The 144,179-nt window shown below is 38.3% G+C and overlaps 2 protein-coding genes across 8 annotated transcripts in view; one reads left to right on the top strand and one right to left on the bottom strand.

Annotated features, from left to right (window-relative positions):
* Positions 1 to 41,997: 41,997 nt before the first annotated feature.
* On the top strand, positions 41,998 to 126,085 carry CrebB (Cyclic-AMP response element binding protein B). Of its 7 annotated transcripts, none has more exons than XM_083120758.1 (9): positions 42,006 to 42,089; positions 50,602 to 50,708; positions 72,740 to 72,855; positions 80,462 to 80,611; positions 86,529 to 86,658; positions 86,920 to 87,009; positions 104,892 to 105,044; positions 117,017 to 117,185; positions 122,499 to 126,085. In XM_083120758.1, exons 2-9 carry the CDS (start codon positions 50,627 to 50,629, stop codon positions 122,644 to 122,646), a joined length of 1,038 nt encoding a protein of 345 aa, XP_082976884.1. In that variant the 5' UTR covers positions 42,006 to 42,089; positions 50,602 to 50,626; the 3' UTR covers positions 122,647 to 126,085. The 7 variants fall into 7 exon arrangements, with proteins under 7 accessions (XP_082976890.1, XP_082976887.1, XP_082976884.1 ...); XM_083120759.1 differs by lacking the exon at positions 42,006 to 42,089 and adding an exon at positions 42,279 to 42,297; XM_083120764.1 differs by lacking the exon at positions 50,602 to 50,708 and having other exon boundaries at positions 41,998 to 42,089; positions 72,740 to 72,802.
* An 8,296-nt stretch (positions 126,086 to 134,381) lies between these two features.
* Positions 134,382 to 144,179, bottom strand: part of LOC145986585 (putative chitinase 10) — a 159,233-nt gene continuing 149,435 nt past the window's right edge. Inside the window, exons 43-44 of the mRNA XM_083120757.1 lie at positions 135,646 to 135,771; positions 134,382 to 134,995 (exon numbers count right to left, since the gene is read on the bottom strand). Of these exons, the coding sequence (XP_082976883.1) occupies positions 134,837 to 134,995; positions 135,646 to 135,771 (285 nt within the window). The 3' untranslated portion in view covers positions 134,382 to 134,836. The remainder of the gene's footprint in view (positions 134,996 to 135,645; positions 135,772 to 144,179) is intronic.

Here is a 144,179-nt window from a genome sequence, read left to right as displayed (position 1 = left end):
AACATTGGTCGAATTTCCTTTCTTGCTCTTTTGAGAGAATATATACTTCTACAATAGCAATCGCGTTCTTAAACCAGGAAAAAAATGACTTGGTTTTCAAAGGCAGACAAGCTTGGTAGTCTAGCTTGCTCGCGATCAAAGTGACTCACTCACGCTATTCAAGGCCGCTTCTTATCGCAAAACACTGTGGTTCGATGCACAGTGTCTGCACCCAGCACGTTACAAGTGACCAGAGTCGAATTTTAAAGTGAGTCTGAAGAATGGTAGATTTCATCAGAGGCGGCTAGGTAGGCACCAGCTCAACATGCAATAGTTTAAGTGATAATTCCTGACAAACAAAAAACCGTATTGAATAATTATTGGGATAGCAATACGTGTATCCGTTCCTTTTTAACAATGTAAGCTCGAAGACAATCTGTATTCCATTTATTTATATTGGCAACTTGGTCAAACGGAGGTTATTTTATCGCTTTCGATGATCGAATTGTCTGATCGATTATTTTTTGTTTACCCAGGAACATGCCCCATAGGAGATTTCCGAGACCGGGTTACGCTACTCACTCGTAGCTCCCCAATTTCTTCACGATGGTGGGTATCTACCGGTCCCATACACAGGCCGAGAACCTAGACAGTGAGCATAGGCGGACTCGAATCCATGCCGTCCTGCAGTCCGAGTCCAAAGCACAGCTCCTTTGACCGCACGGTCACGGAGGAGGACTTTTCTTATCTTACCTTTGGCTAATCGCGACGATGAGGATGAATTATGAATAGAAAAATAAAGAAGGTCACGCACAAAGTAGAGGACGATCTTCAACCTCTTGGGATGACGAGTTCAAGCCCTTAATATGAGGATTTCAACCTTAGACGATCTCAATTTCAAAATTATAAACAAAATGCCTACTTACACTAAACTTCTCATCAAGGCCAAAATAGTTTGTAACTGTGAAACTACCCCTGAATACAAATTGACATTTTTTTTCCATGTGAGTAAGAATTCAATGTGTGGCATACTGAGATAGATGATACCTTTTGAGAAACAATTAACTGTACCCTGTCCCAGCATCTCTGGAGCAAAGCCGCGCATAGCGGAAGAGAAGTGGATAGAGGGGAGAGGGGATCGAGTGGACAGAGCGAATCAGTGCACGCTGCTGGGAAGGCTGGTAACTGCAGTGGTTTTCCTCCCTCCACGCAATCCCATTCCTCTCACGTGTTCATCGCTGCTCAGATACTTTTTTCGTTCACCTGCTCCAGAGATAAGTGGGACAGAGTGTAGTTCTCATACATGTAGCAAATAAAGAAACTTATCCCAGAATGAAAATTCCACGTAGTTTTAAAACGTTTGTTTAAGCAATGAATGACTGGAAACGGATCACACATAATTCCCTTGCCAAAATCTAGTGGTCGAAAATTAATTTCAAGACATTCCATATCTATTCACCATATTCCAAGTTATAAGGAACTATTTCGTAGATGTTCATGAAACCGTTATAAAATTACAAATAAAATATATTCACAAGCTTAGATATACTAATACGAAGAAAGAAATTCAGAGTTAAATTTCAAATGCATGTGTATAAAGTAATTCTAGAAGTACAGAGCTATATCTGAGTATTTAACTTCTTTTTTGCAGATAACGTTTACAATATTGAGGCGACATAATAATGAGGAACTGTAGCTCCAAGAAAACAAAGGGCGTAGTGTATTGGTTAGAGTTCTTGAAAGCATTGCGGTCCCACGTTCGAACTTCCATACTAGATGTTCCTTAAAAAAGAATCCCTTCCATTAAACAAGAGCATGGTAACATTATTTGTAAGAGCAGTATATAGTGGCTGCATTGTTCTGCATATGAAATTTATAAAAAAAATAATAAACAAATAAATGAATTGACACACGTTCAACGGGATATTTTTATATATAAGATAGTGAATTATGATACTCTAACGATAATTGTGTACTGCTTCAAAGACATTGACAAATATTAATGAAATAACTATTTATATGTGTGGCAATTCAGGATATGCTCATTTTACCCCTTTTCCCACTTGAGTTCAATGCAAGGATACCACCGCAAATATCGAATGAAAAGTTCTCACCATGTGCAATTGTCCATTAAATGTTTTCGCCGAGTCTTACTACTTTCGTTTTCTTTGTTACAAACAATACTTGTTTGCACGTTACATGCAGGAGAGTTGCATCTACATTTCACATTGGTCAGCTCCTTCTACCTGGCTTAAGGAGCGAAATCTTGTAGGGTAGTGGCTACCGTTTAGGATTGTCAATCTGATGGTCGTAGGTTCAAACCCTTCCGGTGGCAGAAAATTTTCGTAAGATTTAGACATATCCCATTGTGTTCATTGTCCACGCCGTGTGAAACGGAATGATTCAGTTTTGAATTAACGATGGGGGGAGGGGAAATATTGAATTACAAAATCTCAATTTCAACGAACCGAGAAGTAGAGAAAAATTGAATAATTCTTATAAATATTAAAAATTACGTTCATTTGTTTAGTGGTGTAATCGCAGGTAAAATCAAAGATCTTACATGGAAGATTTTAATTTGCTCTGAACTCAGCCAAAAGGCATTTCGCACCGATCTAATATATTCTCCAATACATTTCAAAATGTTATTGAATGTTTCATGTCGATAATTTGACCAGTGCATCCATTCTTGACGCTCAGACGATATTTTCTGCAACTACCTCTTCTCTCCAGTTCCTTCTCCTTCTTCTCTCCCCTCTTTCTGTTCTGCTTTTATCTCATATCACCTTCCCTACTTTTCTCGCATCTTATCTCCATCCCACTCTTCTCCACTCCTCTTATCTCCTTTCCTGTCTTACATTTCCGACTCCACTGCACTCTCTTTTTTCGTTCTTCTCTTTTTCTCTCCTTTACTCTACTCTCCACTTCCCTCTTCTCGTCTCCTCCTCTCCTCTCGTTTTCCTCCTCTTTTCTCTTCTTTGTTCTTTTTTCCTCATCTCTCCTCAAATCTTTTTCCATTCTCCTCACTACATCTCCTCTCCTCGTCTATCCTATCTTTCTTCTCTCCTCTACTTTTCCTCTTCTCCTTTCGCTTTCTCTTTCTCCTCTCCTTTGTAACCTTTCGTTTCCTCTCACCTCTTTTCCTTACTGTAGACTCATCAGCGATGAAATACTAGAAAACCTATTTTTTTCTTTCAGAAAGAATTTTGTCATTTGCGATATAATAGTGATATTTTTAATAATGTTATACAATAATAATTGTTTATATTTCTTTCGCGTATTTTATAAATATCTATTGTGCACGTGGCAACCCTGAAATTGAGCCTAACTCTGCACGCAACCCACCAACGGCTTGTGTAAATTGGGTTGCCTAGTTTAAAATGTCGTTGTCCTAAAACTTTTGAGAAACACTGTACATTGACACCGTGGAATGTGATGCATGGGTGCTGTTTTCAATGTGATGCATGGGTGCTTGTCTTTACTTTGTGTTGGCAGATCGGTTACCATAACGTTGTTTCGTGTTACTTTCTGATGGTAATAAATGTTTTATACATGCTGTGTATTCATCTGTCGAACTATCCTCTTGTGTCCTTGGCTATGGATATCACCTATATGATATCTAGGTCATGCTTGATAGGGTTATGGTTCCCGTGTGCGGCTGTTTTGATGCTCCATGCTCTGGTCCGTCTATTGTTATGCCCATCCCTATCGGGGAACAACGGCAACGGTGTCTATGAATTCGGCATCTCTCTACAATTACACTGCATTTGGTACCGACAATCCTACAGTTCTGTGCTGTGTGTGTTCCAATTATATGAGCGTGTTCTTCCTATGCCAGATTTACGTGGTTTCGGGGTCAGATCCCCATTTCAATTTGAACGCATCTTGACATTTGAGGGGGGGGGGGGTTGCCCCCTAAAACTGTTTTTTAGCCAAATACAAAAAAACACGTATTTCTTCCTTTGGGCCCCCTCTATACAGCTGCCAAGTTTCATGGAAATCTGTGAGGGACACAGGGGTCAGATCCCCACTTCAATTTGTTCTCATCTTGAATTTGAGGGGAGGTTTTGCCCCCTAAAACTGTTTTTTAGACGAAACCAAAAAACACGTATTTCTTCCATTGGGCCCCTCTGTACACCTGCCAAGTTTCATGGAAATAGGAGGGGGACACAGGGGTCAGATCCCCACTTCAATTTGTCTTCATCTTGACATTAAAGGGGAGGTTTTGCCCCCTAAAACCGTTTTTTAGACGAAACAAAAAAACACGTATTTCTTCCTTTGGGCCCCTCTATACACCTGCCAAGTTTCATGGAAATCGGGGGGGACACTTAGATAACCTCCCTTGTTAGTACTCCGGCAGTTTGTTTCTTTATTCAGCATATTTGAAGAAGATACAATTCAACCTACAAGTGTATCAGTCACTAGGGGTGTGCGGGATCCCGAAAAGTCGGGACCGGGATCGGGAAAAAAAAATTCCCGTCCCGATCCCGTCTTCGGGAAATGATTTCTCCGACTTGTCGGGAAATACCGAATGGCCATTTTAAAAAGTCGTTAATTTTCGACGTTGTGATGAGGTTATCTAAGTGTCCCCCTCCGATTTTCATGAAACTTGGCAGGTGTATAGAGGGGCCCAAAGGAAGAAATGCATGTTTTTTTGATGAATTTTACACTCGCAGACATCCATGCCCAGGCTGGATTCGAGCCCGGGATCCCCTGGCGTCGTAACGCGATGTACTAGCTACTCCACCACGGGGGCCGGCAACAGTTGGTTGGTATATGATGTAATACTTACTTGCAAAAAGAAAGATACATAATCTTGCTAAGGAAAAAAATTAATTACCACTATACATTATTGAATTTAGATATTTGTAGGATTTCTGGGGAGGGGAGCTTCATTCAGCCGCAAAAACCCTCCCCTGGATACGTGCCTACCGGTGGAGGCACATAGTGATTCGGCGGATCCTACTTTGAACTGTAGGTTCAGTTCCAATTAGCCTATATGTGGATAAAAAGTGGACTTGACACAAAAACTCGAACTCCTTTTTTAACCGAATTATCAGCGCTCTCGCCTTAGGTGCGAAAGGTCTCGGGTTTGATCTCAGTGGGCCATGTTACTTTGGCGTGGACCTAGCATCGTGAAGACAGTGGGGAGCTACTTGAAAGCAATAGAGTAGACTCCGATCTCGAGAGCCAGAAAGAAAAGCGGCGATGGGACATGATGGAGTACGGCCACAAAATTTAGTTTCAAAATTCTGAAGTACTTTTTCAAACGGCGAAGACAAGATACAAAATTGATTTATTCTGTATTCATAATATTTCAAATAAATAAATAAAAGAAGGGGCGCGGTGGCCCATTGGGTAGGGCGTCTGTCACTCGGGAGACAAGGGTTCGATTCCCGGGGTGGGTGATTTCAGGTGGGGTTTTCCAGCAATGAAGCCGCTCTGAGTTTCGCGCATCCTATAATAAATTGGTTGAGATTATTTCCGTAACAGCTCTGGCCGTTCTGCGCTTGCACCTTGGGAGCGAGTCATAACTCCCGACGCCTCCAATCAAGAAGTGAACCGCTGACGTCATCTCTACTCTGCGCCTATAGCCAACTCTATTGCTCACGCTGTACACTGCTCGTAGGCTCGCTGGCCAGCTGGAGATGTTCCGAATGTACTCGGGCTCTACCCGGGGATAATTCTATGGGGGGGGGGTGACGGAGCGTGGTCGCATCACTCCCATAAATAGCGGAGACTGTAAATGTGTGGAGCCCTAAGACCATATCCTCCATTCCATATGCTTTCACGGCATGTTGCAATGTGCAAAGGAGTAGCTCCACATTTTACCCTTCGTCTATAGCCTATTGTTTATGGAATTTAAGACTCTGTCAATCCCCTCCTCCAATTTTTTGAATGATTAACATTACCACTTTAAACCCGGCCCAGTGTGAAGCACTGTAGCGAACAAAAATCAGCTTCATTAATAATTTTTTACGCTTCAGTCGTTTTGCAATTTTCTCCCAAAATTCTTTTCTTTTATTATAGACCCATTTTTCTGCAAGCTCGATGTCTCTAGGGGCGCATACTCTCCCTTTTCTGCTTTTGTAAAAATTATATTTAAATAAGTTATGAATGTGTTATAATACAATGAAAGAGAAGAAAAACAGCGGCGGCGCCAGGATTAATCATCTAGGGGTGCTGAGGGGGTGCGGAAAGAAATTTAGGGGGTGCGATGCTGAAAATAAGGAAGAAACGAAACAAGCATTCAACCTTTCAAAACTGGGGGAGCAAGGTGCCAAAACTGGTAGGTGGGGGTGTGAAACGCCCTCCCTTGCCCGGGAAAACAAATGCTACCACTACCTAGATAGAGGCGGCAAAATCTCCCTCGGACAAGCGAAATAGCGTTACGGTCCAGGTTAAGTTCGTGTGTAGGAACCGGTGACCAACAGTGCATAGTAATTAGCCGTATCGAATAAAAAAAACATATATACTCTCAAATTACCACCTCTTTACCTGTAGCCGGGAAGCGGCTAGCTGCATACCTGAAAATCACGGGTAGTGACATGCGTACGAAATGATATAGCCCAAAAATTAACATGAAAATAAAAAGTATATTCTATTCATAACAAAACAAGAATCAATTCACTACATCTCCCCCTCTTTCACGCTCTCACATTCATTCACACATTCAGTTCTCACGGGGTCATCGACACAAAGAATGATACATGGCATGTACAGGTTTTACGACGATAAGCCCTAATGATTGCATTCATATTTAAATTTACCTTAATTTTTGTCTAACCAGGTCATTTGTGATTTTGCTCCAGTGCTACTCAAATCCTAGCCAGCCCTTACTTAAGTTCACCCTTTTTTAAAAAGAAACTAGGTCGGCGCGGTGACCATACATTATGTGTCCGGCATAAACAAAGGCGTCTCAACTGCAATTACATTCACGTGGGCGGACGTTTTCCTTTTTACAAGACCTCACGTGGTTCCAAACATAACAAATAACCTCCGTTGAGTGACGCAAACATATACTCTCTAGCAGGCGGGACTTACACACTTCGCCGCGACGAGCAATTCATATTACCAGGCAAATACTTTAACAAATAATCACATATGCGACCTGACGTAGCTAGCAGCGACACAGCACTGACACATAAAAATGAACAAACCTCAAGTAGATTAAACAACTAAGTGGGCGGCGCTTCACTCTAATAGTAAGCACTTTAAACAAATACAAAGGAACACAAACAACAATGAATTTAAGGCCATTAAAAAAAAAATATCACAAGGAATAAGAAAAATTGACCTGAGACGAATAAATTACAAATGACAAGCGCGACGGGAGTTTTGATATGAAGTTTCGAGTTGTGTGGGCGTTTTCAAAATGTTGACGAATTTCAAGGGCGTTCTCTAAATCAATCGGGCCGTCACGTGCTGACAATCATACAGATGAATACATTACCATCTCTCAGCTTCCGAGGTGCATCCTGGCGTCTTTATGGGCGATTGAAAACACATAGTATTCACACGAAAGGTTTCCTTGGTCGCGACGATAAAGATGCGTAGGGCGTTCATACGTCTGGTTTCTCGGCTTCTCTTCCTCTCGGGGTCGGTGAACATCTCCGTGGGCTGGTAGGCGTTGTCGGCGTGTCGGGGCGTCGACAGGGCGGCGTTCAACATCGCTCTCTCTGTGGCGGCTGGTAGGCGTCGTCGGCGTGTCGGGGCGTCGACAGGGCGGCGTTCAACATCTCTCTCTCTGTGGCGGCTGGTAGGCGTCGTCGGCGTAGCTCGTCGTTTCTTGGCATGTTGTAGGCATGGCTCGTCGTTTCTTCTGACATCGGGCGAATCGAGGGTAACGCCCTCATCTCTCTTCTTCCTCTAGCCCGCCATAGTTTCCGGTGTTCCTCGTTTCACAAAAACTATAAACGGCGTAAGGTAATCACGGAAACACGGTCTCGCTTCAACTTCCCCCAGCGGTTGATCACACACTGGTGTTCGCAAAACACAACAAAGTCCACTGTATACGAAGAGGTAGCACGAAGGCGCTTTCGCTACAAGAATCGCGGCAAAACTGTATACGGAGAGGTAGCACGGAGGTGCTCTCGCTACAAGAATCGCGGTAAGACTGTGTATCGAAAAACCATGTCCTTCGTTTTATTTGGATTTTGAAAAAGGACGCTAGGCGCACGTTGAAGTGACGCTTCCGGAGAGGTCATTCCACTTCGCTCTATTGTCGAAGTTCGGTATGTGCGGATTAAGCTTCGGCCTGGCCGTCGCCCATAGCTCAATTGCAACCGGTGTCCACAAACTGATCAATTACAACCGATTTGATCTGGCGTCCGTAATTGTTGCTTGATCGCGACGAAACTCCACACATCCGTCCTTGCACACATGCTGCTGCGCTGGTATAAGTTTCACATGAATCTGACCGCTGGAAACCGAGATATTTAAATGTTTGTCATTACGGTCGAATTTCCTAAGCTTTAGACGCATAACGTGACCCTTCAAGTAATCACCCTTAAGACACGCGAACGTCTCGTCCCTCCCGTCGGCTTGGCAAAAATCAAATATGTATTCTTACAAATTAAAACACTCAACACTTTGAATCAACACATCTTTTTACCGCTACAGACATGAATAATAATAATAATAATAATAATAATGACGGTAAATCTGACTGTCACAGGGGCAAGGATAGTTTACTTTCTCTTGGTAGATAAGGTTCAACATAGTGAGTAGCATAGTGCGGGGGCAAAAATAGCAAAAAGCAAGGGGGTGGGTACTGCTACCCTAATCGCCGCCACTGATTAACATAAATTACTGACTAAAATTAAATTATATGTCTGAAATTTATAACTTTAGATTGACATTCATTTTCCAGGAAGGCTGTTTCGCCCTTGTACTCGCCCTGCTCCAGTGTTTGGAAGTAACAGTTACTTTTTGAGAAAATGTAACTGTAACGTTACTTTTAAAAGTGAGTAACTGTAACTGCAACTAAGTTACTTTTTTACGATAGAAGTAACGTTTTAACAGTTACTTCTACAGTTAATTTACTTAAGTTGCTATATAAGTGTCATAAATTATTGGCGATTTAGGAAGTGAGCTAGAATTTAGTTTCTGCTGTGATATAAAAGCCCATCTTTGATACATTAATTCTTAAGGAAAACATTCACCCCTCATCCGTGGACAACGGACTGAGGCATCAATGACTCGTGTGTCTTCTGTTCGAAAGGTTGCATTGACTACTGAAAGTTCGCTTGCAAGCGACTCGTGTCTCTTGTCGCCTGTAACTTTGGTGTGGAATTTTCCTCACAGTAAACTTTTCGAACGGAACCGATACAACAAGTTACACGTCTCGCTTGTCGCTTGCATGTTGTTCTGCTTAGGCCGTTTTCTGGATACCGTGTATCGCCGCGAGGATTGTTATCCGCGCATGCGCGCCGAATGCTTGCTTATAAACTGAAGTGTCCCTGTTGTTCTTTGCTTCAGTGTGATACTTCCGTGTCGCTTGTCACATTCAACAAGCCACAGGAGAGAAGCGACAAGCAACATGTCTCGCTTGGAAACGAACTCTCAGTAAACGTAACTTTCCGAACCGAAGCACCTCGTGTCTCTTGTCGCTTGCGTGTCGCTCAAATTGGGTCGTTTTCTTAATATCGAGCGTCCCGGGTTCGATACCCGGTGGAGGCACAAGTGGTTCGGATCCCACTTTAAACTGTAGGTCCAGTCCCGATTAGCCTTACTGTGCATAAAGTGGACTTAAAACAACAATTCAATCAATCAATCAATCTTAATATCGAGCCTAGAATCGCCTCGATCTGTTGATACGCCCGTGCGGTGAATACTTTTATCATAGACGGAACGGAAGGCGATCCTGTCGCTTGTCACTTCAGTGTAAACCCCCTTATGGCTTGTCGCCTGTCGCGTTTTCCTTCTATCTGAAAGCTCCTTACGTGTACGATGGATAAAGAGTGGAAGGGAGCCAGAAAAGCAAGGCAGATTCTATACACTAACTAGCTATTGATAATCAACAAACTTTATTTGAAATACTCATGTTCTTATGATTAAGGAATCATATTTATTTTCACTATACAGTGAGCAAAGTGATTACAGGTTTAACCAATTTTCGAGAATAATATTTGTGATGTCTCCCAGTTATAACTTTTGTTGGCATAATATCCTGCATTACTTTCACGAGACGAGACGAGACGGGACGAGACGAGACGAGACGAGACAGAACCCTTCGAGACGAGACAGCACTTCCACGAGACGAGACGAGACAGACCAAAGTCTCGTCTCGTCTCGTCTCGTGGGCAACACTAGTCGTTTCCAATGAGTGACCCAATCAACAGAAACTTTTCACACCATAGCGGCACGACCAGGCCCGTAGCCAGAAATTCTTAGTGGGGGGGGGCAAAGTCAATCCCAGAGGGGGCAAATGTTTAATATGTTGTGTCGTATTGGCAGATATAGCGGGGTGCAATTGCCCCCTCCCCCAAAAGCTATAAGTAACAGGAAAGGGACGATATCTTGAAACTCCAAAGAACAAAAAAAGTTCGAGCAACATCAAATAACAGAATTTCGATAATGACCTTTCCGGGCTGCCAAAGAATACAAAGATAAAGTCTAGTCGGGACTGTATCTACTTGATATTTACAGGTCGATAACGTTAATAGACGATTAATATGTACCAACAGCTTTGAGTCTCTCTGCAGAGCTGATTAAGGGAGCTTTTTACAAATAGTGCTTCATAATGTTTCCCTCTAGTTTCCAGTATGAAAGATTTTTACGCACAAAGGAATCTAATGAGAATCCAACTACAAATTTTGTCGCTTTTTAACCAAAATAATAAATGTGAAACATTATCACATTTTCATCACGTTTGATAGTAATTTGACCAACAAAGCTGTCCTACATCTTTCACCAGCCGACCTCTGTGGTGAGATGGTTACACAACACACTACAAAGCCAAGGGTCCCAGTTTCGAGCCTGGGCATGAGTGTTCTTTAAGCAGAGGCGCAACCACTGGCGTACGCTATAGCCCCCTCATAAATATTGAGAAATCGACATTTTTAAGTAAAAGCACCATAAACTCTGGAAAAACCAGAGTGGTAAATTAAAGCCCTATAAAATTATCCCCAGGTGACATTTTTGAGAGTGGAAAGTTGTAAATATACGTGTATGCCGCCCACTAGAAAGCAGTCAGGGATGCCAAATTTTGAAAAACATTGGTTTCTTATAAGTTTAAAAAATCTCAAATTCTCCCTTCCATCTATTATGATATTAATACGTACCATACTCGCTATTTTAAAAATATTATTTATTGATTTTAATACGAAAATATATAACAATGACAAATGTAATAATAACACAACAAATTCTTAGGTGCGCTATGTTCCCACGGACCCTTATAAGTTTGCGTCACTGAAAGCATCCACCTATACAATTCCGGCCCCTCCAGAAAGAAAATCCTGCGTACGCCGGTGGGCGCAACCACGAATTTTTGCCTGGAGGGGGGCCAGTACCAGGACATACATGCAAATAATAACAATTGTAATATAGTGGTGGTAGTGGTAGTAATAATAGTAGCATCAAAGACGTTATTAAAAATCGTGCAAGAAGGGGTTAGAAGTCGGTGCTAAAGCATTTGTGATGGAACAAATGATTTGAAAATATTTTTCCAACACGTTCAATTTCACATTAGCTAATACTGGAAAACAAGCACACAACTGTATTTTTGAAAGACACAAAATGCATGATGAACATAAATCTATTTGTACATATGACATGTATTACTTTCATGTACAACATATATTTTATTTATGCAACATGGTACGACGTAAAATAAGAAAATACATAAGTATGCAACATGTTAACGCTAAATTGTGTATGCATTCAAAGTTTCTTTAGTATATATATATTATTTATGAGAATACATAAATACATTACATAATCAATTCATCCGCCTCATAACAAATCAACAGTAAAAATAATACAAATTTTGTCTCCTTTTCCTCAAAAGAATTATTCGTGCATTTGAAACAAAACTTTTTAGCAGCAACAGTCTGAAGTAATTACATATTTGGTCTTACTGCTCTCTCGGGTAATTTAGAATGCATTACAGAAAACAATCATATTGGGATCGATGCGAACAAGAACATTTTTAGATCCAAAATTTTCAAACTGAAAACATATTGACTTATTAGGGTGCAAATAATTTCACAGGGCTCCATGGCATTTTCTTTAACACAACTTTTATTTCATTTAGACCGTTTTGGCCCCATAGCTATGGCTCTGAACTTGGACTATAACAATAGCAGATATTGCGAGCGAAACGAGCAAGAAAATTTTATGAAAATTTGAAACCAATGGGGGCAATTGACCCTCTGTGTCCCCCCCTGCAAGTTCCCTTCCCCGTCTGGAAGAAAAAAACTCATTCCATCTTGAATATCCATTTGTCCTACTATTCTTAGATTCCGCTAGTCTTGTTTTTTTACTTAAATGTTTGCCCCCTAAAATGGACTTCTGTTCAAGGTTGGGGGACAATGCCCCCTGTCCCCCTGTGGTTGCGGCACTGTTTGCGAGTGCCTATTCATCAATTTCACGTCATCACTCATTGTCGCGATTAGCTAGAAGTGGCAGAAAAGCAAAGCTAAGTAACAAAAGTTAAATATCCATTCCCTCTCTCTACTTCATGAATCGCTATTACTAAAATGGTAGACTTGGGAAACAAAACGTTAAGTAGTTCAAACTTCATAGCAACACATCCAAGAAAAACATCCAAACACATTAGGCACCTTTAATATAAGACTTCTCAAAATGTCATAACTGTTCAAGATACTGAAAATTACAAAATAATTTCCCCAATCCTAGTACGACATTATTAGAAATCTCACACCTCATTAAATCACAAAATCAATAAGTGTCTTTGTAAACTTGCTACAGTAATACAGGATATAACTGTAAAGATTAGTGAGAATCAGGGATGTCGTTAGAGGGGGGCACGGGGGGGGGCACTGGCCCCCGCAAACGCCCACGTGGCCCCGGCAAATGTTTCTGTATTTTACTGGAAATTTTAATTTGATGGCAAATATTGCAAAAGTGTTCTTCAGTAAATTTTGCTTACAGTTTGAAACACTGGTCCCAAATTTACCGTGGCATGAACGCCAAAGCAAAACTTGTACTCATTTTTCTACTTCTTACCTGTCGAAAACAGATGCAACGCAGGAGCTGCCGCTAATGATTTTATAGCCCGTCCCGTTAAGGGAATTCGGAGGTCTTTTGAAAATGTACTTTTCATCCCTGCCAGGTCAAAATTCGTCCGATTGACTGGTAAGCGGTAACAAATGTCCCTCGGGATCGACGTTACTCCTTCCGGAGCTCTTTGGAAACAATTTTCATTCCTGTCTCAGATTACGGAGACAGTCATAGTGCGGTGCGTGATAGATGTATGTTGCAAGATAAAACTTCAGGAGGAGGGGGATTGCCGCTAACACATGGCTATAATGAAGAATAAGCCAACCCTCATTTATGAAAGATAACGAGGTATGTACTAAATTATTAACAATGATCTACACGCTTTAGATACATTAGCTTTTCAAATTCTAAAGCTGTTTCTGTTATCATTTGCATAATTACTCAAGGAAAATGGCGGAGTGGTTAGCACATCGCGCTACGACGGCAGGAGTCCTGCGTTCGAATCCTGGCTTGAGCATGGATGTTTGTGAGTGTTCATTCATCAATTTCATCATATCATCACTCATCCTCATCTTCGCAAATTAGCCAAAAGTGGCACAAAAATCGAAGTAAAATAAAGCAAGTCAATCAATCATTACTCACAGAAGCGGAAATCTTCTTCCCATGGGGTAGTGTACTCAACTTGTGCAATTTCGAGTTTGTGCGTTTTCTAATTCCATTTCTAGGTTGGTTATTTTTCGTTGCTTTTCGTTAATCGCGGCGGTTACGATGAATGATGAACTGAAGAAATGGTGATGGGACAAGCATAGTACACTCATGCCTAACCAGAGTTAGAGCCTGGGGCATCTGGTTTCATAACGTATTACGCTTACATGTCAGAAGCGGAATTTTGTAAAAACTCTAGAAGTGGGCTGAAGGAAAGTAGCATCTTTGGGTGCATAAAAAAACCACGTTCGGCTCACGCATAAAAATTTAATTAGCCAATAACTGTGCGAAATCTGTTATATCCAGTGCCATCAAATATTTAGTTCTGCAGTCACAAACAATATTATTTTTTAAGAAATTATACCATAAACGTATGTAAAATTTATTGTCGAGCGTTATCATTCTTGAAGTTCACAACCAGTTGGAAAACAGACAGGGACCTCCCCGAAAGTAGTGGGTAACACGATCACCTCGAAATTAAAGGTGCTAGGTTCGATTCTGGTATAAACTATATATATGACATGTCAAGCTGAGGATTTATTGGAGTTATATTACCATATTACAGATCCATCACCCTAGCATACAAGTTCCAGGGTGAAAGAAAGAGGAAGGGAAGTCTGTAGTTCCGATGTTTCAGTTATCTTGGCGCAAGTATACACCGCTCAAGGCTTATGTCGGCGTTTATGTTACATTATGAAAACTGAAATAACAGACAAGAGTTTGGTTTGAGTTGGTGTTTTAAGTCCACTTTATGCACAGTAAGGCTAATCGGGACTGGACCTACAGTTTAAAGTGGGATCCGAACCACTTGTGCCTCCACCGGGTATCGAACCCGGGACCCCTTGATTACAAGGCAATGACGCTACCACTGCGCCATGGGAGAGGCCAACAGACAAGACAATATCCACTTCTATAAAATTCTACTCTGAATAACAACATGGTTATTAATATTGCGTAATGATTATTTTTTGTTACATGCACACACACACACGTGTGCGCTTGCGGTATCCCAGTAAACACCAATATTATTTATAATAGGGAGTGATGTTTGCGGAGGGCGCTCAAGTATCAACCTTTCTTCCACGTAGTATACCGTGGACTACATTGCTGCAGATTAATGAGGCTCCGGCATGTGGACCCACAGCCAGTGTAATCCTATGACGGGTTCTGTTTTGTCTTGTCAATGTTCCTTCGTGATTGTCCTTTCATCTTATCATCATTCGTCCTCAACGCCGCGATTAAAGCCAGTTTTGAGAACTAGATATTATCGTAGGAATAAAAGGGGAGGATAACAATGAAGCAAAGCAGTAAATGTATCCACAATACATCCTGCGTACGATGGTGAGTGGCATGCGTGTGTATATGAGAGTTGATTTTAATTTAACAAAGTCATATTATTTATTATTTGCGAAGATGGGGATGAGTGATGAAATTGATGAATGGATATTCACAAACAACCATGCCCGAGCGGGATTCGAACCCGGGACCCCTGGCGTCGCAGCGCGATGTGCTAACCACTCAGCCACAGGGTCCGGCATATATATATATATATATATATATATATATATATATATATATATATATATATATCCATACATATATACCCACATACATACATAATGTTGGTTGTTGTTAAATTTCTTAATGGTTTGATCGATGAATTTCTGACATTTGGGCCCCCCCCAAACTGATGAACCTAGCTACGTCCCTGGTGAGAATACCAGGTAGGATTGCGTTCTGTATATTTCACAGGGTGGGGGGCAAAGCAGGCTCTCGGGGAGGGCAGTTGCCCCCCTCCCCCTGACCCCCTCTAGTTACGGACCAGGCACGACAGGCTGCACAAGCCTATGTTCGATTTGTGAAATCCTCAAGGGACACCTATAGCTTGTAGCTTCGGTGTGAAAACTGGTGAGTCAATCTCATTGTCCCCTTGAAACGGCAGCTCGTGTTGACCACAGAAGAAAAATATATTGCCAACCGGTAGGAATGTCCTTTAGTTTTATTCTATTTCCTTTTTCTGCGCTTGTTAATTAAACAGGCAACATCTTACGGTTGGGCATACACAAGAGATGTGCTATGCAGAAATTTTAACGGAAAATGCAGGCTCGTGCCATTGCTCTACAGCGACAGCAAAAGATCAAGCGAAGCCAAGGGTGACTCGGTAGCTCACTTGGTAGAACAAAGAATGGCACGGTATATGCCAGAGACCCTGGTTTTGGAGTCATGGTCGAGCTAAAACTTCCACATATGCAACATCTTTTTGCTTTCTCTTCTCGACATTCATAAAATTTTCGGCCTTCATGGCTGCCCCTTTGTGGCAGTTTGTGTTTGAGTGTTTTTCCAAAACAGTTGACTGAAAAGTCCTTTTTTAACCCACAAAAATCTCGGACTGCATACACGAAACTTGATCCGGTCACTAATAAATCGTCACTCAAAACTTAGATTTTCAGTCGATCTGTGCAGCTTATTTTTTATTTTTATCTTTATTTATTATTATTATTATTATTATTATTATTATGCTCCAATGCCCATTACTGTTGAAATATTTGCTTTAGAGACCTTCGATCTCTTCGGCTCATGACCCGAAACTAGCACTACACTGTCGGCAATGTCTTCAGCTTTGGACCCGAACTTGTACTAGTGGTAGACTTCAGCACTTTCCAGAAAAATGTATCACTAGTCCTATTCCCCCTCCCCCCCGAATCTCTACATCTTATAAAACTGTCAATGGACACTGACTGATTCACTAATCGACTGTCACACTTCCTCCTGAAGTCTTATTGAATTATTCTGTTGTACAGACCAACTGTGAAATTGAATCCGCGTATTTATATTCATATTATATTCTGGAATGTTCCGCTCATAAAATGTTTTGTTAATACTGCCAGTAGTTCGACTCCACCTCCTATTCAAGAACGTTCTCTCTCGAGTACTCTCGAGCTTTTCTTAATGCAACGAATCGCCCGACTCATGGCACTACCTTCAACAGTTATTTGTTGTGCAACTTCCAAATGCTGACAAATCTTTAAATAATGCTCAAGTTCGTTGCGACAACACCCAAAGAGCAAGAAAAGTTTACATACAATATTATCAATAACAGGGTTATCCCTCAGGGTTCTAGAACATTCTTTGTCTTTCCTCGATAATTATATCTCTCCTTAAATTATAATCACAATATTTTATTTCACACACACAAGCCAAAAACCTCATTTTATCAAGTGTAAATCGAAAAATTTCGGAGGGGGCTCGAAGAAACTACCCTTCACGTTACAACTCGCATTAAAAAATCTACCGAGCACGACTTGGTGATACCTTGAAAGCAGCTGAAATTTTTGCTCCAGTGTGAGGAAGAACAGGTAGGCGGAAAATAAACAGTTTATCAACAATGCAAAAAAGAAACAGAAAATAAAACATAACTCACATTAAGCTGTAGCATCGTTTCTCAACCTATGGGGCGCAACCGACTGCTGGGTCCCAAGGGTGCGTTTGGTGGGTCGCAAAGTTGGGTACGAAAATATATTTAAGCCCCTATCACACGGAACTGGATATCTAGTAGGAATGCCCTAGTTGGCGCTGAACTAACTTTCTAGGTAGCAATCATGGCCGCCTGGCTGACTGCTTGACTGGTTTGGAGGAATAGGACATGTTCTAATTGCTACTAATTCTTCGACTAGATTCTGTGGAACAGCCAATCAGAGAAAAGTTTCGCCATGTGAAGATAATCTGTGAGTTTGCAAAGTAGCGTTTTTTTGTTTCCGAGTGCATACAGCACGAAAGGCATGTCGAGTACCGTCTATGGTGACTGAGTGCACGGTGTTTACAAATTGAAAAAGCTAAAATATTCTTCCATACGTGTATAGTAAACGTTGTAAAGTGTGTATTTTATCAGCGCCATTCTTCTCTACCTAAAACTATTTAATACGACGCGATATTCCTCTCGGTTGAATAGTTAGCGTATTTTAAAAGTGTGAAGTAATACGTTGTTTACATCTCGCGCTGCCGCCATTATGGGAACGAAACACTATCGACAAGTACAGTGTAACAAGTACCGTGTGAGGCGAAAACTAGCAAATGGATAGCCAGTCCAGCGTCAACTAGAGCATCCTACTGGATATCCAGTTCCGTGTGATTCAGGCTTTACTGTGACTTAAAAACCTAAGGCCGTGTCTGAAAGGTGCAAGACCGTACTTGAAGCGAGCATCCTCCGAGTATGATCTTAGAGTGCGGTCTTCAAGTCGTGGACTGGTCTTTCGAATTGCAATTCGACTGCAGCGCCAAATACGATCAGTAGATAAAACTGAGTACTCGTTGCTTTACTTGCGTTTTAAACACTTATTTTTCACCATAGCAATCACATAGCATTTTCAAATGTTCGTACACATACATTTCCACACATTAGAAGAACTATAACCAATAACTTGCTGGCCCATAACGCATATCTATCTACCTGCGTCGCTGGCTTTCTACCTCCGTGATTTTAAACAAATGAACAACGAGTGCGGAAACCACGTGACCTAGTCACCAACCATCTGCACTGCGAGATGTGCACTTGTGTACTTCTGTTCTTGGCGCTTTCGAACTGTACTAGGTGTCGTCACTTCCGCCAAGACCATACTTCAAGTCTGTATTTTGTACCTTTCGGACAGAGCCTGAGAGTAAAACTAAGAGAGATCAACTGTGTGATACCAGCTGTGATTCTGGCTTTAAAACTGAATTTTTGGATTCAGACAAAGTTTTGGATATCTTGAAGAGGTGAGTATCCTGTACTTTCCGATGAGGCATTAAAGTTGCTCACACACCATATTTGTGTGAAAAGGAATTTTTGTATCTGATTCAAGTGAAAAGCGAGTACAGAATTAGACTTGACACGCACTCAGATTTACGACTTAAGTTAACCACCATTGAACACAACATACCCCAGCTTATGCGGAAAAGGCAGCCCCAACCGTCACGTTACTTCGGTGAGTGAAAATAATAAAAAATGTTTTCAATTATTAGAATGTGTGTTTAGTTAGATGTTACACTAGAGTAAATTAGTATTTTAAATTGCATATTTACTTTGCTAGAATGTAACACTCCTACAAGTAATTCTTCGGGCGCCCATGCTTATGGGTCCCATGAAGTGTAATATCCTTCAAGGTGGGTCCCGGACTGAAATAGGTTGAGAACCACCGAGCTATAGGCAATTATTGAAAACAACAAAACAGACCACTTGAAGAAACAAAAGAATAAAAAGTTCAGAACAACAATGCTGACGAAAAAAATGTCCACTGATCTTTATAGGCGGTGTTAAAGGCGGAACTACAGCGGAGCATGCACACTCGTCTGGTCCCCCTTGAACATCCGGTTACGCTTACGGTGATAAGGACGGTAATATGAAAGGGCAAAGTGGAGATTCTTTTACAAGGAAATAGGGTGTCAGCTGTGTAGCATATGGTTGTACAGCTCGATCGGGAACAAATTTATTGAGTCAAGTATCACTTCGTAGGTTTCCGAAGGACGTAGATAGACGAAACCTGTTGATACAAGCAGAACGAAGAAAGTATTGGTACCCGGAAAGGATTTGTACGACTAGCATTTTGTTACCAACATGTTGATCGTTTATCTGCGTATTGTGTTGTGGTGAAAAGCACGGCTTTTAATGAGGTTTCAAACTGAAGCGACACGCAACAGCAGTGGTTCGTACCGAAGTGACAAGCGACACAGGCCCATTTAGTCTATAAATAAGCATTTACCGCTTATGGCAAAATCAAGTCTCAGGCAGCACAATACACGCCATTGGAAATCTGAGCGACATGTGCAGCTTGCCGTGTCGCTTCGGTTCGGTTCGAAAAATTTCATTGATCACTGAGGATTCACTTTTAAGTGGCACGGAGATTACATACCAAAGTGACAAGCAACAGCCGAGCCCCTTTACTCTAAAGGAAACAATTCACCAGGGATCAGAACGCTACATTTTAAAAGTAGAGTAGTAATGGCAGCATTATATTCCTACGCGTCAGCAAAAATTTGATGCGCCTGGTGTTATGTTACATCCGGTCGTAGCGGTCCACGAGTGGTTTTATTGTTGAGTCAGCAGAACGTGTGTGATCACCTTGAAGACATCGGAAGTGGTGGGGGGAGGGGGTCAATGGATTTGTCACGTTGTTTGTTGATGTATGCTAACCTAACACGTGTGTGTGTGTGTGTGTTTTTGGAGGAAATGCGCGCGCAACCATTGCGTATGATTCAAAGACATGAAGAAATGATTTAAAGATGGCGCCGAAGGTGTTGTACCCCGAAAGTTTAGCGGCTAAGGTTATTGCTCTTTAAAACAAGAGGCGTCGAGGGTTCGATTCCTGGTAGAGTCAATATTGATTGATTGATAGATTGAGTTAGTTTTTTAAGTCCACTTTATGCACGGCAAAACTAATCAGGAGTGGACCTACAGTTGAAAAGTGGTGATTCGGACCACTATGTGCCTCCACCGGGTATCGAACCTGGGACCCCTTGATTACAAGGTGACGATGTCAATATTGAATGGTCTCGATTAGCCTGTGTGTAAATAAAGGCAACAAAATGGTTGAGTTCGAAAATCGAGTTGGGTTAGTGGTTAATGTTGTCACCTGGCAATGAAGAGGTCGCGGGTTCGATTTTTTAGGTAGTTAAATTAGGCCAATTGTTTAGTCCCGCCATTATAGGTCCCCGATTAGTCCATCTGTGCATAAATAGTGTTTGAATAAAAGCAATATGGCGGCCTTGGGTTAGTGGTTAATGTTGTCGCCTGGTAATGAAGAGGTCGCGTGTTCGATTCTCTAGGTAGTTAAATGAGGCCAATTGTTTTGTCCCGCCATTATAGGTCCCGATTAGTCCATCTGTGCATAAATAGTATTTGAATAAAATCAATATGGCGGCCGCGTTTTGTGTTTAGCGGCTGCGGCGGCGGCGACCGGGGCGCGGCGCGGGGCGGAGCGGCGCGGGGCGGGACGGCGCGGCGCGGCGCGGGGCGGGGCGGGGCGGGGCGGGGCGGGGCGGCGCGGGGCGGCGCGGGGGTTGTTTTTTTATTCCGCGAGATGTTTTAATCAAGTGGTTGAGGGTTCGATTCCCAATGTTGGTGAAAATTGGATATTCAATTGTATTTGTTTAAAAGTTCCGATTAGCTTTTTGTGCACAAAGAGAAAATGAACTAATTGGAAATAGGATGTTTATGCTGTAATGAAAAGGTCCCGGGTTCGATTCACAATGTTAAATTGGCTGATAATGATGTTTTTTTTTTAAAAAAAAAAAGAAGTGTGTTGAGTCCCCATTAGTATTTAGGCAGGAACAGATATTAAAAATCAAAACAAAATGCCTTTTGATTACAACGCAAAGACTTTACCGCTAATGTATAAAGATAAATTAGAATCTGTTGTTTTGCCGTGTGGGGCCCCAGTACCGATTAGCTTAAATGCATAAAGAGTAGGTAAAATAAGCAAGATGGCCGTCACTATTGTTTTGTGATCAAAGAGGAGTCACAGGTTCGATTCAATCAAAGGAGGCAAGATTCTATGTTTCAATTCCATGTAAAAGTCTAAAGTTATATTTCGATTAACCTCAATGCATAAAGAGGAATTAAACAAAAACAAGCAAAATGGCGACAGATGTGATAAAAGAAAAATTGAATTAGTTTTTTATAGTGACAAGAAAAAATAGCGAATCATTGTTAGAAATAGAATGAAAATAAAGATACTTGCCTTTGCGTGTCCAGCGCTGTGCAGAAAAGCTCTCATGCTTTATCTCCGACAAGTCCACAATACACATTTTTTTTTTTATTGTATAGTTAATTATTAATGTTGTTATTAACACAGATTCTTACCAGTGTGAAGAAAAGCTCTCATGCTTTATCTCCGACAAATTCACAATACACACTTTTTCATTATATAGTTAATTATTAATGTTGTTATTAACACCGAGTTTTACCAGTGTGAAGAAAAGCTCTCATGCTTTATCTTCGACAAGTCCACAATACACAATTTTTCATTATATAGTTAATTATTAATGTTGGTATTAACGATTGTTACCAGTAAAAATATAAACCATGAGGATATTTAAAAGGGTGATAAGTGAAAAAAGCCAAGACATATATTTTATCCCTGTTTATTACCAATATTTACAAAATTCCAAAGAGCCGCACACACACACACACACACATACATATGTAAAATGTTTATATTGTGTCACCAGTTTATCAGCATGTTATTTAACAAGTTTTTATTCTTCAAGTTTGTTCACTCACCCACATAAGGAATTGTGTCACTATCATATCCATTTTCTGCTGCAACCACTGAATTAAAATGTTTCACTATTTTTTCCACAAGCATGTTCTCGCAAAAAACAAACACTTCTTTGGAAAGTCTTTTTCCATCGATGTTTTGTATAGACAAAGGCTCAGGTTTTGTACATCCATGTAGATGGGAAAGCACAAACTTCTCCTTATTGCATGCATGGACAGGGGAAATATCTGTGCAACCGAAACATTGTTCGCGAAGGTCGAGAATGCAAGATTCCACACAGTTTCCAAAATATGATTTCAGATACGGCGACACTGTTTCACACATAACTTTCGCATGCTCGATGCACACAAATATCTTCATAAAGTTCCGCCACGAACTTTCTGCGATGAACACTATCTCCAGGGAACCGTAAGCTGGTTTCTTCCTTATAATGATCTGACGGCGATTGTACAGTGTGGTTATCAGCAATTCATGTTGCTCACTTAGTGGGTAGGAAACACGAGGCTGCTCACCTGGAATAGCGATGTAATTGTCGATTACTGGAAACAATTCCTGAAGAGCGTGCCACTCCTCCAACTGTAGTTCAACACCGGCCGCCCCGCTTCTGTGTAGCCTGACCACAGGTTGGAAATCCAGATGAGAGGAAAGTCCGATTGAGATAACTTTTGTTTTCGAAGCATTCAAATAGTAGACGTGATCAAATAATATCGACTGGCGTATAAGACTAGTTACTTGTTTTTGTTCTTCAGGTAAATGCTGATCGCTCTCTTTCTGAAGAACCCCTTTGAAATTAGTGTACGGTTGAAATCTTTTTTTCAGCGGCATCGAAATAGAGGATTCCATGACTAAGAACTGCGAGATACTGCATGTCGCAGCGTGCAGGTATACATTTTGAAGAAATGCGTGGGTGTGTTTTTGAGACGCATGCGCGCGTAGCAAACCAAGCATGTGCTGGACAAAAAAGGTGGAGGGGGGCGGGGCATTGCAAAGATCAATGGTGAGAGAAAAATCAGCAGAATATCATAAACGTCATATTGAGGAAATGTTGGATAACAAATATTAATTAATTTAATTAAAGCATCAACCGCATTGTCGATCTGAAATTAGGTTTATAGACAGGGGGCAAAATGGAAAATATCGACGATGTTCTAGTATTGGATTGTTTCTGTATTTCCATCGGTATAATCCTCCACCACATTTGAAGCATACTGTTTTATCCTCTTTTTGAATGTAAAATAATCCTGCTTCGGACAGAGCTTCTACAAACGGGAATTCTTTTGATTGCCAGTTTCTGAAAGAGGACAATCTAGCGTTGAAAGATCCCATCTCTGGATATTGCGTCATTGTTCTGTAAAGACACAAAACAAGATAAATATTATAAGTAAGCTGTTGTAAACTGTAACGCTACAAAATTATTAATATACTATTAGGACTATATGTAACTTGTATAAAATTTCAAACAGTATTTACTGTCAATATTTTCTAGTATACGTACCGAGTATTATAAATTTAAGTTACGAGTCAGCAAATAAGTTGTTATAATATTGTCGTTTTTTATCGGTACTGGGAATAAAATTTGAAATTTATGCATGGGTTTACCAGAGGCTCTATGGAATAAATACAGAAAACAGTAATGCCCACAGTACACAGACCCGTAACTTTGTATCTGATGAGTGTTGTACGTATAGAATTTAGAGTTATTTTCCAAAAATCGCAAATGGTTATGCACATGTGGAGGTTTTCCGTAACTATCAAAAAATTCCCCCCGGGAGTTACTGTCTATGTAAATTGCTACCCAGTGCTTCCCGGGGCTATCTTTGGGATCTGTATTTACAATCAACGCTGCTGGTAGTTCCACATGTACAGGTAATTCATTAGCTGCGAAAACCCCAACATGATGATTGTCAAAGGCTCTATTTGATATTAACCCGTGAAGCAAATTTAAAGTCGACAGCATTACTGGACACTAAATAGTAATATTGTGCAACTCACCTTTTTATACTTCAAAGTAGACGGTACACGTCACAGTAGATTCCAGAACCAATTTGATCTGGGCCACCAAGCTGTTTATCGTTGTTGAAACAATGGAGAGCTATCTAACACAACGCTGATGCTCGGAATATGTAGGCGGGGTTTACAAACGCGCATGCGTACAATGCTATCTGGCATTTGTTGTGCTGTTGTAAAATGTATTTTGTACTATAAGAAAATTGTCTGTATGTGTGTGTGTGTGTATATATATATATATATACAGACACACACGCATATTTATTTATTGATGAAGTGTATATATATATATATATAATACAATACAATATAATATATATATATATATATATATATATATATATATATATGTAATTTGAAGATACAACATATCAGTAAAATCTAACAACTAGAAAAATATTCATAACATTCGACTTTTATATTATATGTAATTTAAAACATTCTTCACAGTTTGAGAAATGGAGTGCTTGTGGAAACACCCGTTCTCTGCAATATTGGCTGGTCCATCAGGATGTGGAAAGACATATTTTGTGAAGCATTTTCTCCAGTGTTTACCCCAAATGGTAAATGTAAAATTCAACAATATTTTGGTGTGCTACGGGGAATGGCAATCTGCATACAATGATTTCCCTGGTTTTGTACAATTTCGGGAAGGAATGCCTAATATTGACCAATTTGTGCCAAATTCTGGACCTCATCTTATTATTATCGATGATCAGATGAGGGAATGCGATCAAAGAGTCACAGATTTATTTACAAAAGGGTGTCATCATCGTGATATTAGTCTTTTCTTTATCACTCAAAATCTATTCCATCAGGGAAAAGGGAATAGGGATATATCTTTAAATAGTCATTATATTGTATGCTTCAAAAATCCAAGAGACAGAGCCCAAATTAATTATTTATCTAGACAAGTATACCCGGAGAATCCAAATTTTATAAAAGATGCATATTACAATGCCACCGCTGAACCCCATGGATATTTGCTGTTTGATCTGAAGCAGAACACTCCGGAAGAAGTACGTTTTCGGTCGCGGATATTTCCCGACGATGATATCAATTATGTATATATTCCTACAAAAAAAGCAAGCATAATCACTAGTCGTTTATTCTGTCATCATGGCTCCAAGAGTGAAACACGCTAAAGTGCTCCAAGTTTTGTCGGATGCTAAACCTGCTCTTCGCACAGCGATATTACAAGCTGCTGATTCTTCCTTAGTTAATTCAATCTGTGAGTGTTGTTACAATGTTCTAAAAGGGAATGTTCCTCTTTCAACACCTCAGAAAACAAGATTGAGCCGGTACAAGAAGGTGATACGTAATCTCTCTGCCAAAGGACACTCTACAAAGCAGAAGAAACAGATACTAGTGCAACACGGAGGATTTTTACCTGCGTTATTAGCCCCTTTAATAGGAGGTGTGTTATCAAGTTTATTTAAGTGAAAAAAAAATCTGAACATGGAGCATGCCAAAAAAATGGTTATAATACCTCAAGAATTTATGGATAACATGAGACATCCTGTTATGTCTGCACCGTCTACATCCTTATCGCAATTGGATCAGGATATGCAAGTAATTTTGAATCTCAAAGGTCTTTCGGATGATGAAAAATGGAATCGTTACAGTATTGTGCTCCAAAAATTTCTGTCTATTACTCGAAAACAAAGAGAACCTGTGTCGCTACCGATTACAGAATCTACTGAGAAGTTGACTGATATGAAAGAAGAAATTCTAGCTGCTACACCTAGCATGTATCGTAGAAAAGCCGAACTGTTGTATGAACGTCTTTTACATAATAGTAATATTGATTGGGATAAATATGGGGCAGTTTTTATTAACAATAATAAAATTGAAGGCTCAAATATTGTCGATCTAGTATCGGATATAATTCGACCACGAAAAACAAGCAATCCTGTTGGGTGGCAACTATTCAATAGAGCTCTGGCGTTATCTAATATTCCTCAAGAATATATAGGTAACCCCCGGAGACAGGAGTTTATTCAACAGATTGTTTTTGGCAACCCCGGACGCCATGTTCCGCTGTCCGGAGCTAACCAAGAAGAGGCACAAGAATTAACAGAAGCAGAAGAAGAAGAAGAAGAAAAGGAACCAATGTCTTTTGTATCATCATTTCCAGGGCACAAACGTAAACGTACTGTTCCAGCTTGGTCAAGATACAAACCATGAGCGAAAAAATATTAGAGAATATCTGGTACAATCCATCTCATCCAGCATCCTATTCTACAGCTTCAACACTATGGAAAGCTGTAAAAAAATCCATACCATTGTCAACAATCAAACATTGGTTGACAAAGCAAACTGCATACACTTTGCATAGACCTGTAAAGCGTCGATTTCCGAGAAACTTTTATTTTGTGCATAATATCGATGACCAATGGCAGGCTGACTTGAATGACATGCAGAGTTTGCGGAATCACAACAAAGGGTACAGATATATACTCACAGTTATCGATATTTTTAGCAGGCATGCTTGGGCTGTCCCTGTAAAAAATAAAACTGGTGTATGTATAAAAAAGGCTTTCCAGCAAATTTTCAAACAAAGCAAAAGAAAACCTTTGAAATTACAAACTGACAAAGGCCGTGAGTTTACCAACAGTATTGTGCAGGAATATCTCAAAAAACAAAATGTAATTTATTTTACAACAAAGAATCCTGATATTAAAGCTAGTATTGTTGAAAGATTCAACAGAACTTTAAAGGAACGCATGTGGAAGTATTTTACTAAGCAAAGAACCAGCTGTTATGTTAATGTACTCCCAAAGCTTTTGAAAGCTTATAATCATAAAATTCACTCGAGTATTAAAATGGCACCAGCAGATGTTACTCCTGAGAAGGTTTTGAAAGTATGGCACAATATGTATGACAAAAAACTCAAATCTGATTCATCTCCACTATTGTCATTGAAGATGCCATTCAAAATAGGAGATACAGTGAGAATAACAAAAACCAAAAAACGCTTTGACAAAGGTTACATGGAAAATTGGACAAGAGAAATATTTGTGGTGGAACGTATTTTGAAAAGAAATCCTCAAGTGTATGAATTAAAAGATCTACAAGGACAGAAAATCGATGGAACATTTTATACGGAAGAGTTGCAATTGGTCCGCTTACCGGATATGCATGAAATTGATAAAATCCTTGCGACCAAAGGTAAAGGAGCCAGTAAAAAGTTGTTAGTTCATTGGAAAGGTTACTCCAGATTATTTGACAGTTGGATTAGCGCATCGTTTTTGGAGTCAAAAAAAAGAGAGAGAGAGGCATAAATTTTTGTAGGTATTTTCATCAGTGGTACAAATAACCTTCATAACACATCATGAGAAAAGCAAACGCTTTCTACCTTACTTTGCCTAGTAACAGTTCCATGAAATATTTCCCAAGTAATACTCTAACTAATTACACCACAAAGCTTCAGAACCGTGTGGAGTTGGACACCAACAAATGGGAGATGGCATTGGTAGAAGTGCATTATCCTTATTCAATACTAAACATTACAAGATTTAACAACTATATTCAATATAAATCTATGGATGATGTCAAATGGAACGAACTTCGAATATCCGAAGGCTATTACGCATCTATAAACAGCATTGTTGCAGAAATCAATAAATATTCTGAAACATTAAATTTTAGTCTCCGAAATCATCCTGCGTACAAACATGTGACTGTTGATATATCTACCAAGCAGAGAAACATAAATGTACGATTGTCACCTCAACTGGCACGGATATTAGGTTTTAAACCGACCGATGATCTATCAGAAGTAAAAATTGGACGCTCGCCTCCAAATGTTGTGAGAGAAATTCCTTCCCAGATGTATATTTACACAGATATTGCGGAATCACATATGGTGGGAGATGCTGTCGCCCCTCTATTACGTATTATAAACATTAATCCTATGGAACATACTTTTGGAAGTGATGGTGTGCAAATTTTCGATTCACCACATTACATCCCAGTGCAGAAACATAATTTCGAACAAATAGAAATTGACTTAAGGGATAGCACTGGTGCACACATCCCATTCTCCTTCGGACTAGTGTGTTTGAAACTTCATTATTATATATATTACGGTGCTGCCTATCAAAAAGGACATGGCATTGGAAGTTTTCTTGGAGGACTTTTTCGGTCAGCTTTGCCTCTTATCAAAAAAGGAGCGAAAGCTGTAGGGAAAGAAATGTTAAAAACAGGGGTAAATGTGTTAGGTGATGTTGTAGACAAAACACCCCTAAAACAGTCACTACAATCCAGAATTTCGGATGCCAGATCAAATCTTAAAAGAAAAGCTGAAACAAAGCTCAAGGAAATGATTGGTTCAGGTTATCAGGGGCATAAACATTTCAAAAGGAATCACTCTGCTTCGGGACAGCGAACTGGAAGGATCGCTCAGAGAAAGAAGAGATCCAGTGCCAATACAAACACCAAGAAAACAACCAAACGCAACCGTAAGAAAATTCAAATAACATCAGATATTTTTGATTAGATATGGCGCTAATTAGGGAGAAATCATGTGAGTGTTTTAAAAGTGAATTGGATATTTTCTCGGTAAAACCTACTCAGACAAGCATCTTAGAACACCACACCATCGGATACAAACCTGTTAGTTCTCTGGCAGATAATGCCCCCACCGAGTTTGTAATACCTGGACATGGTGATGATTATATGGATTTAGCACACACAATGTTGAATATAGATGCCAGAATTGTAAAAGCGAATGGTCAGTTATTGCTACCCACAGATAAAACAATTGGACCTGTCAATGATTTTCTCAATGCAATGTTCAGCGAAGTACAAATCTACTTAAATAACAAACTCATCTCGTTTCCATCTCACATGCACCCATACATGTCTTATTTTGAAAAAGCACTGAACTATGACATATCTGCAAAATCATCTCATCTCCAAAGTGCATTGTGGTACAAGGATACAGCAGGCGCTTTTGATAACGTTTCGGAAGACAACAAAGGCTTTACAAAACGTAACCAACTAACAAAACAGAGTAAAACATTTGATATGTTTGGTTACTTGCATTCTGATATTTTCAATCAAGAGAAATTTTTGATCAATGGAGTGGAAATGCGAATAAAACTGATTCCTTCGAAAAACACTTTCTGCTTGATGGGATTAGATGACAGTGAAGGCAAAGTGGAAATTCTGGATGCTACACTATATGTGAGAAAAGTATCGGTCAGTTCATCCATCAAACTTAGTCACAATCGCATATTGCAAAAACATACAGCAAAATACCCTCTAACAAGAGTACAACTTAAAGCTGTAACTATTCCAAAAGATATTGTTTCAAAAACAATTGACAATGTGATACTTGGACGTCTTCCGAAACGATTAGTTGTGGGGTTTGTTACCAACGATGCATTCAACGGCACACTGTCTACAAACCCATTCAATTTTCAACATTTCAATTACAACTTCTTTACTTTATATGTTGATGGAGTCCAAATTCCCGGCAAACCACTTCAACCAGACTTTGAAAACAACAAGTACATAACAGCATATCACACATTATTCTCTGGAACAGGGATACACTATATGGATGAAGGAAACAATATATCGCGTGAGGAATACCCCCAGGGATACGCATTACTTGTTTTCGATATAACCCCAGACGCAGCTGCAAGTGCCATATCCCACTGCAGTCTTCAACGGCAAGGGGCTGTTAGCTTGGAAGTCCACTTCAAATCGGCTTTGGAATCTACTGTGACTTGTGTTATCTACTCTGAATTTGACGCTCTCATGGAAATTAATAATCAAAGAGATATTCATCTGGATTAATTGTATAACAAGGTGAGTTGCACAATATTACTATTTAGTGTCCAGCAATGCTGTCGACTTTAAATTTGCTTCACGGGTTAATATCAAATAGAGCCTTTGACAATCATCATGTTGGGGTTTTCGCAGCTAATGAATTACCTGTACATGTGGAACTACCAGCAGCGTTGATTGTAAATACAGATCCCAAAGATAGCCCCGGGAAGCACTGGGTAGCAATTTACATAGACAGTAACTCCCGGGGGGAATTTTTTGATAGTTACGGAAAACCTCCACATGTGCATAACCATTTGCGATTTTTGGAAAATAACTCTAAATTCTATACGTACAACACTCATCAGATACAAAGTTACGGGTCTGTGTACTGTGGGCATTACTGTTTTCTGTATTTATTCCATAGAGCCTCTGGTAAACCCATGCATAAATTTCAAATTTTATTCCCAGTACCGATAAAAAACGACAATATTATAACAACTTATTTGCTGACTCGTAACTTAAATTTATAATACTCGGTACGTATACTAGAAAATATTGACAGTAAATACTGTTTGAAATTTTATACAAGTTACATATAGTCCTAATAGTATATTAATAATTTTGTAGCGTTACAGTTTACAACAGCTTACTTATAATATTTATCTTGTTTTGTGTCTTTACAGAACAATGACGCAATATCCAGAGATGGGATCTTTCAACGCTAGATTGTCCTCTTTCAGAAACTGGCAATCAAAAGAATTCCCGTTTGTAGAAGCTCTGTCCGAAGCAGGATTATTTTACATTCAAAAAGAGGATAAAACAGTATGCTTCAAATGTGGTGGAGGATTATACCGATGGAAATACAGAAACAATCCAATACTAGAACATCGTCGATATTTTCCATTTTGCCCCCTGTCTATAAACCTAATTTCAGATCGACAATGCGGTTGATGCTTTAATTAAATTAATTAATATTTGTTATCCAACATTTCCTCAATATGACGTTTATGATATTCTGCTGATTTTTCTCTCACCATTGATCTTTGCAATGCCCCGCCCCCCTCCACCTTTTTTGTCCAGCACATGCTTGGTTTGCTACGCGCGCATGCGTCTCAAAAACACACCCACGCATTTCTTCAAAATGTATACCTGCACGCTGCGACATGCAGTATCTCGCAGTTCTTAGTCATGGAATCCTCTATTTCGATGCCGCTGAAAAAAAGATTTCAACCGTACACTAATTTCAAAGGGGTTCTTCAGAAAGAGAGCGATCAGCATTTACCTGAAGAACAAAAACAAGTAACTAGTCTTATACGCCAGTCGATATTATTTGATCACGTCTACTATTTGAATGCTTCGAAAACAAAAGTTATCTCAATCGGACTTTCCTCTCATCTGGATTTCCAACCTGTGGTCAGGCTACACAGAAGCGGGGCGGCCGGTGTTGAACTACAGTTGGAGGAGTGGCACGCTCTTCAGGAATTGTTTCCAGTAATCGACAATTACATCGCTATTCCAGGTGAGCAGCCTCGTGTTTCCTACCCACTAAGTGAGCAACATGAATTGCTGATAACCACACTGTACAATCGCCGTCAGATCATTATAAGGAAGAAACCAGCTTACGGTTCCCTGGAGATAGTGTTCATCGCAGAAAGTTCGTGGCGGAACTTTATGAAGATATTTGTGTGCATCGAGCATGCGAAAGTTATGTGTGAAACAGTGTCGCCGTATCTGAAATCATATTTTGGAAACTGTGTGGAATCTTGCATTCTCGACCTTCGCGAACAATGTTTCGGTTGCACAGATATTTCCCCTGTCCATGCATGCAATAAGGAGAAGTTTGTGCTTTCCCATCTACATGGATGTACAAAACCTGAGCCTTTGTCTATACAAAACATCGATGGAAAAAGACTTTCCAAAGAAGTGTTTGTTTTTTGCGAGAACATGCTTGTGGAAAAAATAGTGAAACATTTTAATTCAGTGGTTGCAGCAGAAAATGGATATGATAGTGACACAATTCCTTATGTGGGTGAGTGAACAAACTTGAAGAATAAAAACTTGTTAAATAACATGCTGATAAACTGGTGACACAATATAAACATTTTACATATGTATGTGTGTGTGTGTGTGTGTGCGGCTCTTTGGAATTTTGTAAATATTGGTAATAAACAGGGATAAAATATATGTCTTGGCTTTTTTCACTTATCACCCTTTTAAATATCCTCATGGTTTATATTTTTACTGGTAACAATCGTTAATACCAACATTAATAATTAACTATATAATGAAAAATTGTGTATTGTGGACTTGTCGAAGATAAAGCATGAGAGCTTTTCTTCACACTGGTAAAACTCGGTGTTAATAACAACATTAATAATTAACTATATAATGAAAAAGTGTGTATTGTGAATTTGTCGGAGATAAAGCATGAGAGCTTTTCTTCACACTGGTAAGAATCTGTGTTAATAACAACATTAATAATTAACTATACAATAAAAAAAAATGTGTATTGTGGACTTGTCGGAGATAAAGCATGAGAGCTTTTCTGCACAGCGCTGGACACGCAAAGGCAAGTATCTTTATTTTCATTCTATTTCTAACAATGATTCGCTATTTTTTCTTGTCACTATAAAAAACTAATTCAATTTTTCTTTTATCACATCTGTCGCCATTTTGCTTGTTTTTGTTTAATTCCTCTTTATGCATTGAGGTTAATCGAAATATAACTTTAGACTTTTACATGGAATTGAAACATAGAATCTTGCCTCCTTTGATTGAATCGAACCTGTGACTCCTCTTTGATCACAAAACAATAGTGACGGCCATCTTGCTTATTTTACCTACTCTTTATGCATTTAAGCTAATCGGTACTGGGGCCCCACACGGCAAAACAACAGATTCTAATTTATCTTTATACATTAGCGGTAAAGTCTTTGCGTTGTAATCAAAAGGCATTTTGTTTTGATTTTTAATATCTGTTCCTGCCTAAATACTAATGGGGACTCAACACACTTCTTTTTTTTTTTTTAAAAAAAACATCATTATCAGCCAATTTAACATTGTGAATCGAACCCGGGACCTTTTCATTACAGCATAAACATCCTATTTCCAATTAGTTCATTTTCTCTTTGTGCACAAAAAGCTAATCGGAACTTTTAAACAAATACAATTGAATATCCAATTTTCACCAACATTGGGAATCGAACCCTCAACCACTTGATTAAAACATCTCGCGGAATAAAAAAACAACCCCCGCGCCGCGCCGCGCCGCCCCGCCCCGCGCCGCCCCGCCCCGCGCCGTCCCGCCCCGCGCCGCTCCGCCCCGCGCCGCGCCCCGGTCGCCGCCGCCGCAGCCGCTAAACACAAAACGCGGCCGCCATATTGATTTTATTCAAATACTATTTATGCACAGATGGACTAATCGGGACCTATAATGGCGGGACAAAACAATTGGCCTCATTTAACTACCTAGAGAATCGAACACGCGACCTCTTCATTACCAGGCGACAACATTAACCACTAACCCAAGGCCGCCATATTGCTTTTATTCAAACACTATTTATGCACAGATGGACTAATCGGGGACCTATAATGGCGGGACTAAACAATTGGCCTAATTTAACTACCTAAAAAATCGAACCCGCGACCTCTTCATTGCCAGGTGACAACATTAACCACTAACCCAACTCGATTTTCGAACTCAACCATTTTGTTGCCTTTATTTACACACAGGCTAATCGAGACCATTCAATATTGACATCGTCACCTTGTAATCAAGGGGTCCCAGGTTCGATACCCGGTGGAGGCACATAGTGGTCCGAATCACCACTTTTCAACTGTAGGTCCACTCCTGATTAGTTTTGCCGTGCATAAAGTGGACTTAAAAAACTAACTCAATCTATCAATCAATCAATATTGACTCTACCAGGAATCGAACCCTCGACGCCTCTTGTTTTACAGAGCAATAACCTTAGCCGCTAAACTTTCGGGGTACAACACCTTCGGCGCCATCTTTAAATCATTTCTTCATGTCTTTGAATCATACGCAATGGTTGCGCGCGCATTTCCTCCAAAAACACACACACACACACACGTGTTAGGTTAGCATACATCAACAAACAACGTGACAAATCCATTGACCCCCTCCCCCCACCACTTCCGATGTCTTCAAGGTGATCACACACGTTCTGCTGACTCAACAATAAAACCACTCGTGGACCGCTACGACCGGATGTAACATAACACCAGGCGCATCAAATTTTTGCTGACGCGTAGGAATATAATGCTGCCATTACTACTAGTAGCTTCGCTACAGCTACTCTTCCAAAATGTAGCTTCGCTACAGCTACAGCTACATTTTCCAAAAAGTAGCTCGCTACGCTACTCCTGTTCGCTACTCGCTACTTCACTACTTTTTGCGCTACTTCTGCACAAAAAACTAAAAACAACCATGTGGATATTAAAAAATCCCCTACTACTGGTAAATAGATTCTGTTATTTATTTTCATGATTCCTGTCATTCGATAATTTTGATAGCCGTGTTACTTCAGTTACTTATTTTTCCTATAGTTTTTGAGAATTCCATACCTATGCAAGTGCCATATCAATTCAAATTTGATATATGAATATTGCAATTGGGTGTTACCCAAATTAATGATTACAACTATACACAAATGAAATTTTGTCGGATTACGTATTTATGTTCACATCAACATATTTTTCTGGAGAATAAATTTTCATTTTTTATAGACTGATATGAAGACAGCATTTTGAATGAAAAGTACCTGAAGCCCTTTGATTACAAAAGGGCTCCAGGTTTGATACCCAGCGGAGGCACATAGTGGCTCGGATCCAGTCTCGATCAGCTTATCTATGCATAAAATGGACTTAAAACAAAAACTAGGAATCACGCCAAATTGGGAGGATGAGATCCTCTGCTCCTCCATTCCCTACACTGCTCATCATTCATCATTCTTCCTCGTTCTCACAATTAGCCGAAAGTGGCAGAAAGCGACTATAGATAAGAGAATAATTAAATAAACCATTCATCCTCATTGTCATGATTGAGAAAAGTTGAAGAATAGATGAGGAGGTAAGCAGAAGAGGACAAATGGTTGGTGGACTATATCAAAGCGTTCGAAGATTAATATGGAACATTGATGTACCTATGAAATGCAAGAAGGTAATATTAACACATACTATGTGCCAATAATTACGTATGGAGCAGAGACTCGGACAATGACAGAGAGAGACAAAGAAAAGATGCAGGCAGTGGGGATTAAATTTTTAAGAAGTCTTTTGAGGAAGACTAGAAGGGATAGAATAAGGAATGAGGAGATCCGACAGACAGTGGGTATGGTGAAGCATCAGGACAGTATAGATCAGTCACAGATGAGATGGTTTGGGCACATGAAGAGGATGGATGCAGAGAGACTGCCAGTAAGAGCTTACAATGCACAAGGAGTGGGAAAAAGGCCAAGGGGGAGACCAAGATGTTGGTGGAAAGAGCAGATAGTGAAGAGTGTTAGGAAAAGAGGAGAAGATTGGAACACCGTGGAAAGAGAGGAGTGGTGAAAGACCAGGAAAAAATGGAGAGGCTTGACTTTTATGCCGACCCACCCAGAGGCAGGAAATTACAGAAAAGTGACGCAAAAGTAGGAGAAATACATACATTTGAAAACTATGTATATTAATTAAAGAAAATTGTAGTTTCTGCAGGAAAGTCAATAACTCGTACGTACTTTATACAATATGATACAATATATTGAGGAAACTGTCATGTAAACCCGAGTGTTCTAAACGTATTGTCATTCTTGTAACAATACTGACAATGATCAATGCTGTTAACGTACTGAGCCATTTATTGCTGGCACTATTCCTTTGTCAGTGCAGTGGAAAATCCATCGCTCGTTTTTGCACTGCTTGTTGTGTTTTACACAGCAATTAATAACATTTTGGTGTCTCTTACACCATGGATATCCACAGGATTTATTCCGGGGGTGATGCAAACGAGGCACTTTTTTCCAGCGGTGTAGAAAATGAGGCATGTTTCTCCCCAAAATAGCAATGCAGCTAAAAAAACGTAGCTGTTAGCTGGAATATACGTCAGTATATGTCAGTTAGTTATCTGGATATCTAAATTATTCAGATATTAATTAAATAACATGCAGATATCTATAATCTACAATCTAGATAATCAGTATTTCCATGTAATTGACTTTGTCTTTATGAACCTCCTGCAAAATTAAGGGTTATTGTCGATTTTTTCTGACGCTGTTGCCACATTCAAAATTCACCTCAAAATGCTCAGAAAAAATGTAGCTGTAGCGAAATTTTCGCTACAACTACAGGAGTTTTGTAGCTTCGCTACCGCTACAACTACAATTTTCAAAATGTAGCGTCGCTACAGCTACAGCTACAAATTTTGTAGCTAGCTACTGTAGCGACGCTACAAGTAGCGCGCTACTTCTGACCACTGCAATTCACCTTGCATACGAGTACAACAGATCGACGCGGACGATGCATGGTACTGAGAAATCAACAGTCCAGTCCAAGCGACACGTGCATTTTCTCGTGGTGAATTGGTTCGAAAGGAAGCTTTCAGACTGCAGCGATACGTGTCTCTTGGAAACCAACATTCAAAAATAAACAACACCTTCCGAATTAAAGAGACACGACAAATTGCAGGTGTCGCTTATCGCTCGGAATGGGCAGTTTTATCAATACCGTGCATTGTGTTGCCCCGGCCTGTTATTTGCGGAAGCATACTGGTGAATGGTTTGCTTTAGATTGAATGCTTCTGTGCGAAATCCCGATATCGCTTGTCGCTTCAGTCTGAAAACTTTGTTGTTAGAAGTAAATTCGTGCAAGTGAAAGTGGCATGCCATATCATAGGTTTTCCCTAAATCCCTCAGGCGGAAAGGCGACGTTGAAAGCACATACAGGGAGGTTATTGCAGCATGACACCGCAAGAGCGGCGGCCGCTTGCCGACCCAGTCATGCAACAGGTGCCGGCAAATTGCGTAACAGATAGCCCGTTACACAAACCGCTTGTTTTGTAATGTTTCCACTTTTCACAATTATAGTTACAATTACAACTTAAATAAGCACGTACCTTGTCGTAAGGATGCTGGAAAAGGTGTCCTCTAAAATACAAATATTTCTGGCACTTTATTTTTGACATGTAATCTTTCTTAGACACCGCGAGAGCGTCGCCCGCTTACCGGCCTTGTCATGCATCAGGTGCCGCCAAATTGCGTAACAGATAGTCCGTAACAGAAACAGCATCGCGGCGCATAAAGCAAAAGGATGGAGCGGAACTTCATGCACAAGGTCAGGTTTTTCTGCGCTCCAATAGCGATTGTTTTGTGAAATAACTCGGCCATTCAATTCGAACCAAGCTTCGTCTGAAAATATGATTAATTCTGGATTTACTCTGCCAGCAACAATATTATCCAGCATCCAGTTACAGAATCGAACTCTAGTCGCGTGATCGCGCGGTTGCAATTCATGAACCACTGTAATTTTGTAGGGTTTTAATCTAAGTAATTTAGTGGCATTTCGTGCTGAGGATTTTGAAATGCCTGTTTCCTGAGCAAGCCGACGGAGGGATTTTTTTGGAGTATGTTCAAGTCGTTCACCAATTTCGTCTAGCTTTTCTTCCGTAAGAACACGTCGTCTGGAAACACGTTTCTTAGGTTCAAGAGATCCTGTCTCTCGTAATCTTTTAACGAGGTTGTAAACAGTATGTCTGTCCGGAACAGGATTGCCAGGAAATTTTCTTGCGAATCGCCTGACTACTTTTCTGCAAGAGTTCGTTTTCACGTAAGTATCGTACATAAAAACTCTTTGTTCAAGACTATATTTGTTTGGCGGCATAACTAATGAATGAATAACAATTAACACACGATAAAGCACTAGCACTGAACAACACGAGTACTGATAAACGCAAACCGAAGTGAACACGTCTAAACAACTGGTAGCCGACAGCTGTCGCATTCGCATAGTATCGAGAGGCTTCTCGCGGCTTACCACTACTCCGATAAGCCGCTCACGCTCTTGCGACATCTGAGGAATTTCGCTTCTAGCGTCGGCTCTATAGACACTGGATGGACCAAATTTTGAGGGAAGCACAACAAAAGACTACTCTATGAGGATATGTAATGCTCCTGCCGCAACTTTGAAAAAAAAAAAAATATGGAAATTACGACGTTCAGAAATTTTGCGTAATTACGGGGAAAATAGAACTTTGGGATTTGGCCCCCGTTTCCCCCTGGACTCACAATTGTCGGAATTTACATAAAATGTTGCTTTTTGTTCATTCTTACATTTAGAATTTAAATTTCTTAAAAAGATGCAGTTGTTGAGCAGTTATAGCCTTTTATATTCAGTTTATCCCATAGTAGCAAAAGGGGAAAAGTGCTTATTTCAAATGGCGCTCTCAGAAAGAAAAACGCACACAGTGTATGATCGCTACTTTACTTCAAAAATATTCACACGTTAAAATTAAGTGACACTGTTAAATAATTCGTTTATCTGCGCTTTCGTTTTGCATAATAATGTATACGTAACCTCCCCCCTCGAAAATCTTGGGCACGCCACTGACTCTAGTGTTCAAAAGGATTAATCATCATTATTATTAGTTTTAAATATAATTTTACACTTTCGGTTTGCTTTATGCGCCGCGATGCTGTTTCTGTTACGGACTATCTGTTACGCAATTTGGCGGCACCTGATGCATGACAAGGCCGGTAAGCGGGCGACGCTCTCGCGGTGTCTAAGAAAGATTACATGTCAAAAATAAAGTGCCAGAAATATTTGTATTTTAGAGGACACCTTTTCCAGCATCCTTACGACAAGGTACGTGCTTATTTAAGTTGTAATTGTAACTATAATTGTGAAAAGTGGAAACATTACAAAACAAGCGGTTTGTGTAACGGGCTATCTGTTACGCAATTTGCCGGCACCTGTTGCATGACTGGGCCGGCAATCGGCCGCCGCTCTTGCGGTGTCATGCTGCAATAACCTCCCTGTATATTTACTAGCATTTGATATGTGTAATTTCATTTCTTCTGCAGATTTGTTTAATATAAAAATATCACTAGTTTTATAGAATTATCTTTCCCTCACTTTTCCATTTACAAAATACGTAATTGAATATATCTAACCTTTCGTACGTTTTGAGTTCGCCGTGCGTGTACATGAGATACTTGTATGTAGTATGCTATACAACTGGCGGCCACAAAGACACGTCATATTCGAATAATCTGCTCTGCAGTTGATAATCCGACGGATTCTAGACGTCCACTCCTTCATAGTAGAACTTTAACAAATACCTTTCTTGACTATCGTCGCACAACTGATGAAAACAAGCGCCCATTTCTTACTTCATATGCCAGTGAATCTGCACTGGCAATAAGGGGACTGGACTAAACCGGAAGTTCCGGGGGGACCGGGCAAGACCTCACCAATGTTTATGTTTACATTTTTAACACGGTCTATAGAGGCTCCCGACAGTACAGAAAAGTATGTACTACTGTATATCTAGGGTGACCAGACACATACATTCAAAAAAGAGGACATAGCATGGTGAAAAAGGAGGACAAAGTCATAAAAAAGAGGAAACCGCAAAAAATGGGAACACATTTTGCCATTACTCACAATTTAATCAATATAAAAATAAAAAAACTACCAACACTTTACTCACAGATAATTCTGATGATTTTTTCAATAAATTCCTGCTATTTTTAAGCAACAAAAGCAATCTCCTAATCTATTGTTTAACATGACAATCATAACTAAGAATATCTATAGTTTGAAGCATAGAATTTTACTATTTTTTCCAATTCTTGGATATTAGAATGTAATATCCCCATATGTGAATGCAAATGTTACAAGTAAGCTTTTAACTTATTTCCAAAAACCAAATTTAAATTTTAGGTAGTTTATATTGTGTCAGGAAATATGATTTTAATGTCACGAACATGTTTGCACTCTTTCAACAGCAGGGGAAAGTGACAGGTCAGTCACCTTACACTTTACCTCATATTCGTTTCTTCCATCCTTTAAAAGCTGGATATATTCTTGCTTAGATCATTGATGAATATACACTTTCGCTTCGTTATTTCATAAAAGTAAATATGACTTAATAATAAAAATTCACACTACGCGTTTTCATCTAAAATGAACTGGCCGACCTCTGTGGCGGAGTGGTTAGCACAAAGCGCCACAATGCCAGAGGCCCCGCGTTCGAATCCCAACTTGAGCATGAGTGTTCTTTGTGAGCGTCCCTTCATCAAAATCATCATATCATCGCTCATCCTCATCATTGCGATTAACCAAAGGAGGCAGAAAAGCGAATTAAAATAAACCATATCAATCAATCGAAAATGAACTGCTCAGATTACACGTGTTTCAGAAGTCTCAGATTGCGAAGCAACGACTTAGAATAATACTAATGTAAAGACTAGGATTGGGCGGGACAGAACTTTTTTTGGTCGGGACGGGAGAGAATCGCGATTTCCGGATCAAGCCGGGAAATTTTCGGGACTGGAAATGTTTAAAAATTTTCTGACGCTGTGGAAATCACGAATTTTAAGTCACTGTCTTTTATTTTATTATTATTTTTTTTTTACAATTTTCGAGAAGTGTCAAGACACTTACAATTCAGAAAACATTAAGAATTAACTACTGTTAAAAATGACCATTTGAAAATTGCTGACTGCTCGGGATCCTGAAAAGTGTGGAAATCATTCCCCGAAGTTGAGATCGGAACAGGAAATTCTTTTTACCTATCTCGGTACCGGCTTTTCTGGATCCCGCACACCCCCCATTAATGACTCAGTTGGGAAAATGATCGTGTTCAGCTCCCAGATGCTAGGTGAGCATTGCTCGAATACTTAACGTGCTCCAAGTTATATCATGATCGTTATGTGTGGAAGCATTCTTGATGCAGCACATGTGCTATAATCGATGCTATCAGAGGCGCAACCACGATTTTTTTTGTCTGGGGGAGGCAAATACCAGGATAAACGTACCAATAATAATAATATTTTTATAATAATACTAATACTAATAATAATTTTAATAACATTATTATTATTGATTTGCTTTATCAATGCCCCCTGTGGTTGCGCCACTGGATGCTTCCAAAAAAGGAGGACATTTACAGATTTCTAAAAAATCCGCCCGGACGCCGGACAGACACCTAAAAAGGAGGGCATGTCCGGATAAAAGAGGACGTCTGGTCACCCTATATATCGGCATCTCTTTCAGTGTTTGCCTGTCGCATACAATAATAACGGTCTTACTTCAGTGCCTAACATTCGGCGCTCAATATGACGACGACGTGACACTCTACGGGTTAGTGTTTTCAGTTGAACGTAGGGGGTGCTGAAAGGGGCGCGGAAGAAAATTAAGGTGCGCAAGCCCCCCTCGCGCCCCTGAAGGAAAATGATATAAATGTAACAATCATAATTTAGAAAGTAAGGCAGGATTGCGCCCACCCCCGCTCTGGCTATGGGAATGTCCCCGAATATTATATATATTTTTATTTTTCAGGTAAAGGAACAACACTCCTGCATCCGCCACTGAATACTTCGTAAAGTTCTTCATTGCCACCAAATTCAACGAAACAATGCATCGCATGTCAGTAATTTATTATATTTAATTTTCTGGAAATACAAAATGTCGCGAATAAAGTTTGTGGGAAAGTGACAACTTGCCCGCTCACAATTTCTACCTCCCCCCCATTTCGTGAGTGTGTTGCACATTACAGCAAGATCATACACCATTTATTTAAACAACCTTGAATTTTTAATTTTATTGTAAATATATTTTTTCTCGCACGAAAGTTTTCATTCGATAGGAAAAAACATGCATTTCCATAATGCAATAAATACATGTAACGGACTATATAATATCGCATTTGTAACTATCAGAGGTGTTGTTCGCGCCTATTTCGCAATCTATGAGTCATACAAGCGGATGCATGCCGCATGTTGTGTTCTTAACCAATAGTTCCTGAAGCGCGTAGTGATACATAGTTATATTTAGATGTGACGCGGCTCCTCTTGTTCTGCTGTGACGAAGGCTCCGTAATTTTGACGTGGCTACTACGTACATGCCTGTTTGCCCACTCCGATTGCGGCAAAGTTGGTGACGAGGAATACGTAACTGGTAAGTACTCAGCTGAAGAATAACACTGAAGCGTGGTCAGTGTTTACTTGTCGACAACGGATAATGTTTGTCGCATGCAATTGCTAATTTTGATGCTTCATTGATGATATTGTTCACTTAGAGGAAAAGCTGCATAATATGGCGTCTTGTAAGAATGAAAGTGCGTAAATTGAGGTAAAAAGGCTTGTATCGGCTGAGGAGCATTCGGGTACGGACTGAATCGCGAAGCCATCGTAATTTGCTGTGTCAGATTAGCTTACATATTTTTGGCTAAAGCAAGCCTGATTGTGATGTGTGACATACGGTGCAATTTGTTTGTTGTTGTACCAGTACAACGGTCCGACAAGTTACTCACGCCAAACATACTTACATGAACTCCAGTAAGTTGTTGCGTTCTGTGCTGTTTACGTCCCTTAAGTACCTGTGCACTTTATTTTCCAACTAAAGGGCGTACCATTTCGTTCGTAAAGTTTATCTGATAACCGAATGGTTCATGAAACGATGCTTGTTCACTCACTTTTTTGTACAATAGCAACACTTACTGTAATTACCAGTATCTCGTTTATTTCGAAAATGTATTTTGAATTTGCCCCCTCCCCCATATGCAACTCTGCATGTTTACATATTTATGTCATTCTGGATTATATATGCCATATATTACGCGGCAAATTATTTTTGCGGCCAGAGTGTAATGTTTCAGTACATATGTGTTAATTTCCCATTGTTTGGTAAACTATTCATTTCGTACGAAACTTGTGAAATTTTCTTCTTTGCTCACCTCATTAATTAAGGAACCTGCATACTAACAGCACCTTTTGTTGAATAAATGTAAACCTGTCCTTTATCTAGTTTGTGGAAAGTCGATGATGCTTTTAAAATATGTCTGTTTCCAGAATGAACCAAGATGAATCCATTTATACACACTGCAATTTAGAGTGAACAGGTTTTGTAGGACCAATACAGGACATCCTTATTAGGCAAAAAAGGTGAAAATGATCAGGTACTTGTTTACTATCCTTCGGACAGATTTCGTACATAGCCCCACGAACCATTTTCGGTAAGGTTAGGTTAGGTAGGGCCACGCATAGGTTACAATAGTTAAAAATCGGTTTTGAAAAAAAATATTCATAGCCCCACACACCATTGACGCATAGCCCCACAGGTGTCCGAAGGATAGTAAACATTTACCAAAATGGCTTCATTTTTGTAGAGCAACTTTTCTGTTCCTTATGCATGTAAATGGAGAACTGTCACATCAGAGTTTTACCAGGAGCTGGACAAGTGCTGCAGTCATTGAATAACTTATTGATACAATATTCACAATTCTGCATTTTAGTTTTGAGAGGGGGGATTTCAGTATTTAGAGTTAAAATAAGTTGCTTTACATATTCCGTCCATCTTTTCCCCCCTCCCATTTTGAATTATTATTCCTCCATGAAAAGTTGAAGTGCATATGTGAGGAGGTAAGACTGTCATAGTATTTGCCTACTTTTTTCACATTAGCACACACACACACACTCGAAATTTTTAACCCAAAAACAATTTCAGCAGAAAAATAATTATGAGAATACTTCTACACCATTTTTTTCAATCGAATTTGTGCATAAGTACTGCTTCTTGCATCTTCAAACTAACTTGCATATGTTCCACAAACTTTAAACATTAATTAACACTAAATACCAAAATTAGTACAAACCTTGTTCAAATGTAGTACATGGGAATGTTACCTGTAGATAAAAATATGAGATTTATAAGAAAATGTGAGTTACTCAAACTTTAGTTTAACCAATTAATTGTCAAGAATGGACTTTATTAAAAAATAATCTTAAAGGCAATGGTTATATTTGTCTTCAAATAAAGCATATTCAACAGTATTGGTAATTATTCACTTTATATTTCAGAGCATATCTTGTTCTATTTTTTTTTTTGCAAGTGTCTACCAAACCTATAAATAGTATTCGGTGACATAAAATACCATTTTACGGGAAAATATTAAGCTATCAAAATTTGCTTTAAAGAAAACTAGGACTTAGATGTTTGGATGAGTAGGCTATGGACTTTTTGTCAAAACTGAGACAGTCCTGGATAGATTGGGAGAGTTGGTCATCCTGGTGTTTTACCAATCTTTGCACTTATTGTATGTCATTGCAAAATTAATGTATTTGATCTGCAGACTGTAGTGAATTGACTGAGTTTTAGAGCTTGCTAAATTTATGTTGGTTACAAATTGCCACAAAGTTCATGTATATGATGTTATGTTGAGCCTTGCACTCTTATACAAATGTAGGAAATTTCTTGTTGAAATGGGAAGATCTGTGATATAGTTCAGTACCTAACAACAGAAATCATAGTTGTTATTAGGGCTGTTTTTTTGTGACTGCATATGTTTTTCGTGAGAATGCTGTAGTCATGTTAGCGTATTGTTGCTTTTTCATAGTATAAAACATATGCACTGTTATTTTCATAGTAAATTAAATTTGCTTCGTCAAGGTGGTTTTTCTAGGGACTGTCATGAATACTCCTGGGTTGTGACGGTTAATGAAAATTGATGGCATCTTACATCCCACAACCAAAAGTGACTGTACAAGAATTTCTTGACGGATAATAGGCTATCAATTACCTTTGCAAATTTGCAAGAAGATAGCCATTATAGCTACATTGAAACTCAGGGCTTGTCAAGTGAACTAACAATATATTAAATTATTTCAGCATATGATACTGATATTTGGAATAGATAGAAAGCCCTATTTATTTCTCTTATGCTATTTTTATTACATGAAGCAAATTACATTACAAACAGTTTACTAATTGGAAATTTATTGTGTTCATTTTTAATTCACCTTTCTCTTTGAAAACAATTACTATATACAGTACAGACCTGTGTTTTTTAAAAAAAATACCAGAATGCCAAGTTATATGAGACATGAAAGACTAAGTAATTTGCAGCTAGACGAAAAATAATATTTCACTTATGCATTATAAAAATAGCTTGCAAATAGGCAAAGCAAGCCAAAAATATTTTCAATATCTACATCACTATAGACTCCAATAAATTTATTTTTTAATTACTGTGAACTAAAGGGGGGAAACTGCACAACCCCATTTATATCAGACACTACTAACATGCAGAATTCATGCTCTGTACTGTAGTATGTACAGAGAGCGATCCAAAAAACATTGTACACCTGACGTAGTGAGCCGCGGTGGTCGAGTCGGTAGGGCATGTGACTGCCATGCAGGAGACCTGGGCTCGGAGATCTAAGGTCACAATTTTCCCACATTGTCCTCGCATAAGGTGGCTCTGGGGCTCACCAGACTCAAATCAAGGTGTACCGGGATGGGGGTAAAGGCAGCTGGAGCGTGATGCTGATCACATCACCTCCAATATGGCCGAGGTTAAAAATGTGTTGAACCCTACCCACACATCCTCTAAATGTGCCTTCATGGCACAGTGCTGTATTCATGGGGAATTTACTTTACACCTAATGTACTGTAATAGGAAATTTATGAATATGTGAGCTGGTTTTTCGGTACCACACACTGTTTTCTGGAGAAAGAAAGGAAAGGATGAATTGCATTCCTGCTGGTTTTTTCGGTTTTGCTAAGAAATGTCACAACTCCTCCAATACCATGCATTAAAACAATGACATAATGTTTTGCAAATGTAGTGTAATTGGTACATAAAAATATGTTGCCATATATTCCATAATGCAGTAATTGATAGAATACAAGAGGTGAAGTGGCCCATTTGCCTTACCTCACTCTGTATCATATTAACCTGATGGAGATGGTGGATTAGGATATGCTTCTCTGATATTTATAATTAGTCTTGAATGAGGCATTCATAGTACCGGAATTGGTGTTAAAATTACCTTTCATAAGCTAAATTGATGAGAACACAATAGATTCCATATTTGTTCCTAATATTTTTAAAGAGTCTTTCATTGCACCAATAAAATTATTCTTGACTCAGTAGTGTTGAAAATCGATTTCCATCAATAATAATGTACGCAAAGCTTGTTAGAATATTTTAAGAAAAAATTAGTTAAATAAGAATACATAAAGTAGGCCCTTTGCATATATCCTAATTGATTGAAAAGTCCTTACGTAATAGATAAGAACAGAGGTCTTATTTGAAATCTGCACAGCAAGCAACACAAAAATGCAGGAAACACTTTTCTGTGACCCAAATAGTGCAGACCTCTGTTTCCATAGGTTGGAAAAGCAGGTTTCCAGCGACTTCTGTTTAAGCATCTTGATTTTATGCAGGGTGTTAAACTGTGAAAGAGAATCAGCTTCATTAGTCAATATTCTTTTTGTTGGGCAAAATAATTTTTAACTCTTCTCTCGAACAGATACGAAGGATATCCACAAAATAAGTTCAGTTTGCAAATATTGCCACTGCAGTGCCGAGTTTAACATTTCTTTGACAAGGCATGGATGCAATTGCAGATGACATTTGAACAGCATTTTGCATTGTGGTGTATGCTAATAATGTTTAACCCTCCTCTGGCTGATTGATTTGGTTTATTTTACTTCGCTTTTCTGCCACTTTTGGTTAATTGCAAAGATGGGGATAAGTAATTATATGATGAAATTGATGAATGAGGAGTCTCAAACACTCGTCCCCAGGCTGGGATTTGGACCCGGAACCCCTGGCATCCTTTCGCTAGGCACGTGGGGTACAAGTTTTCCCATTGATATTCAGTGTGAGATTGCAATACTGTGAACTATACTGCACATGGGTGCTTTTGTATAGCTGAGTGTTCTTTCTTTATCTTTGTTCTAAGCTCAGCTGTGTTGTTCTGTTGCACTTTTAAGCCATGTAATATTATAATAAAGTTAATGTCAGTTGCATGCTTGTGGGACTGAATTCGTAACAAGAAATATATATCAAAGCAAGCAAGGCAGAGCTCGCAGCAGATTCAGATGCTATACGGAAGTGGCTTAGTGAGGAAGGGGAGGACATATAGGTATGTGATAGTGATGAAAATGACCATTTGACCAAGAGTAAACATGACACTGATCCAGTTGTTATGTATTTAGCCACATGGGGGATGACTGTCTCCCAAGAATGTGACTGACGTTAAGTTTATAATATTATGTCATTTATAAAGTGGAGGAGAAAATTGCAGCTCATCTTCGAAGAAATACAAAGAAAGAATGTTCCGCATGCATGTGCAGTATAATTCACGATGTATTTCATGCCTTAAATATAGTTAAAGGGTTGGGTGACAGGAGTACCCCATGTGTATGCATGTTACAGAAAATGACGTGCCTAACACAGTGTGATAAGGTGCATGAAGATTTGGTTCGCACCTGAAGAAGATTAGGGAGAACAGGTGATTCACAATTATGTGACTTCCCCCTGAATTTTCCACAAATTTCAAGGTTGTTCATGAAATTATGTATAAAATTACTCTAGTTTTGGAAATTGCTTGCATCCTGGGTGTCTTAAAGATGCTTATGGAAGAACACAGAGTGAAACTGAGGCCAGTACATTAGTTTTTCTGACATGGTACATTGAGCATGGCAATGACTTCTTGAGCCGTATAGTTCCAGAGGATGGGACATAAGTGTTTCATACAACCCTGAATTGAGGCATGGAGTGGGTGTTTGGGTAGCTAAAGCATTTTCCCGCAAACAGCTTTTCCCCTTCAGAAAACACTAGATTAGTTAAAAAGTTTAAAGTTATTGCATTCCCATGAAGACCTGTATCAGACTTACTCTCTCTTTCAGAGAGAGGGTATGTGTCATTCCCCTCAACCCATCTGCCTTCTTTTCCTACAGAAATATACGGCTGAGATCCCATCCCGTGTACTTCTCACCTTGGACATTCTGTTCTCCCAAATTCATGGTGATAAATTCTGAAATAATAACTGGTTCGTAAAATTATGACTACTTACTTCTCTCCATCCATATTGTCATGAAATGCATGTGGATACATTGGAGAAATTGTGGGATTTGAAGTATTGGGAGGATTTGTACAAATGCTTTGTATAAATAATTTGTAGCATTCTCTAAGTGCCAAATATTAGTAGCCAGAGAAGGGATTAACCCTCAACTCCCCTCAAATACCATTGTGTATAATGCTGTAAAATATTTTTTTTTTTTAAAAAAATTGACTGCCCCAATCCACTCTCCGAGGACAACACTAAAACAAGGCTTGAAAGGATCTGCCATATGTTTGACAGTACATAATGTCCATCCACATGTGAAACTTCTGTTTCGTTGTGAAAAATATAGATGAGAATGGCTGTGAAGCTAGAAGTCTTCTGAAGACTTTCATATTTAAAAGTTTTGGGCTTCTTCTCTCGGACCTTCTATTATATCATATATCCACTGCAATAATTAATTAATAATATCGGATCATGAAGCTCAGGTAATAATGCAGACATCAATATTCAGAACATTGGCCAAATTTCAGTATGTTCCGAAGTCACTGGTCTCTATTGGTGTGGTTGTAAAGTTGTCAGCTTGCAATCAAAGGGTGTTGGATTTAGTACCCAGTTGAGCACATGGTGGTTCAGATCCCACATGAATGTGTAGTTCCAGTGCTGAATAACCTTTCTGTGCATAAAGTGAACTTAAAGCTCATCCCAAAATCACTGATTAATGTTGATGTCTAAAGGCTATTCATTCTTGAGACCTGGGAAGGTTAAGAACGGAATTTTGACGGATTGTTTTGGGTTTATTTATTTAAAATTGTGTGGTCAGAAAAAAATATTAATGGCAGTAACATAATGTAAGAACCTTCTCAATCTCTCAGTTCGCTCTGCATAGGTCATTATCAAGTCAACTTGACAGAACATATGTATGATGGTATCATGATTGTATCTTGGGAATGCAGTTTTCCTGCTCCATACAATTTAATTCCCAAGCCACTGAAGCTGAGATCCCCTTATGGATAATAAAGGTCCAATACATGGCACTTAATTTGATGTGTGATGCATTCCTTAAGTTAATAACAGAAATGTTTCTTCTACCATATTTCACTGTTAAAAGTTTCACATTTGTGCAATGGAGGTAACGAGGTTTCCAAAATTTCGTAAGTTCTCAGCTCTCATTTGACAATACTGCTAGAAATGCAAGCAATATAAAGTGTGATGTTAAATACTTTTGCCATGGTAATCTTCAGCGGACGGAGCCTCTTGCGTCTGTATAAGAATGGGACTGTTGCCAGCTTACAGAAGCTATTTCCAGAATTCCAGTAGTAACAATCAGTGGCAGCTGCCCCCCCCCCCCTCTCCCACACATTTTGTGCTACTTTTGCCCTAGCACTATGCTAAACCTTTTGCACCAAGGGAAAGTAAACTGTCCTTGCCACACACCCCCACTTTTTGCACCTTGCCCCCCTAGTTTTGGAACCCAATTGCCACCACTGGTAACAATGGATATATTGTGTTGTAATTTGAGTATGTAATACTTTTGGAGGTATATTAATGGACAAACTAGCATTCCTACTTTTCAACACGCAATACTTCAGTATTGTAGCTCTGTTCACAATGAATGCTGGAACTAACATCCAGACACATTGGTGCTTTTTGTGTAGTGATGCTCGATGCTTTCTCCAAACATGTCTCAAAAGTTCATGTTGTTACCTTTATAGACTTCATTATCCAAGACGTTTACACAAGAATCACTCACTCCACAATGGTACACACAGCCATCCTGAATGACTTCCAGTGACTAATTAAACCCATGCACATTTTTATCAGGCAGAGGTAGCAATCTTGGCAATCTGATGATAAAACATCATAATGTCGTTGCCTGATCACAAACATCTTGTTACTATGTAGAATGGGGAGAAAATATAGTTGGTTCTCTCAGGTGACTAAGTAGTGAAACATGCTGGACACTGCAAATGCTACTGAATCCAAACATTTTGGAATAAATATATTATATCTAAATAAATATGGCATACCACATTTCTAAATTCGAGGAAATATGCAGTGTCTAGTTTCATTCTCATTTTCAGATGCTAGTACCATTTATAGTTATGTAACGGATAGTTTAGGATAGGTTTCACAATTATTGGTTGGGAATTTAGTGGTAATGATCTCTAGGACGTCAAAGATTATAATGTTAAAATTGATTTAGTGGAGGTGAGTGCGTTATCAATAGTGAATCTTCTTGTGGAAGTAGGCTTTAGTGTTGTGATTATAATTATTTGCATTCTCTGGTGAAGAATGAAAATTTTCAAGTTTTAGGTGGGCTAAATTCACTTATAAATGTGTAAGCGCACATTTTATTTATTTCTTTTTATTTGAATGTCGAATAACATGATGCATCTGAAAAGAAATGTTCCACATACCAAACCAAATAAGCATGGGTTCACCCATTTTGGGCAGTGAAGGAAGATTTTGAGGATGGCTATAAATTACATTAGTAGTCTTTAAAGCTGGTCATTAATGTTTTTCTAATTCCTACTTACTGTTCACATTATATGAAGAATAATTTAAAGGGGAGGAAGGGCGATAGTATAGTAAGTGCTGTTTTTTGTTCTCATCAGTTAACCTTCTGGGATACCCCTTGTAATGAGGAACTCACAGGAAGATATAGCTCTCACTGAAGGAGCATGTGAACAACAGTTGAAAAATGTATGGAATTCTGAAAGAAGTAAGTAGATATTCAATTTAAATCCTAGCTTAAAGTTAAATTGATCATTCTCATGCATTCTCATGCATTTTGGTTGATTACACAATTATAGGTGCAAAAACAGTCCCTTAGCAAGGGGTAGACTAGGGGGCTGATGCATAGGGTGCATTCAAAACTTTCGTTTTAAGACAACAAAGTTAGAATATGCAACCTAAACATTTACTCTTGGCAGAGGTATAATCTAGTAAGACACTGCTGGAATTTTCTGTTTCCCAAAGTAGTAATAATGGTACATTTTTAAAGATGTTCTTCAGACACTAAGACATACCTGAAATATTCTTCAATATGCTATATTTTTCAAATCAGAAATGCAAACTATGAATCTTTAAATCTGACCTATATTAATGAGTTTTCATTGTTTCCCCATTTAAAAATTTGTAGGATGTAAATGTCACAAACCATGGCATAAAAAGGAAACATCGATGGACATCACATAAAATGTCAGTGTGCTTGGTAGTGGGCCATGGAGATTGTGCAAAATGTCTCAAATGAATATTTCTGGACCATCCAGGAATCAGATAAAACTAAGGTTACTCTTATTGTAGTTTCTGTAGAGGATGTGTGCTGATTTTTTAAAGATGATCTTGCCAAATAACACTTAATTCAATTGCATTAGGACTATTCAATTGTACATAAAATTTTGAGTGAAGCTCCATATTGGTCTCTATAGGAAAATCCGCCACTACTGCTTTTTTTAAAAATGTGTCAAGATAAGAATTTTCTGAAACCAGGTGCTCGCTTACAACAAAATAATGGTGAAGAAAATAACATGCGACAGTCTGGTGGTTTGTCACAAATCTGCTCCTCCCACACAAACATGCACACTGAGGCATTAAGTAGGGTCCATCAAAGAAGGAACCCTTAGACAAGTTTTATTTTGTTGAATTAATGTAGTGTGTGTGTGTTGTGTGGTTAAAATGGCGTGATTTTTCCAATCCGGGGTGAAATATGAATTGTATTTAAAAGGCAAGTACTGTGTTTATAGCTAGTGTTATGTAAATTTTATGCTACTCTTTACATCCTGATGCTTTGCAACGCGTGTGGTTGCTGTACAATCTCTAATAATGTTCACAAAATTAAAAAGTTTAAATGTTGTTTATCAATCAGCGGATGTGTTCGCAGTATGCATATATTTGTATACACTTTTCAGTATATCTTCTATGCCTGTCTCAATACACATGCAAAATGTAACGATATGTTATGCCCTTAAAGAAAATAGTACACAATTTTGCACTTTGGATCATCTATAAATTATCATTTTCACGAGACAAAGTTTATTTTTAATTCACGTTATTCTCAGATGGACTAGTGCCGGAAATCAAATTTTGGATCCTTCGATTACAAGGGGACAGCATTAGCCGCTACACTATCAGATAAGCCCAATTAATTCCATGAGAATCAGATTCACTAGTCCTGTATTTCTTTAAGATGTTACATACCTTTATACAACGTTGTTTTGTGGCAAATATCTTTTTAGATACTCTGGTCATTGTTACGAGACTAAGCAAATTGTGAAGGACTACATTTCACAGATAATTGTTATATTTGTATCTTGAATCACTGCCACAAAAGCTGTGAGCGCAATACTTATCAAACATGTTTTCAACATGCTCCAAAATGCTTGCCGGAATCAAGGCAGCAGGTGGCATTTCGCGCAATGAATTGTAGGGGAAGTTGTTCGCTGAATATCATCCATTGTAGGGTGCCTCTTCTTACAGACAATCCCCTCTCGTACTGACCCAGTTTGTAGTCCAGGGGATTGAGATCAGGGCTACCAGATGGCCAATCAGAAGTAGAAATGAAATTGGGTAATTTGAACTTCAGTCACTGTTGCGTCATCCTTGCCTTATGAGCTGGAGAAGAATCTTGCTGGAATATCCATGTTCATTGTTAAACATGGTTTGGTTCAACAGCATCACAAGATCATCCAGGACAATTTTCACATACACTTTGGGACTGTTTTTTAAGCATTTTTCACAAAAATGAAACATTGATCGTTATGAGATGGTCAGCTCCTGTGCCAGTAATACCTGCTTCCGGATGGAGTTTCATCAAACGCGAGCTGCCGCTGTTCATACAGTGTGATGCCGGTCTACTCTCAGTCGATATTTCACACTAACAATATCAGTGAATCTCTGGATTATCCGATACAGAAATCTTTTGGTGATCAAGGTTTTTAGAGTCTTGAGAAATCTTCGTGGGTGACTTTACAAGCTTATGCAGAGCTACTCTGTTTTCATATTCACCCTACTCCATGCTAAGCACAAAAAGATACATCAGTGTAAGACAATCCTGGCTGAGGTATCTTGGAACCCACTACTATCATTCCTGTGTACATCCACCGAGTAGAACACCTGAAAAAATCTAAGGATAACATGCCGTAAAGTTGTGGATCAGACACATCTTTCTGTGTGAAGTTTGAAACACAATCACAAAAACGTTCTAGATCACTAAGGGTCAGTTTTTCAATGTCTGGTCAACTTTTTGGTCAGTCAACCATCAGTTGGAGTTCACCTCCAGTCTTAACCAACAGAGAGTTTTTCAATATGAAAATAACCAAAGGTTCATTGACCGTAGGATGGGTGCATAACAATTGTGAGTTGGCAATGCTTGCGATCACACTGCCATCTAGATGTCTAAGTTCAAATAAAATTTCGCCTGGTGTGAAAAGATAGGACTACAATAAGACACATGCAGTTGTTGAAATTCATTGTTTACATTGTAAATACAGAACCTAATGTGCTACGTATTGCATTGCTACAAGAAAATACAACCTTTGTCAAGAAAGTTCCAGGACCGAGCGTGTAAATAATAATTTATTCAACATACAAACTAATGGTCCTAGGTCTTGTCAAAATAGCCCGCTCAGCTATCTATGCACAGCTGCCACCGTTTCTGGATGTCATGGAAGCAAGCAGAGAAAGCGTCTTCTGGGATGCTTCTCAGCACATCTGTCACACCTTTGAAACTGTCAACAAAGAAGCTTCAAGATCTAAATGCACTTATGCCCTATGTGCCACTTCCATGGAAAAAGTACTTTGAAAAGATCCTTGCTTCTGATAATGAAAGGAGTTCCTGACCGTAAGATAATGTGGACAATGTCCTTCAGGAGAAAGATGATGATCATCCTGATTATTGATTTCAGAAGACCAATGTCAAGACCTCACACAGTAATCCTGTACGAGTGTCTTGTGTGGGAAAAATACTTCAAACACGTTTTTGTTTCTGGTGGTGTGAGGAGCTCTTCACAGCTTGATAATGTGGACAACTTGTAACAGAAGAAAGATGGTAAATAAGATTATACATGTTTATCTCACACTCATTATTACATCCTCATAGGCTGCAATGTCGTATAATAATATACCTAAATTGTTATTTCGCTATAATTCAGTATTGAATTAATTCATATGATCAGTAGCGTGGACTCAGGAAGGAGGCAAGCAATTATTTAGACAGCTATATAGACAATATTGTTGATTAAATTCCCCCCCACAAATTCATATTAAGTTGGCACCTCTGACACAGAGGACATACACATTGAAATCTCCATCTAAGCACAGAAACACATGCATTGACGATGTACTCACCACAATAAATTCCAAACTCCTGGAAGTGTTGCACAAACCCTCCATGAGATAACTTGTTTATAAGTCAGGTAAATTGGATGTTGGTCGCCTCGCTTCCATGATTTTCATTTTCACACTTTTTTCTCTCGAGCTGAATGAAGCAGATTTCAATTGCTAAATAATACATACACCCCTAAGGTTTCTCCGATAGTGTACTGGTAATGCCACCTTGTAGTCAAGGGGTCCCAGGTTTAATACCCGGTTGAGGCACATTCTATTGTAGTTCGGACCCCACATTATACTGTAGGTCCAGTCCTGATTAACCTGTGCCAAAAGTGAACTTAATAACCCAACTCAAACAAACGGTAAAACATCCTTACTTCACTGTATCAACCGTTCCCAAATGAAGGTTCATTTTGATTAATTCAGATCAGAAACAAAGACTCACTTCCTCACAAGTCCTTACCCCAACTACAAAGCATCCAAACAAGATCTCTCTGAAATTCTCTGAAACAACAGCAAGTGATACCAACCTATTTCCTTAATTTTATCACTCACGGAAGAGAAGATATATCAGTTTGGAGATAGAAATTACGCTGTGGAATCAGAATCGTTACAAGAGAAAGAGTATGTATACAATGTGTAAGTAATAAAGTGCCATAATAATACAAAATGTTTCTTTGTTCTTAATGTGTACAATGAATACAATTTAGATTGTGCTGGTTACAAATATCAGAAGATAGTTATTTTTTCAGATTATTTTTTTCCACCCCAAGTTCTATTCAAAAGCCATCAATTTGTTGAATTTACTTTTAAAATTTGTTTAACATGTCACTTGAATTACCATGTAAATATTTTGACAGTTGCCAACCCTGTAGCTGTCAACACTGGTGACATAATTTGAGCTGGATGCAGTGTGCAGATTGCAAACATGCTTCTTCTATTTAAAAAAAATAAAAAATGAGAAGGGGAATTTAAAATTATTCTCTCCTTTCCATATTTTGGGTGCAGGAATCTTTTTTCCTTGGTTACAAAACTAGGATCCGAAGGAATAAGTGCTCCTCTTCCCGGAAACACAAGTGCTTGCCCCAACCCCTAATGTCAAATTTTTAGATGCATTTTAAAATTCGCGAAATACAAATTAATTTGTAATTTAAGTGACCTACATGGAATTTAGACCAATGATAATAGTTTATTTCAGTTATTTTATGATTAATAATTATCAGTATCTTTGTGATCATCTTTATGTGCTCATGAAGACACACATTGGTTATTGGTCTGCTGGCAATGTTTCCTTCTGCTCTCGGGTGCTTTCAGAGAAGCAAAAGATGCTCAGCTTTTCTCAAAGGGTTGAGGCCTCTTTCTCCAACAAGATTTCATGCATCTCCATGTTTATCCTTTGGATGCACTGGTTACCTGTGTCGGTGCCCACAAGCAGAGTGTCTGCTGCTTGCAACGGGCTGTTGAAGGAGTTTGCGGCCGTAAAATTTTGTAAAATCGGTTGCAGTGGAAACTAAATAAGGCTAAAACATTAAGTACATTAAATAACATTCTAATAGTGCAAGTCAGAGGCACAGAGGAGGGGGGACTGATGGGGCTGCAACCCCCTCCAAAATTTTGAGATAATCATAATTTCAGATAGAAACAGTGAAGAACTCGGGGGGGGGGGGGGGGGGCAGTGGCAAATGCAAACAAACACCCCCTTAAAATGAGCCCTGGTTCCTATTTTTTGAGAGTGGAAAGTTCTAAATACGAAATGTCTTATTGTGTATGCGGTTCCCCTAGAAAGCAACTATGTACTATCCAACTTTACAATTTCAGCCCCTCCAGAAAAAAAAAATCCTGTGTACGCCAGTGCAAGCAGTGCTTTGCATTGCTTGTACTTTATATTTGCCACTGCATATGATAAATAAATATATTGTATATGTATTTACATTTAGTCCATACAATTTGCAATTCGAGCTCACCCTGGAATAAAAGAAACTGAGGATAATGATAGATGTTAATGCTTAAACTGCTGATTCTCTGTGAACTTGTATTTTGCAAGTTTGCTCCTAATATCTGCAACAACTTGCATTTTTCATCTTGAAATGTATTGAATACAAAGGTATAAACTTACGTTACATCGTTTCCTACACAGTCTCCATGGCATGCAATAAAAGTTTTGCAGTACTTGGGAAGTGCATGGATACCTCTAAGAAAAACAAACAAACACGTCTTTTGACTGGTCTCTTGCACCCCTTGCTTGTCATATTTGACCTCCCTTTGAGTGGGTGAAAGATGTGAGCATCACTGGGAATGAGGTCTGGTGAGAATACAGCTGTGGAAGACACGCAAAAGACATATCTTGATGATATGAGAGTCCATTACTGACTACACCAATGCCTACAACTGAAACAAGTCCCTGTGGCTGTCAGGTTCACAAGGTCTTAGTGCAGTGGTTCTCAACCTTTTTCAGTCCGGGACCCACCTTGAAGGATATTACACTTCATGGGACCCATAAGCATAGGCACCGGTAGAATTACTTGTAGGGGTGTGCATCCAGTTTATTATCATATTTTTGCTAACATCGAGTACTTTAAGGAGCCCTCTTTTACGCTTGCTTAAACAAATTACACATACTTCATTCTAGAAAAGTAAATAGTTAATTTAAAAGACTAATTTAGTCGAACATGTAACTAAACCATGGTTGGCATATTGTATCTAAAGATATCAGTTTGGCGGTTACACAAAGATAGGTAATTAACTCTGATACACTTACTATCATTTTTCCGCATAATTTTTTTTCAGCGATCGGTGTCGCCACTCGTCTGGTGGCTTCGTCAGGCGTTAATTACAGGATTAGCATGTTTAAAACAAAAGTGTGCATTAGTTGAAGCTTCTTGAGCAGCCTACGTGACAAGATTTAACATTTAAAATTAAGAAAAATAAATATTTTAAGAAGTTAGTCAAGTGTTTACTTTATAACTAGGAACATAGTCCTTCCTTGGATTAACTGATTCCTTATTAATCACTATATTCTTAGAAAATAAGGTCTTTGTGGCATTATGTTTTTAAAGTTTTATTTGCCTAAAACATGTTTTTTTTTGTTCTTGTTTAAAACATGTTTAAAACAAAAAAAACTTTTTTTTCTTTTCGAATTTTTTTTTTTTTGCCAACCCTGTACTAAACATACATGCTGAAATTGAGAGATGCCGGTAAATACAAGGGTCGTTCAAGGTTGACCGGGACTTTTATTTCTAGACAAGAAGTATACATACATAGCAGTACCAAACTATGTCAGGTTTTCAAAGTATTCCCCCTGAACCCCCAGACACCGTTGGCATCGTTGTGGAAGTTCCTTGATGCCTTTGGCGTAGAAAGAAGTAGGTTGGTGTCGTAACCACCGCAGGACAGCGTTCTTGAGTTCCTCATCTGTCTGGAAGTGCATCAAACCCAAGTGCTTCCAATCAAGTGGAAATCACTGGGGGCTAAATCTGGACTCCAAGGACTGTGTGGTAAAACCTCTCAGTGCAAGTTGGTCAGTGTTGTTGAGTCAAATGGGCCGTGTGTGGCCTGGCATTGTCATGGAGAAGAATGACATGTGTTTCGACAACATTACAGGTCTTTTCTTCCAAACGGCCCAACGTACAGCACCGTGAAGCAGTGTTGAGTAATACTGGGAATTAATTGTAGTACCCTTCTCCAAAAAATCCACATGGATAACACCTTTCATGTTCCAGAAGACAGTTCCCAAAATCTTACCGGTTCAAAAATCCGTGCGGTTCATTTGCTACCAACTCCCGCCCTTCACTGAACTGTTGACACCATTCGTATACTCTTGCTCGTGACAGTGTTTGTTCATCATACTGTGCTTGCGGTCTACGCCAAATTTCAGCAGGTTTCACCTTCTCCTTCACAAGAAATTTTATTATACACCACTGTTCCACAGCAACAGATACACTACTTGCCGCCATGTTCGCTGCAACTGCTGCGCATGCGCGAAATACGTCATGCCGGGCGCTAGTTACTCGCGAAGGAATACATTACGTCACCCGCACGTTTCATCATGATCCGGCTATTCATCGATTTTTTACGTACGAAAATCCCGGTCAACCTTGAACGACCCTTGTAGCAATGGTAGAGCGTGATTAACAGGAATGTAGAGTATAGACTAGGGTTGAATTTAAATTGTTAAAACAATATGTCGTAGTAATTGAAATGTAATAGGTCTTTAAGACACAGTAAATCAATTTTCGAGCCCGACTTTGCGACCCACCAAACGCCCCCTCGTGACCCAGCATTGGGTCGCGCCCCATACGTTGAGAAATTATGTTGTAGTGTGCTGATTATTTTTTCTTGGTTGTCTTAGGTGAAGAATGACGTGAGTAAAACAACCATCGAAACAGCGATGACTGGTTGCCTCAATAGATAAGCCATAAAACGCTGGTTTTAATAGAGCATTCCCTGACATTTGCTACGAGACTTGGCGGAAAGCTGCCCGGCGTCAGCGCTTGTATTTCCCGGTGGTCGGGGTCCGCGACAGTCGCTAGAGTCGGCTATTAAAATTACAGTTTTCATATTGTGTACTAACCTTGACTACAGAAGGTGTTGAAAATGATGTCCCTCTGCTGCAACACATTCCTGGCATCTCCGAAGGAAATTGGAATTTACATGTGCAAGTTCGTCTACTGTAATTCTCCCGATTTCTCGTACAATACTCTCTTTTAACTCACGGATGGTGTGCGGATTGTCTTCGTATACTTTATTTTTTAGATTTTTATTTTTCATTTTTAGATTTAAGAATTTTAGCGGCTATAAATGCTATGGTTTTTGATACACCCGTTTCTTGTGAGAAGCGGCCGATAGATTTCCGTGGAGACTGTTCTAACCTTTGTCCTATCTCATCGAGTTTTCCCTCAGTAAGTACACGTGGGTTTTTCTTTCAACTTTTATTCAGAACTGACCCTGTTACTCTAAACTTTTTTGCAAGGTTTAATATAGTGGTGCTATGTGGAACGGGAACACCAGGAAATTTCGTTGCAAAACGTCGTCGCACTTCTCCACAATTCCTCTTTCCGAAAGAAAAGCGGTCATGGTCGTCCGGAAGGGGGCCGGAGGGGGCTACAAGCCCTGGAAGTTGAATGAGGTCTGAATGCCAAGTTTCTTACATGTAATTTAATTTCAATAGCAATATACTTCATTCATTGTTTAATGTAGCATTAAATTTATTTATATGGCGACTTTGCACATGTTACCAGTGACGTGCGTGCCCTGGGTTAGATATATATTCTGATGTACATTTGTCACACAGGGTGGCTACTCACCAGGAATTCTGCGTGAAATATTGGGTCCGGGAATTCAGCGTACCCAGATAGCACGTAAGTTAACTGCAAGTTAAATCGAATGTCGATTTAACTTGCAGTTAACTTACGTGCTATCCGGGTAATTTCTACATGAATTTTTCTCCGTAGACGTGAGAAATTGCAAATTTTATTAATCAAAGTTCCGTTGAATTTTCGTCAAAGTTCCGTTGAATAAATGCTCTGAGGCAAGTTTTTCACAGTATAGATTTTATTTTTATCGAGGAAAGAAAAGAAAGCTGCGGGGAAAATAAAACAATTCTCTGAACCCGTTTACTTTTTTAATGTCTTTTGCAGAACAGGCTATCTGACAGACGAAAGATTATTGCAAGATAAGATATCCTAAAGTAGAATAGACAAATTTGAGTCTGAAGTTCTTGTACAGTTAACAAATTTTCGTAGATTAGTATATTCCGTAACATCAGTCACTTGTGTTTGAAAATGTATTTCGAGTCTGTGGAATTGGAAATGTAAGCTCCTGACCTTAAATTAAATATTTTAAATATATGTACCGTTTAATGGAATTGATTTAGAATTTTTGGATACATTGGAATCACACAGGCCCTTTATATTGTTAATATATTTGTGTGTGCATATGTGTTAATGGTGAGATTCGTAATACGTTGATGAAGAGGAAACATCTACTTGTCTACCCTTGAATTTTTGAAAAGGACCTTGAAACCGGGGATTATATTTGAATTTTATCATGGTCCTAGAGTAGCCACCTTGTCACAATTGGTTTCCTTTTCTTGTTTGTGGCGGAAAACAAAGCCAAATCTTATTTTGTCAACATAATGTCAACCCCCGGGTCGCGACCCAGTACCGGGCCCGAGAGAGTCCCCTGAAGTTCGCGATCTGGCAACCACCTGAAAAGATAGCCTTTCGTTCGGGGTTCACCAGGGATAAAGAGAAAATTGTTTCTCGTCACTGTTGGTGAGAAAACAAAGCTGCTGAGAGGAGACTGTCATCCATGCACATTCCAAATTTGAATTACAACCGTGGGACCTTACGAAAGTTAGGGCCGGAAGGGTGATCTGGCAATCATCTGGAAAGATGACCAGGTTTTGTTCAGTTTTTAAAATTTGTCACACACGATTACAGTAGGTGCTTCCGCGACAGTGGTGGCGAGCCATCAAACGATCTAACCGGGGGGGGGGGGGGAGTTGATGGACGAACGTGCACCACTGTCGGTTTAGTTTGCACAGAAATCTAATTTTAAAACGAATATATTGAAGGGGAAGTATTCTGATTAATTGGAATTTTTCGGTGTCCGAAATGGCGTATGCCAATGAAAAGGAGCACTTTCAAATTAGGTTAATGATATTGGTCAGAGAAAACTAAAACATTCCATTAGGTCCATTCGTTGTCGATTAATTTAAAACTAGACATAATGGAACTAATACTCTCTATGATTATACCATAATTTATTTATTAATATTCAATTTCAAGGGTGTATATTAATTAACGTATAAAGTAAAAAGAAGGCTATTTACGAGTAAATTGTTGTGATCGTACACCGACTTTCAAAAGACGAGTTTTCCGGGTCGCAGTTTCACGAAGGTTGAGAACTGCTGTTCTGTACTCTGTCCTGGGAATCTGTGCAATTAGTGACCAGGCCCGTAGACAGAATTCATCTCGGGGGGGGGGGGGGCTCACGGGTTGTTAGGGGGCTTTGTACATCAAGTTCATTTTTCAAAAGTTTTAACTGTATTAAATGAAGGTAAATTATGTGTGGGGGGAGGGGGGTCATTAAGTTACATAAAGTTTAGAAATATCACACAAATACTATATTTTCTCTATATCTTTTAAAATATCTCTTGAAGTGTTAATTGGCTGATACTGAAATCACCTTTACTACACACTCCATACTACGTTTGATGATGCAGATATTTATATCACCCAAGAAAAGATGGACAATATTCAATCATAGTGCTTAGCGTACATTCCACTCCCCGGCCGAAACAATAAAACTCCCCTTTGTTCCCAAAACTTGGGAGCTGTTAACCTTTGACGCAGATGCGGAGGGAATTTGCATAATGACATCAAAGTCACAGATTTTGGTATAAATGGGAGGTCGCAACAGGGGTAACAAAGGTACAGATAAAGAAGCTCCCCAGTGAAGAAACTTTCTGAAGTCTAGAGAAGAGAATCTCCTAAATGCTTTCCGCTACTTAGACTCCTCCTTATAAATAAGATGAACGAATGTAATAGATGCTGTTCATGCTCCCTGAATTTATCCTTCCTCAAAGTTGTGAGAAAAATAATATCTGCTGTGTACTTTTTCACTCTTCACTTCAAACAAATTACACAAAATAGTTTTACCTAATGTCAAGGGAGCTGACGGTAATTCCGGGGGAAGGGGGCCAGCCCCCCCCCCCCCCCCCCCGCCTGGCTACGGGCCTGGTAGTGACTCGAGAAGGCTCGACCAATGAGCACGTGCGAGGGAGCAGCATTGCGTGAAAGGGGAAAGCGTCTGCCGCTCCCAGCTGTTTGCATCAGCGTGTATGATTACTTCGCTCAGCCCACCTCCTTCCTATCCTTCTGAGCGACCTTGCTTGCTCCTGAGATTTCCGGGATAAAGTATAGCAGACACGGGAAGTCATGAAATATTCAACTACAGTTGTTTCTCACGCTCTCTGTAGACTGGGCACTGGGACTAGTTATCATCTAATCAAGAATAAATGTTTGCTGCATTGGAACTGGAACAATGTTTTTTAAGTCCAGCTTATGCACAGAAAGTCTAATCGGAACTGGGCCTACAGCCAAGGGGGCTCACAAAGGACGTTCATTGTAATTCGAATGGTGAAATTGTAGTAATATTTTATTACAAATAATAGAATCGTGCTGACTGTCGCCGGCCCCGTGGCGGATTGGTTGCCACCGCGCTACGGCGCCAGGGGTCCGGGTTCGAATCCTGGCCTGGCATGGATGCTTGTGAGTGTCCATTCATTAATTTTATCCGGTGGCTCAGTCGGTAACGCGTCTGACTACCATGCTAAAGGTCCCGGGTTCGATCCCCGGCCGGTTGAAATCCGGGAACTTTTCTAACGTTGGAAGCGGCCCCGGCGCCCACCCAGTGTCGAATGACAGGGGTACCTGGGTGAAACCTGGGGGGTAAAGGCGGTCAGGGGCGTGATGCTGATCACATCACCCCCACTCACGACCGGATCAAGAAAGTTCCTATACGCCTTCATGGCGTGGTGCTAAGCACAGTGGAGCACTTTTCCTTTTATCATCACTCATCCCTATCTTAGCAAATTAGCCAAAAGGGCACAAAAAGCGAAGTAAAATAAAGCAAATCAACCAATCAGTCGTATTGACTGTCGTAACTAGGGGCGGCGAAAAGTCAAGAACTGTTCACCAAGAAATTGATAGGTGTTTATGGAATGGAAGCAAATCGAATCCAGTTTCTATTTATATAGTAAACTCGAGTCTGAACGTGCCAACAAATCAAAAAGGTTTTTTCATGTCAATTTAAATTTTATGATTTGTAAATAATAAATATAAGTTTATATGACTGAAGGGTAAAATATGAAATCTTACTCGTCACCCCTTTGAGAAATATCCAGGACGCCTTGCCTGCAGTGTCAATTGGGATCCGAATCACTATGTGCCTCCACCGGCATCGAACCCAGGACTCCTTGATTAGAAAACCATTATCACTATGCCATCGGGGAGGCCGCGCGGGACAAACGTACATGTAATAAAAAGCAAACTCTTCACTTCGGAAGTTCTGCAGGTTCTGAAAATAATTTTCTGAATTGTTAATGTTTTATGTATAATAAAAATATACACCATTAGAGAATTTTTAGAGAACCACCTCCTGTAGAAAAGTACGCATTTTTGTAATTATTGAATGATCTAAAAAGGGAACACGCACTAAAGTCAAGTGTGAAGAAATAGGTTGCATTTGATCAATTCACCTTATCAGCATGTCGTTCGCAACTACAGACGGACGGAATCCTTGCTCTGAAATCCTGGCTAAAATTCACGTCAAGAGAACAGACATTCTTAATGGCGGGGCTTCCCGAAGACACGCGTCTAAAAAAATAAAAAAATAAACAAAAATAAAGCCGCTTTCTTACGCAACCCCACGCCAATTAAAGAGGGAATGAAAACCTTTTGCTTCATAAACTCCCGTTTTTCTTCCTTCGCATCGCTTCGCCCTTAGTTGGCAAGTTTGCACTTGATTACGTGTGTTTTTCTGAATGCCGCTTCCACCGCATCATCCGCTCTGGCTCCAGTTGGCATCCATGCTTCCGTTGTAATAATTCTTCCAGCATAATTTAAACCCCGAAGTTTCCTTTATTTCCAATTTTACGGTTTGTCGCGCCTGACCGGAGGCCGATCGCCTTAAATAGTCGACTTTCGCATGGAAGAACTTTGTCTCTTCTTCAACTTCCTCTAACCTTTTACTCCCCCCCCCCCTCATCGTCGCGATTAGCCAAAAGTTGAAAAAAAAAGCCACGCTTAATAATACAAATACTTAATGTAATTTACATTTTGTAATATATCTATACAAATAACGATGTATTGAACTTGACAGTTTAATGTCAATAAATTATAAAAATTTACATACTTCATAAGATGTACTTAAATTGTTAATTTAAAATATTAATATCATTATATATTGTTACAAGAATTATTATTATTAGCCTTAAATTTTCGAAAATTTCGCCTTCCAACCAATACTCTTAGTGTATCCAACCTGTAAACTGTTAAAATTCGTCTAATCGTTTTGCAGATACAGGCAAGGAAATTTTGTTAGGAGCTTAACGCGTAATACTTGCATGAATTATACTTTAAAAATTTGTAAATGTCACTCGATAAGTACAGGGTGTTCAAAAAGTTACTTAATATCATGGAGAGAAAATTGATTTACAGTCTGTGTTAACACTAGTAGACGCGGCGAATGTTGTTTGATGTAAGATTGCATCTGCACAGTTCTGAATGTTTGCTTGTAATTCCTAAAACTTGTCGTATAACCGCATGATGGAGGATTCGTGTGGAGCAACTGTTCTGAACTTTTCTGACGCCTGATGTGTCCGGGTATATTTGTACCATGTGACAATGAATATACGCTGCTGCATATACTCCATGGCTACTGGGTGTTCTCTCCACCACCTGGAAAGAAGACGACAATTACATGCGTTTTCCCATAAGGTTGCATAACTTTTGTAACACCCTGTATCTTCTTAATTTGATAATTAGAAACAACTTTTGAAAAATATTTTTACTTCGAGCTTCGGACGGTTTTTTGTATTTTTTTAAAAAAAATACGTCGCTTTTCTGCTACTCTTGACTAATCGTGACACAAAAGGACGAAAACTCCCCCCCTTTTTTACGTATTTTTAAAAATTACTGAAAATCGTTTCGGATAAACTCGATTTCCAGATAAACTAGTTTTTAGTGTGTGTCAGTTCATGTAACCTAGTTTCATAACGTCATATGTGTTTGTTGTGTTTTTGAATTCAGTAATTGTGAGAAATATTGTGGAACATAAATTTGTCACTGAAATAAGGTTCTCTCAACGGTATCGAATGTCAAGGGGTAATGCACAATGGAATGTACAATTGTCAGCAAACCAATCGTGGCTATTTTCATTAATTTTCCTCTTGCGTCAGGCGTGTTTTTAAGAACTAGATTTTTACGTATGCTGGTGCAAATGTCAGCAGCTTGTTTGACGTTCTGTTTCCAATTTCTGAAGCTCCCATTGCGTATAACAGAGAGGCATGGACGTCCGTAGGAATTATTCCAGGGAGGGGGGGCAAGCAAGGCACATTTACCCCAAAAATAGTGTTGTTGTTCCCTGTTGCTTAAATTTGAATTTATGGTGTTCATGCAATAATTAACACATATTATTGTGGCTAAAATGAAATTATATGTGTGATATACATAATTTTTGGTTAACTTTCATTTACCAGGGGGTGCCACGACCCCCCCCCCCCCCCTTGCCCCTCCTTCCGGACACCTATGCAGAGAGGGCGATGTTAAATTTCTTGGTAATACTTATTCATCCCACTCTACCCCCTGTAAATATTTGGAGCGATAAATTTAATCCTCTTCGTACTCCATTGTGTGCACCATTCCCCATTCGGGAGTAGTACCTTCTGCCACCTGCTGCAATCCATCGTTCAATCTGTGAAACACAGTAGAACAAAAGTAAACTCTGTGGCGCAACAGGTCTTTCAGAGCCAAAGCCTAAGCCTGCCAGAGCGGCTTTTTTTCGTCGCCGTTGTTTCTGGCTTTCGAGACCGGAGCCCACTTCTTTTCAAGTAGCTCCCCAATTGTACTGACGATGCTGGATTGACATAGATTTTTTATGTCCCATTGGGAATCGAACCAGGGACCGTGGACACCAAAGGGAGAATGCTAACCATTTGGCTACTCAGGAGCCCGAATATGTTAGAAATATGGTAAAATAGAGAGTGACCAAGATATAATCTGCAAGTGTGTGACCTACTAAGCAAACTGTTGACTACAGGATCAACATTAATCACCAATTTACCGGGAAAACGCTGCAATAATAACGACAGTTGATTTCTTTGAATGCAAGGAACTATCTAAATCTCTGACATTCCTAAACCTGAAGGTTTTTATCGCAGCTGAAGAAGCTATAATTTCCTTCCGTCTGGTCAAGATTATTTCAGCCTTGCCACTTCCGATTTTTCCGACATTAACTATTTAAGAGTTATTACGACCGGAGCATGGTACTGATCACACCACATCCACTTTGGTTGAGATCTAGAATGTGTAGGGCCCTACATCCCAAACCCTTATGTGCCGGCCCCCATGATGGAGTGGTTAGCACATCACGCTGCGATGCCAAGAGTCCCGGGTTCTAATCCCGGTCTGGGTATGGATGTTTGTGAGTGTTCATTCATCACTCATCCCCATCTTCGCAAATTAGCCAAAAGTGGCACAAAATGCGAAGTAAAATAAAATCAATCAATCAGCCAAATCCTCATGTGTCTTCATGGCAGTGTGCAATGCTTTACCTTTACAGTTTCATACATCTTACCAGATTTCTCAAGTAAAACACTTAGTATCAGATTATAAATTATGGATACTCAAGTTTGGACTACGATTGAACATTAACCAGTAGACCTACATAAAAACGGCTTCCATCAAAATTTAGCTTATTCAGTTCCATGTTAAGCTATTGTAACTAGATTTTTTGAGCATGCTTTCGATTTTTTATCGTCATGAGAACCAAAAAAAAGTGCCACTTTTTTGGTGATTTTCAAACGACCACTCTCTTTAAAATGTATCAATAAAAAACATGTGGTCCGATCTGATGAAATTTGAATGCAGTGCAGGCAGGAAGCTTTTAAATACAATTCTTAATTTTAAGATATTTTAAATTGGCCATAAAAAAGGTTTATATTAATTTTGTGAAACAACTTTTTCTCAGCATTAGGAAGTCCTACAAATACGTAAGATCTTGGTCTTGTTTTGAAACTCTTTTGCAGCTGTTTTTAAAACACATTATCATTGTCAATTGACATTGCGAAACCGATTTTATACATATTTTTATTCAACGGAGTAAAGATATATATATATATATATATAACTAACACAAAAATAATTGGCGATTTACCAGCCCCGGCTGGACACAACGTCTAAAACTAACAGTAGAAAGCTATAATGTAAAACAAATCTCGTCTCTTTTTTGTCCTTTAACAAAGAGAATAAATATTTGTAAACAAAATTTAAGGAGAGAATGATAACTAACCAGTCTCTTGCTTCTATATCAGGCGATTGATATTCCGATGTGACTTTGCTTTCGACATATATACTTTCGGCAAATGATTTCTAAAAAAGAAAGTAATTACATAGTTATATCCATTGGCGCGGAGGAAAATTTAAACCCATCACCAGGGCTCAAGAAATCCCGGTCGCCAGGTCCCCTTGGTGACTAAAAATTTCATCTTGCCGTAATATTGCCATTTTTTAAGTTTCAATGTACGAAACTTTGAAGATTCTAGAGTTCAAATTGCAGTACAGCGTAAGCTAACAAGTAATTTTTTTATGAACGTTGTGAACATTCCATAGAATCAGTAACAATTTCTTACTCTTCATTCCCAACCCCCAACGTCCCGCTTTCTCACATGATTTAGTGATGTTTTGAATAGGATGATGCTCAGCTTCTTATAGATTGATTGATTTACTTTATTTTACTTCGCTTTTTGTGCCACTTTTGACTAATTTGCGAAGATGGTAATGAATGATGATATGATGAAATTGATGAACAAACACTCAGAAACATCCAAGCCCAGTCCAGGATTTGAAACCGGGACCCCTAGCATCGTAGCACGATGTGCTAACCACTTTGCCACAGGGGCTGGCTCAGCTTCTTATAGTATCCACTTAGTATCTTATAGTATAGGTGGTTTCCTGACGCCTGATATTCAGAGCTGGCGCCTAGCTCTGAAGAAAATTTTTCGAGCACTGCCCATCATTACACGTTCCAGAAAGTACCTGCCATCATATGTCGTTCAAAGAACATTATTCCCCTGCCGCATCCTCGTGTCGAAACATGCCTACTGAAACCCAGTTATCCAGGTCAGGACAAACAAAAGTCTAAAGTTGGAAAGGAAAAGGAAAAGGGGATTAGCCCAGGTATTTGAATTTCCAGGAATATGCTACGTACTATGTCCGAGACACTGTTTGACTGTTTTGACTGCAGGAGGTGTCTAAGGTGAGAGATGTCCACAATGCACCAGGTGCCTTGTTGGCTCCGGGACCTTATTGGGATTATTGTTACGCGAGACCTCATTTGTGGGAACAAAGCCTGGTAGACTTCGAAGGAACTCATATGGGGATAATTTCACGTCACCCTTGATTTACAAGATACTTGACCGCGAGTCTTATATGCGTATGGATTCTTTGTCACGTACTTGCCGTTCACAGAACTTGAGTCCACATTCAACTAACAAATACGTATTTTTCAGATTTTTTCAAAGCCAAAGGTAGGTTGGAAAAGGTGAATGAACCTTTGAAGAGGAAAAAAAAATGGTTTTGGCCACGCTTCTAGCGACTCAAAGACAATGGTATTGGCTAGTATCTGTGCAAAAATATCAACCGATACTTTCCAATACTGATACCCTTGATATCGGCCGATATTGATAGATCGGTATTGGTATCGGCTCAGCCCTAGTAAAGATGTGTGTTGGACGTTGCTACATTGCACATGCTGTCACTGCAGGGATGTCTGTTGAACTGTGGATACCACGGACTGTCTCTCGGATAGCAACAGTGTGTGCAGTGTTCCCACGTTCAACACACATTTCTGTTCTCACGACGATAAAAAATCGAAAGCATATTCGAAAAGAAATGGTAACCATAGCTCAACGTAGAATTGAATAAGCTAAATTTTGATGTAAGTGGTTTTTATGTAAGTCTATTGGATAATTCTTAATTGCAGTCCAAACTCGAGTATCCATAATTTTTAATCCTATAGTAGTACATGCTTATTAGCCAAAAAATGACAAATAGCACAAGAAATTGTCAAAGAGAAGAAGCTTACAAGAAGCATGCTGTTAAATGTACGAAAAGTCTCAATGAATCTGGTGTGTGCTATTGCCGCCATTAAAAATTGCCACTTAGACAAAGTGTTTAAAAATGTTTCCAATAAAATTTGGCAGATAGCTTCTAGTCTTTAATCCTCCATCATCCGTGTCCTCATTGCAGCACAAATGTCCCGCACACGGCACTCAGTGCTGCCTCATCAAAAAACAACGTCATTTACGTGAATTATTGATGCAAATCGAGGTTGAATTACATTAGCTCTTACTGGAAATCAGGCGAAATATACATGAACGCAAACATGTCCATTTCAGACATTTTTATCAGTTAATAATAGATTGAGTGATTGATTTTATTTTACTTCGCATTTTGTGCCTCTTGGCTAATTTGCGAAGATGGGATGAGTGATGAAATTGATAAATGGACATTCACAAACAACCATGCCTGAGTGGGATTCGAACCCGGGACACCTGGCATCGCAGCACGATGTGCTAACCACTCAGCCACAGGGTCCGGCTGCTAATAATAGAAAAGTAAAAAATATAAAAAAATAAAAGTCTCGTAGAATTAGCTACAAGCTTAGACTTGTGAAGAAAAGCACCAAAATAATATTCTAAAAGTAATTAAAACGTTGCCATATAATGAAGGCACTAAAAAATTAATTCACCATTCACAAAATTATCAAAGAATTTTCCAAAAATATTCAACGCATATTTCAAGAAATTTCAATGTATTTTTTAAATCTAATTGAAATTGTACAACTTATATGGGCATAGAAAGGAACTATCTGTTCCAAAACTCTCTGTCTTACTGACTCTCAGAAGAAGCAATCAAATGTAGAAAACACACCTCGAAGAAACTTACAAAATATTTTCAAAATGTTCAAATCCCAATTTGTTTCTCATAGTCTTACGAGGTATACGTAAGAAAAGACCTACTGACTCAAATATAAGGAACTGAATGTTGTCACTTTTCAATAATATTGTTATTTTGACAGCTCCGGCATTTCTGCAATGGTTTCTGCATACAAATAATTTACATTCCGAACAACGTACCTTTGTTTTATTCTACTTATTTTTCTCAAATCCATGCCTGGCATGCTGTGATTTAAGATATGAAACGTTCCCATGCATGGTACTTAGTGCTGCCAAAGCGTGCTGTCTCTGGAAGGGTAGGCACAGGACGGAGCAGGGATTTGGGGGGAGGGGAAGATGTTATTTTTTTTTTTTTAACAGTAGTATGTTAAAATATAGCCCCTAGAAAATAAAAGATAACATTTTGCCGGAATCTTGTCTACTACTGTTCGAAAAAGTCGGGATAGTGATTGTAAAGGATAATGTAGTGATTAACGCTCTCGCCTTATAATCAAGAAGTAGAAGGTTCGATTCCCCCTGGAGGCATTGGTTCAGATTCTACTTTAATCTAGTTTCGATTAGATATCTGAGAATAAAGGCGCTTCTGTCTCGAAGGTCAGAAAACAGTGTCAATGGGACTCGATGTTCTGACCACGCGTCCGTCACCCAATGAAAAAGCCGTTCTGTCAGTCCCTAGCCATCTTACATTTGTTAGATTAAAACTGCTCGTAAAAATTATTTGCTACTTCAATAACAGTATTGTAAATGTTTCTCGCATTACAGAAATGGTTGGTTCACTTGATCGTCACTTAGCGTTTATTTCTTCTTAATGCTGACCTCCGCGGCGGATTGGTTATAACAGCGTGCTACAACAAGGGCCTCAGGTTCGAATCCCCACCTGGGCATAAGTGTTCTTTGTGAGTGTCCCTTCGTCAATGTCATCATATTATCACTCATTCTCATCTTCCCAATTAGCCAAAAATGGCAGAAAGCCAAGTAAAATAAACTAAATCTATCAATCAATTATTTCTTTTTAACTCTTTTATGCATATAATTTTTCTTCAACAGGCGACTTTTTAAAAAAATTATAATATGATTTAGAAAATGATGAAATGCTAAATGAGAACACGGACTATGTAACACACCGACCAGAAAATTTCAGTAACATGGATTTTCTCTATATGTTTGCATTGTACGTACTTTGCCCCATTTTAAAAGTAGCACGTTTTCAGTTATGTCACTAATCATGAAAGGAAATTTCGCCTCAATATCCCTTTCCTCAAAGAAATAAAATACTTTCCCTCTCTGAATCGAGATTGGTGTGGGGCACATCCAGCAGCTAACACTTCGCGAAAAGCGTTTCCTCAAAAGAGCTGAAAGCACCAAACTTAACACTGGTAACCAACTTGTATGCATTATTTGCAGTTAGAATTCTAATAATGCCTACTTTGATAGGTTAGGAGGCCAGGCTGAGGTGTTAGCAACACATTTTCGCTACATGTTAGCAGCTGGGTGTGCTCCGCTCCCATCACAGCTCTGAATCTTCCATGGAAACGCTGCTTCTCAACAAGCTCTGTACGTCCACTGCCTGCTTCGTCACGTGCTCGTACACGATCGGCACTCTTCGGAAGTCAGGGAGAGAGGGTGAGAGGGAGGAAAGAGGCCGGCCTCTCAGTTTGCATTACAGGTGAACGCGCCCCTGAAATTATGCTTTCCAGCACGAATCGCATAGGTTGTTATGGGACCAGCTGAGGCACTCTCGGGGGGGGGGGGGGGGGCTTGCTGAATGCGCAGATACAGTTCCAGGCAGGGTTGCAAACTTGCGGTAATTATCGGAAGACCTAGAATTTCAGTTTTCTTTTATTAAGCGTCGTTTAATGAAATTTATAAGTAATAAAATAATCTGTAATGGACAAATATATGTATTAGGGTAGGCCCGGGCTCTAAGGCCTCATAGGACGCTTTGCCACTGGGGACCGGTCACTTCAGAGGGGTGTAAGCAACTGAAAGAACAACAGAAAAAAGGCGCCAATGCCTCTATGCTTTCGAGGGAATAGTGATGATAAGTTACCTAGTGATTTCCGGGCCATTATTGTGCTGGTAAGGAAAATAATTCAAAATTTTAAAAAAGGCAACACTCGGTGCCACCATGCAGGTTACAGAGGGTTAATGTAATAAATTCCCTGTAAATCCATCTCAATCTATGAACACCAGTAGAGACAAATTGCTGCAAATTATTGCGAATTAGATAAAATTTGACAAATAGCTTTCTATAGGCTTGTAATGTAACATATTAACATCCCTGCAAATCCATCTTGAGCTATGGCCACTAATACAAACAAGTTAGGTGAAGTGTTGCAAAACGTTCTGACTGAGACAAAAATCTGGCAGCTAGCATCCTAGAGACCAGATATATAACATATCAATATCTCTGTAAAAATCATATTGAAAATAGCTGCCTGTACATATATATTTTGAAATTAATTTACTATAATTACTTTCCGTATTGTCAGGAACTTACAAAACACAAGAATGAAAGAAATTACTGAATACTAAAACAAAAATATTGTACTGCATTTTTTTATTTTTTTTACATGTATCACTGATTTTATTCTACATACATATGTACATATTTTGCATGTTTTGTCGACTTAAAAATTACAAGTATGTGCATACTTATATAAATTCTTTCTTCCTCCTAGGGTTTAAACTTGAAGATATGGAAACAATGGTAGAAGAAAATGGGAATGCAGGAAATTCTGGAGGTGATCCACTAGCTCCCTCCCCTGGGGAAGCAAGTTCCCCGGCTGTGACTTCGGTACAAAACTCCCAGCCCCCTTCCTTGATTGCAGCATCCCCATCCACTGGGGTCAGCATTGTGCACGTCACCATCCCACAGCCTCCCAGCACACAGGTACCGGGGAATGTCCCCGGCCGAAATTAATCACATCGTATGTTGGTTGCAGTGGCTGCTACAACTTAATTTCAGCATGCTAAGAATATTTAGTGAGAAGTTTTATTTTTTTAAAATACTTGGTCATGTGTGTATTTTGTTACATGAAAACAAAATAAGCATGTTTTTTTTTTTCAGTATTACAGCAGCCACTGTACCACATACTTTGAATTAATCGTACTTTCTTAGTTTATTCTGTGTGCATGGAGATTATAGCATATTAGTAAATAGTTGAATATGTGAACAGATTTTTTTTTTGTTCTCATGAAATTTATTTCTCCCTAAAAGCAATGGATGCAGGAATAGTGCTGTTTATTTATAAGTGCTATTTTTTTTAGTAACTCATACAACTTTGCTCTAAATGATTTATTTCTTCATTATATTTAACACATTAGAAGCCACGGTGGTCTAGTCTCAAGAACATCTGACTGCTATGTGGGAGATTTGGGGTGAGTGAACTAAGGTCAGAATTTTCCCAGGCTTGTCCCTGCATAAAGTGGCTCTGGGGTTCACCCAGCCTCAACTAGATAGGTACCTGGATGCAACCCTGGTGGGTAAAGGCAGCCAGAGTGTGGTGCTGATCACATCACCTTCAACATGGTCGAGATCGATAGAAAGGGGACCCTATCCCCTACATTCTCCTATATATATGCCTCGGCGCATGGTGCAAAGTGCACAGGAAACTACATTTTTTATTATTTAAGTACAGGGTGTTTCAAAAAGTACACAAAGACTTCGATAGACTAAGTACATCTTTTTTTTTTTTTTTTTTTTTTTTTTTTTCAAAAGACAGGTATAATTAAATTTTGTCTTGCATAGCTATGCTTCAATGTAACTCCCAGTGGTAATGTGGCAGTAATTTAAATTTGAAACTTGTCATTTGGAGATAGGTGTGGTACTTACACTCAATCTGTGATGAATTCTCCTTATGAAAAATGATTTGAGGAATGAAGTGACTATGGCATTACTCCTGCTAGACCAATTTATTGAGCCAGGAAACAACTGTCTAAGTATTTGCAGATTCTCAATGAGAGAGTGGACCATCTAGCTGAAAACTAGCTCTGTCCTTCTTGGTCATGTTTGCTTGTGAAATGTAAGATCTTTGTAGTGCTATTGCTAATGGTCTTCTCTATGGAAAACAAAGGGCTTGCTGAGATCACATCATGGAAAAATCTATTGATGGTAAATGTCGACACTGCACTTTTAAGAAAATCTACTATTTTATTGAGTGTATGGATTAATTTGACTACTACATTTTTAATGAAACTTTTATCTTAACTGCTCGACCCTGTGGCTGAGTGGTTAGCACATCGCGCTGCGACCACAAGGGTCCCGGATTCGAATCCCGGCCGGGCTTGGTTGTTTGTGAATGTCCATTCATCAATTTCATCACTCATCCCCATCTTCGAAAATTAGCCAAGAGGCACAAAACGCAAAGTAAAATAAACTAAATCAATCAATCATTTTAACTTAACTAATTGACACATGCAACACCAGCATGTGATCGAGTTTCATATTTGAATTCATTCACCTATTTTGAATTAATGAATGAAATTAGTTTTTAAACAGACAACTAAGTTATGTGTAATATATCTGTCAAACACACAATTTTTTTTCTATTCCAAGAGGCATACTACAGAACTGGATAGATGTTATACTTGAAGAGTTCTGCTGTGAATAACACGTAAAACAAACATTGTGTACATTTTTTTCTTATATATTCTTTCAAAGATGTATATATACTTCTGAAATACTGTACATATACAGAGTGGCAGATATATATCATTGGATTACTGATACATGTTTATGGACATTATGTCTTTTTTGTGTCATATAAGTTCCAGACAACACTCATGTCAGCAGTGGCGGCACCAGGATTAATCATCTAGGGGTGCTGAGGTGGTGTGGAAAGAAATTTAGGGGGTGCGATGTGGTAACTAAGGAAAACATGAAACATGCATGCAACCTTTCAAAACTTGGGGAGCAAGGTGCCAAAATAGGGAGGGGGGTGGCAAGGACAGTTTCCTTTCCCTTAGTAGATAAGGTTTGCATAGTGGGGGGCAAAAATAGCAAAAAGTGGGGGTCAACTGCACCCTAATTGCAGTTAATATTGCAGTGAAATGTAATAACTAGATTGACATCCATTTTCCAGGAAGACTCCCTCTTGCCCTCCCCCCCCCCTGGACGTCCATGATGATATGTATTAAGTCTTATACTCCAAGAAAGTGGTCATACAGTGTAAACATTCAGATACACGTTGCAGTCTTATTGAACTAAGTAGTGAAATACAAAATGAAATTATCCTTGTCTTTAAAATCACAATTTTTTAACCTTTTCAATGTAACCCACGAGGTACAAGACATATGGCACATTGTAACTTCCGTCTGCCACTTCAGGACAAAACGTGAAGTGCACAGCAACTTTGTCTTCGTTAATATCCCTTATTTCTCACTATCCCCAACGACGAACTGTACAATTTCTTCGTGAACACTGGGCCTCTTCCTAACAGTTTTTGACAAAACCTGAAATGGTACGATTACTAGACATGTTACTTGGAACAAATACATATAGAACGTATTAACAAGAAGACTACCCTTCACGTTACAACTCGCAATAAATAATTTTCCGAACACGACTTTGTGATACCTTGAAAGCAGCTGAAATTTTTGCTCCAGTGTGAGAAAGAACAAGTAGGCGGAAAATAAACTGTTTATCAACAATGCAAAAAAGAAAAAGGAAAAAAAGACTAACATTAAGCTGTAATCAATTATCGAAAACCACAAACAGACCACTTGAAGAAACAATAGAAAAAATTCATAACAACAACGCTGACGAAAGAAAAAAAGAAATGGCCACTGATCTTTATAGAGGCTGCCGCCAGTACAGGAAAGCATACAATAATAATGTCTTACTTCAGTGCCTAACATTCGGCGCTCAATATGACGACATGACATAATATGACACTCTAAGGGCTAGTTTTTTCAGTTGAACGTAGAGGGTGCGGAAGAAAATTAAGGGGTGTGCAAGCACCCCCTGGCACCGCCTCTGCATGTCAGTATGAATTAGGTGTGTATAATTTTGCTTTTTTAAAATGCATGTCAGTCAATTACACCTATTGACTACATGATTTCTTTAGATTGTTTCTGAACTTTACATTGGAAAGTTATGTAAAGGCTCCACAATCCAAAATAAAATAATATCATCATGATATATCATCGATAAATGTCACTAAGTCCAACATTTGTTATTTTTGAGATATATAATTATCAACCCATGTTAGTTCAATACATTAAGTTGCCTACATGCTTCAGTTTCCAAGAATTTCTTTCCATGGTGTTTGTTAGGTATTGTGTGATTGCACAAGAGTTGAATAATATAGGCAATTAGGAAGAGCATCAGATGCCCTCAGAATTTGAATGCAGGAGCATTCTGAAGGTTGAGCTTATTGCCATATGTGCTACACTGCATTAGAGTGTTGTTTAATGCAGTTAAATATGTAAATAAAATTAAGGATGTATATAGTTGCCTGTCTTCTCTGTCTTCTTTATAAGAAGACTTGTGTGTGTACATTGATGTTCTTCAGGTGTGATTTAAAGTTGACCTCCATGGCGGGGTGATTAGCACAGCATGCTACGATGCCAGAGGTCCTGGGTTCGAATCCCAGCTTGGGCATGGGTGTTCTTTGTGAGTGTCCCTTCATTAATTTCATCATATCACTTTCTCCTTATTTTATGTTGCTTTTCTGCCTCTTTAGGTACTGAAAAATTTCAGTGTCACATATAATCTCTGCAAATACATATGCATAGAATCAATACTATAGTTACTTCTTGCTTTATTAAACATGTTAATAGATCCTAATAGCATCGGAACACTAAGTGAACTTGAAACAAGCTTTTTTGTAAATAAATATTCCAATGAAAGCCAATTATGTGTACGGAATACAGTTCTTGATAATATACAGCACCTGTATTGAAACATTTGCTGTTACACATAGCATTAGATAGAGCAAGTATTTAGATAATATGCACAATGGGTAACTGTGAGATATGACATATTTAGAATAGGAAGGTGAGTTGTAAGCATGAAATGTAAAAATGGCACTTTTACAGCACCATTCCATCCATTGTATTCTTAATTATTTGGAAAGCTGCAAGTTATATCATTTACTATTTGCTGGGTTTCTTTCCATTATTCAAGGCTGTGCTTGGGACGTGGCTTGCCGAATGCTGGTAATTTTTGTTGATGTAGGAAGTCCCATTTATCTCATAATATTTAATTATAGAATAGTAATGATTTTCGCTTTTTACTCATGCAATATAAACACATACATATTGTTTATGTATGTGTATATATGTTACATATATATGTAAATATAATTTTTTTTTGCATGTTAAAAAAATGTTTGCATGTCAAGTTTCATTTTAAAATAGAATATTTGTTAGATAGTTGTTATTCTTAACGGTATTTTTTTAAATATATTGATCAATTGTTCCTTTGTGCTCTTTTTAAACATAATTCATGAATTTAGGAATATCACTTATTTTGTGATTTTTTTATTGATTCATGAAAGGGAACCAAGAAATATGCAATGGACCATCCTATGGAAATGAGGATGGAAACATATTATTACACTAATGTAGGTCTGATTAGCCCATGTTCAACCTTCCTACTCAAAAGTAACATTTTCGTTTTTCATGTTTGTGAGAGTATGTTAATTTTGCTTTAATGTGTACATGCACATTGATGAGATGTCTTATATTAATTATTTCATCTTTTAAAGTTCCAACACAAAAAAGTGGAGTAAATACTACTTCATAAATCTTTATTGCAGATATGTAATAATTCTTCATTTCATTTGTACTGTTTTTATCTTTCTTTCTGTAATACCTGATTGTCATATCAATTTGATGAACTTACTTTAAAAAGAACAGACCAATTCTTAGAAGAACAAGAACTTCAAATTTTGAAGAGACCTCTTATTATTTTTGTATTTGGCCTTGAACAGAGAAAGATCTTTTAAAAGGAGAATCAAACAAGTTGATGAATGAAATAAATATGAGAAGAAAAACAAAGCTATTACAGGAATAAAATAAAGCAATGTTATAATAAAATATAAATTACTCATTGGGGGTGGAACACTCTATTTCAGTCACACTATACTTATTGTATACAAACTTAACAGAAAGAGAATAATATGCTCTACACTTACTTCTGGGCAGCAAATGACAATGTGTGATATGTGTGCATGTCAGAGTAGTAGACAGAATTGAATGAGTGAACTGCTGGGACAAATTCTTTGTGCACAATCCCCTCAATGCACAAAAATCGGAAAATAATCTTAAGAAAGGAGTGTACCACCTTTTTTCTTAGAGCGTGGCTTTTGTCACCTTGTAAGTAAGATGCTTGGGTGCCAGTAGCGTATGCAGGATTTCATCGGGGGGGGGTTATTTCTAAAACTTTCTCCAAATTTACATTACATTTGTTTTATTATAATTTAATTAATTAATAATAATTAATGATATGTATAATTAATTAATTAGTTTTATTACTACTATTAAGTAGTAGAGATCTAAATAAATATATTTATGAAAGTAATAGAACAAAATTACTCTAGTCATTAGATTTTTAACAAATTCTAGGAGCATTTTTTTTTGTTCTTTTGTTACGAAATAATTGTCTAGTCAACGGTTATTTGTATATGATAGGCAAGACATTTTAAGCGTGACGAAAATCCTTAAAACAAGCAAATATATTAAAATAAATTGAAATAATCAAAATATGAAACTCATCCAAGGAACCGCGATGGTCTGATCGGTAGGGTGTCTGACAACCACGAAGGAGGTCCGAGTTCGATTCCCGGAATTGGTTGGAATTTTTCAGCACTTGTCCCTGCACCCAGCCTCATATCAATGGATACCTGAGAGCAACACTAGGGGGTAAAGGCAGCTGGAGTGTGGTGCTGGTAACCACCTCCAAAATGTCTTGAGATCGAGAATGTGTGGGATCCGCACCCTACATGAGCTTTCATGGCTCGGTGCAAATGCACGGGGAAATTTACATTCCCTTTACCTATGGAAGGAACTCTCCCAGGATGATGAGGCGTGATGTACATGTTGCTAAATTCCACTGAGTTTATCTTTGCGCTCAATAGTAAGTTTAAAGACATTCCAACATATTTATCACTTCTAGGTGAGAGTTCACAAGGGAGTGCGAAATCAGTACCGGGAAGAATGTTTTTGTAATAACGTCGACACACTGGGACAAAGCAAGGAATTTTCACAATTCTCGCAAGAATTACTGCACAACTTTTTGCAAAAATATTGCAAAATTGAACTTTGCGGTCTCCTAGGTTGTTTAGACATATCGATGGATCCCAAACTACACTGTAGAGATATATGAGAAACGTGCCAATACCACTCTCTACTATGCACATGCACGATAATTCACATTTGGATTGTTTCGCTGTTAAAACATTTCACAATAGTGCTTATTGTAGTTCGAATCAAGAAATTCAAACGTACCACGGTAAACAATGGGAAGGCGAACTGGTTGTGTATTCTTATTGGCCTAGCATTTTTCTACATTAGCCGCTTACAATGAACCAAGAACTTTATTTAATGCTCATTGTTCACAGAAGAAAATATATATGTTCATTGAACATTATTGCTGCCGAGATACAAAAGAACTTTTTTTCTCTTTTAAATTATAATTGTCCTAATTTTTATTTTCAAGAATTTGTGTTTATTTTCAAGACATTCACTTTTAAAGATGCATGTTTGGAACGCTGTGCTTTTCTCCATGCTGCATGGGAATAATAATTCAAACTATTATTGTTATTATTATTATTGCAAATTTTTGACTGTGATAAATAAGCCATTTTTAATTTTTTCTACAGCATTTTCTATAGTATTTCAAAAGATCAAAGGGGGGTTGGTTCAAACCCAGTAACCACCCTCCCCCCTTGCATACACCACTGCTTGGTGCTTACTCTTTCATCAACCAATTTGCCTGGAACCCTTTTTATGTCGTGGTTTTCACTCATTTTAGGTGCAAAATGTTACACTAAATACAAAAAAGTGTGGTTTGTGATAACACTTGTAGCAGAACTGCACAAATAAAGGTTAAATGAAACTTTGTGAAGTCATGCTAATTAGTTGAATGTGATAGTGTTAATTTAAAATAGTGATTCACTTGAAATTAGAATGACTGTTGTGACGATCCGTTGCACAAGTGAGTGACTTCTGGAAACTTTTCCAGTTGCTTGGATTACAGTTGCTGTGTGCATTAATGGTGGTTATTGGTTTCCTTGTGTGAGTTTTGATTTTATTTTAGAGGACGTTAGCAGTATTAAATATTGAGATGTGCAGGCTAAAAGGAGCAAAAATTGTTATGATTTTTTTAATTCTTTTGTAGATTGTTAGTGTTGTATATTTAATTCAAGAGAAATATTAATGTATTTCTCTTCCTTTAGGTACAATCTGTTATTCAGCCTAATCAACAGTCAGTTATACAGACTGCTGCCAACATTCAACCTGTTCAATTATCAAAGGGTAATGTGATCTTGGTAAGCAAGCCAAATTCTGTGATACAAACAACTGGAGGAAGCTTGCAAACATTACAGGTAAGATGCTACTGAGGTTATTATAAGCATGGTTAAGTCTTCAGCTGAATATACAGGATGAGTCAGACAGGTTGTTTACCCACTTCAATGAGTCATTACTAGACCTTGGTTTTTTAGGTTCTAAAAAGTGTGCTTTTAGGTTCCTAAAATAGGCTACAAAAATCCTAAAATAGGTTCTAAAAACTTTAAATTAGGATCGAAAAATCCCGAAGTAGGTTGCAAAAACTTAATTTGGTACAAAATTCCTGAAAAATACTGATTAGATACAATCGTTAAAAACAAAATTTTCATTTCTTTATATAATTTTCAAAATTATCTACAAATTATCAAAATACTGCACTTACTTGTGCTGTTATAAAAACTTACTTGTTGATATGAAAAATGAATTACGTATGTATAATTTGCTGCACAATATCAGGGTGGCTACTCGCTTGTTCCGGGAACTACACGTGAATTATTGGCTCCGGAAATTATTCATGCATTTTGGCAAAATATGAAAAAAGGTACAAGCGGATGTTTTCTCTATTCCAATTTTTTCTCCGTAGACATGAAAAATTGCAACTTTTATTAATCCAAATCCCATTAAATTTATTCACTGAAGTTTCTCTCAGTTTAGCTTTTTTATTTTATTTTTTGAGGAAGAAAAATAAAGCTACATGGAAAATAAAACAAAATTTTCTCAATCTGTTTACTTCGTTAGTGTCTTTTGCAGAACAATCTATCTGACAGATGGAAGATTATTGCAAAATAGTATATCTTGAAGATGATTAGGTAAATCTTTTGTTACATTGGAATCATACAAACCCTTTATATTGTTAGTATTTTTGTGTGTGGAAGGGAGGGTGAGAGTCTGCAAGGTTGGAATAGAGAAAACATCTACTTGTATCCTTGTTTTTTTTGGAAAGTTCACCTTGAAAACTAGGAATTATACTTGAATTTTATCATGGTCCTAGTGACCACCATGAATCTTTTTACGTTATCCACACTCAAACTCCACCTTTTGTCAGCGAGGATCATTTCATGTGCTGAAAATTATCTTTCAAACAGAAACATAGTCAGTAGTGCACACTTGAATGCTGAAACATTTCTTCGCAAGGCATGAATGCCACAAAAGGACCAAACTGATGTGAGAGTGATCAAGGCCACACAGATCAGAAGTTTGCACTTTGGACTGTGCAGGCAGTAGAGACGATTGGGTGCCAAAATTGAGAATGGGGAGGGGGAAGGGGCCAAGGACAGTTTACTTTATCTTACTAGGCAGGGCTTAGCATTAAGAGTCTATAGTACAGGGGTAAAAAGTAGGGGAGAACTGTCCCCTTTTGCCGCCACTGCCTGCAGGTAACAATGAAGTCAGACATTTTTTTTGTTTAAAGCTTTGACAAATATCATGTACTTGGAGGGAGTGAAATCGACAGAAAACATGTTTTAAACATGCCACTCGTTGAATTATTTCGCCACCAAACCTAGTAAATACCTCTGTGAGATATAAAAATCCTGTAAAACCTAAGAAAATATAAAAACCTAAAAAGAGGTTTAATTTAGGCACATAAACCTAAAATAGGTTGTAAAAAGCAAAATAGGTTATTTTAGGTACTATAAAACTTCGTCGGTTGTTTCGTTTTTTAATGAAACGCTGATATAACTTGTTATCTCTTATTTACCTGCAAAGGAAAAAATAGGTTTAAAACCTAAAATCCGAGGCCTAGTCATTACCTACATGAAATTGCATCTTAACAGTCTCAAAGTTTCTGTCATTTTTAAGCAGTTGGCCATGCTGCAACTGTTACAGCTATATGCTGAGTACCATCTTGGATGATGACATAGACACTGTTGACTCAATTGCCACTCTTCCATTCCCAGTATCAGTACATCATTAAACCAAAGGTGTAGCCATGTTTATGACTCACCCTGTACTAAAACAGTTCATGCATGTATTCATCATAGTACTGTAATTTGTCTCATAAAATTGTGTACATGTAGTCTAAGGAGTGTATTTAAAATAAATTTAATTCATCATCCTTCAGCTGTTTTTGTTCTTGCTGTTGTTTTTTTTTTCACCTTAAGAATACTGCACGTTCTTTGTTGATTTGATCTGCCCCAATTGCTCCATCATGTTTGTAAATTGTCTGTTTATACTGTTATTGAGAAATGTGCATTGTCTTTGAACTTGAGAATCAGGACCATTCCAATCAACACTAAGTTCTAGCCTAGAGGAGTGGGCAGAAATAACATGTACGTAGTGTGTGAACATTCATAACATTCCTAAATGTGTACCTTTTCTTTACAACTTAACACAAAATTGTTTGTAGGAATGTCAAGAATTTGTGATATTATTAAGTGTACTCACTATTGTCACCGCAATTAAAAAAATAAAGTTTGTAAAGTCTGGTATGCACTGGAAGGATAATTGAGACTGAATCTATAGCTATGGAACCGAAGAAAATATACACTGTGAATTATGGTCATGCAATTTGGAGATAATTTATTTCAGACTGCCAATTTCAGTAGAAAAGAGAGATGGAAAACTTTCCACAAGGTCAAAATTCAAAGTTTTAATGACTAATGCCATGTTAATCTGTGGCTTGCAACCAATCTTGGGCATTTGTAACCCCTGATGGGTTTTGGAGTAGTGATTTTAAGGCCAAACAATTAAGTCACATTTTAGAGCATATAATCTTAGTTACCAACACAAACAGTCCAGAATTCTGTTAACAGATGTAGACAATTACCCAAGTACTGACCTACAGTCCCATGGAAACCCATAAATACCGTATTTACGTGTGCGTGTATAATGCGCACCTGGTTTTTGATGGGCAAAAGTGACAAACAATTATATCTTGTACATAATGCGCAGTGCAATACAGCTTCAAGAAATGGCTTTCTTAGTTGTAGGTCGTAAAGCTGTTGCTATGCTGATAAGAGTGATTGACAATACCTATTCAATGAGTCACCAGGGCCTCCCCGATGGCGCAGTGGTAGCATTGTCACCTCGTAATCAAGGAGTTCCAGGTTCGATACCCGGTGGAGGCTCATAATGGTTCGGATCCCACTTTAAACTGTAGGTCCAGTCACAATTAGCCTTACTGTGCATAAAGTGCACTTAAAACAAACACCAAATCAATCAATGGGTCACCAACCTTTGCCAACTCCTCCCTCTTCCTGCACTGTGCTTAGCATCCCAAAGCTTTCACTCCTTAACCACCTAATTTATTCTGTAATAGTAGAAAGCGAGATCAAAATTATGTTATGGATTTGCAGTGCTTAGGAAGTTATTTTCTATTATTTCTCTCCGAACAAATACTGCTGATACACATCCCATGTGATGGGAGGTGCATGCTCGAATTTTGCCAGAATGGCACTGCTTTTCTTGGTGTCGCAGAACATTATATCACAAAGTGAAAAATCATGGGAAATGGCCTTCAAACTTTTATACGTGATTTTGCTCATTCCTACTTTACTTTTTCTAAAAAAACTTCAAAAATATATACTTTTTCCATAACTAACAACATTTATGCGAGACACATTCAGGACCCTCAAATTAGTAGTTAGCAGCACAAAATTTCTTCCATTAAGGCATTTACACACTCCATATATATATATAATATTATTTGTCCAGTAATACTTTTTAATTATTCTTTTCTTTCATCCAAAGTACCATAAAAATCAGAACGTTCCTTCATTTTGTGATGAGCTTATTTCAACCGCATTTCACATTAGTGTCGCTATCTTGATTGTAATACTGTTGCCATATTCAGAAACTGCATGATTTAAGCTTTACAATGATATATAACATGATAGGGTTCCGTAAACATGAAAAATCAATGCGTCACAAAATGATGGAATGACCCTGTATGGTTTCATGTTGTCTGTCCGAATTATTCCGTGCATAATATGGACCACAATTTTTGGGGGTCAAAATTTTGGAAAAAAATGCTCATACATGAGTAAATACGGTAATAATTTTGCTCAGAAATTTTCCTTCTGACGGTGTATTTTGTTGCACCTGGCAACATTCCTTAGATTATGCCAGTGAGGTTTCGCGCGATACCAGTACAGCTGCAATGGAGCATAGGAAAATCGAAATAGGTGCAACAAAGAAACCTTTCAGAAGAGCCATTTCAGGCCAAACTTAATTTTTTCTTGTGCAGTTGTAAACTTATTACTTGGGTACATGTTGCGTATATGAGGGGTTCCCAAACTTTTTCGTTTCATGGCACCCTTAGTGTTTCAGAATTCTTCTGCGGCACCCAAGTCAGAATGTAGGCCTATCTAACACTTGAAACGCTCAGTTAGTATGGTAAGGTTGCTTGCCTTAAGGGCATGAGGGAAGAATTTCCATGTTGCTGTCCTCTCTGCAGAGCACTGTTGCCAACTTAGCTCTTTTTGAGCCAGGTCTAGTTCTTTCGTGCACTCGTTTGGCTGGGGCGCACATCATCCTGCCCCACTATGGTGCCATCACTGGCTCCGGCTTACATAGACAACTTTTGCCATAAGTATACATTTTGCACGTGATATTGACATATTGTTATATTTGCTGCATCGGCCCACTCCCTCTTACCTCCCCAGCTACTTTTCTTTATAGTGCCTTGGCTGACGTGAAGAGGGCATAATATTGTTATCCGGGAATACTTTATTTTAGATTTCATACAACCATCGGTGGATTATTGAGATGGGTGATGCCGCCGGATGTAGATGGTGAAAACTAGGAATAAACTAATGGTATTAACAGTGCCCCCACTCACACCCCACTCATTTGACACCTAAAATTACCCTAGGAGGCCATTTATCCAATTTTGTAAATCTAGCTCCTTGAAAGTTTTTACTCCGTTTATGGTAAAATTCAGCTCTTTTATGCGCATCAGGTTTGGCAACACTGCCAGGATGACCGTAGAAGGCAAGGAGAAATGCATTGCGCCTATGGATGTATTATTTTATTTGTTCTCTTGGGAATATAAAACTTCCTATGGTATAGAAAAATATATCAACAGAAAAAGGACAGACTGAAGTAGTAATTGACAGGCGGAAAAGTCAAAACTTGTATTTGATTAGCCATAACTTGAAGTTGAAGTTGATACACGGGTTTATGAAAATTCTTATTCATCATGTTTTTTAAACACCGTATCTAGCTTAATAATCAACTTTACAAAATGCTTTCACTTCAACATGTGGAGAAATTCTTACTCTATTCAACACCAGCTTTTTTCCTCAGTAGCATTGCCCATTCAGGAGATATTGAAATAAATGCACAACTGGTGCAAAATTGTCACTCTTTTTCTTAAGTTAAAAAATAAACCTATTTCAAATTCAGAAACATTTTGTGTGTAAGAAGTACAAAAACAACGTGTAGACTAACAAGTAGGTCCCATTTCAGTGAAAATATTGGAACATTTTGCGTGCCCCTGTAAGCCAGCCAGTGTGCAGCAGCGCACTCTTTGGGAACCACTGACCTACATCCACTGACAAAATTCTGGACTGCTAGTGTTGCCAATCATCCAAGCCTCTAAAATGTCACTTGTTCACTTCCTATTTACCTAGAAAATCAACATGACCTCTATCATTCGGCAACCACAGATTAGCATTGCATCAATCGCAAAACTTTGAAAGCCGGCCTTCGTGGCAGAGTGTTTAGCACATCTCACTTTTCCAATGACCAATTTCTTCCTGAAATTGGCATTCTGGAATACATTTCTTGACTTGAGCCAGTAATTAATTTCTAAAATTTTCTGTATGGAATGAACTGGTGACCAAATTATTTTTTGGAAAAATACCTTAATGGATGCGACTTCATAATGCAGAAAACCTATTCCAAATATCTCTCCAATGTGCATTGTTATAAGTGAACAGAATTAAGGTTGTACAACTTTTGAAACAGTCTTTATATGAATGTAACTCACTACCTGCTATTACTCTGTTTCAGGTCGTTGAAGCAACAAGCGATGAAAGCTTATCAAATGATGACGAGCAGACAAAGAAAAGGAGAGAAATACTAGCAAGAAGACCTTCGTATAGAAAAATTCTAAATGATCTTGGAGGTGGAGAAATAGCAGGTATTGTGAATAATACATTTTCATGGCTGTAGACGCAGCCGCATAAGTTAAAAATAATGATTTTTCACTTGAAAAAGCACTGGGACTTTCCATGTGGCAGTTCCTTACCGAGAACACTATTTAGAAAGCAGAATAGAAAACTTACTATGCTCGCCAATATGCTTTCGATTAGTAATCACGAAAGAAAGAATAATAAATAGTGGAATATTATAGTGTAAAGCACATTGTACAGATAGATATATATATAATGTGTCTTTGCAGAGGAAAAGGGCGAGTCATCTTCCACTTCCGAGTCAATGCAAGATAGTGAGCTGTCCCCAATTGCAAGCAATCATTACCAGCCTGCTACAGGTTTGTTGAAAAAATTGCTGGGAAAAAAAAGAGAAAATTTTTGCATTGTGTTGCGAGTGTGTTGACTACTTGTTAGTACTGCCTTCTTCTTCACAGTTCTCTTCAATGGAAGAGCCTGGTACATTCATTAATATGCACTAATTGTACAATACTGAATTAAAGTAAACGTAGTGTAATTGTTGACTAGATTATCTCAGTTAGGAGCAGCCAAATGGAAAATAAAAATTCAGTTCTCAACAATGCCATTGTGCACTTTTAGATGCATATGAACACACTACATGAAATAATTTGTATTTATAGGGATGTATGTTTTTCAAACACTTCACTGGTAATAACGATAGTAATTTGTATAGTTTGATAAATGTTCACCAGGCTTTTTCCAATTCTGTCGCATTGTAAAATATTGCAGCTTTGTGTGTTGTACTTTGTCTTATTAAGCAAAGAGAATGCTTTTTCTTTGCTGACAGTTTTGTTACATCATAGTTTGAAAATAAATAAAATAAAAATGGGGTATTTTGTACCCTGTGTTGTTAACATTTTGTTAAAGTATAGTAAAATTACTCCCGTTTTATCCCACTTTTCCTCATGAAAATATGTTTCTTTCCCAGCAATATAAAAGCTATTTTATCTCCCTAAAACAGGCCAAAGATTCTGAATGATTGAAGTGAGATATTTATCATTAATGCAGTAAAATGTAATTTCAAGATGTTGTTGAGTCTTCTTGGTAAAGCATATTGATTTTTGTTCTTACACAATATATGAAGAATGTTCAGAAATATCCTGGAAAGAATTTTTATGTAATCACATGCCAGATATATTGGTTATGCACTTTCCTGCAACTATGCACTGAGTCTATTGGGTCTCCCATTGTTGGAAAGCATTCTAGCATTCTTCTTCACCTGCGTGTTTTTTTCTTGAAGTCCTCTGTCTTGTCAAATCACTTTTTTCTCAAATAAGTCTAATGAAAATGGAGGGTGGGGAATTATGGAGATGCCCTATGCCACCAAAAAACCTTCACAATATGGCTATTGACGCATAGCACATTGTCATGATCCAACCTCCATTTCCAGGTTGCCACTTGCCCAAACATTTCCTTCTGGCGGCATCTTGCATCAGAACCTGACCTGTTTAAGATTGCAGTTTCTTCTCTCATCTCTCGTATAAATTGCCAGCGTCAGGGCATTGCCAGTGCATGTGGTTGAAGGGTGACCTGACTGGAGGTCGTTATTCACAATCTAACACCTATTCCAGAGGTAGATGTGCTGCTCAAAATATCTTCATGTGGCTTATGGCGTAATCTCCAAAGGCCGGTGATATCAATCCATAGTTTTCTGTTGGTGAATTTCCAAGTTCAAATCAAAATTTGATGCCTCCCATGCAGTAGCTTAAAGCTCGCAGCTTTAGTAACTCCTTTGTGAAATGTAATGAACAACACAGGCAGCATGACCACAATCAATAACTGCTCTCACCAACTGGATGCATCAGCTGGAAATCATGCTTTTTGCTGTCACTTTCTCCAATTCCATTCTCCAATTCCATTGCTGGTTGGTGACAGTGATTTCTTTGACCATAATATTAGTCTGGGATATTCCTTAACACACCTTGTACAGTATGAAAATTCCGTCCATTTTTAAGAATAAGACAAGAATGTTTGTGGAGTCTGATGTGGAAGACATTATGAAAGGTGATGTGAATATTTAATACTGATATCTGTTTGCTTATATTTACATTGACAAATTGGCTTGTATGCTAATGCATAAATTCCCAATTAGCATTATTTCTAATTTTATGCTCAAAGTGTGTGATTGAAACATGTGTAACTTTAAAGGAAGTGCATTTTATGGAATGTTGAACACACACACACATATATATATTATAATTTTACTTAAAGCAATATGCTGTGTACTTTGTAAAGTATTGATGTCTAAAAACTTGCACAACTTTAAAAAAAAGAACTTGCAGAAAGCACCATTCATTTAGTAGGTATTTACATGATATAGAATTAGAAGAATCAGAAGTAGTGAACAATTTATTTAAACAAAATGCAATTTTTGTGTAATTTAGGACTGAATCGATTCAATATTCTTGTGCATTACAGAGTTCTGCTCTTGGGTTCACATCTGAATAGTGTATCTGCTAATCAGAAATTTTCTTTTGCCACACAATTGGCATGGAATTAGTGAAAATTGCATATTTTGTATGACTTCCCAGATATAAAATGCCATGAAAGTTTCATTTAGCCTTTCTCTTAAATGCTGGATAGACAAACTTTCCAAATCCTGAAAATGCATCGCTGATTAAATTTGAACCTACTGGGTGATGCTGGTCAGTGCATCGTGTTTCATTGTTGCGCCAGTTTTTCAGACCTTTGAGACTGGAGTCTGTTGATCCCTGATACTGGATCAACACCGACATTTTGGAACTTCCACTTGGGATTCGAACCTGGAACTGCTTATACCGAATATATAGTGTATAAAATATTAGGGTTATAATAATATGACTTTTTTTATGTTGGCATAATGTACTGGTGAGAAGATTTACTTAACTGTTGGATATATTAAATATGCATTTGAGTTCAGAATCTGAATGTGTAGCCACATTCCTAAATGTGTGTATCAGGATGAATTAGATGGGCTTTTATTGTCTAGAGAAGCCTTGGAACTAAGAATGATTCCTTACAATGACTCCTGGTGTTTTTTTAGTGGTTCTGGTAACTAGTATATTCAGCCCTGGTTAGTCTTTGGTGCAAAAAACAGACAAAACTCAAACTTTTCTAAAAAAATAAAACTGCATATATAAAATGGTATACATGGATTATGTTTTTAAGTCTCATCCTTAATATATGTAATTAACATTGCTGTTTGAAGCATGTTACATCAACTTCATGTAATGTTGAAGACCCTCAACTGTATTCATGAGATCAAGTTTTTACTGTTTCAAATGAGGTAAGATGTCATGTGAAAACGTCCATATACAACCTTTGTCATAAAAGTTCCAGGGTTGTACACAATAAAATATTCAACTTCTGTTCCCTTCACAATTGATATACTGCTCTTATTGCAATGAAGGTTTTGGAAGCAAATGCAGATGAAGTGGAAAACCTTCTTGTGGTATGCTCTTTAGCTTATCCATTGCAGCCTTCTGGATAGCAGCAATGTTCTTCTTAAACTGCCTAGCTTTCCACTTGTTTTATAACTGTAAATATTACATGGCAGGATAATATAGAGGATGTTGATTAGACTGTCATTTGGTGTTTACCAAGAATTTCCTTTGCTGGCAGAGTAGTGTGTGTGTTTTTGTATTGTCATGCAATAAGAACTATTTCCACATGCCCAGAAGTCAGGGTGGTGGCAGTTTTTTAGTTGAGGTTGGTATTTTTCTAGCCTCTTTCTGATGCAATCTAAGCATTGTTCACAACTGCCCAGACCTTCAATCATCTTCGACTGACACCCTATTGTTAACAAACCTCTTATGCCATTCAAACACATGGTCTTGTAAGGGGCACTGTAAATTCAGTGTTCCAGTATTGATCTTCCCTAACTTTACATTAAACTTATGTTTATGTTCATTTGCTGTTCACCACTGGTATTCAATCTCTCACCATGTCAGTACGACAAAAGCAGCCATTGATGAGACAAACTGCATGTTGCTATGTCAAGGTGTCTACCAGTTTGGAAAACCTGGAAAAATCAGGAAATTTTACTTTTCTGGAAAAATTTGTATTTTTGTTTCTGGATGACTAGTGACTAGTGACTTGCTCCTGGCATTTCAAGAAGGTGTAAAAGGTATCAATTTGAAAAATATAGTGCAAATATCCATGGATGGACCAGCAGTTAACTGGAAATTTCTCACCTTTTTCCATTCAAACATGGCTATTAACATCACGGGCTTCTTTTTATAACTAGTATCGCGACAGCGGTCAAATTGACTGCCATGGAAAAAGCAGGTTATATTTATAGTTTTGTTTGTTAATATTTTTTTAATTGTTTCAGTACACATCTTTAATTTCACAGAAATGAATACATGATCCCGTTCTTGTTTCCACAAACATGAATACAAATAAAAATTAAAATTATTTCATGCAATAACAATAAATTTACTTATTTGGCATCATCTGCAGTGCAATTGGTGCAGTATTTTTTAACAATTTTTCCACATTTTTCACATACTGCTTTTCCGAATACATGAACTGGTCATCTTCGCGATCCTGCTTTTATGGAAAATTTACGAGCCATCTGATTGACTACATCTACACCAAACTTTGTGCTGTTGTAAAAGCTGACAGTTTCAGGGAGTTTCTTTATACCACCACCAATACACATGTTTGAATTCATCGAACTGAGAATTAGAACATTTTTGTTTCTTTTTCCTTGGTACACACTGAGTGTGCTGTCAGCACTACTCAGAAGAACTGTAGAATACTGCTCTAGACGAGATGATTTTACCTGCTGAGGCACTTCTTTTCTTGAACGTCTTATTGTTCCTACCAAGGTAGTGTTCTTAGCTTTCAGGGTTTTAGCGAGTTTCCTTGACGTAAAGAAATTATCTGTTGTGACATTCTTCCTTTTCCAACAAAGGGTTCCATCTAGTGAAGTACAACATATTCTGCAACAGGCTGATCTGCTCGGTGATCTTCATCTTTACAAAATAATAAGGGAAACCATTTATCGGGTACTTACTGTCGACATCAACTGCAAACCAGAATTTAATGCCGAACTTGTCTGGTTTATTTGCCATGTATTGCACAAATCTACACTTAACTTTTGTAGGAAGTAGCTGTTCATCTACAGTGATGTATGCTCCTGGTATGTAATTTTTGCCACAATTTTCAATGAAACAATTCCATATTTTTGACACATGTGCAAACTTGTCCCTTTTTATGCGTTCGGACCTTGTTGTTTTATGATCAAAGTGCAGATATCGCATTATTTCACGAAATCTGTCCCTAGCCATGGTTTCACGAAAAAATGGTGGTGCCCGGGTACTGTCCCACAAACTGTCCAATTCAAGACTTTTTGCACAATGTGTTCCGCGAGCATACAGAATTGCGATAAATGAATCAAGTTCCTGTAATGTAACAGACCAGTCATTTCTTCCAGTTTGACGATGAGCTGCTTCTTCAGTGCAGGATTTTATGTGATGAAGCATCCTCTCATACACAAAAAGATGCCATGCACTTGAAACCTTTCCTTCAAGGATATTTTGTTTAGCAAATCCTGATGGGCCAGGCTTTTCTTGTAAACATTATGTGCTGGACGCCTACCAGGAACATTTACATCAGCATCAATTACAGTCCATTTGCTTCCATCTTTAGCACTGTATTTCATTCCAGATAGAAAAGGAGATTCACCTGGAGACACTGTGTTTTTTCTTTTTGCTCCCCGTTGAACTGTAGAAACAGGTGTTGCTTCGTTTTCTTCATCTTCTGACGAATGGTTCGATTCAATGTCTTGTTCTAGTGGAACAAAATCGGGATCCTCTTCACTTCCACCTCCATCGGAATTGTCAGCATCTATGTCCTGAATTAAGTCTAAATACTTTGATATATCTTCAGCTGATAGTCCACGTTCAGCCATTTTTAGAGCACAATAATCACTCAAGTGTCCGAGAAACAAATATCAAGAACAGACGACAAACAAAGACAGTGCTGGCAAAGTTTCGCAACTCCCTATTCAGCTCAAACAAAGAGATTGAACATTCACCTGTAAGCTGCTGTCACCTAGTGATAAATCTAATAAATGATGCACCAGGTGGCAGTAGCTTGAAGGCGAATTTTGTAATACATCTCCCGAAAGGAGGTTTGCATTTTTCTGTTTACCTTTGTATAAAAAATGGAGGGTAATGCACAGCGGTCATTTTGACCACTCCCACGGTTGGAGGTATTTTGATGAATACCGTATTTACGCGTGTATAATGCGCACTTTTTTCCAAAAATTTTGCCCTTCAAAACTGTGGTGCGTATTATGCACGGAATAATTCGGACAGCCAAAATGAAATCACGCATTTTTTTCACTATGTCACTGCGTATAACATGTATATATTTACAGATTGCCTTTCTTTAGCAATAATAATTTTAAAAAATAACTTTTTAATGCGAAATGGCCGTTTTCCATGAGTTGGCACTTAGTAATGGAAAGTTTTGCGACATCGAGAAAAGCAGCACCCGTTCTGGCGGCATTCAAGCACGCGCCTACCGTCACACGGGAGACGTATCAAGCGGTATTTTTCGCGGGAGAAATAACTTCCACAAAAATTGTTTTCGCCTTAGACATGGTCATGAACAGAGATCGGGCGAAAAATACGTTTTTTGCACTCATTCCCTTCAGAAGCACTCTACCGCTCGCAAGTGGGTCTGATCTAAAAATAAACACCAGACCACGCTTCAGTTATATCCAATAGCACTTGACCTCTGCCCTCCCCCCTCCCCCAAGCGTACTAATGTTACCCGCAGCCGACAGCTGCTAAATTTACCCAACATCCCAGGCTTGTTTTGCCATTGTGATTTCGTTTGCTCTTGGATACATGAGAAGAGATTGAATATGCTTGGATGTTATTTTAAATCGACTGTGTAGCGTACAACTTCCGGTAATCGCTTTCATTCAAAACGTATTCTTTGTTCCCTGTAACACTTCATAAAGAAGTGAAACTGTTATAGATAATCAAAGCCACATAGGCCAACTAAAGATCGTCAACACTCTTAATGCATTTTCATCCAGGTTTGCGCAAAAGTTCACTTCGATCTTACTTGCATCATAACTCCCGTTTACCACTTTCTACATTTTCATGACTGTGCCGATGTCCTAATATTTGCCAAAAGTGTTCCGTTGGCAGAGGGACTTCTCCCTCTTTTCTTCTCAGCAAACGTTTAGGGGGGGGGGGGGCAATGCCGATTGTCTTCTTGCTCGTGTGTAAAGTCCGCACGTTCATTATATCCCCAGCGGTTAACAAAGGGAGCGGTACTCTTTGTTAAAAGAAACACAGAAGCTGGCGGTTTTCTTTTGAAGAAGAAGCAACAAACTGGAGTAGGAAAGCGATGTTGCCAAATTGAAGAGATAAAGAGGAAAAGCAGAAGGAAATTGTAATGGAAAAAGAAAAAGAAAGAGAAACAAGATTAAAGAATATGGAAAGAGAAAATAAATACAGATAAATATTAAAAAGGAAGTGTTTAAGGGTATTATCGAAGGGGGGGGGGGGAGAAATATCCAACTCTTACATATTAGGCCTTAATTGTCACCGGTGTTAGGGGGGGATTCTGAATTAAACGTGTTAAATACTCAAATTGAGTTTTATAAACTCACTCAAAAATACTATTTATATGCATATTTACATATTTTAATTTACTACATTTAACCAATCAATGTGCTAGCTTTAAGTTTTTTCGAAAATCGAACAATCAAAAAATATGGACAATGTAACATGGTATTTCATTCAAATAGACATCATCTATTACACATTCATCCAAACTATTTTCGGGGGTTTATGAACGATTTTAGGGGTGTTCTTGAGTGATGGGCAACCCTGTTTAGGGAATAAGGGCAGATCAAGTATAGTGTTCTGTAAAGCTAAGAAAAAGTTACTTTCGGTAGACACACTGTCGTAATTAAATACTTTGTGGGAATTACGATATGGTTTGAGGGCGCGAATGATGTTTTGTGGGGGGGGGGGGCACATGATATAATCTGGGGGAACGCATGACATGATTTTTGGGGGGAATGCGCCATTGGCTTTGAGGGGGGTGGGCACCTGTGCTCTCCATGAAGGAAATAATATTCTGCAGTTTTGTCTTCATACTTAGGATTTTCACTAGCAGCCGTGAGTGATAACTTGCATTATGCAAAGTCTAAGGAAAAACTAAAAGCACAACACTATAACAAAGCAACAAAACAACACCATAACACAACACAACTAGTTAAAAAGAATCAACCCTGCACGTGGTTATGGAGCAAAAATAATGAGAAGCGCCTTGCAACTACAAGGAATGTAAGTAAAGAAAATGTGGCAATAACGTCTGAGTGCACGCGCTTATCAGGAGCGGCTTGGCTATTGTTTGCTATTGTTGTCAGTGTTAAGTTTTATCAAAGGGTTGCCGATGGGGACGTAATAAACGCGCGGACTTTACACACAGGCTGATTACAGGCAAGGGTGGAAGTGGACCGCTCTTTCTTTCCTTTGACTTCTAAAATGGTCAACCAGTTCTGGATGCATTCTTGAAAACGAACAAAAACCATAGGACAAGTATAAAAAAAATATTAAAAAAATGCCCCCTACCCAGCTTTCTCCGCCACTGGTCTGCACGGCAATGTAATACTTGCAGAATTCAGGTCCTATTTTTTTAATGCTATTGTATTGAAATATTGCCCGTATTATTGTCTGTTGCAAGGTAAAACGTAAAGAAAGGGTTTATTCTTTCTTCTTCACACAGCTGATAAAAGTTCAGCCTTCGATAGTTGCGTTATCTTTGAAATACGGAGGATTTTGCCTGACCACCTGTTGCTCGAACTTCCAGCCGGTCGCCTTGTTTTTACGCTGCAACTGGCGCCAGTGTTTTGTCTAGCGTTTGCGAAGTTGTAGCTTGTGGATAACAGCAATGACTCATCCAGCGCGAAGGCAAGTCATTGTCTTGTATCTTGCAAAGCTGTTTTGATTTGACGATAACGAAATTCGATCTTCAGAAAGAAAAAGAAGAGTTAAAACAACTTCATATTCTGCACCTTTATCTTCAGAACCTCAATGTGTAAGCTGCGAACGATTTTTTTAAAAATGCTCAATGTATAAGCTGACACCGATTATCGTCGATTAACGTGAGAGTAAATAAAGATTTCCCATTTTGATATCTGAAAATGCGCATGTTTCATAAAGCTTGTTTTGAGTTCATTTTATGCTTTTGGGCTAATCGGGACTAAATATACAGTTTCACTTTAGTGAAATCTAATTCCAAACCAAAATGATTATCGAGTGCGACACTGTTCAATGTGTCTTAGAATACACATTGGGTGCAAATAGATCGCAAGTTGCCAGTTTCCTTTTTCAGGCTGGCTTACAATGCAAGTCGAGGAAGAGGAAGGACTGCTCCCTGGAATGGGGGAGGGGGTGAATTAGAAGTTGGTCGAAGGAAGGAAAATGACATTTTTACGACGTATTTTACACAGCCGAACCAGAACGAAATTTACAGCCCCTTTTTTTTGTGCCTAGAAAGGTGAGATCTTCCGAGAGATCTTATCTTACCAGTTCATCTTGTAACAGACAATGCTCTAGTAGACCCGTATTAAATCCAACATTCATTCTGCCCGATTATCTCCTAATAATCATTTTTGGTGCAAATTCCAATAACAACCCCTTCGAAATAATTACCTTTTTCCTGGGAACTATAAAAGGTCGTTGTATCGAGAGTTGACTAACAAATATGAAGGTAAAATAATTACGTCAACACTTACCAAATAAAAATAATTACTGTATATTTACTGCGCTATTGCGGCTTGACTCACGTAAATAAATAAATAACGTTTACACTTAATTTCGTCATTCACTCCCAGTTACTAATACAAGCAGTCTGAAATGTCCTCACTTCCATCCATCTTGTTCCATATTAAAACTTTTGATCATCATTTCAAGGGAGATGGAGTTCCATGCCTCACGAACCCATTCACAAACAATCGGCAGCGACGCATGTTTCACCCTCCCGCTTGATGCGAGTTCATGCTGCCTTGATGTCATCCATCTATTGTAAGCATCACGCACCGCGACCTTGAAGGGGTGGTTGATAACTTTGCTCCCTCCTCTCCTATGAAAAGCCCAACATCTGGAAGGTCAAGGTCGCGTGGTGAATGCATCAGCTACGAAAGCATGGAAAAGATCGTTTTTATGATCTACTGATTAATTTTAAATGAAATACGTAAATGTTAGTCCGACGCTAAGAAAGCCATTTCTGGAACCTGAATTGTACTGTGCATTATATACGAGATATATTTTTTTGTTGCTTTTCCCCATCAAAAACGAGTGTGCGTATTATACACGCACGCGCATTATACACGCGTAAATACGGTAACTACATAATAAATTTATTTTTTTAAATTTTTAAATCAAAAATATATTCTCAACGTAAAAGAAGAAAAGTCAAGGAATTTCAGAATTCAAAGAGATATTAACGTCTTAACAGTAATTTGAAATTCAACAGCGGTCAAAATGACCGCTTCCGCAGTTCTAGTGTTAATGAGCCAGAAAGTACAACATTGCTGGAAATAGGAAACTGTGGACTTCATGTTCTTCATGGTGCTTTCAAAGCATCTTTTTAGAGTTCTGGTTGGAACGTAGTGGTATTCTTAAGAGCAGTGTACAATTTATTTAAAAATGTTCCAGCTCAGAGAGCAGATTTCACAAAAATTCAGAAGAAGTTTTTCCAAAAAGGTTTTGTCCAATTCGGTGGTTAGACAATGGAAGTGTGGTGGAAAAAGCACTACCATTTACCATTTCTGAAAACCTTTGCTGACAGATTTTCTGGTACCAAGGAACAACCAAGGTGTGAAAGCTTTAAGACTATTAAGTCACAAGTGAGCAATCCTCTGTTAGCAGTCAGGCTAGCTTTCTTTCAGACCATTGCAGCGAACATAGATCCCTTTCTTACGAAGTTTCAGTCTGATTCACCAAAGGTGCCTTTCCTTTATGAACATTTGCTCAAGCTACTGAAATCCCTTATGTCCAGGTTTATACAGAAGTCCATTCTGCTTTAAGCTGTAAGTTCTGAAGATCTTTTGAAACTAAATCTAACTTATCCAGAATGTGTGTGTTCTGCAAAAGAAGTTGACATTGGATTTGCAACCCAAGCAGCACATAGATCTGTGAAACTATCTGATGTTCAGATGTTACGTTTTCGTGAAGATTGTCTGAAAATATTACAATGTTTGTGTAAGAAGATATGTATGAAATCACCATTGAAATATAGGCTCACCCATGGTGCAGCATGTCTCTCTCCAGCATCTGTTTTGGATGGAAAAGTAGGTGAAGACCAAGTAAATGTGGCATTACAAGTCCTAGTTGAAGAGCGGGATTTTTCTGGTCCTGCTGCAGATGATATAAAACGGTTCTATACTGACTTATGTAGTAATGATAGAGTGATTGCAAGATTGAAAAATTTTGACATTGCTGTTGATCGGCTGGATCAGATGTGGATGACAGTTCTTGAAGACTGTAACAACAATGATTTTATACTGTTTATCCAGAAGATTTTAATGCTTTCACATGGAAATGCTTGAGCGTAGTTTCTCTGTAAATAAGCAATGCCTTGTGGATAATCTTGATGAGGACTCACTTATTGCCCAACGATGTATACATGATGCAATTGTAAGTTATTTAATGGTTGAAAAAGTCCCTATAACAAAATATTTAATCCATGCAGCAAGAAATGCAAATGGAAATTGGAAGAAAGCACTGAAAAGGAAGCATGATACAACAGAAATTCAGAAGACTCATTTAGAAGAGAGGAAAAGAAGTATGGCAGAACTGAAAGAACTGAGTACAAAGAAAGCTAAAATCCTTAAGAGATCTACAAAGGAAATCCAAGAAGTTGATGAAAGCATTAAAGAAGAAAATAGTGTAGTTGTGTTTTTTCGAGTAATGTGTTCTTTTGAAACTTTCACATGTTAATGAATGCCAATTCTACATATATGTTAGAAAAACATTTCAAGTATTCAAATTGTGCATTTATTTTAAAGGAAGAAAACTGTTATACAAAATTACTTTCAGTTTATAAACTTATATATTATTTTTCTTATGACTACTGAATTGTTATGGAAATAAATTAACTCCAAAAAATTGGTAAAACTATTATTTTATAATGTGTGGGTGGATCGGATGGCTATAAGGGTGAAGGGAGGCCATCAATAATTTCACATAATGTGATAATTAAAGCTTGCTACTACGTATATTGGTAAATTGCCATACACATACAGGTACAAGAGGATAAAGTATGCTTTGTGGTGAAAAGATTAATCTGATCTACTACAGTTTACGGTTTTAAACTTGAGTGTGAATTTTCATCTAAGTGCTCTCATTTTCTTACATATATCATCTTTGACTGGGTGCCAAAACTTTGTGGTTGGGGCAAGGACAGTTATTTTTTTCTTGGTACATAAGGGATAGCATTAAGAGACCATACTGTTGGGACAAAAAGTAGGGTGACAATTCCCCCACACACTCCCTTAATTGCTGCTACTGTTCATACATGTTCATGTACATTAATTGCCCTAATAACTTGGTCTGGAAAATCTGGAAAAGTCAGGGAATTTTGTTTTCACAAAATAGTATTATGCAGAACCACTTTCACAGCTACATATGTGCAGAACCAATGACAGAGTACAATCTACATGAAATATAGACTCACTCCTGAAATTTTTATGACAAAGGTTGTACTTTCATGTATTATAATCAGGATAAAAGTAATGAAGAGGAAATGCTTATGGTCACAGTTGGCAATAGTGTCATGATGCAGATACCCCAACATAATATTGTGGTACTTTCCCACACTGTTCAGTTACATCCACAAACTTTTAACATATTTGTTTTTACTCTCCTGTTCCTTTTTTTATCCTGAAGCTTTCTGAAGCTTTTTATTCTTGTCCTGTATAACTTGTGGTATTTTCTATCCTGAATTTAATACAACTATGAATATGAAAATTATGTTGAAACTATTGTGCACATTCTATGCTGTTTATGTGATAAAAAGTCAACTAATTGTGGTAGCAAAACTAATTGTTAGTTGTAGAGAGTATTTTTTTCAAAATTCATTTCTAACATTTGAACGTGTTAACAGAAGAAAGGCTTTTATCACTCTTCAGCAATAAGTGATATTCATACTGAAGTTGGAAGCTGACATCATCTAGTATCTAGTGTGCAAACTACAAATCTGTGGGATATATAGAATAACTTCTATTCTGTTATAATCTGTGGGTCAAGCTAGTTTCTGAATTCAAGAAGGATCTTTAATTTTGATATAAAAAATAGTATGTGGAATATCATTATAAAGTACCACCATCTAGTAGAAAACGCACACACTCGTTAGAAAATCTGCGAAATTGGCATAATACTCTTTGCAGGAATAACATGGATTTCATAAGCACTAGAATTTCAGTTTGCCATATGGATATATATAACAAGTAGTCACTATCAATTGTTATTAATAGCCAATGTAATTTATAAAAGACAGATCGACAGAAAAAACTGAACTAACTACCTTTCTGTTTATTGTACATAACTGTCAACAAAATTTTAATTTGTTTTTAGTGGCTAGATATGATTTTGTATTCACAGTGATGGTAATTACTTTGTATTAGTAAGCACTGTATGTCTGTTTAGATGCTTGTTTATTCTTGACAGCCTTTATGATGGTATTTCCCTTTTTATTGTTGTGTATGTGTTTAATATCAGTGAAGGTTGTGTTCATGTTGTTCTATTGTTGTGAACAGAAATGTTGACTGAAAATACTATTTTAAACATTGCTGCGATTGGAGTAACATTCAGCTACATATATTTGTTAGACATTCTCGAAAAGGGATGATGTAGTGGGCTTGTGTAATTGTTCTTGTATGCTGTCCTTTGACATTTTTAATACTGTTTTGCCTTTAATCAGATGACTTTGGTGATGTCATCTTAATGTTTACTGTTTCTTTAACCAATATTTTATTACCATTATGGTCTGTCAGTTCCTCAGTTAATGTACGTAACCAGGTAAATGCAACAGCTGTTTCCTTGTGGGAAAAACTGCATATTTAGATATTTACTTTACAAAAGTATGCTATTTGAATTACAACTATATAAGGGGTGTCTCACAAATATTTTCGTTTTTAAAACTATTAAAATAAATACTTAATTTTTTTATATAAAGATAAATTTATTACCAAAAGAAAGCTTAAACATTACATTTTTATTTGTGGAAAAGAGAATTGGACAAATTGTGAGTTCATGTTTTCACATTCAATTATTCTTGAACTAAAGTTTTCGATCACTTGCCGAAGCATTGCACGAGGAATAGCATTGATTTAATCTGTAATTCTTTGCTTCAATTCTCTCAAATTGTGTGTCATTGGGGTGTATACCTTACTCTTAAAAGTCAAATCAGGACTTCTCAGTGGCTAGTTAATGTCCCCTCTGCGACTTTCTGGGAATAACTGATGAAACCATATGTTATTCTAACCATTGAAGTGATCTCTCATTGTTCTACAGAACTCTAATCGATTGGCAGGATCTTGTGGTTTTAATTCTTGTGTAATAACAATTTTGTATGGGTAGAAATGCATATCCTTGAGAATAATGCGATGAACTGTCGACTTATACAAATTTAAAGAAGCTGCACACAATCTTAACGATTGGCGAGGATCCTCACTAACAGACTGGTGCACATTTCTGTTCAATCGTGATGACTTTGGACGTCCCAGCAGTTTACTCGTCATAGTGCTTCCAGTGTCTTCAAACTTTCTCACCCAATATTTAATTAAATTTGCGCTTGGGACCTCTCTCATTCCTGCCAGGTTATAATGATGCCGCTACAAACAATGCACAACAACATAAGAATCATTATTTTTATAAAATGCACGAACACAAAAAGCACGTTGCTGCCCCGTAAAGTGCTCCATGGCAACTAAATATTAACAATGTTGCCAAGCGTTTGCAATCTATCTCATTTTTCCGTAATTGCCCCAGAGGGCAGATTCAAAAACGAAAATATTTCTGAGACGCCCTTTATTTGTAGTGGACAAATCCTATCAGTATTGGCCGATACAGAAATATTGGTATGTCAAATTCTTACTAAAAATATTGATAATATTATGGATTAAATTTTTCTACAAATAGCGTGTAATTTTGTGTAAAAGTGTCATTTTGTTGTTATTTTTTAAAATATTAATCTATAATTCATGTGCTTGGGTTTTGTAAAATAAATATCTAAATATGCAGTTAGTTTTTAAGAGACAAAACCTACTGCAGTCCTAAGGAACATTTGCAATGTTATATCAGATCTGAGAATGTCACTTATTGGTATTAGCAAATTTTCTACCAGTACTTTATCGATATCAGCAAAAGTTTCATGTCAGTCCATCTGTACTACATACATAAAAATAGAAATAGACTGGCAACATTTTCAGTAAATTATAGTACAGTAGAGTCTCGCTTATCCGACATAAACGAGCCAGCAGAACATCGGATAAGCGAAAATGTCGGATAATAGGGAGTGTTAAGAAAAAACCTATTAAACGTCAAACTAATGTTATAAATTTACACATTACGAACCAATACAGTAATCATGTTTTACAACAGTACAGAAAAAAATAACTGGAAAAATGAACTTACGGTTACAGAATTGTCTGAAGTTGAACACAGTATGTATGTACAGTACTTCAAAAGTTCATTCCTGTGATGATTGAAATAAATTTTTGATCGTATACTGCTTTCCTGACGATTGCCGTTTCTTCGCCACCAAGTCTAGTCATCCTTGCAGCATCATTATGTCGATTCCTGTAGCTTCTTCTTGTTGCTCAATGTATTTAATTGCAGTTTCTAGAGCCTTAACTCCGTCGTTATGTGAAATTCTGCGAGGCTCAACAGTTGGTGCTTGATCTGGATCTTCAATTTTGTTGTCTTCTCAATTGACAAGAGGGACAATTTCTTCATCAGTTATTTCATACTGATCATCATCCTTCATCCAACTTTTGATTTCTTGCAAAGATGCATCCTCACATCCAGAGATACGTTGCACTAAAGGTAGAATGTTTTCTTCGGTTTCATGTGTGCTTTCCGTTCCCATACTTTCATCATTGCCCGGCAGCTTCTTCCATGATTTGGCAATTGTTGGAGCACTTACGTCAGCCCAGGCCCTTGCAACCCAATAAGCAACATCCTTTACATTGATGCGTTTCAATCATGTTTTGTCCTCCTTCAATATCTTCTCTCACCGTGGACAGTAGCTTCTTGCGATAGTTCCTTTTTATCGTTTCCAAAATGCCCTGATCCATAGGTTGGCAAATGGTGGTTACATTGGGGGGCAGAAAAATAGCCTTAATGTCACCATCTGGAAGCTCCTCAGCATCAGGGTGCATTGGAGTATTATCTAGCACCAAAACTGCTTTTCTGAGTAAATTATTTTCTTTCAAAAACTTCTCTGTTGAAGGAATGAATTCCTTAAAATACCAGTCTTTGAAAATGTCACTGCTCATCCATGCGTTTTTCTGACTGCAGTATTTTACAGGAAGAGCGTTTTTTGAAACTGTTTTAAAGGCTCTAGGATTTTTGGACTTTCCAATCATCGCAAGGTCCATTTTGAGGTTTGCTGTAGCATTGCTGCATGCTAAAATTGTCAGCCTTTCCTTACTACACTTGTAGCCAGGGGATGCTGCTTCAGTTCTGGCTGCAAGACTCTTACTAGGTAACATTTTGTAATTAAGGCCTGACTCATCACAGTTAAATATCTGATCACCCGTTACGCTTTCAGTTTCAATGAATTCCTGAAATATTTTCTTGAATGCTTCCATTTCTTCAAAATTCGATGATAGTTTTTCACCACAAACGGTTAACTGACAGATACCGTAGAGTTTCTTCCATCGGTCGAGCCAACCGACACTTGCTGTGAAATCTGGGTCCCCTTCATTGAATTCATTACGAAAATGTAACGCCTTTTGCTGTAAAATAGGCCCTGAAATAGGCACACCTTTGTCCCTGAACTGTGTAAACCAAACATACAAAGCTTCACTAACTTTTTCATAGTTTTTCTTTCTTTTAATACACCCTCCGTAACTCTTGATGCATACCCCTTTTCTATTTCTATTCGTTTTCTTTTCCAGTCTCCTACTGTTACCCGTCCAACGCCAAAGTCGTCAGCTACCTTCTGCATTGTCTCTCCCTTGTCCAGTCTCTTGATTGTCTCAAGTTTTTGTTCCATCGATACCACAACTTTCCTTCTTTTCGTCGCCATTCCGTACTTGCGTAAATTTCAACTTTTAAACAACACAACAACGTTGTAATTGTAATTGGGTTATAATGAATCTATTGCAAGCAGATGAAGTTATTACAACCCAGAAGTGTCCGTGACTGCACTAAATTTTTAGTATGTTTTCAAATGGGGGGAAAATGAAAGAAGATGGTAACCGTGGATATGTGGTGCATGACAGTAGAATAAGTATTTCCAATTTTTTTGAGGTTTCATATTATCAAAACAAGATGTCAAGAAAAAGGACACAAAATTTGCCCATTCCAGGCCAGAGATTTCAGCCTGTGTATGGGACCGGTGGTCACTCGCCATCGTGAGGAAATTGGGTAGCTACAAATGAGTAGCGTAACCTGGCTTAGAAAACCTACTTCAATGACTGGGGGTTCGTCGTGCTGACCACATGGTTGGATGATCTCCCACCTCTGGCGAGAGTAGGGGCATATTCTGAAAATTTGACATGGTTTACCTCAAGAATTCTTATTTATTGTATATATTTATTGCATATTAATTAGATATAATACAAATAAAACATCAATGCAGGCATACAAGTAAAACAAAAAAAGAAGCTTGACAACTTCAAATATTCCAGCAATTTCCGTATATGTGAAAACAGTTGGTTTATTGGTGGAATATGCCACTGGGTGGGAGTGAGGCTGGCAGTCGGTAGGTAGGCACTGGCCCTCACAGGCTGTTATGCCACAGCTCATTATTATTATGCCAGGTAAATTATTAGAAGCTAATCTGTACACTTATTTGTATGTTTATGTGATTGACTTAACCTCCACAGAAGTTTTAGGTAGATCTAGTCATAGACATTACTATAAATTTTTAAATGTTCTATGTTTTATTTTCTACGATGTATAGTAAATTGTGTGGTTTTGTAAAATAACATTACTCTCTTTACTCTTTTCAGTTATACCAGCTGGAACAATCCAGCTTGCAAGCCCAGGTACACAAGGTGATGCAGTGCATGGTTTACACACATTAACGATGACCAATGCAACAACAGCTGGTGGAGCTATAGTACAATATGCACAAGGGCAGGATGGGCAGTTCTTTGTTCCAGGTAAATATGTACATTTTCACTATTTGTGAATAAAAATGCTGATTGAGTGGTTTATATATTTTTCTAGGACCTCTGCCTATAAAGCTTTAAATGCTTCAAATGGAAAATGCAGTGCATTGTTGTTTTGTGACTTGGAAGGTTAAGTGCATAAAATGTAAAATCAGGGTTCCACTATTCCTTAAAGTTGATAAATGTTTATTTAATACTTGACCTAAATCTATCTACTAGAGATGGGCAAAAAGTTTTGAAACTACATTACCAGTTTTAGAAAATATTGGAATCTGGATCTGGTGAGAATTGGTCCTCAGATCCAGTACAAGAAATTGGGTACCCAGATCCAGAACTGAAAATTGGGTACCTGAATCTAATACCAAACTGAACTGAACAGAACTGAAAATTTGGTTATGGAACAAAAAATTGATACCCAGACCTTGAACAAAAAATCAATTACCTGCATCAGGAACTGAAAATCAGATATCCAGACTCAGAACTGAAAATTGAGTACCTGAATCAGGACCAAATATTGTGTACTTGAATCCAGAACTGAAATTTGGTAATGAAATCAAGAATTGGGTACCCAACCTTCAACCAAGAATCAGTTACCTGCATCAGGAACTGAGAATTAGATATCCAGATCCAGAACTGAAAACCAAAATTGTGAACTTTAATCCAGAACTGAAAATCAGGTACCCAGATCAGAAGGAAGCAGGAATTGATACACAAATCTTTAACTGAAAATCCTGATTTTACATTTTATATTACAGTCAGGCCCCGGCAAAAGGCCATGTTAAATAATAGGACATTCACCTTGATCTTACGTTCGCTCTAACTCCCGTTTCCCCGCTTTATTTGTTTTCCGAGTCGTGATGATGTTTTAAATTTTGCCAGAAACCTGTTCTGTTGACCACACGACTTCTCCCTCCTTTTTCTTGCTTTCGCATTCACCACGCAACCTTGAAAGTCAGGTTTTCATGCTAGAGGCATGGTTCCCACGAAGGGGTGGGGGTGGTGCACGTGTTGCAATTGTCATACCTCCCTTGAGGGACAGGAAGGGAAAACGGTACTTCTTGCATTCCCCGTGAAGAAGAAATGGGCCAATTCTTCTGCTGCAAGTTCAGACAACAAGCACACTGTTGCTAAACCAATTCTCTCTAAATGCTGCCTTGCCTAGAGTTTGGACGCAATGTGTGTGACTGAGGTATATTTGTTCGCCCTTCCCCTCCACAAAAACGCAAGTGGAAAATTGACAACTGGACTCGATCACCATTCGCTTCTTTGTCCATACATTTATGGAATCCTCCCTAGTTGACAGGAACGAAAAAAGAGTGGGGACTTGTTTGTAAAATCTTTTCCTTTCTTCTTGTTTGCGACATTGAAAATGGAAAAAATTAAGGATTTGCCATACCGGATAACAACTGCACTTTTTCTTCAATGGAAATTCATTTAGATTCTAAGGAAATATGATTTGATCTATTTTGATTATTTTTAATCTGAAATTTTTTTCACGAACGCTATATCATTTGGTTATCAGAATGAAGCTGAAAACGCACAAGCTAAAGTGATCATTTTTTCTATGAGCAGATAAGGTGATATTTTACTCACTGACGAAAAAATATTCATGTCAAATCAATTGTGTGGGGGGGGAGGGGGCGAAGTTGGGATAAATGATTCTTCTACGTCAGGCAGAGAATGTTTTCTCTATGCATATTGCGTGATTCGTGTGTTGTAAAGTGATGGGACCAGGAAAAATGAGTGAATAAACGAGGTGAGTCGGCAGTATTTTCTGAGAGCAGCCAATCTCATTTATTGCACATAAAAATGCCATTAAAATGTGTATTTTTGGTCAAGGGAGGTGCCCAAGCATGGTGCTGATCACATCACCTTCAAATTGGCAAAAATCAAAGAATATGTGGGTAAAGGCAGCCAGAGCGTGGTGCTGATCACACCATCTTGCACATCCCCCTATATATATGCGTCATGACATGGTGCAAAATGCATGGGAAACTTTACCTTCAACTTTTTCTCATTTGCATGGGGGGGGGCGTCATTTCTTTTCTCATGCCCCCTATGGTATCATCACTAGTCTTGTAATTAATGAAAAGTGCCTAATATTTCTGCCCCGATTTTCTTGCTGGTGTGGAAGTGAGCATGAGAACCCTTACACAAGAGAACTTAACCAATTAACACCAAAGCGAAAAGCCTTTCCTCTGGCATCTAAAATTACGCAGTTGCTCTTCAACCTGAATACGCTCATTCAACAAACATAGCGTGTTGCAAGTGAAAAAAAAAAAAAAAAAGATGCCCACCTTCCCCCCCACATGAGCTCATTACTCCGGCACTGTGCAGAAAAAAAGGTAAAGTGCTCTCCTGTGCTTAGCACCATGCCATGAAGGTGTATAGGGGGTTTGGGGGTAATGCCCCACACTTTCTTGATCGGGTCGTGAGTGGGGGTGATGTGATCATCATCACGCCCCTGACCGCCTTTACCCCCCAGGTACCCATGTCATTCGATGCTGGGTGGGCACCGGGGCTGCTTCCAACATTAGAAAAGTTTCCAGATTTGAAACGGCCGGGGATCGAACCCGGGACCTTTAGCATGGTAGTCAGACGCGTTACCGACTGAGCCACCGCGGCCACAATGCAGCTATGCAGTAATTGAAGAATTCGGCCCCTTTCTCATTCTTTAATGCCCCGTGTCGGAAATCTTCCTCATATGTCTGAAGCATTGACATGACAACATGGAAGAGCTCCAAGCAGTGATCCGTCTCCCCTCCCCCTCTTTCTTCTTTCTTCCTGCAACTTGGCCAGGAATAAGCACACTTCTGATAAGACTTGTTCAACTGTATTGTCGCCGCTCCACCACCTGTTTGCCTCACCCTTCCCCTCCCTTCCATTACAAACCAGTAGGAGAGGTGTCTGCGAGCAATGGGCAGCTGGCAACCGGCACCAATGTTTCTTCCCGTGGCTCCAGAGCTATGATTCATTCACTCTGAAGGGATGAAAAATGGCTTTGTTTTGACGATTAGTAAACACGAGTTCCAGACACAAAGCGAGGAGTTAGAAAAAGACAAGCTATTTTTTTTTTGTTTGTTCTGCCTTCTGATAAACTCCTTGAACAGACAGAGCAGTGCAGGAAGGATATGCACATGATGCTAAGAATAATATAATCGCCGCTTTTCTTCGGAACCATTCACGTGCTGAAAATAAATCACGCAATATTAAAGGTTGACAGGAAGACGAAAAAAAAAGGTAACACGTTATTTAAGGGGAAACTATTGGTGGAAGGGGTTTTGCCCTCCGCAAGACTTATAAATCCAATAATAAATCGTCGATTAACATGGATGTAAATAACGATCAGTGGCATGCCCAAAGGGGGTGATGGGGGTCATAAGCCTCCCTCTGGCCAGTATTTCTAAAAATGAAACAAGAAAGAAAAAGAACGTCAAAGGTAGGAAAAGATGGCAAACTGAGGACTGACTACTATAAAAAATACGTAACCCCATCCCCCCCCCCCTTTCGAAAATCCTGCATGCGTCACTGGTATAATTTATTGCGACGTCTAAAAATGAGTAAGTTTGACAAAACTTGTTTTGTTCACTTCACGCTGTTGGGTTGATCAGGACTGGATACATATGCCGCTCAAAGTGGAATCAACCATTCTGCACATCTTCAGGACACTTTCATTACAGTATATAAAGATGCTTGGCATCCAGCTATAAATATCCCCCCCCCCCCCTTCCAATGATCCGGGACTTCTAGAAATAGCAACTAATTACCAGTTTACAGAGTAAACGGAGATCTCACACAATCAGATGCATAAACTGAAACTAATAGGCGGCAGTTAGAAGCAGTCATCCACCGTCTCTGCCCTCGAAAGTGGGTCCCGTTAATCTGTCATTGACTTTCACAGCACGTCCTGCTTTTTTCCTTAGAAATTCATTATCATACTTCTTTCCCATTGTTAAATAATTTTTGACACAATATACCCCCTAAAAAGTCGATTGTGTAATCATTTCTTACTAACACTTGCGTTTCACCCATCCCTTACGCTTCCCCGCATTTTACGTTTTTTTATTTATGGGCACCTGAAAAATGTAAAATCGGGGTTTGACTGTATTAACTAGGACCTGGATATTTCAGGATCAAATTCTAGCCATTCCTACTATATACATGTAAGTGTTGATTCCAGATACAAATGCATTTCTCCTTTTTTGATTCCTTGCTATCTGCCAGATAACACATCTGGTTATAATCAGGGCTGAGACAATGGCAATGCGTACTAATTGTAATAATGCCCCCCCTTGTTAAGGCAATTCGTAAAGTACACCACGAAGTTCCACGTTCCAGAGAATCTACACAGCCCCTGAAAATTGTCGTGCTACTTCTCGAACAAAATCTTCAATAAAATCTACAACTCCAGCAGTAAAATTTTTTACAAACATAGACATGTTCCAGAGGGTAAACTACATTGAGTCCCTCTCAATTAGCCTAGCTGAGAAACTTTTGACAGAAAAAAAGCAACAACTTTTTCTTGCATTATAAGCAAGATGGACAATGTCATGAATGTTTTTAAATATACACATTTGTTTCATATTTTGCCTGTTTATCAAAAGGAAACTGCACACGATGGAGAACTACTTACATATTTGAATTCAGTGTAAAAAGTTCCATTAAGATCAGATATTTGTCTTGATGTTTCAAAAAAGGTTTTGTTTGTTGACCAGTGTAATAAATCATCATCTGTTGTTGTTCCAATCTTTCTTTCATGGTTCGGCAAATGACTCCTCTCCAATCTATTCAATTCTACCATGTTTCTTCCTCCTTCAGTTTACTCCAAATCACCACCTCTTTTTCTCACACTGCTCTTGAACGATTCTATCTACCTCTCTCTTGGTCTTTTTTTTTTTATTTAGTTTCAAGTTAATCAAGTTCATTCTTTGCATATGTCCATAATATTTTTGAATTGTACCTTTCTGTAGCTTTCCAGATTGTACTTCCCTTCTTATGTCTTCATATCTGTTTTTTTTTGTTCCACAGATTTTATTGTAGTAAAATATATAGGCACATTGACAGATAAAATATTTTATGTGGAATAACAATGAAGATATTCATGTGCTTGAATTGTTTCACTTATTTTCTCCTCCTTCACTTTTGCTACTTTTAGTTACTATATTTGCCCATATATTTGAAGCTGTAATTTTATACTTTCTTTTGCATTATATGTATTCTTCCAGTTAACCAATGTCTACTATATGATACCAGAACTTAATTTTTTTAGCTGAGAATTAAATTAAACTCCACAAAGTTCAAATTAAAAAAAAAGTTCTGAAAATTGAGGTTTTTCAACTATAGGCACATATCTTAGTCTGAGGGTGCCACTTCATGAGCCACTTCATATATTCTCGTCCCATCTTCACAAAGTGTTAAACGCACTCCTCTTACAGACCTTGAAAACTGGGAAAAGTCAGGGAATTTGAGGTGTAAAAAAAGTCAGGGAAATGTTTCGGTCAAGTTTTAGGCCCCTTTTATGCACCAGAAACCAGTGATGTCAGGAGGGGGAGGGGGGGAGGGAGGGAGGGAGAGAGAGAGAGAGAGAGAGAGAGAGAGAGAGAGAGAGAGAGAGAGAAATATATATATATATACCGGAGGGCCAGAAAAATGTATTAAGCCTCTAAATATTACATGGAAAATGCATTGAATTATCATTTTTCTTGTCCGTATGGGAGTAGTAAGGGGACAGAACTGTCAACAGATGGAGGGAATGGGAGCGGGCACCGTCCAATAGTTGTCGAACGTCGTAGTAAGGCATTTTGTTGGAGAAACTGAAGGAACATGGAAACAAATAGGCTCCATTGATACATATGATTTTTGTCAAATATCGCCACCCAACAAAGTATCTCACTACAACATGCGACAGAAATTGCATGCATGGCACTCTTATGCAATTGATTTTTGTTGGAAGTTTTTGGACTGCAACATCCAACAAAATTCACATTCGCAAACAGAGCTTTAGATTGCAAATATGCTGCTGGAATTTTATTACTCTGCTCACTTCACCTTATTTCATGTAGTAGTGCTTACAAAAGTTTTCTTTCATCATTCGGACGTATTACTGGTTTCGCACAAGTTAACTACGTTTACAATGACATTGCACACTAATCTTACATATCAAGAAGAACCCAACAAAACAGGATATATATTGAATACTATCACCAAAAAGTGAAACATAATTCTGCATTGATGAACGTTATAAAAATTGGCAAGTGCATGCTCCCAACCTCAAATTTACTGCAACACTAGTATTGCAATGAAATTAACACCACACACTGCCCTGTCTGTTTAAACTCGTGAGAGATGGTCATTAATCTCTCACTGAGTAAAGTTAATGTCCAATTCATAATTGGGGAAAGAGAGACGCGGTAGTATATAAATACGGAAAAACTGGTACTCACTCTTATCAGTGAAGCTGTTTTTTCTTTTTCGATTAATTTCAGTGGCCACTGCCACCATCCTTGTTGGAACGGCCACTAAAATTAATCAAAAAAGAAAAAGCAGCTTTGATGAAAGTGAGTAGATTTCTCCGTATTTATTTAATGTCAAATATTATGAAATAAAATACTAATAATAAATACGTAAATATTTTAATATCATATTTACTTGAATCATTCAATCATAAAGGAAATCACTTTCTTCTAGAATTGACTTTTCTCTGCCAGCCCTGCTAAATTTTCACTTTCCAACTACTGATTTATACGAGGGGTGCCCAGAAAGTAATTTCCAGTTAGTAGGGACCTTGATTTTTCACAAACGCAAAAACTGTGAAAAATGGTAATTGCTGCAAAGTTGTGTTTATGAATGTGCAGTGATGTCTGGACACATTTTTCGCCCATTCAAAATATCGAAATAATGCAAATTTGGCATAAAATGCGAATTGTTGACTTTTTTAGCGATAATTTTTTTTTTTTTAAAAAAATGTCCTTAAACAACGAAAATTTCCGTGAAATCCAACGTTCTTGTCTTTTCTAGGCTTAAAGAAACAAAATGTGCCATATTTGTGTACATAGAAGGTGCAAGTTTCCGAACGTTTTATTCAAGAGTAAACTATAATGCTTGTTATACATGGAATAATTTCGACAGCCACATTAAGTCATGTATTTCCCACGATTTTTTAACTTCTATCAAAACAATTTGCATCACAGAGAAAAGGGGCAGGCTTCTAACAGGAGATCGAGAGCGTATCTACCGTCACACGGGAGCCGCATGTTCAGTATTTGCCGCGTGAGATGTGTTTTGAATTACCAAGCTAAGTGCACACCATCGGCATTTGTCGAGCGAGAAATAATGGAGCTCAGTCGTTAGGGCGTCTGACTAACATGCGAAAAATCCAGGGTTGATACCCTGCTGCTGAATCTTTTCCACCTATTCAAACTGCTCCGGCACCCACCCACCGTCGTATCAAATAGGTACCTGGAGGAAACTTTGGGGGGGAAAGGGTAGCCAGGAGCATGGTGCTGATCACATCACCCCCACCTTCGGCCGTGATCAAGAAAGTGTGGTGTCCTAACTCCACACCCCCTATATACCTTCATGGCTTGGTGCTAAGCACAGGGGAGCACTTTACTTTTACGTTTTCTTCCTCAAAAATCTGTTCCAACATATCAAACTGTCACGAAAATACGTAGACCATGTGACCTACAGTCCAAGATAATAGTTTAAAGGCACAATTTAAGTATAAGTTTTAGTATATTTGGCAGAAGTCCTCCTCCGTAGCCGAGCAGGTTAAGGCGTTCACTCGTCTTGAGATTGTTCGCTGCGGGATGGCGTAGGTTCGAATCCGGCTCTGGTCGGAATTTTTTCGGCCTATGTATAGGGTCGGTGGCAACCCACCATCGTGAGGAAATTGGGGAGCTCCGAGTGAGTGAGCGTAATCCGGTCACAAAGTCCTACAATGGCTGGGGGTCGGTCGGGCTGACCACCCATCCCCCTAGTCTGGCTGCAGATCTCCACGCCCCCTTGGTGTCTCGCGTGGGAGGGAGGCCAGCAGTCGGTAGGTAAGCCTTGGCCCGATATTAGGCTGTTGCGCTATTGGATTATTATTATATTTGGCAGAAAAATGTTCTAAAACAAAAACGCGAATTTTGGGAAGCGTAACACTAGCAAATCAAAAAAAAAAGATAATGTCAATTTTTGGTGCAATAATAATATATCGGTATCTCACGTGAGATTGATTGATTTAAATTTTTTTGGTGCGTTGCCACTTATGGTCATTATGCACCCTTCAGTATATACAGGAAAAATTCCACTATCTAAATCCCTTACCTTAAAATTAAAAAGGGGTATGGAAAATAACTTTCCCAAAATAACTTCCAAGATATTAAACTCTCACAAAGAGGCGTAGGCCATGTGACTTACAATTTGAAACGGTAGTTTAAAAACACCGTGAAGGTATAATTTTAGGTATTTGCCAGAAAGTGCGCTAAAATGAAAACTTGAATTTTGGGAAAAATTACACCAAATAGTAAAAAACAAAAGATAAAAAATACCCCAATTTGAAAGAAAATAACAAAAAAAATCAAGGTCCCTGCCGATTAGGCATAAATATAACAAGAATATCAGTAGTAATTTATTGCATTAGTAACGGTGAGTCCTAAACTAATTTTCGGCATAATCACCACCGTTGTTCTGGCATTTGTCGTAGCATGGCACTAATTTTTTTATGCCCATGGAATATGTATCTGACAGCAAAGACTGGAACTATCTCTACCACAGTGTAGCTGTCAAATCCTTGTCCTCCCAGAAACCTCTTCAGTTGAACAAAGAGATGAAAGTCGGTACATGCAAGGCCAGGTCTGTACAGGGAGTGGTCCAAGATCTCTCACCTGAAGTGATGCAAAGGGCGTGTACTCAGCTGATGGGGTTGTGCACATTCGATTGGCCTTCCGTGAATTGTCTGCACCATCGTCTGACCATACTATCACTCACGACGTCCAGTCTGCACACTTCACACAATTGCTGGTGGCTCTGTGCCAAATTCCGAGCGTGCAAAAATCTGATTACTATATGTAGGCTACATCGCAGTTGGTGGGTAACTGTATGCGAGCTGCAAATCTTTAACCTAGAACTGTCCTAAAACGGCTGCATTGTGACTTTCCAAGATTACAGCTACGTGCCACTTCTTCCTGCTCTCATGTGTGTGTCGCTCTCCGGCCACTAGTGCTGCGTACAGGAACCATGGGAACGTTTTTTTCAGGATGCCCCTTGTATATATATGAACTTTCAGAAGCTGTTATTAACAGTGTTTTCCTGTTTTAATGTTTGGTTAGCTAAATCAGGTACCTATACAATGCAATTCTATAAATTGCTTATGTTAAATTTCTAATACCTACATACCCTTTTCGTCAGCAATATATAACTGGTATAACTGCATGTTGTCAGTTTCAAACTACTTCACTTGGATATACTGTACTGAAGCAGAAATCCCATTGATAATGTAAGGAAATATGACATTTTCTTTTATACAATTCAATTGTTTCACTTATATGCAAGAGTTTAGTTATTTGTTTTACAGAGAAGAGAGAAGTAGCTTTATGCATTGAAAAATGAGTTCGCACTCATGGTTCTTGCAAGCAGAGGGTTTCAAACCTCAGTGGAAATATCAACATATAATACCGAGAATGTATAAGGAGACTGATAAATTACAAAATTAATTTCTTAATCAATCACTCTTCACTCTAATCTCATTTGGTCATAACTTAAAAAATAATATTTTAAACTTACTGTGTATGATAAAATTCCGTAATCCTTCCCTAGCTTGTGAATTGTGAAATTCACTATTTTGCAGTTTGAATTCAAATCATAGAGAATAGAGAAATTAAGTCAATTTCATAGAAGATAATATTGTTACTTAACAAATCCATACCTGGATCTGTATGAGTTTATTATTTCCATTTGCAAAAACATCGATTTAATTTAATTTGTAATTGTCAGCGAATTTCATTTCTGCTTGTTTGTAGCCACCCTGTAGTCTCTACTGAAGAAAACAAAGTATAATTTGTGACTCTAGCACTTACAGTTTCAGAGATATAAAACTTTATTGAAAACTTTGCAGAATTTTAAATTTCCCACCAAAAACAAGCATGGCTTTTACAGTAGAAAATATTTTTTTCTACAAAAAGTATTGGATGCAAGTGCACAATTTGTGCCACGAGAATGGAACACACATCAGGCAATATGCAGGTACCGCCTTGAACCTTCACGTCCCAGTGTTGCCTACATGGGGTTCTGATGAAGGTCAAATTTCATAATAAATATGTTTTTTTACTTTCGTCTTCTTCTTCAACTTGCTAACCATAGTTTTATAGCGCAATATGTACTGATCAAAACAAGTCATAATTTGCACCTCTAGCATTTGTAGTTTGAGATATAAAATTATATTTAAAACCTTGTGGAATTCAAATTTCCTACTGAAAACACTCCCAGCATTGACGCCTATACTAGTATATCTCAGCTGATATATAAGGTTAAATATGTTATTTAACCATTCATGTTCTTCAAGATATTGTAATTTTATGTCAGATTGCTAGAACATTGGTATCAGCAAATTTTATATTGATCCTTTACTGATATCCACAAACATTTGTAATATCTATTCCTATTAATAACACATACTGTATGACAGACATAGACCACAGTTATGCAATAGAATTAATAAGTAAGAAATATAATGGTACATAATGTTATAAAGATAATTCATGTTCCAATAAGAAATTTTTGCCAACACCATTGAAAAAATTACTGATGCTAAGAATCAATAGTGTAATCCCTTGATGTAAAATGACAAACAACATATTTTACAACCTCCTTAGTTTTGCCTTTGGAAATAAAATCATAAAGTTAGAAATATATTTTACAAACTCTGTATATGTGACAAGGAAAATTATGAAATGGAAGAATCATGAATATTTTTTTAAAATATCGAATTCTTGATTAGTCAGTAAGTACACTGACATGCCATTATTGAACAATACTGGTAGCTTATGTGCTCACTTTTCCACAAAGCCTTTTTTTTTTCTGTTCTATTAATTTGATGGCCACTGCCACCATCCACATTGGAATTTGTTCATAGTTTCCAAGATATAAAAATTTAGTGAAAATCTTATAAGTTTCAATGAGGACAACATAAAAAAAACAGCTTTGTGGAAAAGTGAGTATGCAAGTTTCTCTATATTTATTTACTATCATATCTCTAAGTTCCCAAAATATATATACTGCTTCCCAAAATATATATACTGCTGGAGTAGTGATTAATTGATCCCATGTCTTAAAGGTTCTGCAGTAGAAATTCAAAAATGTTATTTATACTCATCTTTGAAAGAAAGAAGTTGTATAAAAATGACAGGTGACAAGACTACCTGCTTCATGGGTTATGCTACAATTTTTTGACAATATCATGCTGTGCCCCCACCTTCTCCCTATATCATCCCTGTGTTGAAGTAAACTCGATGCAAGAGACATGGTTATATATTATGGGAGAAGGAAAAATAATTTTACACATATTCTGGAGAAAGAAAGAACTATTTGAAGTAGGAATATGCTTATCTGCATAATGTGTTGGTGAATATGTTTAGGAGAATTGAGACCATTAGCGATGAAGAGGGCTCGTTAATTACATGAAATTAAGATTTTTCTATATATGTCACATTGCAGGGAAACACAGGTGGAAAAGGGAGACTGGTCTTTAAAAAAATCAGGTTTGTTTATCTATGCTTATTTGTGAAGAAGTCACAGATTTTTGCTTTCAAGTAACGATCATATCTTCTTTTCATTAGGTTCATTTTTATAAATATTGCATCCAAAAGATGTACATTTATGTGATTGAAACAGGAATAAAGAAACACACAAAAAAAAATATTTCATGATATCCATGTGCCATATTTGGCATAAAGTAATAAATTAAAATTCTTCCTTTTCAGTCAGTGTGGGTGGAGATCTACAAGCGTACACAGTCCGAACAGTCACGTCTTCTTCGTCCCTCACTCCTGGCGTAGTTGTAGCACCAAACACAGCAACCACCATCCAGTCAGCCCAGCAGATGGCCGAAGAGGCTGCAAGGAAGAGGGAACTCCGACTTTTGAAAAACAGGTAAGTAATGAGCAGTGCCTTGATCTTTCAAAATAGAAGAGTTAGTCATATTGATTAAGAATTAGGTAATCATTTAAGGTCTGAATGAGTTGCAATTGTGAGAGTTGAAATGAAGACTCTTCACCTTATGTTCCACACATTGTACAGAAATGGCAGACCTACGTGACATGTGGACTATGGGTAAGAATTACACGAGTTGTGTGTATATGATCGCATGTCTCACTGAAAAGTGAATAGTTTGGTTTCTATGAAAAGAAGGTGCACCTGCTGCAGATATTCCCAGGAGACAGTACATCGTGTGATGATGCAGGGTCCAAGACATGTAACAACATTCAGATCGATTGAACAATTCAAGAGTGACAGTGAATGTGCACCAGGGAACAAGTTCCAGATGCCCATGGCACAGCAGAATACCTCCCAGAGTTGAACAAGTGAGGCACATTGTTATGGCTTGCAAGCCCATAACAATAGACAAGATAGTGGAACAAAGAGCCTTTGTTGTATAGAACAGTTCATACAATACTCCATGGTGATCTGAAATTGGAAAAAATATCTGAAAAATATTCGGTGCCACATACTCTGACCCCCTTACTATCAGCTTGGAGAAGTGCTGGGAATTGGCTGTATGAGAATCCTGAAGAATTTTTCGCCAGACTCATGACTGGTAACAAATCGTGGTTTTTATTATTGCCTACCTCAGTTGAAAAGCCAATCAAAACGATAGACCCAAGAAATTTCACGTGACACCTTCTGTATGGAAACAAATCTCTATATTTGGGGGGGGGGCATGGAGGGGATCATGTTCACTGAGTGGCTTTATGCCAAGCAAACTATAAACAGTGAAGCATACTGCAAAACCCTCAGTGCCAAATATAGCTGAGGGAAATGGGCATGCCATATTCTGCCCCATGATAATGCCAAGCCTCACACAAGCACATGCACAGTAGAAAATTTGAAATCTTTGAGGTTCACTGTTCTAGAACATCCAGCATATTTGACTGATCTGGCTCTTTTTCAGTGAAATTCTGAAACTTCTCCATGGCAGAAAATGATCAACATCTGATAAACTGCTGAATGATTTGCTACTGACATTCGTAAGCTTCCAAATCATAACAGTATGTGGACCTAGTTGAGGAGTATGTTAAACAGTCTAATATGTAATTTTCTATGGAATCAGCTTATTGACTAATCTTCAGTGTGCAGACTGAAATAAAATGATTTAGCATGTTATTGGTTGTCAACAGTGAATGCGTGTCACTTCCTTTGTTATATTCTATTGATGTATTGAGAGTGCTGTGACTGTGTGTATTAGGCTGCATCTAATTTTTTGGAACTTAAAAAATATATGTGTGGTGTGTGACGATCACTGGTCAATCATTTGCACAATTACAATTCGTTCATAAATATTTCGAATTTTACACGAAGGTGAAGATACAACTTCTAAACCAACCAGGTTAAATTAGAGTTGGCTTCCAACGTTTCGGGGGCATACATTGCTCTTATCTTCAGGGAATGTAGAAATGGAGACCAGTGTAGGTTAATATACATGACTATAATGTGGTGGAGTTTGGATTCTGTCTTCCTAGTGGCTCTCTCTGGATCCTGGTTTTCTCATTGGCTGGTGTCTTGTTTTTACGGAGGAGTGAGTTCCAGGCATGACTGAGCTGGAGTCCCACGTCCCTATTGAGATTGGTGCTTTCCCGTGATATGGCTATGGCTTCCTTTACCCGTTGGTCCCAGTAACTAACACATTTGGCTATTATTTTGGTGTCAGCAAATAAAATTGTGTGTCCCTCGTTGATGCTGGGTTCCGCAAGTCCTGACTTTTCCGGTTGGAATAATCGGATATTACGTTGATGTTCATCCACCGTTGCTCAATGGTGCATCCCGTTTGGCCTATGTATGGTGTCCCACACTCAACAGGGTATTCGCTATACTCCTGGAGTACGAAGCTCCAGGCAATGTTTGACTGAATGGAGTAAGGCCTTGGTTTTCAGTGGCAGCCTGTGAATGGTCTTCACCCCGTGCCTGGCTAGAATTCTGCTTAACTTCCCGGAGGTGTGTCCTACGAATGGTAAAACTGTTACAGTAGGGTGTTCCTGTCCTGTGTCGCTACTGGTAGAGGGGCTGGGTGGTGCAGTATCAGTCCTTGCAAGGGCCTCGTCCTCATGTTCGGCTTCTCTTGTCTGTGAAGAATCGGCCCTTCCAAGGGCCACACTGTTATTCTTGCTTGGTCTCTTCTGAAATGAAACTAACTGCCTTGTTGATTGCCCTGTTGATATCTATGATATCTCCCTCGGTACTTCCCTGTATGCCTGGTCACTCAGAAGTTCTGCCGATAGGCCGGCGTTGGTAGTAACACAGTTGTGTTTCCTTTGTCTGATGGGGGAATCATAATGTCAGGGTCTGAACGGATTAATTTCAGGGCTGGGCTGCTCCTTCCTCTCTGGTGATGTTGGGTTTTGGTAGGATGGCTCTCCAGGGGGTCCGACTGACTTCATGACGAATTTCATCTATTGCATCATCTGTAGGGAGACAGATAACCGCTCGTTCAATACTGGAGATGATGTCCATGGTGGGTAATGCTGTAGGTGTTGGAGTGAAATTCAGTCCTTTCTTGAGTGTGGAAGTTTCTGCGATGTCGAGTGGCTTGTTTGTGAGATTAATGATGACTTTCTCAGCAACCAGTTCTAGTTTACTGGGTCTTGATGTCTGTAGAGTTGTGACTTCTTGACTTGCTTGGTGGTGAGCTTCTGCCGGAATCTATCTGCTTGGCTTCATGTCACGATGTCAACCCATTCCCAGTCAGAAGGTGAAATCTGCGAAGAGATTTCGAGGTGTAATGAGAGTAGGGCACGATCGATGCGATCCAACTGCTGCTGGGTGTAGTGTATCCTTTCCTTCACCAAGGAGAGGCTGGTGCGTTGAAGAATCTTGCTTATGGCTGGAGAATAAAGATGGTAGTGGAGTTTTGTGAAGTTTTTTCTCATGTTTTGGTCTCTGCATCTCGGTAGGAAAGCCAAACTGGTAAGTATGCAAGCCTTCTTGTGTCGCAGGTCTTGAAGATGGTGAATCTCCTCCCCGTAAAGGAAATCGAAAATAGGAATTGTAGCTTTCCTGGCGACGTGATTCGAACAAGTGTTCCCAGGTTACCAACCAGGTTAAATTGGAGTTGGCTTCCAACATTTTGAGAGCATACATTGCTCTTATCTTCAGGGAATGTAGAAATGGAGACCAGTGTAGGTTAATATACATGACTATAATGTGGCAGAGTTTGGATTCTGTCTTCCTGTTGGCTCTCTCTGGATCCTGGTTTTCTCATTGGCTGGTGTCTTGTTTTTACGAAGGAGCGAGTTCCAGGCATGACTGAGCTTTAGTCCCACGTCCCTGATGAGATTGGTGCTTTCCCGTGATATGGCTATGGCTTCCTTTACCCGTCGGTCCCAGTAACTAACACATTTGGCTATTATTTTGGTGTCAGCAAATAAAATTCTGTGTTCCTCGAGGGTCACTTGTTTGAATCACGTTGCCAGGAAAGCTACAATTCCTATTTTCTATGGGTCTATGTATTAGTAATATAACTGAGCAATATGCAGTTCACTATTAAGCTGTATTTTCAATTCCATAACATCCATTGCTACATACGACTATTTATTCTCGCTGCTATAGCAACGTTACAATTCCAGATATTACCTAATTTATATTGCATTTAGCACAATAAATAACATAAAATATAATTAACGTTGTACAAAGTAGTTATTATACATTTTTTTTAACTGTTAATAGAAAGTGACTTGTATAATATGAAATCAATAATTTCAATAAACATATAATTATATTGTGCGAATCCACAGGACCGTCACAGGTGCCAGAGTTGCACATAGTACCAAAATATTTCACCAACAATTTTAGCCAATTTCAAGGAGTTATAGAAAGTCTTGACATGGGAGTCTTTTTCTTGTATTTGATTACCCTATGGAAAAATATTAAATTGTATCTTTTCGCTCTGGAGAGCATTGCATCTTCAGTTTTCATTGCAAAATTGAATGTTATTTTCTACAAGTAAATAATTTTCTTGCATTTTTTAATCCTAGAAAAATGTTAAATTGCATCTCTTCACTCTAGACGGCATTGTATCTTTGGCTTCCCATTGCAAAAGATTTTACATACATATCGAACAATTATCACTGGCAAATTTGCACAGTTGCCCCAGAGTTATAGTGTTAGACAACTTGATTTTTAAAACCCAAGGTTTTGGATCATATCCCAGGCAAGCTGTGCATAGACTTTGGTCATATATTTATGTTTTGGGATGTACTTGTGGAAATTTTAGGTCATAAAACATCTTTTCAAATCATTACTGTTAGTCATGACTACGATGACTAAAAAATTGTAAAATAGTCAGGCAAATAGATACCAAAAATGATGAAAGTAGGTAGTGAATATGAACTTGTGTTGAATTCTTCTATGTATTTTTATTTTTGTGGCTTTTCTGTAATGATGATGAATGATGGTTAGTTGAAAGGACACTCCCAAAACAAGAGATTGCATTGTACAATGTATCATTGAGTTAGAAAATGTAGCTAAAGAAAGCAGGAATAAGCAGAAAATACAGGGTGTCCGAGCTAAAGAAAGCAGGAATAAGCAGAAAATACAGGGTGTCTGGGCTAGAGGTATACAAAAATGCATGCTTATAAAGAAAGAACTATACATTTTATGTTGTTGGGTAAATGCTTAATTGATAGAAAATATCCCCGAGATTTGATTGTCACCATTTCAAGATCAGCACTAAGTCGTATAGATTGCGCATGTGCAAAAATGTTCAATGTGACACACTCTGGGAAGTCTAGCATCGTACGCCTGACAGTCAACATGTGGACGCCACAACGAAAGGTGCAGTGGCGTTATTCTTTCTTCTTCCTTCTGCACTCCCTGGCTGTTAGATTTGCCAGAGCGCGTCACATTGAACATTTTTGTGCATGCGTGATCTTTCCGACTCGGTGCTGACCTTGAAATGGTGATGATCAAATCTCGGGGATATTTTCTATCGATTGAGCATTTACCCAACATCATAAAATATATAGTTCTTTTTTTATCAGCAAATATTTTTGTATACCTCTAGCCCAGACACCCTGTACAAGAAATTTATTTCTAAGCAAGATTAGGCATGATTAATGCATGATCAGGCTCAAAACAACATGAAATGAGGGTGAAACCTTTGAAGTCCATGTTTTAATACAAAGGAATAATAAAGAAAGGAAAATGGGCAAGAATTGCCTCACAGTACACATTTACTTTTGTTTGATTTCATAGGGAAGCTGCCAGGGAGTGCAGAAGGAAGAAGAAAGAATACATCAAGTGCTTGGAGAACCGAGTGGCAGTGTTAGAAAATCAGAACAAAGCTCTGATAGATGAGCTGAAGTCATTGAAAGAACTATATTGCCAACAAAAAACAGAATGAGAGGAATAACTTTGGATTCATTGTTACTTATTTCTTGGTTAATGAGATAGTTGCCAAATTGGTGATGCAGTCTCATATGTGCTGTGATTGGTTGGTGCAACGGAAGGAGATGTGCTGTGCTGCTGTGCACGCACATTGCAGGAGAGGAAAGGAGACGTCTTCTGAAAGCATGTGATGAGTATATTTTCCATTAAATGAATGTTTTGTCTTTTTTTTAAAAAAATGCATTATTCAAATATTGTATTTACAGTAATGGTTGACTTCCAGCACCTGATGTACTGGATAAAATAACTATTTTGTTTTGTATATCATTTCCTGTTATCAGCTAAAGTAATTATGTGGTAGTGATTTCTCATAACGCTGTTTCAGTCAGATATTTTGATTTCGTGACTCAAACATGCATGTCATCAACATCCTTCTTATCATCATCACATACTCAGGGCAAAAGAAAAAATATAAATATATATATAGATATATATTAAAAATATAATTATATATTTTGTGCCATAGTTTTTCATTGTATTCAATCAGGAATAAGAACATATAGCCTATTCAGATATAGGTATTTTCAATGATCATTGCTTTCAGTTTTTATCTTTTTAGAATTTTTAGAAACAACAATTATCTGTTTAATTCTGTTCTAAAGTATAATTTAAAAAATACTTCATGTAAATTTCTTGTATCTCATCTTCCTATTTAGAGATGTTGAAAAATTGGTTACTCTATTCCTTGGAATAACGTGTAAAGTATTTATCTTTTGTCTTTGTATAAAGAGTAATCTGGGATAACATATCCTGGAAGTTTGTAAATAATATATAGGGCATTCCACATTGCTTCAAGTACAAAACTTGAAATGTTATTGACAAATATGTGATTGTGATTTAAGCTTCACTTATTCGCATACAAAGTATGCTGCAGTTGTAATTTAGGGAACAAATTAGAGTGAAAGAAATAGATAAAAGTTTGTTTTGAAAATATTGGTATAGTTATTTTTCTTGCTGATATTTCCTGAGCATCAGTAACTGTACATTGAAAGTCCATCCTTACCACTGGCTCATGTGGTAACAGTAAATTGATATTTCAGAGTCAATGTTTGTATTTTTACATATCACATTAAGAATCACACGGTCAAAGGCTATTTAACTGTAGGATATACCTCCAGTTCAAGGGATTATTGTGGATTTTGTGTCTTCCCCCTCCCCTTCTCCTCACTTGTTCCCCGGAGCTATTCAAATCTCAAAAGGATAAAGGTTAAAGAAGAATTTTACAAAAAAAATGACTGACATGATTCATTGCTTGCTTTGTCTTTAGTAATTTTGTTTCATAGTCATATACTTGTACAGTTTCATTGAAGTTCTTTTCTTAAATCCAGGAAGTTTAGTCGACATTTCTGGGACCATGACAGGACAATACACTGTGGAAGATGTAAATTACGTGCTCCACTTTTACTTCGTTTGGAAAGAGGTGCTCAAAAAATCCCTTCACATAAAAAGAATCCTTGATAATGCAACTTAGGAAATGTTTAGGTATTAGATATAGCCTTCCAAAACAGTTTAAGTGCCTGTATTGAAAATTTTAATGAAACAATTATCTTAGATTCTCATATTCTACCCAATGCAACATAAAATAGGAATTATTTTACAATTTCAGCTGTATATAGTCTTTGTTTCATTTCTTGGCAAGTTTCAACTAAAATGTTGAGAAGTTAATTTATCATTTCCAATGTCTTCAAAGGAAATGCATGTACACAAGTGTCCCGCAAGATTTTCTCCAGCAAAGGAGGCAAGGACATTTTTATTTACGGGAAGCAATCAAGACAACCCCTCTTCCCAAAACTCTGCTTCAAATTAAGATTGCATGAGTGAAATGTATAATATAGGTTAACATTAATTTTCCAATGAAGGGGGAATTCCCCATTTTCCCCCTCTGGGCATCTTGTGTGCATGTATAACAAAGTTTTCTTCAACACAGTGAACAGTTATGACTACCCATTGTTTTGATGCCACAAACATAAGTTATTTGGAATAATGCTGCAAAAGAAATAGAAATTTGCTCACCATAGCTGCATCAAAAATAAAATATGAAATAGTGAAATTGCTTTTTACACACATTTAAAACTTTTCTTTAAGATCCAAAATAATTTAACACCGTTATTTTTAGTGGTTATTATTTTATTTTATCTGCGACGTTCCGTTCTGGTTTCCCAGAACTAAGGAACAACATAGATAATTTCTTAAAGATCATTAGTTCAAATTACTTTCACATTTTTTAAATTCAACTGTCATACGACTGGGTCCGAAATCAAACATACGTAGAGGAGCAAGGAATTGCATTATTATAAGACTCTCCAGTGAAAATTTCTTAGCAATTGCTAGTATCTCAATCCAAAGAACTTTGCATATCCTGAGTTGAATAGCATTTGATTGTGACTTTTATATGCTTTATGGTATATGAGCCTTAAATAATGAAAGGAAGTGTGATTTGCTTAAGACTTCATCATTGTTCGTATACCCTAACAAACAGTTGCCTTTTTTGTAACAGATAGTCATCACAATAGAGTTTTATATATAGCACATTTGTATATGGGTTGTAGAAGGCCAAAAATGTAAATGTGAAATGAAACAAAGAGCAAAATCAGACAAAGTTCCTTGTTTGTATGTGGTTGGTTCAGAAAGGAAAATGATGTAAATATTATTTTCTGAATATAAATTCACTGTTTGAAATGTTCTTTGGCGTATATGTGCTTTCTTTTGTTTCATGACTAAAATGTGGTATTTTAAAGTGTACACTACATGTGTAAGTTATTACTAAATATTTGTTACCCTTCTACCTGAATACTTTATATCAAAAAACCACGATTTGAGTGAAGTTTTGTGTTGAACTTTTTTCACAATTAACAGCTCCTAAACATATGCTCCATAGACTTTTAAAATAATTATTTGGCATGGTTCAAATGAGCAAAATATTAAAAATATTTCAATATTGAGTATGTCAACATGTATTATATATTTTTTATGATTATTATTTTCTTAAAGAAGGAAGAAAGAATGGAATTTGATGTAGAAAGTTGTTGCTGTTTTGTTTTTGTTAGCATGAGCTGTCATGCTCGTGAATTTTTGTGTCTACAACAAATTAAACATTCTTACATCTGCACATAGTAAAAAATGTATTTGTGTTCTATTTTCTGTGTATTAACTGCCAAATTAGCAGCCATTAATAATAGCAACTCTGCCATAAAAATTGTAATGAAGTTCCAGTTGTGGGATAAAATCTTAAAAATGGCTGTTTATCTTATCGTTTAAATATGAAGAATGAATACATTTTAATATCAGAATCTTAAACCATTTTAAAATTTCCAACATTATATTGACTTGTGAAAACAAGCAGGACGAAATGGTTTGTAGAATTACAATTCATAAATATAATAGGACTGTTAAAATAATAAACAAATTTTGTTCTCCTTATTCCTACACCCCTGTAGAGTATGCATATTTGCAGTGGCAAAGAGTGACATTTTTACGTAGTCATTGCAAGACTTGCCAAACGTCAGGATCAATCTTTCAACCAGGCGGGGGGCATTCCTACATTGATAATGATGATAACAGTTCGTACAGGATGTGTGAGGTAGAGATGGTGAAATAATTTTTTTCTACGGAGTATATAATCGTAAAATAAGGAAGACAAAACATTCTTATAGGTCTCGTGCCACAACTTGAGCTCTGAGGAGAAAGTATTTGAGTTGACCGCGGAGGCAGTGACAACCCTCATAATGAGTTCTCCGCCCTTCATAAGCAGTGTTTGCAATTGCACTCATTTCTTGCTATTCTCAATATATGTTACCAGAATGCTTGTGATAACCAAGAGCATCTCTTAGCAAAGCTGTATATACACTACGTTCTTTTAATTAAAAAAAAAAAAAAAAGGAATATCGACCTTCTAACCTATTACGGCCATGTTTGCTTTGTACGCAATGCCGCGAGCTCTCTTCCCCCCATTTCCTTCTCTCTCTTTTTTGTAATGGAAGTTATTGGATTAAAACATCTTTCTATTCCTCTGACATCATCAATGCGTATACACGTCTCTTCTCAATGTATTTTTTTCACTAAGGCCTCAAATATTTTACTTGCGAAAGGCCACAGGAAACTGTGCTACATTGATGGTTGCCATTAGAAGCCTCTCCTTCCTTTTCCACTTGGTGGTAAAGGCCTTACAACGTCTTTGTCACACTGCCACGTTTTGGCACCGTATGATGTTCGTTTATGTATGTCTTGTCTAAATAGTACACTGCTCTTCCAGTGTTTGGCAAGTCATGAATTTCTCTAAAGAAATCGGCACGCACAACAATAATATCTGGTTTCTCCATCAAAACCTCCTCCTGGTTTCAGTTCTTTAATAAGGGAAATAAAGATCAAGTAAACATTTCCATAATAATGTGACCCCAAATCGATTTTTTTTTTTTCTCGCAACTTCTTTGATAGGTGTAGGTACAGTATTGTCCACAATGTAAGAATCTCTTACAAGCTTTCTAATAACCCCTTTTTACGGTTTGTGGCAGAGTGGTTAGCACAGTGTGCTTTGACGTCATAGGTCCCGGGTTCGAATTCTGGCCTGAGCATGGATGTTCTTTGTGATTGTCCCTTCTTCAATTTAGTCTTACCATCAGTCATCCTGATCTTTGCGATTAGCCAGAAGTGGCAAAAAAAGCGAAGTAAAATAAATAAAATCAATCAATGAATTAATAACCCTTTATCCAAATTGGATTAATTGATTTGCTTTAGTTTACTTCCCTTTTCTGCCACTTCTGGCTAATCGCGAAGATGACTATGAGTGATGATATTGATGACGCACAGAAACACTACCATCTACAAGTCGGAATTCAAACCCGAGCCTCCCCGTATTGTAGCGCGCTGTGCTAACCACTCCGCAACAGATATCAGTAAGTATCTTGGGAAACGAGGCTTCTCCCATATTTCTCACCTGGCTTCGCAATACAAAACCCCTTTTTTTCCGAATTATGCAAAATCTACATCTAAACTGAGTGACCAGTTAATTGTTTACATCTGTAGATTGCAACATTGGAATTTTGCTCCACCAGCCTGCCTTTTTCTTGACAAAACCCATATGGCCCCCTCGGATTTCCACTTTCCCCAGAGCTCAAGTTGTCGTGCGAGACCTATAATATATTCTACCCGAAAAAAATGGAAAAATTGTTGGTAATAGATTCATACATCGGACACACATTTCTTCATTTTTACAGAAGAAACTACTCACGGAAATGAGTTTCTCTAAGGTTTCCAACGTTAGTCGAGGTATTTTCTTTCATCGTGGTTTCTATTTGACCGGGAAATCATGTCAGTGTTTCCAATACCTTTTTTTAAGTGATTTGTTGTTTTAAGTCCACTTTATGCACAGTAAGGCTAATCGGGACTGGACCTATGGTTGAAAGTGGGATCCAAACCACTTGTGCTTCCACCGGGTATCGAAACCTTTTTTTAAATATGCTTGCCTAACCTAAACAAACCTAACCTAACCTTATCGGAATGGTTCGTGGGGCTATCCGTCAGCTATCCGTGCATAATGTACAATTTACACACGTGATAAACACGATAGTAGGTATTTTTCGGTGAAGAAGGTTGGAAACAGATATTCAATAACAAAAGCGATATCATTTGCAAAGTAAGCGATATCGCACCGTTACGTGCATTCGGTAGCACTTGGAAAAATGCGTTATTTTAGTAGAAAAGTGTGTTTTCGTGTAAAAAGCATAATGGCACCTTGAACTATGTTCCGCAATACACAATTGGTAAGTACGAACCATGCAAAACACAAAATATCGGATTTTAATGTGTCTCCGATCTATGAAACTGGTACCAAATTGTTAAACCTCTCTCTCCGAAATTCGGATTGCCTCTGAAATCAGAGTATTAAAATTTCCGGAATCCTGATATTTTTGGTCATCCCTGGTGTGAAAGTAAGATATGTTAGGAAAATGAATCTGTCTGAATAAGTATGTCTGTCACCTCGAGAACAAATATTTTGATCAGTCTTGTAAGTGTAGTAAATACAAAACTACATAAAGTACTTCGTGTTTGGAAAGGAAAATATTTTTTCCGAAATCGATATTTGAACCGCAGGATCCAAAAAAATTAAGAGGAGAAATACTATGAAGGAAATACAATGGTTCAAGAACTGCTTTTTTATCAGTTCTTTCTAGCACTAACTGTGCGGAAATTTATGCTTTTGCTTACTTATGTTTTCCTTCTATGCATCATTACTTTCATGTATTCTGTTTAAGTTGCATTGTGATGGTCTTCAATATGTGTTTTTCTCTTAAAAACAAGAGCGTTGCATCGCATGCTTTACAGTGCTGAACATTCTGAGAAGATTCATCTTGATGATGTCACAGAAACCCTGCCTTGTTTGTAAACAAGGGGACTGAAAAAAAAGGTCCTTTTTACCAGACCTTCAAAAGCGGGGGAAAAGTGGTCGAAGGACCTTGGATTCGCAGACCTGCTGGGATGACCTGGCCTGTCTGATACCATTGCACTCAACAAGAAACGTAGCGGCATGGTTGGGTATGAGGGGTAGAATTGAGCTCTCTTTTCGATGCGCTGAATTTAGCGAATGTCTTGCGTATTTCTAGCTGTTTCATGGTGTCACTCGACTAATTTCGCTCAAATATGCGAATATTCTGACATTTTTTACTTCTTCTCTGAAAAAATTCAAAAAGCAATATTTGTATTATTTTGCTTTGTCATCGCCGCGTCTCCCGATGACCGGACGAAATCCATATGGATCCTCTGCATATTTGTAATTTAGGTTATGCTAATATTTGGTGCATCCTGATGCTCACTTTGAAAAATGGCTTCCTCAACATGGAGACACTGAAGTAGGTGGAGGGGATGCTTCTACACATTATCCTAGCTGAGGGGATGCTTTTTGAAAATTTTCTTAACTGGGAAGAGAGCATTCCCCCATGTCAGCCACTGCTGGGGTGGCAGTTGCATATTTTGCAGACTTCTTTCCTGAGAATAGTAACAGTTGGAGGTTTCTTCTGCCCCTAGCCTGTGGGATGGAAAGGAGCCTCTGAATGCATCTTGGCTATTGATGTATATTGGGAAGTTATCAGGACAGTGGCGATTAGTGGGGCAGTTGCCCCCCGCCCTCCACTTTGCCCCCACACTATGACCTCTTAACCTTTTGGAGTTTCAATTAAATGAGTGTAGATCGGAGGCTAATTGCCCTAGAGAGAAGGCAAATTCGACATATATGTGGTGGGGGGAGGGGGAGAACACTCAAAATTTCAGGGGAAAATGGGGATTTCCTCCCCTCCCCCCAAGAAAAAGTACATGACACTGTCGACATGCACATGGAAATTATCGCTGACATGTAAGGAACACAAAAATATTTGCATTATTATCGTATGACCAATGTAACGCGAGTTGTATCCCCAAAAGGAATGGTCAGCACTGATTCAAGCTTCAAAATGCAGCGGTACATTGAAATGACTGTAGCTCAGAGGCTAATTGCCCTAGAGAGTTGAATGATATACCATTGTACACGGAATGAATCACAGATTCAGAGGATATAAAATTTATGCACATTCGGCGTATATATGGAGGAGGGGAAGGGGGAATCCCCCATTTTTTTATTTTTTTTAAATGCCACCCCCCGAAAAAAAGGATGTGAAAAGGTCAACATGCACATAGAAATTATCACTGGCATGTAAGAAACAGAAACATATTTGCATCATTATCATATGACCAATGTAACGCGAGTTGTACCCCTGAAACGAAAGGCCTGCGTGCCACTGTCTCAAGCTTCAGTTTTCACGTATGCACAATCTTCCAGGAGGAAAAGCTAGAACGGAGTGACAAAAGCACGCCAATTCTTGCAGCTACTTCCAAATTATATTTTTAGACAATGCAGGGTAACCTTTGTAGCCATTTGTGAAACACTGTGCTCAAGAACAAAGGCTTTTCTTCAGCATGCCTCGAACTTACATTATTACGACGCAGTTTCAACAACCCCTCTTCCCCCTTCCCCAACTCCCAACCCCCGCTTGCTCACACACGGATCATTCCTTTTGACCTCTGGTACCGATATACAAACTTCCTTCCAATGCAGTTTTCAGGGATGAGGGAAACGCATTGCTTTAGAACAACAAAGCCGGCCTTCCTTTGTCGGGAAAATTTTTCCCTTGAAAGAAGACGTAAAAAAATAAGTCGCCTTTTTTCTGCCAGTTTCATGAAAAGAAAAAACATGCGACAATCATTTCTGTTAAATACAAGGTGGTTATAATTAAAGTGACGGTGTTCAGAGTGGTACAGCACGGGCTGTAATGAGAGTAGCAGTCTGAAACTTCGTAGATATGCTAATGAAGCAATGCGCTCGCGAATTATGCAAAAACAAAAATAGTTCCAATTCTCGCCACCAGGGTAAAAAATGGCGCTGTAAGCAGTCAAAACGTGGTATAGTTACAGGAAAAAGGCAGGAAAGATCAAACACATGAGAACAATGGCTCTGGCATGTTTATTAGGAACTATGGTTACAAGAACTGTTCAATATGGCCTCCCAATTCAGCAACATGCTGCATTCGTAACACGGCATGGTCGACGGTTGCTCGCAGCATGTCTGGTGAAATCTGAGCGACATGTCGTTGTATGCTAGCCTTCAGATCAGGCAGAGACCGGACATGTCCCTGATAGACACGATCTTTTAAATATCCCCACAGCCAGAAGTCACATGGATTAAGGTCGGGGGATCTGGAAGGCCAATCATCTGGAAACTGCCTAGAGATGATGCGGTCATTAGTGAAGGTTTCTCGCAGCAAATCTTTCACGTGGCGAGCGACATGTGGTGTTGCCCCATCTTGCATGAAAATGGTGGTGTGTTCACAGTTCCGTTCTTGCAAAGCTGGAATCACGTGTTGCACAAGGAGGTCCCTATAACGTGCAGATGTCACTGTACACCTAACAGGCCCTCGAGGTGTCATCTCCTCAAAGAAAAACGGACCAAGAATGAAGGAGCTAGTGAACCCACACCATGCAGTCATGTAAACTGAGTGCAATGGTTGTTCCTGCACAACATGTGGACGAGTGGAACCCCATATGCGACGTTCTGAGTATTCACTGTACCGACCAGAGTAAAATGCGCCTCGTCAGTCCACAGAATATTCCCCGGCCACATGTCATCCACTTCCATGCGTGCCAAAAACCGATGGGCAAACTCACGGCGTTGTGGAATATCTTGGGGTTTCAATTGGTGCACAATTTGAATCTTGTAGGGATACCAGTGTAAAATGCACCGCAATACCTTGCGAACTGTTGACCAGGGGAGTGACAATTCACGTGCCACAGCTCTAGCACTGGTTGCAGAAGTTGAGGCATGTGCTGCACGGTCAGCTACAGCTACAGCAACTTCGTCCACAACTTCCACGGGGATGGGCCGCCTTCCTCTCCCTGGTGCAACACCCAATTCACCTGTTTCCTCGAATTTCTTCATCATCTTCTTCAGCCCATTAATTGACATGGGCCCTCTTCTCAGCCCTTTCTGTTGGCGATATTTCCGCAGTGCAGCGTTACTATTGCTCCCATTCTGGTAAAACAACTTCACTAGCAGTGCACGGTCTTTCTTCGCAATAGCCATTGCTTTTTACACGGGAAAAATCAAACTTTTAATGTTCGGCGAACATTCACATCACTAAAGGAAAAAAAAGCAACAAGCGTCACCAACAACAACCAGGGAGCTCACACAATGGTTAGGCAATGTCACCGACTTTGACGTCAGAGTTACGGAAAATTCCACGTTTTGACTGCTTACAGCGCCATTTTTTACCCTGGTGGCGAGAATTGGAACTATTTTTTTTTTTTTTTTTTTTTTGCATAATTCGCGAGCGCATTGCTTCATTATCATATCTACGAAGTTTCAGACTGCTACTCTCATTACAGCCCGTGCTGTACCACTCTGAACACCGTCACTTTAATTATAACCACCTGGTACATGTGTTAACAACAATATGAAAAAAGAAAATCGAAATTCTAGCAAAAAATAGAGAAGTTATAACGAAAAAAGTATGACCTTGACAGAGCATCTCGATCGAGATGATCGGGCTCCCGAGGGTTACATGAGATCATCTGGATCGAGACGATCGGCCTCCTAAAGGTTAATGCTAAGCCTTGTCTACCAAGGAAAAGTAATCTGTACAAACAGGTCCAGAAGACCGCAGTGTGCAAAAAGGAATAACAACAGGAAAGCCTAGAATATCAGAAAAAAATGATGCAACAGTTAGATTTTCCAAAATCAACTGTGTATGATGTTCTGTGGAAGAGATTGAGGTTACATGCCTATAAAATTCAACTGTTGCATGCAATAAACCTCAGGACAAGCAGCATAGGGTTAAATTCGCCGTTAGCATGCTACAGAGAATTTATTGAACATATTCTCTTGGATGAGGCCACATTCCATGCGAGCAGTTGCAGTTGTGTAAATTGGCACAATTGCCAAATTTGGGGCTCTGAAAATCCACATGTAACACATTAGTACATCCAAGATTCTCCTAAGGTCAAAGTTTCAAACATTTTTGACCCATTCTTTTTTTGTTGAAACTAACATCTACTCCACTGCGTACATGAACATGCTACGGAACTTTGTGTTTCCTCAAATCAAGGAAATGGAAGATACCGAGTTGCAGATCCTCTTTCAACAAGATGAAGTACCATCCCACTTTGCTAATCATGTGCAAGGAGAGTTGAAAAGTCGATTTCCAGAATGGTGGATTGGCAGAAGTGGCCTGCAAGAAGTCCTGATCTTACTCCATTAGACTTCTTCCTCTGGGGCTATGTCAAAAATGAGGTTTACAGTGAGAGAATCAATAATCTTGACCACCTCAAGGAAAGAATCAGACAAGCAATTGCAAGTTTTACTTCAGACGTACTTGCCAGACTGTGGACCGAAATTGGATATTGCTATGACGTGTGTAGTGCTGTTAATGGTATGCATACTGAAACTTATTAATATTGTTCGTAATATTTTTGAATGACCGAATAAAATAAAAGCACTTTCAATCCATTGCAAATAATACATACTTCACAGAGATCTCATGAACCTACCATTCACTCTTGGAGACCCTGTGTATTAGCACCACCATGTGACAGCAATTAACACACAATTTCATCAAAACTATACATGATATGTCAGTTGTGTCTTTTTTGTTCATTTGTATACATATGAAAGTATGACATACTCAAATTACAAAACACCATTGTTTTTATTATTAGCAAGTGCAAATTGAAAATGTTTGTTTTCCCTCAACTGCTTTTTTGCTGATATATTTCACTTTTACATGTAATCAAGTACAAAAGAACGCATTCACAGCATGCAACAATTAGGGGTCCAGGGGAAAATGCCCAAATTTCCCATATACGTATTAAGACTTTTGAAAATGTTGCATAATTTCAGTTTTTTCTACCAAAATTGGGGGATGGGCATTACGTGTCGCTAAAGAGTGGTCTTTCGTTGTGTTTCACCTGCAAATGTGGTCCATTTAGCATGCATAGGACCAATGCTAGAAGTGAAATTCTGGAATTTTTCCCCCTAAGCTGGCAGCATTGTCACTATTAAAAGCGATCCCATGAAAAGTTCCCCTCCGGAGTGTCTTTACAGGCAGGTAAGGCTCTCTACTACTTGAGGTTAAACCGTGCAATAAATGGGAATATATAAATAAACAAACATTTGTATAGAACCTTCTATTACTCATGTAATAATTACACACAATAGTTTTTCATTGTATTTTGTTAAAAAAGATACAAAGTGAACATTAGAATCACACATGGCACACTTCAAGTTCTGTCTCTGCTGCCACCTGGTGTAAACTTTTCTCCCTACTACACTTGTAATATATACAGCTAAGAGATCTTTCTTTTAAGAACGCTAACAAATTGGCAACTTCTCCTTACAGAAAATTATCCATTCACAGAGATTTTTTTTAAAAAATCAATATCTTTAAAAATATTTTTAGAAAAACTTAGCAATGAACATGACACCAAAGGAGGAAAATCTTTTGGTGAATTTACTAACAACTTGTACCATGTACAAAGCCTCCAAATTCTATAAACTACTAATTCAGGAGTTGATATGTTTTTCTTTAAAAAACACTAAAGTATTAACAAATTCTACAGGAAAATGTTGACTAGGTACAATTTGATGAATGGCTTTTTCTTCTTCTAAGTTCTGCATTTAGTGTTTGAAGAAGAGGAGATGTTCCACAGTTACAATGGTTTCTAAAATCGTCCAAGTCAAGGGCCCAAATCATACCTCCACCCAGACTCATGTCTTTGATGAACTTTGCCTGAAGTAAAGAAGCTTGTATTAGTATCAAATAATTATATCCACAGTTATTTAATACAATGGAACCTTCATTTTATGTTTTTCAGGTAAGCAGGGTGGAGAAACTTAAATTATTGGAAAATGTAAAATGTGGGAAAATTTTATAATACAAGTATTTTGCTCTATTGGGACCACAAATATAATGTAGAAAAATGTGAAATCTGCAAATATTAAAATCAGGTTCCCACTGTAACTATAAGTTACATGTTAAATCCAATAATAGATATGTTATGTTAGGAAAATATATTATGTGAATGATAAATTAGGAAACTATGTTTTTTCCTTGTGCAATGTGTTTATCAAAGCCATAATTTTAAATATTTACAGATTATTAGAACATATAACAATAATTAGAAAGTACTTAAAGTGGCTGAAATTTTAATTCACTCAGTGTTGCAATGTAATCTCAAAAACTAGAAACAAAATGCAAAATAATGGAAAACATTTGATTAAAAAATTTTGTTATATTGAAAACAAACACATCATTCTTTCAATATCAACTAACATCAATTCTGAGGATATGTTAGTATTGTCTCATTGAAAATTTGTTTAATATTAATTTTATCTGAGAATGTTTACTAAATTTTAAAAAATATACGAAGTTGTACTCACTTTTCGTCTTATTTCATCTACATCATCATAAGATACCCACTGATTTCCTCTGTAAGCATAGGGCCCTATTCTCCCTTGTGGATCTCTGACAACTCGCCAACCATTGTTTTTGACAAAATTACATATCTAAAAGGTAGTGAAAAAATAAGGCACATAAGAATAAGAATTTGCGATTCATAATAGGAATATGAAATGATTACTTTTGATAACATGCTCAAGAGCAGAGCAACTAAATGAGATGGTCGACTGCTATGGCGAATCACACCTATAAACTCTTGATTACCAGGAAACATCATCACCAAGTTACTGGGTAGAGGCATATAACAGATTATAACACCATTAAGCCATCTTTCCATGATATGAAAAACTCAATATGCTGACCAAGGCAGAAATTTATTTCATTTTAAAACATAAACTAAACGTAACGTTTCAACCTTCTAGCAAGGTCTTCAGACTCTGTACCAATTACAAATGAAACAAGGTACACAACAGGACGATATATATACACACAGCAGGTGGCCTTCCCTTGTCAACTGTACTTTCACCTGACAGGCGATTTAGCTAAACATTTCCTTTCATCTGGAAAGTGGTTGGACTTTTTATCTCATGCTCTTTTTCCTTATCCTTTCTTTCTTCATTCCTCTTCCTTCTTCTCTCCTCCTTCGCTCTTGTCCTTTCCACTCTTTCTAACACTTTCTTCCATTCTTTGTTTATCTTCAGTCCTCCATTCCAGTTCATTGCATCTTCTTCTCCTTTCTTCTCTATTTCCTTGGCCTCCTTCCATTTTCTCACTAGTACTCTCTACTCCCTTCCTATCTGCTTAGCCTCATCTCCTGGTTATCTCGTGTGTTTAAATATCACATTTTTCTCTCTCTTAAGTCGTACATCATCCTTATGTTGTTTCAACCTGTCTTTCAGCCTCTTTTTCGTTTCTCCTATGTACACACTCTGACATTCTTTACACTTCACTTCATAGATAATCCCTTCCTCTTCTCTGTTTTCCTTTTTCTTGTTTGCATTCTTCGCTATTCTTAAGATGCTTCGCCCTCCCTTCCCGTAAGTTTTAATGCCCGCTTTCCTAAGCACTTTGCATATCTTTTCTGTGGTCTTCCCCATACTACTTATTCCAAACAACCACTCTTTTTCTTTCTCTTCCTCTTCTCCCCTGACACTTTTCTCCCTCCTTCTGTTTATGTCCAGTCTATCCTCCTTCTCATAGCCATTCTTTTCCAGCTGTTTCCAAGGCTATTTATTTTGCCTTCTTTTTCACATTCTTTCGTGCATATTTTCTTGATTCTGTCCTCCATAATCTTTATAAAATTTATTTGTCACCTCACGTACATCACTTCTTTTGTGGCAGAATACCCCTGCTTCACACTTCTTCCCATGCCAAGTGGTTTCAATTTCTTGTCCTCTCTTCCTTATCATCAATATATCTAGGTAGCTTATCTTGTCTTCTTCTATTTCGAGTTCCAACAATATCCCTGTTTCTTCATCTTGTGTTTCTTTGACAAAACAATCGTCCACATATCTGCAAAACAGAATTATTTTTTCACCTCCTTTTTCGACCACTTTCTTTTCCCATTCATTCATAACAAATTCAGCCAATGCTGAGTTTAGGCTAGAACCTATATTCTGTCCTTCACTCATTAACATTATTTTATCCCCCATTTTACTGTTACCATTATTCCAAATGGTTTCCAGCACCTTCACTACCCTTTCACTATCCCATTCTCCTATAATTTCGTGACCCATTCTCTTTTTAACAATGTCCAAAATGTGTCCCCTCTTGATGCTTGGGAACATAATTTTCATGTCTAAGCTAAACATTGTCATCTTCATCTCATTCAACTTAAGTCCTTTTATGAGATTCACCACTTGTTCACTGTTCCTCACTTCTCTGCTTTCTTGCTGTGTTACTAACACTTCAATAAGAAATAAGAAAAGTAGATAATTTGAGTCAAAAAGAAAGTGAAGGTATGAAGAAAATCAAGAAAAAAAATGATGTGGTGGTAGAGCAGGCAGATAAAGGAGGAGCCATTGTGGTGATGGAAAGGGAATGGTACGAGAGGATGTGTGAAGATCTAAAATAGAATGGATATGAGGAGATTTGTGGAACAGAAGAAGAACAAACTACAGAGCATTCCCTGACATTTGCTACGAGACTCGGTGGCAAGCGGCCCGGCATCAGCGCTTGTATTTCCCGGTGAACGGGTCCGCGACAGTCACACGCTACAGTCTGTTTTTTTTTTGTTTTTTTTGCTCTCCCTGCCTTCACTCTCTTTCCCTTTCTGTTGACGTTGCAGACTGACGCCAGTATAATCCTCCCTCGGAAGTTGTGTTGTGTTGTGTCCGTGTGTTGAAGATTGTGGCTTAATATGGCACCACAAAAGTTTACATTACAACAAAGGATTTATTTTGTCAAGTGTTACTTCGGAAAGAGGAATTATGGAGAAGTGCGACACGTTTTGCAACAAAATTTCCTAGTGTTCCCGTTCCACATAGGACCACTATATTAAACCTCGTAAAAAAAAGTTTAGAGCAACAGGGTCAGTTCTGAATAAAAGTGGAAAGAAAAATGGAGAAATCTAAAAAATACAGTGTACAAAGACAATCCGCACACCATCAATGAGTTAAAAGATAGTATTGTATGAGAAATCGGGAGAATTACAGTAGACGAACTTGCACGTGTAAATGTCAGGAATGCCAGGAATGTGTTGCAGCAGAGGGACATCATTTTTAACACCTTCTGTAGTCAAGGTTAGTACACAATATTAAAACTGTAATTTTTATAGATAATTTTACAGACTGTCGAGGACCCGTTCACCGGGAAAGACAAGCACTCATGACGGGCAGCTTGCCGCACAGTCTCTCGTAGCGAATGTCAGGGAATGCTCTGTATAAGAGAAAAGGTCATACAACACTGTAGAAGGAGAGCATTCAAGAAGTGCATAAAGGAGACAGGAAGACTACCAAGTTTGAAAGGCTTGCCAAAGATACACAAAGAGGAGATAAAGTTGAGACCAGTAATTGACTGCAGAAACAATATTTTGGAACCCTTGAAAAAGAAATTAAAGAAAGTTATTGAAGTGTTAGTAACAAAGCAAGAAAGCAGAGAAGTGAGGAACAGTCAACAAGAGGTGAATCTCATAAAAGGACTTAAGTTGAATGAGATGAAGATGACAATGTTTAGCTTAGACATGAAAATTATGTTCCCAAGCATCAAGAGGGGACACATTTTGGACATTGTTAAAAAGAGAATGGGTCACGAAATTATAGGAGAATGGGATAGTGAAAGGGTAGTGAAGGTGCTGGAAACCATTTGGAATAATGGTAACAGTAAAATGGGGGATAAAATAATGTTAATGAGTGAAGGACAGAATATAGGTTCTAGCCTAAACTCAGCATTGGCTGAATTTGTTATGAATGAATGGGAAAAGAAAGTGGTCGAAAAAGGAGGTGAAAAAATAATTCTGTTTTGCAGATATGTGGACGATTGTTTTGTCAAAGAAACACAAGATGAAGAAACAGGGATATTGTTGGAACTCGAAATAGAAGAAGACAAGATAAGCTACCTAGATATATTGATGATAAGGAAGAGAGGACAAGAAATTGAAACCACTTGGCATGGGAAGAAGTGTGAAGCAGGGGTATTCTGCCACAAAAGAAGTGATGTACGTGAGGTGACAAATAAATTTTATAAAGATTATGGAGGACAGAATCAAGAAAATATGCACGAAAGAATGTGAAAAAGAAGGCAAAATAAATAGCCTTGGAAACAGCTGGAAAAGAATGGCTATGAGAAGGAGGATAGACTGGACATAAACAGAAGGAGGGAGAAAAGTGTCAGGGGAGAAGAGGAAGAGAAAGAAAAAGAGTGGTTGTTTGGAATAAGTAGTATGGGGAAGACCACAGAAAAGATATGCAAAGTGCTTAGGAAAGCGGGCATTAAAACTTACGGGAAGGGAGGGCGAAGCATCTTAAGAATAGCGAAGAATGCAAACAAGAAAAAGGAAAACAGAGAAGAGGAAGGGATTATCTATGAAGTGAAGTGTAAAGAATGTCAGAGTGTGTACATAGGAGAAACGAAAAAGAGGCTGAAAGACAGGTTGAAACAACATAAGGATGATGTACGACTTAAGAGAGAGAAAAATGTGATATTTAAACACACGAGATAACCAGGAGATGAGGCTAAGCAGATAGGAAGGGAGTAGAGAGTACTAGTGAGAAAATGGAAGGAGGCCAAGGAAATAGAGAAGAAAGGAGAAGAAGATGCAATGAACTGGAATGGAGGACTGAAGATAAACAAAGAATGGAAGAAAGTGTTAGAAAGAGTGGAAAGGACAAGAGCGAAGGAGGAGAGAAGAAGGAAGAGGAATGAAGAAAGAAAGGATAAGGAAAAAGAGCATGAGATAAAAAGTCCAACCACTTTCCAGATGAAAGGAAATGTTTAGCTAAATCGCCTGTCAGGTGAAAGTACAGTTGACAAGGGAAGGCCACCTCCTAGAATGTTCCAGGAAAAAACAACTTTCTAATAATCTTGTTTGTGGAGGGGAGTGATTTTTGTGTATATTCACTTGTACTTGGTACAGTCTCTGAAAAATACCTTGCTAGAAGGTTGAAACTATATGTTTAGTTCATATTTTAAAATAAAATAAATTTCTGCATTGGTCAGCATATTGAACACATTATGTGCATGTCAAAGAAAGGGCTGATTGTTTATAAAAAGGGACTGGCAACAGTGATCCAGTCGTGCCTGTGTAATAACATGAAGTGGTCCATTGGCAACCTAACAATTATATTTTTGCTAGTCAGCTTTTTCTTATCGTGTGAGTTAGAGAGTGTTAAAATGGTTGTGCGAAAACACAATCCTGCCTGTTAAGAAGTACAGTCTCTGATTTGATTTCTTAACGCCAAAGGTCATAATTCTGCTGAAATTCATGGAGAATTGTGTGAAGTGTATGGTTCGAATGTAAGGAGTGAAGGAAGAATACACGCACCAAAGACAAAAAAGTTTAAGAAACTCAATCTGCACAAAAAGTCATGACAACTGTGTTCTGGGATGAACAAGGTGTGTTTTTGATGGATTTCATGGAGCAGGGAAAAACAATCACATTGCAGGATTACTGTGAAACACTATCAAAACTCAGACGTGCCACACAAAACCAACAACGTGGAATGCGGCGCTCACGAACTGTTCTTATCCACGACAACGTTAGAGCACATGCTGTTGCGGTCACTCTTCACATGGTTTAGTGTTTCGAATGGGAACTTTTTGATCACTCCCCGTATAATTGGACCTTGCACCTCGTGACTATCACGTCTTCCTGCACCTGAAAAATTGACTTGCATGTCAATGAATTGCAAAAACTGAGGTGTTGAAAATGGTAGTGCTGGATTGGGTGAACTCCCAGGGGGCGAACTTCTATGCAGATGGGGGAAAAAAAAGCTTAATCAACGGTACGAAAATACCTTGAAAAATTATGGTGACTATGTTGAGAAATGAAGCAGATATGTACGTGTATGCAACCACTAATACAGTGTTGCTACACTTCTTTTGTTCTTTGATATAATCAATCAGCCCTTATTTTTTAAATGCACCCCTTACATGCTTTAGGAGTCTGACTAAAGAATTTAAAATTCAGTAAAATATAAAGTCCCTGAAAAAGAATTCCAATGTTTTGTTATATTGGAACCAGTAAGTGTTTACATTTGAAATATACAGTATAATTTGGCAAATGTGAAATTCAGAAATTTAAAACTAGAGTTTCACCTATCAATTTGGAACACACAGGAGGTGTACCATGTATAAATTTTGGTGAGAATTGCACACTCAAACAGGACTCGAATCCAGGTCTCTTGATTACCACACTATTTCTCTACCAACTGAGCTATTATGATTCCATCATGATAGCAGCGGTGTAGTGCCCACGTAAGGCTTGTAAGTCCACCTTACAAGTTGAAATTATTGAAGAAAACACAATTCATTCCTGTATTTATCGCTTGAAAACACATAGCAATATCAGACTGAAAGTAGAACTTTTAACGAAACAATTGAGGACTTATTTTGATTTGAGTTGTTTCTCTGTAAGGCTTCTTGAGAGGATTTATGTGTGGGTGAATGGAAGAAACGATTTGGACTCGTGCATGGCAGGTGTGTTTGCTTACGTAGTATCTTCTCAACCAATGACAGGGTGCCCCAATTCTTAGGCATATGTAAGGTGCCTTACTCACTGTTTGTTACGCATTTAGCAGAGCAGACGCACGTGCGTGCATGCGACAGAGAGAGGATTCAGTGTTTTTATTAGCCAGCCATTACAGTATTTTGTGCAACATGGAAAATAATTGCACACATTCAAGAGTGAGTAAAAATGAGTGTGTGGTTGCTGTTGTGAACTAGTGTGTGTGTGTAGTTGAATCGGTTTTAAAACAACCCTTTTCATCTTTGACATTCTCGTGAAAACAAGATGTCCTCAACAGAGGTAGGCCGACACCAGAACTGAAAGACTTGGAGAAGGAGAGAAAAGGAAAAGGTATGTACAGATTTCAAACATCGTGGTACGATCGGAACAAATGGCTTTGTGGTTGCGCAGGAACGAATAAGTTATATCGTTTCCCGTGCCTTTTATTTTAAAGGAAAAGAATGTGTGGATCAATTTTGGTGTTACGGATATCTGCAATTTTTCTTTATTGAAAAAAGCGGCATGTGTGTGCATTTTGTGTTTGCAATTAAGTATGCTCATACATGACTTAGATTCAAATAGATTCTATTTAGTTAAAATATCTTTTGGTTTTCTTTATCCAATATTCAGGTCAGATTTATCTAAGGAAGCCTTACACCTTTCATAGAATCACGCTACGCCACTGCATGATAGATTTATTTAGGTCGTTCAAAAAGGATTGGCACTCGCCCCAATACCTTCAAAAATGTATCAGTTTGCAATGCGTACCTAGTGTGTTTGTGTGAAGGTAGGGTATAGTGCCACATATTGCCACCAGTTGATGTTCCTGCATCACATAGGAAAAACAGTGCTGCATTATTTGTCCAAATGCATTTGTGGACAAACCAAGAAAATATGGAAGCAGGTAATCATGGGAAATGATGGACAGCATGGTTCCGCATGAGATTAGCAGCCATGTGTGGGAATGCAGCACCAAGTTGAAGAATAGTCTTTTGCTGGATGTTATAATCAGATAGGTTATACTACTTCTTACTGTTAGTAATATTGTAGATGTAAAAGAGAAAATAATTTTGAATAGGACCTGACATCATCATCATCCTTTGCAGTTTCCTGCCTCTGGCTGGGTCGGCATAGAAGTCAAGCCTCTCCATTTTTTCCTCGTCTTCCACTACTCCTCTCTTTTCATGGTGTTCCAATCTTGAATTCCAACACTCTCCACTATCTGCTCTTTCCACAGACATCTTGGTCTCCCCCTCGGCGTTATTCCCACTCCTTGTGCATTGTAAGCTCTTACTGGTAGTCTTTCTACATCCATCCTCTTGATGTGTCCGAACCATCTCATCTGTGCCTGATCTATCCTGTCCTGAAGCCTCACTACCCCCACTGTCTGTCAGATCCCCTCATTCCTTATTCTATTCCTTCTAGTCTTCCCCAATATACTCCTTAAAAATGTCATCTCCATTGCCTGCATCTTTCTTTTGTCTCTCTCTGTCATTGTCCAAGTCTCTTCTCCGTATGTAATTATTGGCACATAGTATGTGTTATATATTACCTTCTTGCATTTCATAGGTACATCCCTGTACCATATTAATCTTCGAACACTTTGATATAGTCCACCACCCATTTGTCCTCTTCTGTTTACCTCATCTATTCTTCCACTTCTCTCAATTATGCTTCCTAGATATTTGAAGGTCTCCACTACCCTCAACTCTTCCGTGTCCATCTTTATTCTTGGTTCATTTCTGGCTCTGTTTTTGTTGTTATTAGCACCTCGCTCTTTTCGGCACTGAATTTAATTCCTGCTCTTCTGATTTCCTCATTCCAACTATCAAGCTGTCTGTGTACTTCTTCTTCTCTGATTCTCCATATTAAGTTATCAGCGAACAACAGTGCCTTCATCTCTTCCTCTCCTATCTTCTTCCCCACCTCTTTGTTAATTGCATCCATTGTAATTATGAAGAACACTGGGGAAAGAGCACTTCCCTGTTTTAGTCCATTACTTATATTGAACCATTCTTATCTTCCCACTGGTGTCTTTACACAGCTCTGGTTGGCACTGTATGTGCTCTGCACTCTACACACTATCTCTTCCTTGATCCCTTTCTCTCTTAGAGCCTTCCAAATCTTTGTTCTGTCCATGCTATCATATGCCTTTTCTATATCTTAGAATGCCATAATCAAATAATTTCAGTATTTGTAGTGCCTTTCCTGCATTTGCCTTATGGTGAATATCAGATCTTCTGTTGATCTGCCTCTTCTAAATCCATACTGTTCCTCTCTCGTGCTCAGCTGTCACTTCCCTTATTCTTTTCTCTAATATTTTCTCATACACGTTTGCTGAGTGGCACATTA

Source organism: Lepisma saccharinum, chromosome 4, assembly GCF_977018435.1.
Source record: "Lepisma saccharinum chromosome 4, izLepSacc3.1, whole genome shotgun sequence".
Classification (NCBI taxonomy): domain Eukaryota; kingdom Metazoa; phylum Arthropoda; class Insecta; order Zygentoma; family Lepismatidae; genus Lepisma; species Lepisma saccharinum.
Note: the sequence above shows the minus strand (reverse complement) of the source record. Positions and strands in the feature narration are given on the sequence as shown.

Coding starts and splice junctions, on each gene's coding strand:
- CrebB (XM_083120758.1), top strand. CDS start 50,627: ATGAGGAACTCACAGGAAGATATAGCTCTCACTGAAGGAGCATGTGAA. Junction 50,709..72,739: donor TGTATGGAATTCTGAAAGAA/GTAAGTAGATAT, acceptor TCTTCCTCCTAG/GGTTTAAACTTGAAGATATG. Junction 72,856..80,461: donor GTTCCCCGGCTGTGACTTCG/GTACAAAACTCC, acceptor CTCTTCCTTTAG/GTACAATCTGTTATTCAGCC.